General features: G+C 45.9%; 1 protein-coding gene across 2 annotated transcripts; it reads right to left on the bottom strand.

Annotated features, from left to right (window-relative positions):
- Window positions 1-23,284: 23,284 nt before the first annotated feature.
- Window positions 23,285-139,883, bottom strand: RBBP8 (RB binding protein 8, endonuclease). Of its 2 annotated transcripts, none has more exons than XM_038766511.1 (19): window positions 139,830-139,883; window positions 98,250-98,464; window positions 86,433-86,475; window positions 71,198-71,293; window positions 63,215-63,327; window positions 58,116-58,191; window positions 56,621-56,793; window positions 52,697-52,801; window positions 51,357-51,433; window positions 50,384-50,481; window positions 48,229-49,123; window positions 48,006-48,132; window positions 46,628-46,719; window positions 38,689-38,800; window positions 36,926-37,090; window positions 31,088-31,157; window positions 28,863-28,959; window positions 24,490-24,631; window positions 23,285-23,739 (listed from the first exon to the last, which is right to left on the bottom strand). In XM_038766511.1, the coding sequence occupies exons 2-19, from the start codon at window positions 98,356-98,358 to the stop codon at window positions 23,642-23,644; spliced, it is 2,688 nt and encodes an 895-aa protein (XP_038622439.1). In that variant the 5' UTR covers window positions 98,359-98,464; window positions 139,830-139,883; the 3' UTR covers window positions 23,285-23,641. The 2 variants fall into 2 exon arrangements, with proteins under 2 accessions (XP_038622439.1, XP_038622438.1); XM_038766510.1 differs by lacking the exon at window positions 139,830-139,883 and adding an exon at window positions 128,901-129,042.
- Between the last annotated feature and the right edge of the window lie 2,559 nt (window positions 139,884-142,442).

The following is a 142,442-nucleotide window of genomic DNA, read 5'->3' as shown; positions in this document are numbered from 1 at the left end:
TTATTATTACTACTAATAATAATTGTGATATTTGTTAAGCATTTACTATAGGCCAGGAGCTGAACCAAGCACCGGGGTGGAAACAAGCAAATCAGTTTGGACACAGTCCCTGTCCCACATAGGACTCACAGTCTCAATCCCAATTTTAATAATAATAATAGCAACTATTATTATTATTATTGTATATCTTAAAAGCTTACTGTGTGCCAAGCACTGTTCTAAGTGCTGGCGGGTTGTCTATGTGAGGCTCACAGTTTTAATCCCCATTTTATAGATGAGGTAAGCACTCAATAAAAACGACTGAATGAATGAATTTACTTTGTTAATGATGTGCATATAGCTATAATTCTATTTGTTCTGACGATTTTGACACCTGTCTCCATGTTCTGTTTTGTTCTCCGTCTCCCCCTTCTAGACCGTGAGCCCGTTGTTGGGTAGGGACCGCCTCTCTGTTGCCGACCTGTACTTCCCAAGCGCTTAGTACAGTGCTCTGCACACAGTAAGGGCTCGATAAATACGATTGAATGAATGAATGATTGATTGAGTGAATGAAAAGGAAGGGCAGTGCCCAAAGGGGGGAAAGGGCAGATCAGGGCCCAAAGGGGGAGGGCAAGAGGGAGGTCGGGGGGCACCTATTTATTCCATTGTATTTGTTGAGCTCTTGCCGTGTGTGGAGCACTGTGCTGAGCGCTTGGTTTAATTAATTAATTCATTCCATCGTATTTATTGAGCGCTTGCTGTGTGCACAGCACCGTACTAAGCGCTTGGGAAGTACAAGCTGGCAACAGATAGAGCCGGTCCCTACCCAACAAAGGGCTCCCAGTCGGTTTATTCATTCCTTCCATTGTATTTATTGAGCGCTGACTGTGTGCAGAGCACTGTACTAAGCGCTTGGGAAGTACAAGCTGGCAACAGATAGAGCCGGTCCCTTCCCAACAACGGGCTCCCAGTTGGTTTATTCATTCATTCATTCCATCGTATTTATTGAGCGCTTGCTGTGTGCAGAGCACTGTACTAGGCGCTTGGGAAGTACAAGTTGGCAACAGATAGAGCCGGTCCCTACCCAACAAAGGGCTCCCAGTCGGTTTATTCCTTCCTTCCATTGTATTTATTGAGCGCCGACTGTGTGCAGAGCACTGTACTAGGAGCTTAGGAAGTACAAGTTGGCAACAGATAGAGCCGGCCCCTTCCCAACAACGGGATCCCAGTCGGTTTATTCATTCACTCATTCCATCGTATTTATTGAGCGCTCGCTGTGTGCAGAGCACTGTACTAAGCGCTTGGGAAGTACAAGTTGGCAACATAGAGAAACGGTCCCTACCCAACAACGGGCTCCCAGTCGGCTTATTCATTCATTCATTCCATCGTATTTATTGAGCGCTTACTGTGTGCACTGTACTAGGCTTTTGGGAAGTACAAGTTGGCAACAGCTAGAGACGATCCCTTCCCAACCACGGGCTCCCAGTCGGTTTATTCATTCATTCATTCAATCGTATTTATTGCGCACTGTACTGAGCGCTTGGGAAGTACAAGTTGGCAACAGCTAGAGACGATCCCTTCCCAACAACGGGCTCCCGGTCGGTTTATTCATTCATTCCATCGTATTTATTGAGCGCTGACTGTGTGCAGAGCACTGTACTAAGCGCTCGGGAAGTAGAAGTCGGCAACAGACAGAGCCGGTCCCTACCCAACAACGGGCTCCCGGTCGTTTTATTCATTCATTCATTCATTCCACCGTATTTATTGAGCACTGTACTAAGCACTTGGAGAAGCGGTGTGGCTCAGTGGAAAGAGCCCAGGAGTCAGAGGTCATGGGTTCAAATCCCGGCTCCGCCAATTGTCAGCTGGGTGACTTTGGGCAAGGCACTTCACTTCTCTGGGCCTCAGTGGCCTTGTCTGTAAAATGGGGATGAAGACTGTGAGCCCCCGGTGGGACAACCTGATCACCTTGTAACCTCCCCAGCGCTTAGAACAGTGCTTTGCACAGAGTAAGCGCTTAATAAATACCATCATTATTATTATTATTAAGTACAAGTTGGCAACAGCTAGAGACGATCCCTTCCCAGCAATGGTCGGCTTAGTCATTCATTCATTCCATCGTACTTATTGAGCACTGGCTGTGTGCAAAGCACTGTACTAAGCGCTTGGGAAGTACAAGCTGGCAACAGAGGGAGATGATCCCTTCCCAACAACAGGCTCCCGGTCGGGTTATTCATTCATCCATTCCATCGTATTTATTGAGCACTGTACTAAGCGCTTGGGAAGTACAAGCTGGCAACAGCTGGAGACGATCCCTTATTTATTCATTCATTCAACGGTACTTATTGAACGCTGTGTGCAGAGCACTGTACTAGGCGCTTGGGAAGTACAAGTTGGCAACAGATAGGGCCGGTCCCTACCCAACAACAGGCTCCTGGCCGGCTTATTCATTCATTCATTCACTCGTTCCATGGTACTTACTGAGCGCTGACTGTGTGCAGAGCGCTGTACTAGACGCTTGGGAAGTACAAGTTGGCAACAGATAGAGCCGGTCCCTGCCCAACCACGGGCTCCCGGTCGGTTTATTCATTCATTCATTCCATCGTATTTATTGCGCACTGTACTGAGCGCTTGGGAAGTACAAGTTGGCAACATATAGAGACGGTCCTTACCCAACCAGGGGCTCCCAGTCGGCTTATTCATTCATCCATTCCATCGTATTTATTGAGCACTGTACTAAGCGCTTGGGAAGCATAAACTGGCAACAGCTGGAGACAATCCCTTCCCAACAAGGGGCTCCCGGTCGGTTTATCCATTCATTCATTCCATCGTATTTATTGCGCACTGTACTAAGCGCTTGGGAAGTACAAGCTGGCAACAGCTGGAGACGATTCCTTCCCAACAAGGGGCTCCCGGTTGGCTTATTCATTCATTCATTCATTCATTCATTCATTCCACGGTACTTATTGAGCGCTGTGTGCAGAGCACTGTACTAGACGCTTGGGAAGTACAAGTTGGCAACAGATAGAGCCGGTCCCTACCCAACAAAGGGCTCCCAGTCGGCTCATTCATTCATTCATTCATTCCACGGTACTTATTGAGCGCTGACTGTGTGCAGAGCACTGTACTAGACGCTTGGGAAGTACAAGTTGGCAACACATAGAGCCGGTCCCTACCCAACAACGGGCTCCCAGTCGGCTTATTCATTCATTCATTCATTCATTCATTCATTCCACGGTACTTATTGAGCGCTGACTGTGTGCAGAGCACTGTACTGGGCGCTTGGGAAGCACAAGTCGGCAACAGATAGAGCCGGTCCCTACCCAACAACGGGCTCCCGGCCGGCTTATTCATTCATTCATTCATTCCACGGTACTTACTGAGCGCTGACTGTGTGCAGAGCACTGTACTAGACGCTTGGGAAGTGCAAGTTGGCAACAGATAGAGCCGGTCCCTACCCAACCACGGGCTCCCAATCGGTTTATTCATTCATTCATTCCATCGTATTTATTGCACACTGTACTGAGCGCTTGGGAAGTACAAGTTGGCAACATATAGGGACGGTCCTTACCCAACCAGGGGCTCCCAGTCGGCTTATTCATTCATCCATTCCATCGTATTTATTGAGCACTGTACTGAGCTCTTGGGAAGTACAAGTTGGCAACAGAAGGAGACGATCCCTTCCCAACCACGGGCTCCAGGTCGGTTTATTCATTCATTCATTCCATCGTATTTATTGAGCACTGTACTAAGCGCTTGGGAAGCATAAGCTGGCAACAGCTGGAGACGATTCCTTCCCAACAAGGGGCTCCCGGTCGGCTTATTCATTCATTCATTCATTCCACGGTACTTATTGAGCGCTTACTGTGTGCAGAGCACTGTACTAGACGCTTGGGAAGTACAAGTTGGCAACAGATAGAGCCGGTCACTACCCAACAAGGGGCTCCCGGCCGGCTTATTCATTCATTCATTCACTCATTCATTCATTCATTCCACGGTACTTATTGAGCACTGACTGTGTGCAGAGCACTGTACTAGACGCTTGGGAAGTACAAGTTGGCAACAGACAGGGACGATCCCTTCCCAACCACGGGCTCCCGGTCGGTTTCTTCATTCATTCATTCATCCATTCCATCGTACTTATTGAGCGCTGACGCTGTACTAAGCGCTTGGGAAGTACAAGTTGGCAACAGATAGAGACGATCCCTTCCCAACCACGGGCTCCCGGTCGGTTTCTTCATTCATTCATCCATCCCTTCATTCATTCATCCCATCGCAGAGCAGCGGGGCTCAGTGGAAAGAGCCCGGGCTTTGGAGTGAGAGGTCATGAGTTCAAATCGGGATTTGATTGTCAGCTGTGTGACCTTGGGCAAGTCACTTGACTTCTCGGGCCCTCAGTTCCCTCATCTGTCAAACGGGGATGAAGACCGTGAGCCTCCACCGTGGGACAACCTCAACATCATCATCAATCGTTCATCATCATCATCATCAATCGTACTTATGGAGCACTTACTGTCATCATCATCAATCGTATTGATTGAGCGCTTACTGCGTGAAGAGCACTGTACTAAGCGCTTGGGAAGTCCAAGTCGGCAACATCTGGAGACGGTCCCTACCCAACAGTGGGCTCGCAGTCTAAAAGATCACCTTGCAACCTCCCCGGCGCTTGGCACCTAGTAAGCGCTTAACAAATACCATCATCATCATCAATCGTATTTATTGAGCGCTTACTATGTGCAGAGCACTGTACTAAGCGCTTGGGAAGTACAAATTCGTAACATCTAGAGACAGTCCCTACCCAACAGTGGGCTCGCAGTCTAAAAGATCACCTTGCAACCTCCCCGGCGCTTAGGACAGCGCTTGGCACCTAGTAAGCGCTTAACAGACACCATCCTCATTATTATTTATTGCGCACCGTGCTAAGCGGTTGGGACCGTTGGCAGGCGGGGGTTCCCATCATCATCATCAATCGTATTGATTGAGCGCTTACTGTGTGTAGAGCACTGTACTAAGCGCTTGGGGAGTACAAATCGGTAACATATAGAGACAGTCCCTACCCAACAGCGGGCTCCCAAAAGGATCACCACGTAACCTCCCCGGCGCTTGGCACCTAGTGAGCGCTTAGCAAACACCATCCTTATCATTCTTATTTCTTGCGCGCCGTACCAAGCGGTTGGGACCGTTGGCAGGCGGGGGTTCCCATCATCATCATCATCATCATCATCAATCGTATTGATTGAGTGCTTACTGCGCGCAGAGCACTGTACTAAGCGCTTGGGAAGTCCAAGTCGGCAACATCTGGAGACGGTCCCTACCCAACAGTGGGCTCGCAGTCTAAAAGATCACCTTGCAACCTCCCCGGCGCTTAGCACCTAGTAAGCGCTTTACAAATACCATCATCATCATCAATCGTATTGATTGAGCGCTTACTATGTGCAGAGCACTGTACTAAGCGCTTGGGAAGTCCAAATCGGTAACATCTAGAACCCAACAGTGGGCTCCCAAAAAGATCACCATGTAACCTCCCCGGCGCTTGGCACCTAGTAAGCGCGTAACAAACACCATCCTTATCATTCTTATTTCTTGCGCGCCGTACTAAGCGGTTGGGACCGTTGGCAGGCTGGGGTTCCCATCATCACCATCACCACCACCATCAATCGTATTGATTGAGCGCTTACTGCGTGCAGAGCACTGTACTAAGCGCTTGGGAAGCCCAAGTCGGCAACATATGGAGACAGTCCCTACCCAACAGTGGGCTCGCAGTCTAAAAGATCACCTTGCAACCTCCCCGGCGCTTAGCACCTAGTAAGCGCTTTACAAATACCATCATCATCATCAATCGTATTGATTGAGCGCTTACTGTGTGCAGAGCACTGTACTAAGCGCTTGGGAAGCCCAAGTTGGCAACATATGGAGACAGTCCCTACCCAACAGTGGGCTCGCAGTCTAAAAGATCACCTTGCAACCTCCCCGGCGCTTAGCAGCTAGTAAGCGCTTTACAAATACCATCATCATCATCAATCGTATTGATTGAGCGCTTACTATGTGCAGAGCACTGTACTAAGCGCTTGGGAAGCCCAAGTTGGCAACATATGGAGACAGTCCCTACCCAACAGTGGGCTCGCAGTCTAAAAGATCACCTTGCAACCTCCCCGGCGCTTAGCACCTAGTAAGCGCTTTACAAATACCATCATCATCATCAATCGTATTGATTGAGCGCTTACTGTGTGCAGAGCACTGTACTGAGCGCTTGGGAAGTCCAAATCGGTAACATCTAGAACCCAACAGCGGGCTCCCCAAAAGATCACCACGTAACCTCCCCGGCGCTTGGCACCTAGTAAGCGCTCGGCAAACACCGTCCTTATGATTCTTATTTCTTGCGCGCCGTACCAAGCGGTTGGGACCGTTGGCAGGCGGGGGTTCCCATCATCATCATCATCATCATCAATCGTATTGATTGAGCGCTTACTGCGTGCAGAGCACTGTACTAAGCGCTTGGGAAGCCCAAGTCGGCAACATATGGAGACGGTCCCTACCCAACAGTGGGCTCGCAGTCTAAAAGATCACCTTGTAACCTCCCCGGCGCTTAGGACAGCGCTTGGCACCTAGTAAGCGCTTAACAAATACCATCATCATCATCATCATCAATCGCATTTCTTGAGCGCTTACTGTGTGCAGAGCACTGCACTAAGCGCTTGGGAAGTACAAATTGGTAACATATAGAGACAGTCCCTACCCAACAGTGGGCTCACAGTCTAAAAGATCACCTTGCAACCTCCCCGGCGCTTAGGACGGCGCTTGGCACCTTAGTAAGCGCTTAATACCATCATCATCATCATCAATCGCATTTATTGAGCGCTTACTATGTGCAGAGCACTGTACTAAACGCTTGGGAAGTCCAAGTCGGCAACATATGGAGACGGTCCCTACCCAACAGTGGGCTCCCTAAAAGATCACCATGTAACCTCCCCGGCGCTTGGCACCTAGTAAGCGCGTAACAAACACCATCCTTATCATTATTTCTTGCGCGCCGTACTAAGCGGTTGGGACCGTTGGCAGGCGGGGGTTCCCATCATCATCACCATCATCACCATCACCATCAATCGTATCGATCGAGCGGTTCCTGCGCGCGGTTCCCGGCGCGTTGAAGGCGCAGAGGGGACTGACCGTGAGCGCTGCAGCTGGTCCAGGGGGCCCCCGGGGGCCGGGGCCACGGGGGCCGGGGCGTTGGGCAGCGAGGTCAGGCGGGCCCGGACGCCCCCCACCGCCGCCGCCGCCGCCTCCAGGCCGTCCTCCGGGCTGCGCGGGGGCCCGGGCAGCCCGTCGGGAGCCCCCGGCGCGGGGGGCAGGCAGCCGGCCGGCCGGACGGGGCTGGGGGCCGGGCTGGCCCGCCTCCGCGCCCCGCCGCCCCCCTCGCCCCCTCCTCCTCCGCCCTCCTCCTCCTCCTCCTCCTCCTCCTCCTCCGCCGCCGCCTCCTCCTCCGGGGCGCCCTCCGGGGCCGCCTTGGGGGCCGCCACCCGCCCGTCCAGGGAGATGTTGGTGAGGAAGGCCAGGGCGGCCTGGCGCCGGCGGGGGTCCCCGCGGGCCTTGGGGGCCGCCATGGGGACCGCGGGGACCGACCGACCGGACCCACCGCGCGCCTCCGAAACAACACCGCGCCCCCAAGCGCGCCCCCGCCGGCCGGCCCAAGCGCGTGCGCGCCCCAGCCCGCGCGCGAGCTCCCTCTGCGTGCGCGCGGGCTCCCTCTGCGTGCGCGCGCGCGCCCCCCGCCTTTCCCCCCGCCCCCGTGCGACCACCCGATCACCTTGTATCTCCCCCCCCCAGTGATCTGCACGGAGTCAGCGCTCAACAAATGCCATCATCATTAGTATTTATTATTAGTTCAGTGTGTGCGCGCGCCCCCCCGCCTTTCCCCCCCCGTGCGACCACCCGATCACCTTGTATCCCCCCCCCCCCCCCCAGTGATCTGCACGGAGTCAGCGCGTAACGAATGCCATCATCATTAGTATTCTTAGTTCCGTGCGCGCGCGCGCGCCCCCCCGCCTTTCCCCCCACCGTGCGACCACCCGATCACCTTGTATCCCCCCCTCCCCAGCGCTCTGCACGTAGTTAGCGCTCAACAAATGCCATCATCATTAGTATTATTATTCTTAGTTCCGTGCGCGCGCGCGCCGCGCTGCCTTTCCCCCCGTGCGACCACCCGATCACCTTGTATCCCCCCCTCCCCAGTGATCTGCACGTAGTCAGCGCTCAACAAATGCCATCATCATTAGTATTTATTATTAGTTCCGTGCGCACGCGCGAGCCCCCCCCCCGCCCCGCCGGGCCCCTGTCTAGCAGGGCGCGCGCGCGAGCCCCCCCGCCTTTCCCCCCGTGCGACCACCCGATCGCCTTGTATCCCCCCTCCCCAGTGATCCGCACGGAGTCAGCGCTCAACGAATGTCATCATCATTAGTATTTATTATTAGTTCCGTGTGCGCGCGCGCGCCCCCCCGCCTTTCCCCCCCCGTGCGACCACCCGATCGCCTTGTATCCCCCCTCCCCAGGGATCTGCACGGAGTCAGCGCTTAACGAATGCCATCATCATTGTTATTTATTATTAGTTCCGTGCGCGCGCGCGCGCCCCCCGCCTTTCCCCCCCGTGCGACCACCCGATCACCTTGTATCCCCCCCCCGTGATCTGCACGTAGTCAGCGCTCAATAAATGCCATCATCATTAGTATTATTAGTTCCGTGTGCGCGCGCGCGCCCCCCCGCCTTTCCCCCCCGTGCGACCACCCGATCACCTTGTATCCCCCCCTCCCCAGTGATCTGCACGTAGTTAGCGCTTAACAAATGCCATCATCATTAGTATTTATTATTAGTTCCATGTGCGCGCGCGCCCCCCGCCTTTCCCCCCCCGTGCGACCACCCGATCACCTTGTATCCCCCCCCCACCAGTGATCTGCACGTAGTCAGCGCTTAACAAATGCCGTCATCATTAGTATTATTATTCTTAGTTCCGTGCGCGCGCGCGAGCCCCCCTGCCTTTCCCCCCGTGCGACCACCCGATCACCTTGTATCCCCCCGCCCAGTGATCTGCACGTAGTCAGCGCTTAACAAATGCCATTATTGTTATTATTATTAGCTCCGTGTGCGCGCGCGAGCTCCCTCCGTGCGCGCGCGCGGGCCCCCCCTCCCCGTGTCCTTGCGCGTGCGCGCACGCGGGCCCCCCTCCCCGTGTCCTTGCGCGTGCGCGCGCTCGGCACCCCTCCCCGTGTCCTTGCGCGTGCGCGCGCGCCCCCGTGCCTCCGTCTAGCCGTGCGCGCGCGCCCCCGTGCGTCCGTCTAGCCGTGCGCGCGCAAGCCCCCCCTGGCGTGTCCTTCTACGTGCCCGAGCGCCCTCCGTGTGCGCGCGCGCGCGAGCCCCCCCCGTGTCCTTCCGTGTGCGCGCGCGCGAGCCCCCCGTGTCCTTCCGTTAGCGCACGCGTGAGCCCCCCCCCGTGTATTTGAGTTTGTACATATTTATTACTTTATTTATTTGTTTAATTTATTTATTTATTTATTTTACTGGTACCGATCTATTCTATTTATTTTATTTTGTTAGTATGTTTGGTTAATAAATGCCATTATTATTATTATTATTATTATTATTATTATTTTGTTCTCTGTCTCCCCCTTTTAGACCGTGAGCCCCCTGGTGGGTAGGGGCCGTCTCTAGAAGTTGCCAGCTCGGACTGCCCAAGCGCTTAGTACAGTGCTCTGCACACGGTAAGCGCTCAATAAATACGATTGACTGCCTAGCCGTGCGCGCGCGCGAGCCCCCCCCAACGGCGTGTCTATACGCGCGCGCGCCCCCGTGCGTCTGCCTAAAGTTGTCTGCGCGCTCCCGTGAGCGCGCGAGCCCCCCGTGCGTCTTCCTAAAGCGCGCACGCGCTCCCGTGCGTCTCCCCGGGCGCGCGCGAGCCCCCCGTGCGTCTGTCAAACTGTGTGCGCGCGCACAGCTAGTCAGACACGGGGGCGCGCGCGCGCGCCCATTCGTTAAGCCCCCCCCCCCCCCCCCCACGACCCCCGAGCGATTGCGGCCCCGCACGTGGTCCACAAGGTGTGACCTTGTGCCCCGCAGCCCCCCGAGCCCCCCACCCCCAGGACTGGGAGCAACTTGGACTTCCCAAGCGCTTAGTACAGTGCTCTGCACACAGTAAGCGCCCCGTAAAGACGACTGAATGAATGACTCCATCCTATTGATGACTGAGCAATGACCGGGCGCAGAGCGCTGGACTAAGCGCTTGGAACGCCGTCCGGCAACCGGGAGAGACGGTCCCTACAACGGGCTCACAGTCTGGAAGCATCAGGTTGTCCCAGTCTTAATCCCCATTTTACAGGCGAGGTAACTGAGGCACAGAGATGTGAAGTGACTCGCCCCAAGGTCACCCAGCGGACAAGTAAGCGGAGTCGGGATTAGATGTTTTGTTTTGTGGTACGTCTCCCCCTTCTAGACTGTGAGCCTGTTGTTGGGTAAGGGCCGTCTATGTTGCCGACTTGGACTTCCCAAGCGCTTAGTAAAGCGCTCTGCGCACAGTAAGCGCTCAATAAATACGATTGAATGAATGAATGAATGAACCCACATCCAATGACTCCCAAGCCCCGGCTCTTGCCACTAAGCCACACTGTCCTTAGCCCATTTTTTTTCCCGCCCCTCCCGCGCTTTATGTCAGAGTTGGATAAAGGCCCTCATTGGGGAGGGCAAGCCCTCATCACCACCCAAAAGGCCCTGAAAGTTTCCAAGTGGGGGAATTAATTTACCGATTGCCGCTGCATTGCTTTGTTGATGATGATGGTATTTGTTAAGCGCTTACTACGTGCCAAGCACTGTTCTAAATCCTGGGGTAGATACAAGGTAATCAGCTTGTCCCACGAGGGGCTCGCAGTCTTCATCCCCATTTTACAGATGAGGGAACTGGGGCACAGAGAAGCGAAGTGACTTGGCCAAAGTCACCTGGCTGACAAGTGGCGGAGCCGGGATTAGAACCCACGACCTCTGACCCCCAAGCCCGGGTTCTTTCCACTGAGCCACACTGCTTCTCTGACTTTTTGTAAAAAGCCGGCTTGCACGTTTTCCAGACTTGAATCGTCATCATCAATCGTATTTATTGAGCGCTTACTATGTGCAGAGCACTGTACTAAGCACTTGGGAAGTACAAATTGGCAACATATAGAGACCAAACATCCACCTCGGAAGCTGGGTCAGCGCCTTGTCTCCTGGTCTCCTCCTGCTTCCTCAGCCCACCTTGTAGAAGCAGTCATCAATCAATCAATGGTATTTATCGAGTGCTTACCGTGTGCAGCGCAATGTACTAAGCGCCGGGGAGAGTAACAATACAATAAAGTCGGTGGAAGCGTCCCTCGCCCCCCCCCTTCCCGCCTCTAGACTGTAAACTCGTTGTGGGCAGGGAGTGTGTCTGTCTATTGTTGTACTCTCCCAAGTGCTTAGTACAGTGCTCAGCACACAGTAAGTGCTCAATAAATACGCTTGAATGAACAAATGAACTGAGTCATTTTTTTTGAGCGCCTATCGGATGCATTTCTTTATTTATTTATTTTATTTGTACATATCTATTCTATTTCTTTTATTTTGTTAATATGTTTGGTTTTGTTCTCTGTCTCCCCCTTTTAGACTGTGAGCCCACTGTTGGGTAGGGACTGTCTCTATATGTTGCCAATTTGCACTTCCCAAGCGCTTAGTACAGTGCTCTGCTCATAGTAAGTGCTCAATAAATACGATTGATGATGATGATGATGATTTCTAGACTGTGAGCCCGCTGTTGGGTAGGGACCGTCTCTATATGTTGCCAACTTGTACTTCCCGAGCGCTTAGTAAGTAAGCGCTCAATAAATACATTTGAATGAATTTATACCATACTGAGCTCTTGGGAACTACAACAGAAACCCGAGTTCCCTATCCACTGGGAGCTTACACTCTAATGGCATGGACAGTTGCAAGAAATGGAAGTGGAATAAATAATACTGAATTTTCAGTCAATATACATCTAAATCTAAGTGCCGAGGATGACGCTAAATACGGTCGAAAGGAGGGCGATAGGATGAGCAGATTTGAGGTACTGAACCGTTGGAGGAGGTGGGATTTAGGGGGGCTCTGAAGGTGGCGGGGGTCCAGGCCCCAGGGAGGATCCGAGCGAGGGACAATGGGGGGCAGGATCAGACGGGGGTCCAGTCAAGAGCTGGGATTGGGAAGAGAAAGGAGGGAGGGCAAGAACGTGGGTGAAGAGACCCCCGAAGCCAAGGGATGGTGCCTTTTCTTGCTGAGGAGGGAGAATCCCAACCATCCGAGGGCTTTTGGGAGATACTTCTGGAAGTTGAAGTGCGGAGAGGCCGGAGGCCGGGCCATCGGCGAGGAGGCCGAGACAACAGGCCCCTCGTGAGGCAGCAGGCGCTTGAACCGGCGCAGTTGACTGCATGGATAGAGAGGGAGGGGTTCACCCGGGAGATGATGTTTTGGCAGAAAAACCTGCAAGTTTTAGCCGCGGATTGGACGTGACAGCGGAACGAGGAGGAATTGCGGATTTCGCCAGCCTCCCCTCTCCGTGACTCATCTTGGCGTGGGAGTGGGTCCCGAAACAGGGCCGCCCGGAGTGTTCCGGGGAGGAGGAATGGAGCTATTTTTCTGACACTGAGGTTGTGTGAGCTCCCCGCTTTCAGGCTGTCCGGTCGAGTGGTGTTTCGGGGAGCTGTGAGGGCCTATCCTGCTGCCACCACCCCTGTCAGCAAGCACCTCCTCTAGCGCTCTGACTGGAAAGCTTCCAACACCCAGGAAACATGCCCCCCCCCCCCCCCCAACCCCTCCGGTCCCCCACTTTGCTCAAGTGGAAGCCAAAACGGTGAAGATAAGAGGATTAAATTTAGCCCGAGGTTTAAAATTAGCGCAGGAGCTCGTCGGTAACTTCGCATTGAAATTCCACTCCATTGCGTGTTCGAGAGAGGAAACCGAGGAAGGGAGAAAAACGAATCCGCTCTATCTCGATATTTCCAGTTCCTCGAGACAAATATTCCACTTCCCAGGCCGCAGAGGGCTTCCGGGGTTACAGGCAAAGGACAGTTCGCCTTCCTCTTATTTCTTGGCCGTCGTTATTAAGCAGCGTGGAAAGGAAAGTTCTTCGTCTGGCAAGAGTTTCACGGGTCGGGGTAGGCTGCTAACCCTGGATATCCATCTCTTAGGGGCAAACTCGTTGTTTCTGAGCGCGTTTGGATTTTCACCCTTTATTCACCCCACCCTCAGCTCCACAGCACTTTTCGGACAGTGCTTGGCCCACAGTAAGCGCTTAACAAATACCATTATTACGATTATACCTGCAATTTATTGATATTACTGTCCGTCTCCCCCTCTACGCTATAAGTTCCGTGTGGCCAGGGAACGTGTCTACCAACTCTGTTATATTGTACTCTCCCAAGCGATTAATAAAGCGCTGTGCACACAGTGGGTGCGCAATAAATGCGATTGATTTATTGATTGCAATTTATTCACTTGGCTTGGATACTGGCCATCAAATCCCAATGTCAACATTTCGAGGAGGGACGGAACTGAATTCATCCCAGAACTGCCTCACAGTCAGATGTTTTCGTTTTAATTTTGAGGAACACTAAATAAATTCCTCATGATCGTAGAAGAGCGGCATGGCCTAGTAGAAGGACCCAGGGTTTGGGAGTCAGAAGACCTGGGTTCTAATCCCGGCTCAACCACCTGTCTGCTGTGTGACCTTGAGCAAGTCACTTGTCTTGTCTGTACCTCATTCATTCATTCAATTATATTTATTGAGTGTTTACTGTGTGCAAAGCACTATACTAAGTGCTTGGGAGAGTACAATATAACATTCCCCCTCCCCATCCCCGCCACCCTACCTCCTTCCCCTCCCCACAGCACCTGGATATATGTTTGTACAGACGTATTACTCTATTTATTTTACTTGTACATATTTACTATTCCATTTATTTTGTTAATGATGTGCATCTAGCTTTGCTTCTATTCATTCTGATGACTTGCCACCTGTCCACATGTTTTGTTTTGTTGCCTGTCTCCCCGCTCTAGACTGTGAGCCCGTTGTCGGGTAGGGACCGTCACTATATGTCGCCGACTTGTACTTCCCGAGCGCTTAGTACAGTGCTCTGCACACAGTCAGCGCTTAATAAATACTATTGAATGAATGAATGAATGAATGAACAGATACACTGCCTGCCTACAGCGAGTTCACAATTTAGAGGGGGAGTCAGACATTAATATAAATAAAGTACAGCTCTCTCTCTCTCTATATATATATACAGATATTATATATTATATACATATATATTATTATATTATATACAGATGTATATATATATACAGATATTATATATTATATATTATATACAGATGTATATATATATATATATATATATATATATATATATATATATATATATATATACAGATATTATACACATGTGCCGTGAGATTGGGAGGGAGGATGAATGAAGGAGCAAGTAGGAGCGGCGCAGAAAGGAGAAGAAGCGGAGAGGAGGGCTTAATCAGGGAAGGCTTCTCGGGGGAGATGTCTTCAATAAGGTTTTGAAGTGGGGAAGAGTAATTATCTGCCTGATATGAGGACGGAGGGCATTCCAGGCGTGAGGTAGGATGTGGGTGAGAGGTTGGCGGCGAGGTAGATGAGACGGAGGTCAAGTGAGAAGGTTGGCGTTAGTGGAATGAAGTGCGTGGGCTGGGTTGTAGAAGGAGAGTGGTGAGGAATACTTTAAGTGCTTTAAACCCAACGGTAAGGGTTTAAATCTGCTTTAGCATAATATTTTTGCTCAGCACTTGAAATTATAAACAAAAAGATTGGGCTTGAATTAAGGAGTTGGACTCATCTTCAATCAGTCGATCCGTCAATAGTTTTTACGAAGCGCTTACTCTGTGCAGAGCACTGAACTAAGCGCTTGGGAGAGTACAATGTAACAGAGTGCGTACTGTGAGCCCACTGTTGGGTAGGGACCGTCTCTATATGTTGCCAACTTTACTTCCCAAGCGCTTAGTACAGTGCTCTGCACACAGTCAGCGCTCAATAAATACGATTGAATGAATGAATGCACTGTTCTAAGCACTGGGGTAGGTACAAGTTAATTAGGTCGGACATGGTTGCTGTCCCACATGGGGCTCACAGTCTAAAGAGGAGAGAGAACAGGTACTGAAAAGAAGCAGCGTGGCTCAGTGGAAAGAGCATGGGCTTTGGAGTCAGAGGTCATGGGTTCGAATCCCAGCTCCACCACAAGTCTGCTGTGTGACCTTGGGCAAGTCACTTAACTTCTCTGAACCTCAGTTACCTCATCTGTAAAAATGGGGATTAAGACTGTGAGCCCCACGTGGGACAACTTGATCACACTGTATCCCCCCCAGCGCTTAGAATAGTGCTTTGCACATAGCGCTTAACAAATGCCATTATTATCATTATTATTATTATTATTATTTTACAGTTGAGGAAACTGAGGCACAGGGAAGTCAAGTGACTTGCCCAAGTTCACACAGAATACAATTGGCAGAGCAATTGGTAGAACCAGTATTGGAACCCAGGTCCTCTGAACCCCCAGGCCCATGTTCTTTCCATTAGGCAATGCTGCTTCCTAAACCCTTCCACTCGTCTGCTGCGTGACCTTGGGCAAGTCACTTAAATTCTCTGTGCCTCGGTTACCTCATCTTTAAAATGGGGCTTAAAAAACTGTGAGCCCCATGTGGGACCTAGATTCTGTCCAACCTGATTAACTTGTATCTATCCCAGAGCTTAGTACAGTGCCTGGCATGTAGTAAGCGCTTAACAAACACCATAAAAAACAAACCAACCAGGTCCTCTGACTCCCCAGTCTACTCTTCTTAATACACCTCACTGCCCCTGTGAAAATGGGCTTTCGCAAAGTAGATCAGACACTTTTGTAATTTATCTGTAATTTATTTAATTTATATTATTATCTGTCTCCCCCTCTAGACTGTCAGCTCCTTGTGGGCAGGGAGTATTTTTTTTAATGGCATTTATTTAGCTCTTACTATGTGCAAAGCACCGTTCTAAGTGCTGGGAAAGTTACAAGGAGATCAGGTTGTCCCACGGGGGGCTCACAGTCTTAATCCCCACTTTACAGATGAGGGAACTGAGGCCCAGAGAAGTGAAGTGACTTGCCCAAAGTCACACAGCTGACAATTGGCAGAGCCGGGATTCGAACCCCTGACCCCTGACTCCAAAGCCCGGGCTCTTTCCACTGAGCCACGCTGCTTCTTTATGTCTGTTTACTGCTGTATTGCACTCTCCCAAGCGCTTAGTAGAGTGCTTTGCACACAGTAAGCACTCAATAAATGCAATTGAATTGAATACTTGTCTTATCCCAGGCATTAAATAGCTGAATCAGCCTCCTCAGGGGGACACAGTACTGAAGCTGTGGAAAATCAATCAGTGGAATTTACTGAGCGCTTACTATATCAGAGCGCTGTACTAAGTGCTTGGGAGGGTACAATACAACAGAATTAGCAGACACGTTCCCTCCCGTAATGAGCTGGGGTTGGGGTGGGAGAGTCATTCATTCAATCGTATTTATGGAGCGCTTACTGTGCGCAGGGCACTGTACTAAGCGCTTGGGAAGTCCAAGTTGGCAACATGTAGAGACGGTCCCTACCCAACAGCGGGCTCAGGGTCTAGAAGAGAGTCAGCCAACTACGCCTTTATTGAAAACTCACCTCACTTTTCTGTCAGCCGGGACGTGCTGTAACACGCTAGTGGGAGGTGCGAGTGCGCGGGAAGGAATATCGGGAGACGGGCCTGATTTCCTGGAAAGTCACTGCCCTTGGACAGGGAACGGAATATTCCCACAGCCTCATGAAGTAAGCGCTCAATAAATACGATTGATGATGACGAAGCAGATGATCATTTTAAATTCTGCCAGGAGCATTCTCTCCCGCTTTTTTATGGCAGGTATTAAGCGCTCATTGTGTGCCAAGCACTCTACTAGATTGTACTCTCCAAAGCGCTTAGTATAGTGCTCTGCGTGTACGGTGATATGACTGTGCTACTTCCTCATCTTTTCCCGTGCTAGCTGTCCATGACTTCTTCGGGCCCGATCGGAGCGGCTGACCAGCCCGCCCCGGGCAGAGGTGGTAGACACGCTTCCTGAACACAACATGCAGGAATGCAGACATTCCTATAAATAAATTACAGATATTGACATAATAATAGTTGTGGTATTTGTTAAGTGCTCATTCTGCGCCAGGCACTGTACTAAGCGCTGGGCTAATTGGGTCAGACACAGTCCCTATCCCACATGGGCCTCAGAGTCTTACGAGAAGCAGCGAGGCTTAGTGGAAAGAGCACGGGCTTGGGAATCAGATGTCGTGGGTTCTAATCCCGGCTCTGCCACTTGTCAGCTGTGTGACTTTGGGCAAGTCGCTTCACTTCTCTGGGCCTCAGTTACCTCATCTGGAAAATGGGGATTAAGACTGTGAGCCCCATGTGGGACAACCTGATCACCTTGTAACTTCCCCAGCGCTTAGAACAGTGCTCTGCACATAGTAAGTGCTTAATAAATGCCGTCATTATTATCATTATTATTATTATTATTATTATTGTCAGCTGTGTGACTTTGGCCAAGTCACTTAGCTTCTCTGTGCCCCTTTTACCTCATCCGTAAAATGGGGATTAAGACTGTGAGCCCCACGCAGGACAACCTGCTTACCTTGTACCTACCCCAGCACTTAGAACGGAGCTTGGCACACAGTAAGCGCTGAACAAACACCATAATTATTAATCCCCATTTTACCTATGAGGAAACTGAGGCACAGAGAGGTCAGGTGACTTGTCCAGGGTCACGCAGCAAAAAAGAGGCCGAGCTAGAACCTAGGTCCTCTGAATCCCAGCTCTTTCTACTAGACCACACTGCTTCTCAGCACATTAGTGCCAGGGGGCTGAGGGAGGGGTGAATAAAGGGTGGAAATCCAAGTGCAAGGATGACAGAAAAGGGAGTGGAAGGAGAGGTAGGTGGGGTTACATGTGCTGAACGTTTCTGTAGAAAGATGAGCCAGGTAACAGAGTGAAATAGGGACTGGAATGGGGAGAAGCAGAAGGTTTAGAGGTCAGCAAGGAGGCTGATGCAGTAATGTAGGTGGGATAGGAGGAGCGATTAACACGGTAGCAGTTGGGATGGAGACGAAAGGGCGGATTTTAGCGAAGTTGTGAAGGCGGAATGGGCAGGATTTGGGGACGGATTGAATATGTGGGTTGAATGAGAGAGAGGAGTCAAGGATAACGCCGAGGTCACGGGCTTGTGAGAGGGGAAGGATGGTGGTTCCGTCTACAGCGAGGCAAAGTCAAGGAGCGGATCGGGTGGCTGGGTCGGCCACCCCTGAGCAGACCTGCTGCCCCTGATCTGACCAGCCACCTCTGACCTGACCAGCCAAGACACCCCTGACCAAAGCAGCCATCCCAGACCTAACCAGCTGCCCATAATAATAATAATTGCAGTGCTCCAGCGCTTAGAACAGTGCTTTGCACATAGTGAGCACTTAATAAATGCCATTACTATTATTATTATTGTGGTATTTGGTAAGCACTTAATGTGCATCATACACCATATTAAGTTCTGGGGTAGATACAAGGTAACCAGGTTCCTCCTGAGGCTCAAAGTCTAAGTGCTTGGCACATAGTAGGCGTTTAACAAATACCATCATTATTATTATCATTAGGAGGGAGAGCAGGAATTGAATCCTCATTTTGCAGATGAGGGAACTGAGGCACAGGGAAGTTAAGGGACTCGCCCAAGATCACACAGCAGACTGTGAGACTTTCTAGACTGTGAGCCCACTGTTGGGTAGGGACCGTCTCTCTATGCTGCCGATCTGTACTTCCCAAGAACTCAGTCCAGTGCTCTGCACACAGTAAGCGCTCAGTCAATACGATTGAATGAATGAATGAATGAATGAATGAGTAGCTTCTCCAGTGGCGATGCAGCTGGTAAACAGGGACCTCCCCCCAGCCCCCAGCCCCCGCCACTTTCTCATGGGGACATTTAGCAGTCCCAGGGAGCAGGAAGCAGAATGCAAAACTCCCAGAGGTCTTACTGACTGTACAGAAGGCTTCTTCATTCTGACTAGCAACAACAACTACCCCCTTTTCCTCCTCCCATTCTGCCTCTGTCTCTTTCTCTCTCCCCCCCCTTACCTCCATCTCTCTCTCTCTCTCTCTCCCCCCCACCCCATCTCTCTCCCCTCCCACCCATCTTTCTCCCTTCTCACCCCCATCTCTCCCACCCCATCTCCCCTTTTAGACTGTGAGCCCACTGTTGGGTAGGGACTGTCTCTATATGTTGCCAACTTGTACTTCCCAAGCGCTTAGTACAGTGCTCTGCACACAGTAAGCACTCAATAAATACGATTAATTGATTTCTCTCCCCTCCCGACCCCCATCTCTCTTCCCTCCCACCCCCATCTCTCTCCCCTCCCACCCCATCTTTCTCCCTTCTCACCCCCATCTCTCTCCCACCCCATCTCTCTCTCCCACCCCATCTCTTTCTCTCTCCCCTCCCACCCCATCTCTCTATCTTCCCTCCCACTCCCTAATAATAATAATGATGGCATTTATTAAGCGCTTACTATGTGCAAAGCACTGTTCTAAGCGGTGGGGAGGTTACAAGGTGATCTGGTTGTCCCACGGGGGGCTCACAGTCTTAGTCCCCATTTTTTTACAGATGAGGGAACTGAGGCACAGAGAAGTGAAGTGACTTGCCCAAAGTCACACAGCTGACAATTGGCGGAGCCGGGATTTGAACCCCTGACCTCTGACTCCAAAGCCCGGGCTCTTTCCACTGAGCCACGCTGCTTCCCACCCCCATCTCTCTCTCCATCTCTGCCTTTCTTTCTCTTTCTCTCCCCTGCTTCCCACCCCGTTCGGGTTGGTTTGGCTAATCAGTTTGCCCTAATGCCAAGAGCAGGAGCGTGGGACTAAGGAGAGCTGGATTCTAGGCCTAGCAGTCAAATCAACAAATAGAAACAAATCAACATTGAGTAGGAGGCATAGAACGGGGATCTGAGTCACAGGACCTGGGTTCTAATCCTGACTCCGCCATTTGTCTGCTGTGTTACCTTAGGCCAGCCACTTCTAAGTGCCTCGGTTACCGCACCTGCAAAATGGGGATTAATACCGTTAGCCCCATGTAGGACACGGACAGTGTCTAACCTGATTATCTTGTATCTACCCCAGGGCTTAGTACAGTGCCTGATGCATAGAGTTGAGCAAATATCATTAAAAAAAAAGTGCCTTCTGGGTGCCAAGCACAATACTTTGCACTGGGAGAGTTTAAGAGTAGTCTGGCCTACTCCTCACAAGCCTTCTCTGTTCCTCTGTTTCCTTCTGCAAAACGGGGATTAAATCCCCTTTCTCTGTCCCTTCAGACTGCAAGCTCGTTGAGGGCAGGGAATGCCTCTGTTATATTGTACTCTCTCAAGTGCTCAGTACAATGCTCTGCACACAGTAAGTGCTCAATAAATACAACTGACTGATTTAAACTGAGAATCCCATGTGGATAGGGATCATGTCTGAGCTGATTGTCTTGTACTTACCTCAGTGTTTGCATGTAGTAACTGCTTCACAAATACCACAGTTATTATCTGTGGGGCCTCCGAGCTTTGGATGGTTACACTCCCACTCTGCTTTTGACTCTGATTCTTAGCAGTCCCATAAGGACAAGGAAGCAAGGCTGTGGAGAAAGCAGAGGAGGAAGGGAGGAGGAAGGGAGGAGGAGGAGGAGGAGGAGGAGGAAGAGAAGGAGGAGGGGAGAGAGATGGGGAGGAGCCTGCGATCTGCTGGATCATCTCTCCCAACACGCAGTTCCATGACAGCTTTGCAGCTGGGGAAGGAGGGACTTGAAAACGGGCAGCGTGGCTTCCTGAAGCTGCCTGTAAAAAAATGTCTAATGCCAGTCATTCATTCAATCGTATTTATTGAGCGCTGACTGTGTGCAGAGCATTTTACTAAGCGCTTAATTCATTTGTTCAATTGTATTGAAGAGAAGCAGTGTGGCTCAGTGGAAAGGGCACGGGCTTGGGAGTCAGAGGTCATGGGTTTGAATCCCGACTCTGCCAATTGTCAGCTGTGTGACTTTGGGCAAGTCACTTCATTTCTCTGTGCCTCAGTTTCCTCATCTGTAAAATGGGGATTAAGACTGTAAGCCCCCTGTGGGACATCCTGACCACCTTGTAACCTCCCCAGCACTCCCCCTCCCCCCCGCCTTACCTCCTTCCCTTCCCCACAGCACCTATATATATGTATATATATTTGTACATATTTATTACTCTATTTATTTTACTTGTACACATCTATTCTATTTATTTTATTTTGTTAATATGTTTGGTTTTGTTCTCTGTCTCCCCCTTCTAGACTGTGAGCCCACTGTTGGGTAGGGACCGTCTCTATATGTTGCCAGCTTGTACTTCCCAAGTGCTTAGTACAGTGCTCTGCACACAGTAAGCGCTCAATAAATACAATTGATTGATTGATTGATTAGAACAGTGCTTTACACATAGTAAGCACTTAATAAATGCCATTATTATTATTATTGAGTGCTTACTGTGTGCAGAGAACTCTACTAAGCACTTGGAAAGTACAATTCGGCAAGAGATAGAGACAGTCCCTACCCAACAATGGGCTCACAGTCTAGAAGGGGGAGACTGACAACAAATCAAAACAAGTAGACAGGTGTCAATACCATCAGAATAGATGATAAATACCATCAGATTAGATAAATATATAAGGGAGCAGATATAAGGGAGTTGGGTTGGACACAGTCCCTGTCCCACATGGGGCTCCCAGTCTTAATCCCCATTTTACAGATGAGTAACGGAGGCCCAGAGAAGTGAAGCGATTTGCCCAAGGTCTCACAGCAGACAATTGCTTCCGACTCCCAGCCCCATGCTCTTTCATTCATTCATTCATTCAATCATATTTATTGAGCGCTTACTGTGTGCAGAGCACTGTACTAGGCGCTTGGGAAGTCCAAGTTGGCAATATATAGAGACAGTCCCTACCCAACAACAGGCTCAAAGTCTAGAAGGGGGAGACAGACAACAAAACAAAACATGTAGACAGGTGTCAAAATCGTCAGAACAAATAGAATTATAGCTATATGCACATCATTAACAAAATAAATGGAATAGTAAATATGTACAAGTAAAATGAATAGAGTAATAAATCTTTACAAATATATACAAGTGCCGTGGGGAGGGGAAGGAGGTAGGGCTGGGGGAAGGATGGGGAGGAGGAGAGGAAAAAGGGGGCTCAGTCTGCGCTGAGACTGTGAGCCCCTTTTAGACTGTGAGCCCACTGTTGGGTAGGGACTGTCTCTATATGTTGCCAACTTGTACTTCCCAAGCGCTTAGTACAGTGCTCTGCACACAGTAAGCGCTCAATAAATACAATTGATTGATTGATTGATTGAAGGCCTCCTGGAGGAGGTGAGCTCTCAGTAGGGCTTTGAAGGGAGGAAGAGAGCTAGCTTGGCAGATGGGTGGAGGGAGGGCATTCCGGGCCAGGGGAAGGACGTGGGCCGGGGGTTGACAACGGGACAGGCAAGAATGAGGCCCGGTGAGGAGTTTAGCGGCGGAGGAGCGGAGGGTGTGGGCTGGGCTGGAGAAGGAGGGGGTGAGGTGATGGAGAGCCTTGAAGAGTGAGGAGTTTTTGCTTGATTCGTAGGTTGCCAGGCAGCCACTGGAGACTTTTGAGGAGGGGAGTGACATGCCCAGAGCATTTCTGCACAAAGATGATCCGGGCAGCAGAGTGAAGTGGGGAGAGACAGGAGGATGGGAGATCAGAGAGGAGGCTGATGCAGTAATCTAGTTGGGATTACCACTAGGCAACCCTGCTTCCCCATGTTGCCAGGGTGTTGCCATGGAAGACTTTACACACGCACCGAACTACACCACTGAACAGTCCAGATGTAAAGGCTCCAGCTGCAGTTAACTCTGCGGAGAGCCCATGGTGGGAAGGGAATGTATCTCCTATATTGTTGCGCTGTCCTCTCCCAAGCGCTTAGTCCACTGCTCTGCACACAGTCAGAGCTCAATAAATACATCCGATCGATGAATTGATAGGGCCCTAACTAGCAGAAAGACCAACATTACAGGACTCCAAGAGACTGAATGACTAGGGTAGAGGCAGGGAGGATCTCTGCTGAACCCAGGGGAAAAAACCTCGGGGACAACCCACCTGAAATTGGGTTCATTTCATTCATTCAATCCACAAAGGATATTCCTCAAAATGGTTTTTTAATTATAATTAGCTATCGGTATCACAATCATTACAAAAACAAAGGGTAAAGCTATAAACCCCTTTTAAGTTATCCAGTGCAAAATGGAAGCACCCTGTTTCAAAGGGTGCAAAAATCAAAATAAAAAACCAGCCACAGGAGAAATGAACCCACATCTTTAAATAGCAGTGTTTCCCGATCCACGTGCTATCCCATCAGATGAGCCAGAGGGTAATAATTTACAAGTCGGGTAACGGCGGATTTTGGAAGGAACAAAAATCGCTATATTACTATGCCAACTTTATATTAACCATAAATAACTGGAGCGAAGAAGGCGGTTTTGAACCCTCTGGTGATTTTCCCAACATCTATGTCTTCTGCTCCTTGCCTTTTGGAGAAAATATTGCATTGTAAGGCTGGCGTCTTTTTGGTCGTGGACACGGAGCGAGATCTTCCTTAATGTAGCCTGAAAAGGAGCAAGAAAAACATCAGGTTGCAAAGCCCACAATTCCACTTGGGAGAAGCTCTCGTTAGCTAATCAATCAATGGTTTTTATCCATCCCCCCCCGCCTTACCTCCTTCCCCTCCCCACAGCACCTGTATATATGTATATATGTTTGTACGTATTTATTACTCTATTTATTTTATTTGTACATGTTTATTCTACTTATTTTATTTTGTTAATATGTTTTGTTTTGTTCTCTGTCTCCCCCTTCTAGACTGTGAGCCCACTGTTGGGTAGGGACCGTCTCTAGATGTTGCCAACTTGGACTTCCCAAGCGATTAGTACAGTGCTCTGCACACAGTAAGCGCTCAGTAAATACGATTGAATGAACGAATGAATGAATTGAGCACTTACTGTGTAGTGCACTGTACCAAACGCTCAGGGGAGAACGCTATAACAGAGTTGGCAAACATATTCCCTGCCCACAAGGAGCTTACAGTCAACTGTTAATTGTCAATTGCTTATTCTTTGCATCACCCCAGCAGACATTTAGTGGACACTCTCTGTGAGGCTGGTATTCAGATGAAAGCTCTCCCTTCCATTTAATTATTCCGGTACTTGCGGTACTTATCGTGGTTCTAGAGCAATGGTGGCAAACTTCGGCAATGATCGACACATAGTAAACACTTGACTCAATAATGAAAATAATAACGATAACAGTAATACGTCCGTATAAAATGACACCGTATAAATTCCCAGATGGGCCCTCACCTCTGTCCACACAAGTCTGAGTGGAAGGAAAACCAACTTCCCAGAAGTTTTCTGGTGTGTTGGGGGGAATGTAGCGGAACCGATGCCGGGAACAGGAAGCGAGTTTCTTCTCTCTCTCTTCTTCTGGAATATCTGCATAATACTGATGATAATTAAAGAGCATTAGTGCTTTGCTGGAGTGGGGCATACAGCATTACAACTGCTCAGTTAAGAAAACTGAATCTTGGGCCAGTTGATTATGATCTTCGAGGTACAGTTCCATGCCCTGAGGTGCTCAAATTTGTGTTAAAGGCAAATTTAAGAGCACAGAGTCAGTTTTGGGGGTCTGTTTCAAGGCCTTGTTCAAATTGGTAAGCTTACCCAAAATAAAATCTAGGTTTACCTGTTTGGATCTCCTGTAACTTTGCCACTCAAATCATCCTTAGAGTCACAAATGTGACTTACTTGTGGTATCTGCAGCAAGAGCGAGGAACTATCCACCCTCCTGGAATTAATGGGGCCACAGACTCCCAACCAGTTTCAACTACTCTCAATTATAAAAAAACAAAAACAAATCAAAATGCACACATGCACACAAACACACCCCCCATCCTGCCAAAACCCTGAATTTTTGCAATAAAAAGCGACGTCATCCTAAAGCAAATTATATGAGAAAAAATATTTCAATAGCTTGGCATAATTCACGTTTTATATTTGCCTACTTGGGACATATATTGAAACGTGATTCTTATATGATACATTTCAGTGTTTTGAGAATAGAAAGGGTTTTTAAACAAGGAAGAGACAGCGGTGATAAGGGTAGGAGAGAAAAACTAAAGCAGTGGGGAGTGCAACAATATGGCAAATGATTTTCTTAAATTAGGGAGCATATATTTAAGCAACAGTTTCTCAGTCTATAGAATAAATACTGACAATCTGCCTACCAACAGATTAATAATAAGAGTAATAATGGTATTTTTTAAGTGCTTACTATGTGCCAGGCACTGTACTGAGGGCTGGGCACTGTAAAGTTTAAGTCCTCCAAGCTTGGATTAATCATGTCCAAGCCTATATTAATGCTGTTGAAAAGCATAAAAAGCTACAGGAGTTGCAAACCCTCTTCTTGGAACACAGTTAAAGAAAGAGAGCCTCAGTTACCTCATCTGTAAAATGGGGATTAACACTGTGAGCCCTATGTGGGACAGTGACTGCATCCAACCCGATTATCTTTTATCTACAGTGCCTGGCACATGGTAAGTTCTTAAATACCATGTTATTAAAAAAATTACTGAAACACACATTTTGGAAACTTCGCAATTTTTACCATCTTAAATAAAAACCCTCGAATGGTTCCTGCTGTTTCTTCTCCATCTGCTCAGCCTTGGGATATTTTTAAGGTCTGTCTGGGGTGCGACATTTCACCCGTCACTCTTTTCTGAGCCAGAAACCATGTCTGATTTCTCCAGCCCTCACTCCCGCAAGTCTATGATCACGGCTCAGAATGAATCCGGACTCAGGGTCAAAGGAAGCGGTGGTCAAGAGCACGTGCGGACAAGAGATTAAAATGATTACAGAGCATTTGGCTCGAGAAACAGGCCTGCTCTATGTTGTGCTTAAAGAAAATCCTCGAGCCTTGAGAGATTTTGGAACTAGATTAGGAGCTTCCAGACTCCGATTTAAATTGTATTTAAAATGGTGTTCAATTCAGGGAGTTCTCCTTCCTCCTCTGCTGTCTCAAGATATATTTCCTAGCAAAACAAGAAGAACAATTTTTTCTGACTGAGACTGATTTCGTTAATAATGGACCTAGAAAAAAGGCATCTATAGACACTAAGGAAGGCATTAGAGAAGCAGCATGGCTCAGTGGAAAGAGCCCGGGCTTTGGAGTCAGAGGTTGTGGGTTCAAATCCCAGCTCCATTTAAAGGTGCCATTTAAAGGTGTCTAACAAACCCTGGATCTTGAGAAGAGAAAGTGAGAAATGGATCCCTTGGGCATTACCGACTTTGGCTTAGTGGATAGAGCACGGGGCTGGGAGTCAGAAGGACCTGGGTTCTAATCCCGGTTCTGCCACGCCTGCTGTGTGCCCCTGGGCAAGTCACTTCACTTCTCTGTGCCTCAGTTCCCTCATCTGTAAAATGGGGATTAGGAGTGTGAGCCCCATGTGGGACAGGTACTGTGTCCAACCTGATTAACTCGTATCTACCCCAGCGCTTAGAACAGAGCTTGGCACAAAATAAGGGCTTAACAAGTACCATAATTACTACTGGGAGGGGTGAAGGCCAAGTGACTCCTGAAAAATGTTTTTTTTACCAATCATCATCATCATCAATCGTATTTATTGAGCACTTACTATGTGCAGAGCACTGTACTAAGCGCTTGGGAAGTACAAATTGGCAACATCTAGAGACAGTCCCTACCCAACAGCGGGCTCACAGTCTAAAAGGGGGAGACAGAGAACAAAACCAAACATACTAACAAAATAAAATAGAATAGATGTGTACAAGTAAAATAAATAGAGTAATAAATATGTACAAACATATATACATATATACAGGTGCTGTGGGGAAGGGAAGGAGGTAAGAATCCACTTGTCCAGAGTTCTCCCAGGTCCTCACGGGCAGGGAATGCATTTGTTATACTGTGGTGGTGTCTACTCTGAAACACTCAGTACAGTGTCCTGCACACTTAGTAAGCGCTCAGTAAATACGATTGGTTGAAACACATTCTAGCACCACAACCCGATGAACACGGAACCAAGGCATACTGAAGAGCAAACGGGAAGGAGAATCAAATCCCAAACTCTGACGCTGGTTGCTGCCTTCCCAGTAGAGGCAGCCAGTAAACTGGTTTTTAAGAGTGCTGAGTATACCGTCCCCCGCCAAACCCTGCCAGAATTCAAGGCAATACGCTTCTCAGGTAGCAATTATGATGGTATTCATTAAGCACTCACTCCACGAGAGCACCAGACCGTTGGAGGAGGGACTAGAGACGGCGTGGAGACGGCGGCCACGAGTTGAGCCCTTCTGGGAATGGGTGGGATTAAAGGTGTCTGGCTTGGAGCGAGCTGCTGTCTCCGTGTTCCCCACGCTACACCTCCCGGTGCTTGGCACGTACCGAGCGCTTGATGAGTGCCGTAATTATAATTATTACTGGAGTGGTAGCCACTCTGAAACCTTACTTTACCAGTAAATGTGAAAAGCTTTAATTGTGTTTCTCAGGACAGTGTGCTCGCCAAAACCGGAGAGCGATCGGCTTTCCTACAAGCGGCACTTCGCCATCAAAAGGGCATGCAATAACCCCAGGATAGGGGCAGGATATATCGGGCAACAGGGAGCTTGGAAGAGCAGCCGGAAGGCAGCCCATTTTTTCTGACTGAGACTGATTTCATTAATAATGGACCTAGAAAAAAGGCATCTATAGACACCAAGGAAGGCATTACAGAAGCAGCGTGGCTCAGTGGAAAGAGCCTGGGCTTTGGAGTCAGAAGTCGTGGGTTCAAATCCCAGCTCCGCCACTTGTCAGCTGTGTGCCTTTGGGCAAGTCACTTCACTTCTCTGAGCCTCAGTTACCTCATCTGGAAAATGGGGAATAAGTCTGTGAGCCCCACGTGGGACAACTTGATTACCCTTTATCTACGCCAGCGCTTAGAACAGTGCTTTGCACATAGTAAGCGCTTAATAAATGCCATTATTATTATTATTATTATTATTATTATTATTATTGTTGGATAGAACACAGACCTGGGACCAGAAGGGACCTGGGCTCTAAGCGTGGCTTTGCCATCTGTCTGCTGTGGGACTCTGGGCAAGTTACTTAACTTCTCTGGGCCTCAGTTACCACATCTGTAACAAGGGGATTAAGACTGTGAGCCCAGGTAGGACATGGATTACGTCCGACCTGATTAGCTTGTATCTACTCCAGCGCTTAATACGGTGCATGGCACATAGTAAGTGCTGAATACCATAAAAAAAATTAAAGGAGCTACTGTATATTGTGACAAGACGGAATTCCCTGAGTTGCTGTTCTCTGCTGAAGTCTATATCCAAGCCGATTTAATCAACTCTCCCCCAGAGTGACAGCGTGAGTGGGGACCATGAATAAACCCTAAAACTCGGTGAAACGCACGGCCTAAGTGAATGCCAAATTGTGCTCATCAACCCCCTGCCCCCTCTGAGCCCTATGTGGGATGGGGACTGTATCTACCCCAGTGCTTAGTACAGTGCCTGGCATACAGTAAGAACTTCAAAAATACCATAATTATTCCTGGCCTGAGTGAAAAGCTTTCAAACGCAAATACAGATCTGCTCAGTGCTGAAAGTTGGAAAAAAAAATCGAGGCCCATATTCAAGAAGCCTTAAAAATAGGAACTGACAGGAAACGACACAGTACTTACAATTTTGCATTCCTTACACGTATGTCCAAGCAGCTTCCTCCTCTCTTCTTTCTTCCGAACCACCTCAATGTGAGGGAAATTCTGAACCGTGGTCTTCCTGAAGAAAGATGAGGAAAAGATTGGAAACGCCTCGACTCCAAAGAGCTCTGGCTTTACGTAGGGATGTCATCTCCATGGGGCAAGGGGCATCATCACCTCAGGGGGCCCAAGGAACCGGGTGATCCTGAATAGTTTATATAACTGCTGCAGCCATTCTAAAGAATCCCAACACCTGGCTGTTAAGGTGGACTCCGGGATGAGGTGGATATTTGGCTTAACCTCCCGGACGCGGGGTCCAGTGAGGAGAACAGAAATTTCTGCCACAGTTGTAGCAAAGGGTGGGTTTTTTTTTAAAAAGGTATTTGTTAAGCCCTTACTATGTGCCAGGCATTGTCCTAAGCACTGGGATAGATGCAGATAATCAGGTTGGACACAGTCTCTGTCCCACAGTCTTAATCCCCACCTTACAGAAGAGGTAACTGAGGCACAGACAGGTTGAGTGACTCTCCCAAGGCCACACAGCAGACAAGTGGTGGAGCTGGCATACTAAAAAATAGTATTAAGTGCTTACTATGTGCCAGGTGCTGTACTGAACGCTGGGGTAGATACAAGCAAATCAGATTGGACACAGTCCCTGGGGGCTCATAGACTCAATCCCCATTTTACAGATGAGGGAACTGAGGCCCAGAAAAGTTGAATGACTTCCCCAAGGTCACACAGCAGACAAGCGGCAGAGCCAGGATTAGAACCCAAGAGGGGAAATGGTGCCACATTTTAAAGGAAGGGAGTTCCTGAATAAAATGGAGTTTATTGGAAGCTCTACCATATTGCTTGCTCCACTGTGAGGCAATTTATCTCTCTGAAGCAAATGCTTTGTTCCTAAAAGAGTCTTCTGGTACATGCATTTCCCCACCATCACTTTGAGCTACCAAGAACAGCCAAATACTCAAATTCAACATCCAAAAATGTTAATCCCTCAAAAAAAATCAAGCAACTGCATCAGGTAAGGTCGAGGATAGCACTGGTTCAAATGACTCTCAGCATAGCCATTATCCACACAAGACCATTAGAAGTTCAAGTTTGGGTGGATTTTCATGGAGAACAATTGGCCCGTCTCCTTTTAGAATTCAGGACGATTAAAACGGACCCAATTTTAAAGAATGAAGTGGGCCATCTTTGGGGAGAAGTGAAAACATATTTTGGTCATTATATTGTGTTATTTTTCAAAACTATTTCTAATAAATTTTCATGATACATCTATAAGTGTAAAATAACGAGGTATTCGTGATTATTATTTAACACTTGGCCTCAGGTTTGTACAAGAAAACAAAAAGGCATGATCTCAGGCCCCCAAGAACTTCCACGTTAAGGGAATACTAATTATTATTTTTGGACGACCAGGTTACTGAAAGCGATTAAACTGTAAAGCTTACAGCGTTGTTCCACAGAAAGACACCAATCTAACAACCTGTCGGCAACAAAGCTGAAGGAAAGTGGAATTGAAAATATTTTTAAGAGTTGGCCTTTCTTTATAGCAAAGCCTGATCAGATAAACAGTTTTTCTGCTCAATCAATCAGTCAGATTGATTGAACGCTCTATGCAGAACGCTGTATTAAGCGCTTGGGAGAGTACAATACAACAGAATTAGCTCAAAAGCACTAATGAAAGCACAGACTGGTTGAAAAGCCATGACTTTGCTTACACTGAGAATGATATGAGTAAATACGGGATGAAATAATTTGTGGTTAGGAATGAAACATCAGGAGGAAGGCATTCAGATGTACCATCAGATGAATAACATGCTACAGAGGGAAACTCCAGAAAACACCCATGAGGGTTGGAATGGCAGAAATCCACACCGCTGTTATACTTTCGCTGAAAACCTCCCTCAAGTACAACCAAGTAATTTGGCAACTTCCTAAAACCAAGCGAGAGAGGAAGGTCTGTTCAGTCAAAAGCAACAAATGCCCTTCTTGCACTGTTTCCCCGCTTCCTCTCATTCTGCTCGATCTTCCTGCTCTGTCAGGCAGCCAACAAATTACCAGGATCGTCTTCATCGCTCTGCCTTCCCTTCAGTGATTTATCGGCTCAGGTTTCTTTTTCCATCCTTTGTCCTTCCAAGACAGTCCTGCTTCTCCTACAAGAATCTCTTGATGTTACCCACGGACCGATTAAGACGGGTTACCTTTCATCGCTTTTAAAATACGGTTCCACGAACACTTTCTGTTTGGCTTTATCCTGTTTGTCGCTGTGATCTGTAAAGTAAGCACGTAAAGAAAAATCATTAGTCCAGAAGGTGCTGACCTTTGTAGGGTGGAAATGAGCGGAAAATTATCTGTTATCGCTATCCATTCGATGGTAAACTTGAGGGAGGGAAATGTGTTTGCTGCTGTTGGTAACTCTCCCAAACTCTCCACATCTTCAGGGCTCTGTTAAAATCTCATCTCTACCAGGAAATCTTGATTAATCTCTCATTTCCCTACTTGATCTCCTGCATCACCTTTGCGTTTGGTTCCCGCCTCCGCTAAGCACTTGACATTCACCTCCTCACGCCTTCAGCACTTCTGTACCTATCTTTATACTTGCTTCCTTCCCCGACCTAGACTTTATTTTACTCTCTGTCTCCCTTGCTAGATCGCAAACTCCTTGAAGGCGGGAAGGGATGGTAAAAATAACAACCGAGGTATTTATGAAGCGCTTCCTCTGTGGCAGGCACTGTGGGGGATAAAAGCAAATTGGGTTGGACACAGTTCCCGTCCCACAGTCTCAATCCCCACTTCCCAGTTGAGGTAACTGAGGCCCAGAGAAGTGAAGTGACTTAAATAAATAGAAGAATAATAATGAATAATTTTGGTATTTGTTAAGTGCTTACTGTGTATCAAGCACTGTTCTAAGCACTGGGGTGGATGCAAGGTAATCAGGTTGTCCCACGTGGGGCTCACGGTCTTAATCCCCATTTTACAGATGAGGTAACTGAGGCGCAAAGAAGTGAAGTGACTTAAATAAATAGAAGAATAATAATAAATGAATAATTATGATATTTGTTAAGTGCTTACTGTGTATCAAGCACTGTTCTAAGCGCTGGGGTGGATGCAAGGTAATCAGGTTGTCCCACGTGGGGCTCACGGTCTTAATCCCCATTTTACAGATGAGGTAACTGAGGCACAGAGAAGTGAAGTGGCTTGCCCAAGGTCACCCAGCAGACAAGTGGTGGAGCCGGGATTAGAACCCATGACCTCTGACTCTTAAACCTGGGTTCTTGCCACGAAGCCACACTGCTTCTCTTGCCCAAGGTTGCTCTGCAGACAAGTGACAGAGCTGGAATAAGAACTCAAGTCTTTGCGGCTCACAGGCTCATAGGCCAGGACTTTATTGTACTCTCTCAAGTGCTCAGTACAGTGCTCCATACAAAGTAGGCGCTCAATAAATACCACTGAGTGATTAACTGAACAGCAAGAAGACAGCCCCTTGTATTTCTGGCTTACAGAATCCCACAGAATCAAAGGCTAGCTTATCTCACCTGTGCAGCTGGTCTACAGGACCAAAGGACTAGCATAGTCCCTGCTGTCCATAGCTGAAAAGTCTTGTTATTAATTATTGGAAAAGCAGTGTGGCCTAATGGATAGAACATGGGGAGAGTCAGAAGGACCTGGGTTCTAATCCCAGCTCTGTGGCTTGTCTGCTTTGTGACCCTGGGCAAGTCATTTCGCTTCTCTGGGCCTCAGTTCCCTCATCTGTAAAATGGAGATTAAGCTAGTGAGCCCCATGTGGGACAGGAACTGTGTCCAACCCGATTAGCTTGTATCTACCCCAGTGTTTAGAACAGTGCTTGACACAGATTAAGTGCTTAATATGTTATTATTATTATTATTATTGGTTGTTTCCAAGCTGCTTCTTTCAAGAGGAGGGGAGCAGCCTGAGGAGAGGTGAAAGCACAGACTGATCACTCTTTTCGGCCTTGCAAACCCTCTCCATTTAATCGGAGCCCAAAACAAAACCACACTAAAAAAATTTCACTCGGCTGGTATCGCAAGCCAAAAAGGTCTAAGCTGAAGGAACTAAGTGCCTAGCTGAACACTTGCCACGCAGAGATTTTGCACTAACGCGTTTGAAATCAGAAAGATGTTAGGCTGAATTGTTTTTAATCTTGTCCCTCGCAAAAGGTTTAAACTCTACAAGAAATTAACCAAAAAAAGGGCTTTTTTAAAAAAAAAAAGTAGTATGTGTCAAGCACTGTATGAAGAGTTGGGGAAGATACAAGTTAATCTAGTCGGACACAACTCCTGAGGTTGTGTAGCAGGGAGAACAGGTACTGAACCTCCATTTTACAGTTGAGGAAACTGAGGCCCAGTGACTTGCCCAAAGTCAGGCAGCAAGCAGTGGCAAGTTCAACAACATTTCAGCACTTACAATGACCAAAACCGTAGAATTATTCAATTTCCTACTCTTTTTCAGATTGGAGGGAGGCACAGTTTTAAGTAAATATTAAGCAGTGAATATCGTCGGCAACCTGGGGTCAAAGGCTCAAGCCCTGGTTTCCCTTCTTACATCTGGAGAAGCTCATAGGCGTGAGCGGCTTAGCTGCGCCAACACTAATTTGCCAGGGCTAAAACCGAGGATTTCCGGAGATCAAATCCCCGCCTCCAACTGAGGAAGCAAGTCGGATGGAGAATACACGCATATTCTTCATTCAGAGCACTTCTGTCTTAGGGCCGCTTTCACTTCAGTTGGTCAGGAATTGGCTGTCTTTCATACCTCCAACCCAGATCAGCCATCGGCAAATAATAATAATAATTGCGGTATTTGTTAAACGCTTACTATGTGCAAAGCACTGTTCTAAGCGCCGGGGGGGATACAACCCGTCATTCCTAAAAGAGGGCTACATACACGCATCTCTCAAAATCTGCCCTTGGCTCCTCGCATTACTTGGCTCTTACTCATTAAAGAATGCTTCTATCGGCTCTATCACCGCAATTAGGATCGCCTACCTGCTTACCTCCCTCTCTTCATCACCATCATCAATTGTATTTATTGAGCGCTTACTATGTGCAGAGCACTGTACTAAGCGCTTGGGAAGTACAAATTGGCAACATATAGAGACAGTCCCTACCCAAACCACTAATTACGACTCTGTGAAAGGGCCTTCCTTGTCCAAAGAGGATCCTATTAACGACCTCTCCCCTTTCAAAGTGTCCTTCGTGGCCGAACGTTGCTGTGAGGGTCTTCCCTGAACAGCTGCGATTTTTCAGCTGAGAGAGAGGTTTCAGCTGGGGCCCGCTTGCCAAGTCAGCGAGCCGAGCCGCCTGCTACTGTGCGACTGGGGATGCGGGAAGAGGAACGAGGAGTTCCAGGCTCACGGAGGCCGGAACGGCCTGTCTGGTGTCTGGAGGGGAGAATCAAAGGTTTAAGCGTTGTGCTGCACACACTTTGGCCTTCGGAGTTGGATTCTGACCCATCAAGGGGGCCTTGGGGGGATGGAGATTTCCGATTATGTGGTAAACGCTCCACCTTCCTACACTTCCCGGTCAAATTCCAGGTCGGAGGATTTCAATACATTATAAACTAGCTGCGCTTTCCCTGGGAAATGAGACACGTGGTCCACCTCTTCATCTGTAGGGAGGGGGTCAATGGTTGGGCGTGTTTCCTGATCCACTCCCTCTCCGCTACTGTTGGAGCCCTGGAGCGAGTAGGGCTAACATGCGGGGTGGGAGAATAAAGGGGTTCCGCCCTCCAGAACTGGAAGCCCATGGAAGCAAGGGTCCCCCACCACCCGCATGGAACTGGGTACCTACAGACCCAGAAATATCTTGCTCCACCCATGGGGCTGACTTCTGTGCAATTTGGGCGCCGCCTTGGCTTGCACGCTTAGTTACATTACTAACATTGGGGCTGCTGCCTGACAGTCTGTTCTTTAGGCCTACGCAGTGTATGAACCGAAATGGCTTTTTCTGGCTTCTTGGATTTCGCCTTGCCTCGATTACAGTCGGTGACTCAGTCTCGCTGAACGTATGTCTTCCAGAAAACTTTCCAGTCTCAAGTTGTTGTAAATAAGCAACTTGCGGACTTCAAGATGAACCTTTAATTGTCCAGTGGATTCCCTACCCGTTGATGGGAAGGGACCGTCTCTATATGTTGCTGACTTGTACCTCCCAAGCGCTTAGTACAGTGCTCTGCACACAGTAAGCGTTAAATAAATACGATGGAATGATTGAATGAATTAACGGTCCTGCTGTTGGTCCAGGGGAAGGAGCATTGGCGCTGGGAAACAGGACACCTGGGTTCTTGCTCTCCATAGTGAAGCAGCGTGGCTCAGTGGAAAGAGCATGGGCTTTGGAGTCAGAGGTCATGGGTTCGAATCCCGACTCCACAACATGTCTGCTGTGTGATCTTGGGCAAGTCACTTAACTTCTCTGGGCCTCAGTTACCTCATCTGTAAAATGGGGATTAAGACTGTGAGCCCCACGTGGGACAACCTGATCACCCTGTATCCTCCCCAGCGCTTAGAATAGTGCTTTGCACATAGTAAGTGCTTAACAAATGCCAATTATTATTATTATTATATGTGCAAGTACAGGAATAACTACCTTGGAGAGATGGAGAGGTTCCCCCCATTCCCCACCACAAGGGATGTCTAATGTCTAATCCTCTTGTGTGTATCTTTCCCAGCACTTAGTACAGCGCTCTGCGCACAATAAGAGCTTAATCAATCAATCATATTTATTGAGCGCTTACTGTGTGCAGAGCACTATACTAAGTGCTTGGGAAGTACAAGCTGGCAACATATAGAGACGGTCCCTACCCAACAGTGGGCACACAGTCTAGAAGTCTAGAATCCTTTACTACTAAGCCACTGGCGATGGAGGTTTCTCACCAGAGGTCATGGGTTCTAATCCCAGCTCTGCCACTTGTCAGCTGTGTGACTTTGGGCAAGTCACTTAACTTCTCTGTGCCTCAGCTCCCTCACCTGTAAAATGGGGATTAAGACTGTGGGCCCCACGTGGGACAACCTGATCACCTTGTATCACCCCCCTGCACTTAGAACAGTGCTTCGCACACAGTAAGCGCTTAACAAATGCCATTGTTATTATTATTATTATTATTATTATTATTATTATTATTTAGGGCATCCCTCGGGAACGGACAGGCACAAAAGGAAGACCAAAAAACAGCCGGCTAACTTGGGGGGCAAAGCCCATAGCCGTTACCATATCAACCGCTTCCTAGGCAAAGCATCAGTCAGTCAACTGTATTTATTGAGCACTTACTGTGTGCAGATCACTGTACTAAATGCTTGGGACAATATAACAGACACATTCCCCGCCCACAATGAGCTTACAGTCTAGAGAGGGAGACTGACATTAATGTAGCTAAATACATTTATCAGCACTGAGCTACGACCGCATGGCCATAGATGGATTCTGGGTGTATGAATACTTTGTGGGCACATTACATCCCTGTCCCCCTCTGCCTCAGTCTTCACCCTTGATGCCCCCATAAGAAAGAGGGAGAGTGGTGCCATACAAACCACTATCACTACAATCCATTCCTTCATGCAAGGTTTCCATCCTGAAGTCTTAGGCTCGAGGCTGATTTGTTAGTACAACTACTACTAGTAGTAATAACAATAATAACTGTGGTACGTGCTAAATGCTTACTATGTGCCAGGCATTATGGTAGGTACAAGATAATTGGGTTTCTGCCCCACACAGCGCCCACGGTCTTAATCTCCATTTTACAGATGAGGGAACTGAGGCACAGGGGAGGGAACTGACTTGCCCAAGATCACCCAGCAGACAAGTGGCGGAGCCGGGATTAGAACCCAGGTCCTTCTGACTCTCAGGCCGGGGCTCTGTCCAACAGGCCATGCTGCTTCTCACACTGTTGTTCTTAGTGGGAGATTCCATCACTTGTATTTGTTAATTTGATTCCAGCTGGAAATGTCCCAATTAAGAAGATTTTATTACAACAGATGCGGCTTGATTAGTAGAATCACGCCTAACAAAAAAAGGGAAAGCGCACTTACTGTTGGGTTTCTTTGTAGCTGCTAATTCCTCTTCATCTTCCACTTGAAAATGTTCATCTTGCTCATCTCCAGGAAGAGGGCTATCTGCCAGACAGGATTCGTATTCCTCGTGGGTCGTCCGATCAAAAATTTCGGCGTAGCTGTCGCTCATCTTTCTTTCCCTCTCTGTGGGAAACACCAGAGGCTTGAGCCCGGATCAAGAAGCTTAGTGATTTAGGGCCGCCAGCTAATACTTATTTTTGACGGGATTTATGAATCTCTCGGCAGTTGGCACCGAGGCAGCCCAGACATACAGGCAGCATGGATTCCCCGCTGTCACGGGGTTAATGAAAGGGCTTAGGGGTTTCAACGTGGATTTAATACCTCCTTTTCCCACAATTGTGAGCATGCTGACGGAGTCTTATTTTCAGAGTTACCGGTTCAGGTAATATTGTTCATTCGGTCCATGGGGCTTTCCTTGATTTTCCTGCTAACTCACGCCCTGCCCCTGAAGCTGGGGAAAAAAATATTTCTAAGGCTAAGGGGTAGATCTGGATTTAAAGAAACTCCTGCTGCTGAAATTAGAAATCTAAATGAAAAAATACATTAAAAAAGAATGTGGTCTCTGCTGGATATTTTGTGTGCAGGAACTGCCCACACCGTGACATGCTCCACCTCACTGGCAGTGGGCCCGGCTACAGTTTCTCAGAACAGGACTGAGAATGGAGTCTAACCGATCCATTCGTAGCAGCGTGGCTCAGTGGAAAGAGCCCGGGCTTTGGAGTCAGGGGTCATGGGTTCAAATCTCGGCTCTGCCACTTGTCAGCTGTGTGTCTTAGGGCAAGTCACTTAACTTCTCTGGGCCTCAGTTACCTCATCTGTAAAATGGGGATTAAGACTGTGAGCCCCATGTGGGACAACCTGATCAACTTGTAACCTCCACAGCGCTTAGAACAGTGCTTTGCACATAGTAAGCACTTAACAAATACCATTATTATTATTATTACTATTATTATTATTATTCTCTGTGCCTCAGTTACCTCATCTGTAAAATGGGGATTACGGCTGTGAGCCCCACATGGGACAACCTGATCACCTTGTAACCTCCACAGCGCTTAGAACAGTGCTTTGCACATAGTAAGCGTTTAATAAATGCCATTATTATTATTATTATTAGTAAACAACCGAGAGAAAGCACGCCGCTAAGTAATGCTGAGTTTTCAAGGCCAGAACAAGACGCCGCTAAGTAATACTGAGTTTTCAAGAACAAGAAATACAGTTCAGTACTTTGAACTTCTCCAGGTAAAGGCAGAAGGCCCACAATTGTTTCTTAGCAAAGGTAACTCTTTTAAGATTAAAAAGGCTCAGAAACCACTGGAGTCTTTCAAAAAGTTTCCTTCCGGGCTCCACTGAAAGAAAGCAAAGGGATAAACTTTAAGGAAAAACACAAGAGGGAAAGGATTCCCGAGCTTTTACTTAGATGCAAGCTTCCTTAACATCTTCAATAACAATGATAATAACTGCGGTGTTTGTTAAGCGCTTCTCTGTGCCAAGCAGGGGTAGATTTAAGATCATCAGGTCCCACTTGGGGCTCACAGTCTAAATAGGCGGGAGAACAGGTTTTGAATCCCCATTTTCCAGGCGAGGGAACTGAGGCAGAGAGACTTCCGAGGTCCAACAGCAGATAAGTGGTGGAGCTGGAATTAGGAACCAGGCCTGTGCTCATTCCATTAGGCCAGGCTACTTCTCCAACTGGCTCTCAACTGAAGCAAAACAGACCTTACCTGGGCTGCTTTCTCCCTTCTGCTCCTGCTTCTTCATTTTTACAAGCACGGCTTCACTGACCAACGTACAGTCCATGTCCACGGTCTCTCCCAAGCACGCTTGACTGCCGCTCTGAAGAAACAGAAGCACATCTGCACGTTCAACGCTTACCCTCCAATCAACCCCTGTGAAACCGTGCGCGAGCCCAATTCCGGTGGAGAGCGGTACAGTGCCGTACTCCTGGGGTGACGGGAATTTTGGCTTTTATGACTTTTATTTGCCTCCCATTTTGTAACTGTGCTACTGAGCTCGTTGTACTACTCTGGTTTAAGATGCTCAATCGGCTCTCGCCCCTCTACATAGCCTGGCTCTTTTCCCACTCTAACCCAACCCGCAAAGTGCTCACTATGCCCCGGTCTTGTTTCTCTCGCATTGGCTCGCCCTCCCTCCCCCTTCAGATCCAACAGACCGCCACTGTGCCCCTCTTCAGAGCCCTACTAAAAATCACATCTCCTCCGACTAATCTCTCAGGTTCTCACCCTCTTTCCCCTACTTGTTGTTGTCTTACGCCGGCGGCTCGTGTCCGAACCACGGAGACGCTATGGATGCCTCTCTTCCAGAACGCCTCACTTCCATCTGCAGTCCTTCAGAGTTTTCTCGGTAAAAATATGGAAGCGGTTTTCCGCTGCCTCTTTCTGCGCCGTAAACGAGTCTCCGCCCTCGCCTCTCTCCCGGGCCCAGCACGGGTGAGTTTTGGCTTGTAGCCGACTGCCTTCCACCCGTTAGCCACGGCCCAAACTGGGAACGGAATGGGTAGTTTTCCGTTTTCTCGACTCTCCCTCCTGTAGTCGAGACTGGTAGAGGACTGGAAACTCTCCAGGTCTGACCCTGAGAGGGTCCGCAGGGGGAATTTCCCCTACTACAGCCACGGTAAGCTCATCGTCTAGACTGTAAGATCATTGTGGGCTGTGGGGTAGGGACCGTCTCTATATGTTGCCAACTTGTACTTCCCAAGCGCTTAGTACAGTGCTCTGCACACAGTAAGCGCTCAATAAATACGATTGATGATGATGATAGGCAGGGAATACATCTGTTATATTGCACGCTCAAAAGCAGTTAGTACAGTGCTCTGCACACAGTGAGAGCTCAATAAAAACGATTGAGTGGATTGATTTAAAGTTTCTGCATCACCTATAATAATCATAATGATGGCATTTGTTAAGCGCTTACTATGCGCAAAGCACTGTTCTAAGCGCTGGGGAGGCTACAAGGTGATCAGGTTGTCCCACAGGCGGCTCACAGTCAGTCCCCATTTTACGGATGAGGTAACTGAGGCACAGAGAAGTGTGTGTGTTAAGTTACACAGCTGACAATTGGCGGAGCCGGGATTTGAACCCATGACCACGGACTCCAAAGCCCGGGCTCTTTCCACTGAGCCACGGATCCATATCTCTATACCGTTTTCCCCCTATCTGAAACATTTTTTAATGTCTACCTAGTCCACCAGACTGTAAGCTCCTTAAGGGCAGGGATCATCTTTTAGACTGTGAGCCCACTGTACTCCCCAAGCGCTTAGTACAGTGCTCTGCACATAGTAAGCGCTAAATAAATACGATTGATGATGATGATGGGTAGGGACTGTCTCTATATGTTGCCAACTTGTACTTCCCAAGCGCTTAGTACAGTGCTCTGCACACAGTAAGCTCTCAATAAATACGATTGATTGATTGATTGATTGATCATGCCAACCTACTCTGGTGTACTTTCCCAGGGTGCTTAGTACAGCGACCTGCATAATAAGCGCTCAATAACATCCACGGACAGATTGGGAAATGGCTAAATTTACTCAGCTGCCTTTCTGGAGGGAGCAAATCACTACCTTTAGGAATTGGTCTCCCTCTTCGTATCCGATAGACTTCCCCATCCTTCAAATCTGTATTAAAAGCATCTCCCCAAGAGGCCTTCCCTGAGGAAGTCTCCATTTCTTCTTCCCTCACTCCCTTCACGTCACCCTTGCACATGGATTTGCACCCTTGATTCACCCCTCCCTTAGCCCCCGGAAATTATGTCCACAGCCATTATTTATTTATTAATATTAACACGTGTCTCCCCTTCTAATAAATAAATAATGTTGATATTTGTTAAGCGCTTACTATGTGCAAAGCGCCGTTCTAAGCGCTGGGGTAGATACAAGGTAATCGGGTTGTCCCACGTGGGGCTCACAGTCTTCATCCCCATTTTCCAGATGAGGGAACTGAGGCCCAGAGAAGTTAAGTGACTTGCCCAAAGTCACACGGCTGACAAGTGGCAGAGCCGGGATTCGAACCCACGACCTCGGACTCCAAAGCCCGGGCTCTTTCCACTGGGCCACGCTGCTTCTAGACTATAGGCTTGCGGTGACTACCAACTCTGGTGTACTGTAGTCTCCCAAGTGCTTAGTACAGTGCTCTGCACACAATAAGCACTCAATAAATACGATTGATTGACTCCCATTAAACTAAAAAATGTCTAAAATGCCATGTAATCATGACAAGCAAAAATGAAATACCATATTTACTGGCATAATTGCCCCCATTTGTTGCACCTGGAGAAAAGGGGGGGGCTAACGTGATAATAATTTATCATTTAATTATTTAATAATAATAGTCTCAATCCCTTTTTTTACGGATGAGGGAACTGAGGCACAGAGAAGTTTAGTGACTTGTCCAACAGACGCGGCGGAGCCGGGATTAGAACCCATTATTTGTTACGCCCTTACTACCATTCCCTTCTTTCCTCCTTAACAGTCATCTTCAAATGTTCGCTCTCCAGTGGCTTCCTCTCCACTGCAGCGTGGCTCAGTGGAAAGAGCCCGGGGTTTGGGGTCAGAGGTCATGGGTTCGAATCCCGCCTCCGCCACATGTCTGCTGTGTGACCTTGGGCAAGTGACTTTACTTCTCTGAGCCTCAGTTACCTCATCTGTAAAATGGGGATTAAGACTGTGAACCCCACATGGGACAACCTGATCACTTTGTATCCCCTCCCAGCGCTTAGAACAGCGCTTTGCACATAGTAAGCGCTTAACAAATGCCAACATTATTATTATTATTATTATTATTATTCAAACTCTCTTCCTCCCTTCAAGGCCCTGCTGAGAGCTCACCTCCTCCAGGAGGCCTTCCCAGACTGAGCCCCTTCCTTCCTCTCCCCCTCGTCCTCCTCTCCATCCCCCCATCTTACCTCCCTCCCTTCCCCACAGCACCTGTATATATGTATATATGTTTGTACATATTTTTGTACTCTATTTATTTATTTATTTAACTTGTACATATCTATTCTATTTATTTTATTTTGTTAGTACGTTTGGTTTTGTTCTCTGTCTCCCCGTTTTAGACTGTGAGCCCACTGTTGGGTAGGGACTGTCTCTATATGTTGCCAATTTGTACTTCCCAAGCGCTTAGTACAGTGCTCTGCACATAGTAAGCGCTCAATAAATACGATTGATGATGACGATGTCTCCCCCATCCTAAAACAACCCTCCCTTGACCCCACGGCTCCCTCCAGTTATCACCCTCCGAGAGGCCTTCCTCGACTAAGCCCTCCTTTCCTCTTCTACCACTCCCTTCTGCATCACCCGAACTTGCTCCCTTTGTTTACCCCCCCAGCCCCCTATCACTTATGTAAACCTATGTAATTTATTTATTTATATTAACGTCTGCCTCCCCTTCTAGACTGTACGCTCACTGTGGGCAGGGAATATGCTTGATTACTGTTAGACTGTACTCTCCCAAGTGCTTAGGACAGTTTTGTGCCCATAGTAGGTGTTCAATAAATAAGACAATGAATGAATGAGTACGGTTTGACACAAGATAAGTAGGTTAGACAAAGTCCTTGTCTCACACCGGGGTCGCCGTCTAAGTAGGAAGTAGGACAGATATTGAATCCCTATATTATCGATGAGAAAACTGAGGCACAGAGAAGTTAAGTGGCTTGCAAGAAGTCACACAGCAGGCAAGTAGGGGAGGCGGGACTGGAACCCAGGTCCACAGACCCCCAGGTCTGCACTCTCTCCTCTAGGGCATTAGTGTCATTGATGCCTCATGATTTTGAGCCATGTCCGACCCATACAAATAATAATAATGTTGGTATTTGTTAAGCACTTACTATGTGCCAAGCACTTTTCTAAGCGCTGGGGGAGATACAAGGTAATCAGGTGGTCCCACGTGGGGCTCACAGTCTTCATCCCCATTTTACAGATGAGGTAACTGAGGCACAGAGAAGTTAATAATAATAATAATAATGATGGCATTTGTTAAGCGCTTACTATGTGCCAAGCACTTTTCTAAGCCCTGGGGGAGATACAAGGTAATCAGGTTGTCCCACGTGGGGCTCACAGTCTTCATCCCCATTTTACAGACGAGGGAACTGAGGCACAGAGAAGTGAAGTGACTTGCCCAGTGTCACCCAGCTGACAGGCGGCGGAGCGGGATTAGAACCCATGACCTCTGACTCCCAAGCCCGGGCTCTTTCCACTAAGCCACGCTGCTTCTCTATAGCGATGCCATGGACACATCTCTGCCATCTGCAATCGTTCTGGGAGTGTATCCATAGAGTTTTCTTGGTAAAAATACGGAAGTGGTTTATCATTGCTTCCTTCTGCGTAATAAACCTGAGCCTCCACCCTCATTCATTCATTCAATTGTACTTATTGAGCGCCTACTGTGTGCAGAGCACTGTACTAAGCGCTTGGGAAGTACAAGCTGGCAACGTATAGAGACGGTCCCTGCCCAACAGCGGGCTCACAGTCTAGAAGGGGGAGACAGACGACAAAACCAAACGTATGAACAAAATAAAATCAATAGAATAAATATGTACACGTAAAACAAATGAATAGGGTAATAAATATGTACAAACATATATACGTATATACAGGTGCTGTGGGGAGGGGAAGGAGGTAAATAAAGGAAAATAAAATAAATAGAATAAATATGTACAAGTAAAATAAATGGAGTAATAAATATGTACAAACATATATACATATATACAGGTGCTGTGGGGAGGGGAAGGAGGTAAATAAAGGAAAATAAAATAAATAGAATAAATATGTACAAGTAAAATAAATGGAGTAATAAATATGTACAAACATATATACATATATACAGGTGCTGTGGGGAGGGGAAGGAGGTAAATAAAGGAAAATAAAATAAATAGAATAAATATGTACAAGTAAAATAAATGGAGTAATAAATATGTACAAACATATATACATATATACAGGTGCTGTGGGAGGGATGGGGATAAGGCAGGGGGGATGGGGTGCTGGGTAGGGACTGTCTCTATATGTTGCCAACTTGTACTTCCCAAGCGCTTAGTACAGTGCTCTGCACACAGTAAGCGCTCAATAAATACGATTGATGATGATGATGATTGATGATGGGGACTCTCGACTCCCGTGCCGCTGCGGCCCAACATGGGTGAATTTTGACATGTAGCCGATTGCCTTCCACTCGCTAGCCACTGCCCAAACTAGGAATGGAAGGGGTAGGCCTCTGCTTGACTCTCCTTCCATAGTCGAGACTGGTAGAGGACTGGAAACTCTCCAGGTGAGACCCTGAGGGGGGGATTCTTGTCCTTAAAAAGCTCCAAACTCTGCGAATGAAAAACGTGTCGCACTCGAGGATTCCGTGTTAATCACATATTTTCCCTGACGGCATTAAGAAGCAAGCGGGAAGGAGCAACTTTGAGCGGCACGGAGTTGAACTGTTTCAATGTTCCCAATGTGCCTGTCTCTAGTCCTCCTTTCCCACCAATCTATATTCTTGGATTGTGAGCTCCTCGAGGGATGGGGTTGGCGTCTAACTCCCAGTTGCATTCATTCGTTCATTCAATCGTATTTATTGAGTGCTTACTGTGTGCAGAACAATCAATCAATCAATCGTATTTATTGAGTGCTTACTGTGTGCAGAGCACTGTACTAAGTGCTTGGGAAGTACAAGTCGGCAACATATAGACGGTCCTTACCCAAAAGCGGGCTCACAGTCTAGAAGAGGGAGGCAGACAACAAAACAAAACCTATTAACATAAAATAAATAGAATAAGTATGTACAAGTAAAATAGAGTACACTTTCCTAGCGCTTAGTACAATGCTCTTCACACAGTAAGCACGTGGTACTATTACTACTACTAATTTTTCTTTTCCCTAAGTCATATTCTCCCAATTGCTACCTCAAACACTTATACACTCCCATTCCCCCAGAGCATTTGTGTCCAAATCGATTCAGACACTTTACTATCTAAGCACTCCTCCTTCCTATTTGTAAATTATCTTCTCAATCACCCCCACGTTAGATTGCAAACTCCTTGAGGGCAGGGGTCTTATCTTCAAACTAAGCATGTCCACAACAGAACTTCTTATCGTCCTATCCAAACTCTGCCCTTCTGGTATCTTTCCCATCACTGTAAACAATACCACTATCCTCCTTATTCTCTCATTCATTCAATCGTATTTATTGAGCGCTTACTGTGTGCAGAGCACTGTTCTAAGTGCTTGGGAAGTACAAGTCGGCAACGTATAGAGACGGTCCCTACCCTACAACGGGCTCACAGTCTAGAAGGGCGAGATGGACAACAAAACAAAACATGTGGACAGGTCATCAGAATAAATAGAAATAAAGCTAGATGCACATCATTAACAAAATAAATAGAACAGTCTCACAAGCCCATCACCTTGGCGTTATCCTGGATGCGCCACTCTCATCCAACCCACAGATTCAACCTGTCACCAGATCGTTGTCAGTTCTATCTTCATAACGTCGCTAAAATCTGCCCTTTCCTTTCCATCCAAACTGCGACTATGCCGATGTAAGCACTTATCTTACCCACCGCTTCCTGTCTCTCTCCACTCCAGCCCATGCTTTGCTCTGCCGCCTGGATCATTTTTCTAAAAAAAAACCCCAAACCATTCAGCCCATGTTTCCTCATTCCTCAAGAATCTCCAGTGGTTGCCCACCCACTTCCACATCAAACAGAAACTTCATCAAACTTCAAACAGAAACAGTGCTTCGTCGGCACTGAGGCACTCAATCGGCTTGCCCCCTCCAACTTACCTCACTGATCTACTATGCGCTTCACCCCTCTAGAAGTAGCTTACTCACTGTGCCCGATATTGCCTAACTTGCCACCGGCCCCACAGCCTCCCTTTGGCCCTCCCGCTTAATATGTGCTAGACCCCCACTCTCCCCACCTTCAAAGCCTTATTAAAGTCACATCTCCTCCAAGAGGCCTTCCCCGTTGAAGCCCTCTTTTCTTCGACTCCCTATCCCTTCTGCATCATCTACGCACTTTGGATCTGTACTCTTTGAGTACTTGATATTCACCCCGCCCTCAGCCCCACAAAATTTAATGTACATATTTGGAATCTATTTATTTATATTGACGTCTGTCCCCTTTATATTATAAGCTCATTGCGAGCAGGGAACATGTCTACCAACCCTAGTTTATTGTACTCTCCCAAGGTACAGTGCTCGGCATACAGTAAGCACTCAATAAATACCACTGATTAAGTGACTAGCTGATTGATTTAAACCCACTGCCCTAAAACGGCATGGCCTAGTGGACCACTAGGACCTGGGTGACCTTGGGCAGGTCACCTAACCTTTCTGTGCCTCAGTTATCTGTAAAATGGAGATTAAGACGGTGAGCCCCACGTGGGACAGGGATCTTGTCCAAACTGATTATCTCGTGTCTACCCCCGCGCTTATAACAGTGCCTGGCGCATAGTAAGTGCTTAACAAATGCCATAAAACCCCCCAAAAACAAAAACAAGAAATCCTACTATACTCTCCCAAGAGTTTAGTGTTCCGCATCCAGCAGGCGCTCCATAAATACCACTATCTGAACGACGTACACCATCTTTTGTTTCAGTGGGAATGAATCCACAGATCCATTCAGACTCCGAGGATTGGCTGAATTTTAGCTTACCTTTCTATCTATCACAGTCACATCCATCTTATATTGAGAAAGATCTGCACCTGGATCGACACTCCACTGGATGTTTTCTAAAGGTGATTTATCTTCGGGAAAAGTAAGCAAAAACATGGAGAGAAAACTGAATTCAGATACAGTGATGTGGCGTTTTGGGCAGACACTGTACATGCCCAGAGGTGATATTTACTTATCATATATTTAAATAAAGGCATATGAGGGAAGAATTAGCTATAGGCTATAACTTTACTGGTGACTATGTGCTGCTGTAACATTTTTGCCCCGTGTAATCCTGAGTAAAGGACTTTCGAAATCTCGGAGACTCAAGCTACTACTAGATTGGATTTAAAAACAAACTGTACCCCCCAAACTCAATAATTAAAATATTTTATGGCTGCTCACAGAACTATCAAAGAATAGAAGGTAATCTTGGAAGCCACCAATGATACACTTCAATTTCTGCTTGGTATATATTATGAACCTGGAGGAGTATATAACATGATGACCCTACAGACACTAAATATTTTGGGGGAAGAAGAATGGGGAAAGGGCTCCCTTTTCCTTGACTCTAGCCCGGACAAAGAGGGTGTGGATTGCAGGGGTGGCGGAATAATGAAAGAGAAGAGCTTTCCCTGCAAGTAATTCAATAATTTTACCTCTAGACTGTGGGTTAGATTTTCTCCCTCTGAGAACTACAGAAAATTAGATATGGTGCAGACCATGTAATTTATTGACTTGGAGAACGCTGATAGTATCCAGTGACTACTGCACACTGGGGGTCGCGAGGGCTCGGCAAAGACTTCCATTTCTCAAAAGTTTTGAGAGGTTTCTTAGGAAAGGAAGCGGCACGGCCCGATGGATAGAGCCCAGGACTGGGAGTCAGAAGGTCGTGGGTTCTAATCCTGACTCCGCCACTTAGCTGTATGATCTTGGGCAAGTCACGTCACGTCTCTGGCCCTCGGCTACCTCATCTGTAAAATGGGATTAAAACCGTAAGCCCGACGTGGGGCAGGGACCGTATCCAACCTGATTTGCTTGTATTCCCCCCCCAGCACTTAGTACAGTGCCTGCCACATAGTCAGCACTTACTTAACAAATAGCACAGTTATTATTAAGGGGGCAAAACCAAAATGGATACAAAAGCACGTTCCAGTCTGTTGAGATAGACCACCAATATGGGTTTTAACAAGCACCCACAGCTTCCTGCTGAAAGTCCCGTAAATCCTACAACCAGATCTTTCAAGAATCTGCTCACGTAAAAGACTCGGTGTAAGGATGGCTGGTTTTGTTTCAATCCACGTAAACCGGTCCATTGCTTTCCCGTTCCACACTTAAAAAGGAGAGTCAAAATTGACTGTCCTCACGGCGTGCTTACCCTGTTCAGCTTGCAGAGCTTTGATTTTCGCCACCCTGCAAGGGTTGGGCTGGAGAACCGACGTTAGTTCACACTCCCCGTGCCCGGCCCTGGCTTTCTCGCTTGTTCGGTCCTGGGCACCGCCAACCTGACAAGAGAGAGGAAGCATTGGCACCGGCAGGGATGGGCAAACGCTACTGAAGAAAGAGCGAAGAATCACCGCAGAGCAGGCCAAGGAACCTACCTTCGCATCACTGGCAGGACACACCGGCCTCAGACCTTGATGTGGAAGTGGAGGAATTTTGAAAGCGGGGTTTTCATCTTTGATCTGGAGCTGGGGTTTTCTCTCCGGGGACGCCTTCCCGCGGGACTGGCGAGCCCAGTCCTGGAAACCGGGTTCCTCTCGGGAATCTCGGCTTCCCGCGGGGGTCCCATTGAAGGCCTTGCGATTCGAGGGGGAGCCCTTCGGGATGGATTTCAGGGCCTCGTGTAGAGTCACTTGCCTAAACCGGCTGTTACAGATCTCTATCCCTTGGCCTTTCTCTTGAGAGCCGGCGGTCGAAAACCGGTCCGAAAGGTCTAAGGGTTTATCTAGTGGGTGGTCTCCGTTGACGACGGGAGGGACACCCGCTTGGGGAGGGAAAGCGTTTTCTTTATCGAAGGAAGGCCTCTCACAGCTTATCGCCTGTTCACACTCCTCCTCGGGCTTCTTCCTTTTGGCTCCTCTGCCTCCCAGGGGTTTCAGCGGCACGAAGGAATCCTCCGGCCCCACGAACCCCTCGTGATCGGGGCTGGTTCCGCCGGGAGCCACCTGTTCATCCGTGTTCCTTCTCAGAATCGCTGGCTTACCGGAAGGCGAGTGGCTGATGACGCCGTCCGCTTCGGCCCCGAGGTGAGACCCCGGGCCGAGGCCTGTGGCTTCTGATTTGGATCTGGCTTTCGGAGGCCTCGGTTGGGAAGGGTTTGGGTGGGGGTTGGTTTGGAGGTGGGCCCGGTGGGCGGGCTCTAAGAGCGATGGCGACGGGCTGGTACTCAAGCCCGCGCTGTCCCTTGGGTTGGCGGCGGCTCCAAACACCGGCGACGATGCCCGGGGAGGCCAGGCCGCTCTTGGGGGCGTTCGCGGAGAGGAGTCTGAAAGTCTGAACAAGGCAACGGCAGTGTTACATTTACCGCCCGCTCCCGAGAAAATCGTGAATTCCGGAGGGGGCTGGAAAAATGGATGCTGAGCTGAGGGGTAAGATTCAACTTTGGGGGTCTTGCTGCCCCCTTTTCACCCCTCCTTCAGCCCCATAGCCCGTATGTACATATCCGTAATTTATTTGGTCATATTCATGTCTATCTCCCCGTTTAGACTGTAAGCTGGTTGTGGGCAGGGAATGTGTCTACCAACTCTGTTTTACTGTACTCTCCCAACTGCTTAGTAATAATAATAATGGCATTTATTAAGTGCTTACTATGTGCAAAGCACTGTTTTTATCTTTTATCACCCCTCCTTCAGCCCCAGACCACTTTGTAATGTGTCTGTTTATTGTACTCGCCCAAGTGCTCAGTTCAGTGAGCTCTGCCAATTGGCTCCCCCAATTGTCAGCTGTGTGACTTTGGGCAAGTCACTTAGCTTTTCTGGGCCTCAGTTACCTATCTGTAAAATGGGGATGAAGACTGTGAGCCCCCCATGGGACAACCTGATAACCTTGTGACCTCCCCAGCACTTAGAACAGTGCTTTGCACATAGTAAGCGCTTAATAAATGCTATTATTATTATTATTATTATTATTACAGTGCTCTGCACATGGTAAGTGCTCAAATATGACTGAATGAATATCTGTAATTTCTTTATTTATATTAATGTCCCTTTCCCCCTCTAGACTGAAAGCTCATTGTGGGCAGGGAACACATCTACCAACTCTGTTCAACTGTAATTTCCCAAGCGCTTGGTACTTTTTTCAACCCCCCATCAGCCCCTTGGAACTTACATACCTATCCGTAATTTATTTATTTATATTGTCTGTCTCCCCCTCTAGACTGTAAGCTTGCTGTGTGCAGGGAATCTGTCTACCAACTCTGTTCTACTGTAATCTCCCAAGCGCTCTGTACAGTGCTCTGCACACAGTAAGTACTCAATAAATGCCACTGATGGATTGATATTTGCTTCAGAAGTCAGAACTCTGAACCTCCACGAGAATGGACAACCGTATACCGATGAACTGAACAAGGTATTTTAAGGATGGCTAAACCCATCTAAACTGAAGGACAGAAGCCAGGTGCTCTTTTTCACCTGGTTCACAGAAGGTAAGGAGGCATCCTTTGTCATGACTTTCACCCACTAAAACACTCAGAGCCATTTTCATATAGTTCAAAAGATGAAGAGAAAAGCCCGCCATTAAAACAACAAAAATTACCCCAAACTGTCATCACTGTTTCTTGGGGATTCCTGTTTCCTGAGCTCTTCCTCCTGCCACTGGTGATGTTCGAGAGGACTTGAGATATCATTAGGTTCCTTAGATAAAAGAAATGAAAAATTCTTCAAAGTAGCAAAAACCCGAACTAAGCTGATAAATATTAGCATCTCAAACAGTATTGAAATAGAAATCTCCCCCTTTCTCCCCTCACCCTGCCCCTTCCTTTCATTACATATCATTACATGTACATATCATTACATGTACATATCTGTAATTTTATTGATCTGTATTGATTTCTTTCTCCCCCTCTGTAGCCTGTGAGCTCATTGCGGGCAGGGAATGTCGCTGTTCATTGTTGTATTGTACTTTCCCAAGCGCTTAGTACAGTGTTCTGCACACAGTAAGCGCTCCATAAATACGAATGAATGAATGAATTAGGGAAGTCATATCGCTTGAGAAACAAAAACTTAAAATGAGAATCACACGAAGCAAATGACATTTGCTCCACTTCTTAACCCCCCACCCAGCCCTGGTTTGGTCTTGACACAATATCATAAAACATTTTGGGACCAGACTGGATCCATGGGGGTCCACTATGGTGGTCTTGGGAAGCTCCCTGAGATCTGGCCCTGTACGGAAGGGCGTTAGAGATTCTGGGTTGATTTTTCAGGCCGGTCTTCGGGCTTAGGTTCAGTTTTGGGCAGGCCTGGGAGCCCCTTTCAAGTTCTGACCAAAGGAACGAGCCTAATCCTACCAAGAGCAATTCCCGGCCACTTGATAAATGTCAGAAATGATTCGCTGGCCCGTGTCCCCTGAACTAGGGCTAATCGAGCCCTGTTGGAGCAGGGATGGGGACAGGCAGATGTTTCTTTGTCCTGCTCAATTCGTTTCCTGGCCACTGTTTTGAAGACCTGGCTAGGAAAAGGACAGAGAGGCTCATTAAAAGGGCCACCAAGCTAGACTCATGACTTACTGACTCGTCTTGAAGCCCAAGTCCAAGGGTTTCAGCCACAACAGCAGCCAGATTAAAACACGACTTTCCTTGGTTATCTGAGGGGACACGAGTGAAAGGAAAAAAACTATTTACGCAGTTATTTTGGGCCCAGGTGAAACCCAGTCAAAATAATAACAACAACAATAAGGATGATAATACTAATTGTGGTACTTGTCAAGCACTTGCTATGTGTCAAATGCTGTTCTGAACCCTGGGGAAGTTACAGGGTGATAATAATAATAATAATAATAATGGCATTTATTAAGCGCTTACTATGTGCAGAGCACTGTTCTAAGTGCTGGGGAGGTTATAAGGGGATCAGGTTGTCCCACGGGGGCTCACAGTCTTCATCCCCCTTTTCCAGATGAGGAGGCACAGAGAAGTTAAGTGACTTGCCCCAATATAACTTGTTACAATATGACAGAGTGGGTAGACACAGTTCCTGCCCATCATGAGCCTATAGTCTAAATGAAAGGTTACCTTCTCATCAGATTCCCTTATTTAGTTTAAATGGAGCTTTTCCTCTTCCTGGAGATTTTAGTGTACAGGAAAATAACCACCAAAATACCCCCCTAAAAAGGGGCTTTTCCCTCCAATTTAATCGATGGCATTTAAGGAGTTTTTCTGAGGGCAGAGCACTGTCCTAAGCGCTTTCTGAATTTACCAAACAAGTAAGCACAATTTAAAATACCAAAGTCTGTAATTGCAGCACGGCTTCGTGAATAAAGCACGGGCTTGGGAGTCAGAAGGACCTGGGTTCTAATCCCAGCTCTGCCACATGTTTGCTGTGTGACCTTGGGCAAGTCACTATTTCTTTCTTTTATTTAATTTATTTTACTTGTCCCTATTTAGTCTATTTATTTTATTCTGTTAATACGTTTTGTTTTGTTCTCTGTCTCCCCCTTCTAGACTGTGAGCCCGCTGTTGGGGAGGGACCGTCTCTACGTGTTGCCGACTTGGACTTCCCAAGCGCTTAGTACAGTGCTCTGCACACAGTAAGCACTCAATAAATATGATTGAATGAATGAATGAATGAACTTCTCACTTTTCCCTCAACCGTAAAAGGGACTGTGAGCCCCATGTGGGACTGTGTCCAATCCAATTAGCGCTTGGAACAGTACTAGCCACACAATAAGTGCTTAACAAATACCATTATCATTATTATTTAACAAATTCTGGAATATTTATATTAAAAGGGAAGCTCTCAAGCTCCCAGCTGGGGTGAAGGAAGGATGATGTATCAAACTGCCGTGCTGGTTCTGACATATATTCGCCACGTTTCTTATCCCCATTTTGAAATAACCCAACGCTTTTCTTACTGGCTCCAGGGGACAGCGCTTGGCCGCATGTGTCTTCCACTAGAATCTCGCTGTCGTAGTGGTTTGGCTGTAACTGAGTTGAGGACTTCAGGTTTTTTCCAAACTCTGCAAAAAGAGGGGAAAAAAAGGAAAGACATGGGGAAAGATAGCTGGCATCATTTAGGTTGGAAAGAACAATATTGCCAAAAGAATTACTCTTTTATTTATGGTATTTATTAAACACTTACTATGTACGTGGCCGGCACTGTACTTAGACTGTGGGACAGGGACTGTGTCTGGCCTATTTAACTTGTACCTCCCTCAGCGCTTAGAACAGTGCTTGACTCACGGCAAGCGCTTAACAAATACCATAAAAACAAAACAAGCTGTACAAAGTGTTGGGGTAGACGCCTAAGTCCTTTATTTTAGGACTTTAAATAACAGGATGGATATTCTAATCTGTCTAGGTGGTTTAAGGTGGAGACCTACATCAAACCTGGAGAGGAACCCAGATTCCCTCAGGCTTCCTTGAGAAGCAGCGTGGCTCAGCGGAAAGAGCCCGGGCTTTGGAGTCAGAGGTCATGGGTTCCAATCCCGGCTCTGCCACTTGTCAGCTGGGTGACTTTGGGCGAGTCACGTCTCTGGGCCTCGTCTGGAAAATGGGGATGAAGATGGTGAGCCCCAACCTCATCACCACGTAACCTCCCCAGCACTTAGAACAGTGCTTTGCACATAGTAAGTGCTTAATAAATGTTATTATTATTATTATTATTACGATTGAATGGCTAATAAATGCTGCCTAGTCAATGCTTCTTTATTCTCCACTAGATGGTGATGCAAGAGCAAAGACCAAGGCTGCAATTTCTGCCACTTCAATAACTCGGACCCACGTGGAGCGAAGATTTGAGGACTTGGTAAAATATCTTTCGAAATCGCACGGGCGAGTTCGGTCAAGTTCTACCTGATCGTTAAAGAGCGATTACGACCCCGGGGGCTCTTTAACGGCTTCTACGTTTTAAAGGATTTTAGACTTTAAACACCCCTTGAAATAATAATGATGGTATTTGTTAAGTGCTGACTATGTGCCCAGCGCTGTTCAAAGCGCTGAAAGACAGTCTAATGTGGCTTTCAAGGATGAAGGGAAAGAACCCTGACCTAATTAACTTGTATCTAGACCGGTGTTTACGACAGTGCTTGGCACATAGTAAGCGCTTAACAAGTACCATTATTATTATTTCAAGGGGTGTTTAAAGTCTCACCTCCTCCAGGAGGCCTTCCCAGACTGAGCCCCCTCTTTCCTCTCCCCCTCTTCCCCCTCTCCATCCCCCCAAATTTACCTCCTTCCCCTCCCCACAGCACTTGGATATAACAATAATGATGGCATTTGTTAAGCACTTCCTATGTGCAAAGCACTGTTCTAAGCGCTGGGGGGGATACAATGTGATCAAGTTGTCCCACGGGGGGCTCACAGTCTTAATCCCCATTTTTACAGATGAGGTAACTGAGGCTCAGAGACATTAAGTGACTTGTATATGTATATATGCTTGGCACATAGTAAGCGCTTAACAAGTACCACTATTATTATTTCAAGGGGTGTTTACAGTCTCACCTCCTCCAGGAGGCCTTCCCAGACTGAGCCCCCTCCTCCCCCTCCCCACAGCACCTGGATATAATAATAATGATGGCATTTGTTAAGCGCTTCCTATGTGCAAAGCACTGTTCTAAGCGCTGGGGGGGATACAGTGTGATTAAGTTGTCCCACGGGGGGGTCACAGTCTTAATCCCCATTTTTACAGATGAGGTAACTGAGGCTCAGAGACGTTAAGTGACTTATATATGTATATATGTTTGTATGGATTTATTACTCTATTTTATTTGTACATATTTATTCTACTTAGTTTATTTTGTTAATATGTTTTGTTTTGTTGTCTGTCTCCCCCTTCTAGACTGTGAGCCCGCTGTTGGGTAGGGACATATGTGGCCAAGTTGGACTTCCCAAGCGCTTAGTACAGTGCTCTGCACACAGTAAGCGCTCAATAAATACGATTGAATGAATGAATGAATTATTATGGCGCTTCACACATAATTAAGACCACACAAAAATGAATACTTCTATGTATGGTGATGGAGAGAGAGGGTATGTATGGAAACCTCCCTGACTGGCCTCAGTCTGTCACGCTAAGCCTAGTTTGGCTGCTGTGGGAAATTTCCTCTCCTTGGATTCTATTCGCTTTGCACATAGTAAGCGCTTAATAAATGCCATTATTATTATTGTTATTATTATTATTATTATTATTATTATTATTATTATTATTATTATTATTTGTCAAGTGCTCACTCTGTACCGGGCACTGTACTAAGCACTGGAAGAGATACAAGCTAATCAGGTTGGATACTGTCCATGTCTCACACGGGGCTCACCGTCTTAATCTCCATTTTACAGATGAGGGAACTGAGGCACGGAGCAGTGAACTGACTTGCCCAAGGTCACACAGCAGACAGACGGCAGACCCGGGATTAGAACCCAGGTCCTTCTGACCCTGAGGCCAGCCCCACAGCACTTACGTACGTATCTGTAATTTACTTATTTAAATTAATGTCTACTGCCCCTCTAGACTGTAAGCGCTCTTCGGCCGGGGAATTCATTCATGCATTCAACCGTATTTATTGATCGCTTACTGTGTGCAGAGCACTGTACTAACCGCTTAGGAAGTACAAGTTGGCAACATATAGAGAAGCAGCATGGCTCAGTGGAAAGAGCCCGGGCTTTGGAGTCGGAGGTCATGGGTTCGAATCCCAGCTCTGCCAATAGTCAGCTGTGTGACTTTGGGCAAGTCCCTTAACTTCTCTGGGCCTCAGTTCCCTCATCTGTAAAATGGGGATTAAGATTGTGAGCCCCCTGTGAGACAACCTGATCACCTTGTAACCTCTCCAGCGCTTAGAACAGTGCTTTGCACATAGTAAGCGCTTAATAAATGCCATCATTATTGTTATTATTATTAGAGACGGTCACTATCCAACAGTGGGCTCAAATGTGTCTGTTATATGGTACTCTCCCAAGCGCTTAGTACAGTGCTCTGCACACAGTAAGCACTCAATAAATACGACTGACTGACTTAGTTGCTCTGTCCACTAGGCCATGAAGCTTCTCTCCTTCCCTCAAACACCTTTGCCCTTCTGTTGTGGGAAATACGTTCACACATCCACCAATCAATCAGTCCTATTTACTGAGCACTTACTGTGCGCAGAGCTCTGTACTAGGCCGGCTTGGAATAGTACAAAACAACAGAGTCAGTAGACAAGTTCCCTGCCCACACAGAGTTTATAGTCTTACAACCACATACAGATCTCGCTATCCCACATCTTCTCCACTCCACGCGTTCACAGTATAAAGTAAATGCTTAAATTTACAGTGCTTGTTCAGGATCTCCATTGGTTATGCCACAGGAGTCACCACACCAGCGCCAAAACATATATGTTATTATCAAGCGCTGTCGAGTCGTTTTCGATTCATAGCGACTCTACGGATATATTTTCTCCTGGATGTCCTGTCTTCTGTCCTAATCCGTAACTTTTCTAACGGTTCTTCCACTGTTATGTTGCCAACTTGGACTTCCCAAGCGCTTAGGACAGTGCTCTGCACACAGTAAGCGCTCAATAAACACGATTGAATGAATGAATGAATATTGTCGTTATGGTCTCTAACCATCTTGCAGCCAGTCTGTCTCTTCCATGTTTTCCCTGGACTTTTCCTAGCATTAGAATTAGTCATCCTGATTATTTGACCAAACTATGCTAATCTAAGTCAAGTCATTTGGCCTTCCAGAGACCACTTTGGCTTAATCTGCTCCCAAATCCATTTGTTTGTATTTCTGAAGGTATCTGTAAAAGAGAGATGAGTTACGGAACAAATATAAAGGTTTTCACACTATTTGGTTTCCTTACCATTTGTGCACTCGGACTGTTTTAGGCCTTTGGGAATTTGCCCTCTATATCGGATGTGTAGGTTCTCCTTCTTTCTCCGCAGCCGATTCAACCCGGAAAACGAGAACGGCAGATTAGGTGAATCGGGAATGACTCCTTCCTCTGGCTCGTCCGTCGGTGATGATCGTTCCTTACTAGAAAGAGAGTTTGTAGGTTGAATTTTATTTCAGAGTATAGTCAGATCTTCCACAGTGAGTATTTTTCACTAAGTATTTTAGATAGAATGGGATTGGGGAATTTGGGAGGGTTCTTTTGACCGCACAGATTTCTCGGGATACACCATCATGCTGGGTCAAGAGAAAGGGTGCGACCATCCTTAGGGAGTCAAAATACATTAATCACAAAGTTTTTCTCGACGTAAGGTTTGCCAACGGCAGGTCGTGGAAAAACGGACTGTATCTTGGTTTCAGATGATGATAAAAATCAACGAGCTCTCTTATGTAAACTGGAGTCACAATCAATCGATCAATGGCATTTATCGTTCCCTGCCCATACCGAGACTACAGACCGGATGGGTATAGTGGTTTCCACAATGGCATAAATTAGTAGCTGCCGCCAAACCAGTCAACAGAGCAGACATTAAAAGTGAGAAGGTGGCCTGAAAATTCCCGGGTCTTTATTTGTTACTTAAAAGCACGTATTACACTCTCCTTTACAATTAGTCGCTTTATAGTGCTTAAAGCACTCCGGTAAAGAATTGACTGTCATTAAAAAGTCACTCTTGGTGGTTCTTTGAGAAACAACCTTTCAGCAACAGAAGCTCCTTCCTTCAATTATGCCAACTTGAATCGCACGAGAACACCTTTTGAGTTATTGGAGCGTGAAGCCTAATTGGCCCAACTCTAACTAATCCCACCTCAGCTTTCGTGGCCATTAACTGCAAAATCTATCCTAAACACGAGGAAAATAGCTTGCCTAAAAAGGCAGGGGGGTCAAGAAGGTAAAAAGCTGGCTCTAACCAGAGATTTCTAAGCTCAGTAAATAAATTTGGGCTTTGTCCTACGCCCTCTGTGTCACAAAGGAGAAGAGGAAAAACATGATTTTTGTTGAAACTTTGCTAGTATTTCCACATCTTTTGAAAGAAATCAGGAAGCAATTTGATGATGGTCACACGGCAGAATTGGGATTAGAAGGCGACTCACGTTTTAAGTTTTTTTTTATTTCCCTCCAGGGAAACTTATATCATACAATCGCTTCGATCCAATCGTCAATCCTTGTGCCGTGGAAGTATTCCATACTCAATTCAAAGCATACTTTAAAATGCCAAAAGGAAATGACAATTTGCCACTGGACTCTTCTTCAGAATGATTTCCTGCTCATTACCTGGTAACAGCTCATCCCAACATGGATAATAATAACGATGGCATTTGTTAAGCGCTTACCATGTGCAAAGCACTGGTCTAAGCGCTTAAAACTAGTGATGATTGCAGTTTGAACAAAAAGGAAAATTACTTACTCAACCTCCTTTTGCAATTGATGTAGCTGGTCATACAGCTTTTTATTTTCTTCCTGCAAGGTGTTCTTTTCATTCACTGCAATAAATTGCGAAAAGACATGTAACTACGCTGCATTTGACAACTAGGTTATTTTCTCTGGTAAAAATAACAGACGCTTCTGCTGAGATCTGAATTTTGAGGTAACTCACAGGCTTGTATATTCTGAAAATCCCATATCTTTCAAACTTTCTAAGTCAGGAAAGTATAGTCATTTACTGCGTTCTTAAGATTACTGGGAAAAATTAATTAATTGCTAGGTACGGCCTACTGGATCTAAAAATGCATTAGTTCTCTGTAACTGATTTCCTGACTATATTAGGCCACGTCTGTGAATAACAAAGCGAAACTGCAAGCTCCTTTTGGGCAGGGAAAGTGCCTATCAAACTAGTACAGTGCTCTGCACACAGTAAGCGCTTAATAATAATAATAATAATAATAATAATAATAATAATAATTTTGGTATTTTTTAAGTGCTTACTATGTGCCAAGCACTGTTCTAAGCGTAAATACCATTGATTGATTGAAATTGCACTGTGTGAGCCAGGGATTCTATGCTTCATGCTGAAGGGGAGGGGAGAGAAAGAAGCAATCCGCTGCATAACTCACTTGTCCACCCCATTTTCCAACTTGTTACCAACTTGTACTTCCCAAGCGCTTAGTACAATACTCTGCACACAGTAAGCGCTCAATAAATACGATTGAATGAATGAATTTTCCCTACTGCATTTCTTGAGCCCCCTTTTTCAATCCCTGCCAATCAAAATATTTGTGCTTTAGAGAAGCAGCTTGGCCTAGTGGGAAGAGCATGGGTTTTGGAGGCAGAAGACCTGGGTTCTAGTCTCAGCTCTGCCACTCGCCTGCTGTGTGGCCTTGGGCAAGTCACAACTTCTCTGTGCCTCAGTTCCTTCACCTGCAAAATGGGGATTCAATGCCTGTTCTCCCTCCTACTTGGATTGTAAGCTCCCTGTGGGAGCTGATGATGAGCTGATGACCCCAGCGCTTGGCTCATAGTAAATGCCCCCCTATTTCTCTGTCCCCCTTCCCCTTCACCCCGACTCGCTCCCTTCGTTTTACCCGCCTTCCCGCCCCACAGCACTTGTGTATATATATGTACATATTTATAATTGTCATTCTATTTATTTTATTAATGTTGTGCATATATCTATAATTCTATTTATTTATAATGATGCCTGTTTACTTGTTTTGATGCCTGTCTTCCCCCCTTCTAGACTGTGAGCCCGTCGTGGGCAGGGATTGTCTCTATTTTTGTTGCTGAATTGTACTTCCCAAGCACTTAGTACAGTACAGGGCACACGGTAAGCGCTCGACAAATACGAATGGAATGAATGAACGTAATGCTTAACAAAACCACACTTATTGCTATTATTATTTCCACAGGGCTTCACGTGGTGCTGGGCACGTCGTAAACACTTCAAGTGTTTTGCGGGGGGGAGAATCGGATGATAATGTAATTCAGTAAATACTGTTAATTTAAAAATAACAAAAGCAGATAATTTATTACAATTTTCATTACTGAAATCATTCATGTTGCCAAGTGTAACACTACCAAAGTAAATACACCTGAACTGCACACATGGGCTAATCACACACATCCCAGACCAAAAAGGGCTCCGTTACCTCCTTCCCTTCCCCACAGCACCTGCATATATGTATATATGTTTGTACATATTTATTACTCTATTTATTTATTTATTTTACTTGTACATATCTATTCTATTTATTTTATTTTGTTCGTATGTTTGGTTTTGTCTCCCCCTTTTAGACTGTGCGCCCACTGTTGGGTAGGGACTGTCTCTATATGTTGCCAATTTGTACTTCCCAAGCGCTTAGTACAGTGCTCTGCACACAGTAAGCGCTCAATAAATACGATTGATGATGATGATGACTGGATTAAGATTCTTGGTTAAATTCAGAACTAAAAGTATTTGTGACGCTTCTCCTTGTTGGTGTTACCGTTAGGTGTTAGTTATGACTTTCCGGGAAGAAGCAGTCCATTGTGAACTCCCTCTAGACTGTAAGCTTGTTGTGGACAGGGAACGTGCCTGTTCATTGTTGCGTTGTACTCTCCCCAGGTCAGTGCTCTGCACACAGTAAGCGCTCAATAAATACGACTGACTGACTCAGTGCTCCAACTATCTACTTGAAGCAAATGACTTCCATCCGAGCTAAAATCTTCAGGCTAAATTTCTTGCTCCCATTTAAAGATTCATTCGATCGTATTTATTGAGCACTTACTGTTTGCAGAGCACTGTACTAAGCACCCGGAAAGTACAATTCAGCAACTGGGACAATCCCTACCCAGCAACGGGCTCACGATCAAGAAGATATTAGTGTCAGATGGGTATCATCATCATCAATCATATTTATTGAGCGCTTACTATGTGCAGAACACTGTACTAAGCGCTTGGGAAGTACAAATCGGCAACATATAGAGACGGTCCCTACCCAACAGTGGGCTCACAGTCTAAAAGGGGGAGACAGGGAACAAAACCAAACATACTAACAAAATAGAATAAATAGAATAGGTATGGACAAGTAAAATAGAGTAATAAATATGTACATCATCATCATCATTTTATTTTGTTAGTATGTTTGGTTTTGTTCCCTGTCTCCCCCTTTTAGACTGTGAGCCCAATGTTGGGTAGGGACCGTCTCTATATGTTGCCGATTTGTACTTCCCAAGCGCTTAGTACAGTGCTCTGCACATAGTAAGCACTCAATAAATATGATTGATGATGATGATGATGATGATGTACATATTTATTACTCTATTTATTTTACTTGTCCATACCTATTCTATTTATTTTATTTTGTTAGTATGTTTGGTTTTGTTCCCTGTCTCCCCCTTTTAGACTGTGAGCCCACTGTTGGGTAGGGACTGTCTCTATGTGTTGCCAACTTGGACTTCCCAAGCGCTTAGTACAGTGCTCTGCACATAGTAAGCGCTCAATAAATATGATTGATGTATGAAACAAGGACCGATTCAAAGTGGGATAATCAACCCCAAACTGAAAATAACCGTACACGTTCCTCGTACCGATCTTTCTGATTTACGGATGCCCAGTGCTCCCAATATGCCCGTTTTGGAGAGGGCACTCTCCGGGAATTAAGAAATGTCCTTCCCATCCTACGAGGACAGCTGGGTAAAACGGGAGGTGACGTGGGAACAAATTGCGAGCCCACAATGGTTGTGTCAAAGCTGATGCTTTCCTCAGTGTTGGATTTGTCTGGATTCTAACCATCATTCGTTCATTCACTCATTCAATCGCATTTATTGAGCGCTTACTGTGGGCATAGCACTGTACTAAGCGCTTGGTCTTTTAGACTTTGAGCCCACTGTTGGGTAGGGACTGTCTCTATGTGTTGCCAACTTGTACTTCCCAAGCGCTTAGTACAGTGCTCTGCACACAGTAAGCGCGCTCAATAAATACAATTGAATGAATACTCTAGCCCCACAACCTAGAAGGGGTGGCTTTCTCCTTCCCCGCCTTCTTCTTGTCTTTGCAATGGCCTTTCCCGGCTATTTCTCCCCCTTTTCTTGTTTCCATCGTTGACTGGGTTTTGCATCTCTGCACTTCCCTGGTGGGAGGAGAGTTTCACTTGACTGACCTCCACTTCTGCATTACTTCTGTTTTACTTCCCCTCATCATCATCATCATCATCAATCGTATTTATTGAGCGCTTACTATGTGCAGAGCACTGTACTAAGCACTTGGGAAGTACAAATTGGCAACATATAGAGACAGTCCCTACCCAACAGTGGGCTCACAGTCTAAAAGCGGGAGACAGAGAACAAAATCAAACATACTAACAAAATAAAATAAATAGAATAGATATGAACAAGTAAAATAAATAAATAAATAAATAACTCCCATAACTCTGCCAGACTTCTCCCTGGGAGATGTCCGCTCCTTTTTTCCCACTCCACTCAAGTGCACCTGTTCACTCAACGTGCATAGATACACACACGCTTATAAAGTAATTCCAAGAATAAACCAAAGAACGAGTTGCATATTTCATATTAAAAAAAAAAAAAACCCGGCAGATTAAGCATGATAGCCAAAGACAACTTTACAAACTTGAAGAGCCTAGTGAAAAAAGGGGGTATTTGCAGACTGAGCCCCTTCCTTCCTCTCCCCCTCGTCCCCCTCTCCATCCCCCCATCTTACCTCCTTCCCTTCCCCACAGCACCTGTATATATGTATATATGGTTGTACATATTTATTACTCTATTTATTTATTTATTTATTTATTTTACTTGTACATTTCTTTCCTATTTATTTTATTTTGTTGGTATGTTTGGTTCTGTTTTCTGTCACCCCCTTTTAGACTGTGAGCCCACTGTTGGGTAGGGACTGTCTCTATGTGTTGCCAATTTGTACTTCCCAAGCGCTTAGTACAGTGCTCTGCACATAGTAAGCGCTCAATAAATACGATTGATTGATTGACTGATTGTGGGGAATAAAAATTTGCTCAGATACCAACAGGAAATTCATAATGAGTTAATGATGTTTATATTTCTATAATTCTATTTATTCTGATGGTATTGATGCCTGTCTTCTTGTTTTGTTTTGTTGCCTGTCTCCCCCTTCTAGACTGTGAAGCCTTTGTTGGGAAGGGATTGTCTCCATCTGTTGCCGAATTGTACTTTCCAAGCGCTTAGTACAGTGCTGTGCACACAGTAAGCGCTCAATAAATGCAACTGAATGAATGGATGAATGAATACCACTAACCAGTTTACCATTTTTATACCGGGATATTTTGCTTTGGCGTGGCTCAGTGGAAAGAGCCCGGGCTTTGGAGTCAGAGGTCAGGGGTTCAAATCCCGGCTCCGCCAGTTATCAGCTGTGTGACTTTGGGCAAGTCACTTCACTTCTCTGTGCCTCAGTTCCCTCATCTGTAAAATGGGGATTAAGACCGTGAGTCCCCCGTGGGACAACCTGATCACCTTGTAACCTCCCCAGCGCTTAGAACAGTGCTTGGCACATAGTAAGTGCTTAATAAATGCCATTATTATTAAAAGAAAATAAAAACTCACTTAGCTCGGTGATCAGTTTAAGATTTTGCTGCCGGATATTTTCAAACTCCTGCTGCTTCTTCCTCATGTGCTCTTCTGTTACGGCACAGCGATCGCACAATCCTGCTCTCAACCTATAAAACAGAAATAAAAAAGAAAAGCTTTGCGGCAATTGGACCAGCAGACTTCCACACTTGATGGGGGGGATTAAGAGCCCAAGCGCTTGGAGGGTCGGATAACTTCTGAAAAATCATTTTAACAGTTTAACATCCATTCCCTATTCCTTAGAGGTCGTTATCCACGTTCTTCGGGGAGAGGTTTCAAGGGCGGAGGAAAGTACCGACAGACGCGGCTGATGGAAAACGCAACCAGTGTCACCCTCCTTTCCCGGACTGACGGAAACCGGTGCCGGCTACTCACTTGCAAGGTAAATTTGCTTTTCATTAGTGGAGGGAAGGAAAGCCAAATGGAAGTCTGCCACTTTAACCCCGTTTATTTTCTTCTGTTCCCCTTCTCCCCGTTTTCCAGAAGCAGCCTGGGGTAATGGACAGAAGTCCGGCCTGAGAGTCGGAAGGTCGTGGGTCAGTGGAAAAAGCCCGGGCTTTGGAGTCAGAGGTCATGGGTTCAAATCCCGGCTCCACCACTTATCAACTGTGGGCAAGTCACTTCACTTCTCTGGGCCTCAGTTCCCTCATCTGTAAAATGGGGATGAAGACTGCGAGCCCCACGTGGGACAACCTGATCACCTTGTAATAATAATAATAATAATAATGTTGGCATTTGTTAAGCGCTTACTATGTGCAAAGCACTGTTCTAAGCGCTTGGGGGGATACAAAGTGATCAGGTTGCCCCACGTGGGGCTCACAGTCTTAATCCCCATTTTACAGATGAGGTAACCGAGGCTCAGAGAAGTTAAGTGACTTGCCCAAGGTCACACAGCAGACATGTGGCGGAGCTGGGATTCGAACCCATGACCTCTGACTCCAAAGCCCGGGCTCTTTCCACTGAGCCACGCTGCTTGTAAATTCCCCAGCGCTTAGAACAGTGCTCTGCACATAGTAAGCGCTTCTCCACGCTGCTTGTAAATTCCCCAGTGCTTAGAACAGTGCTCTGCACATAGTAAGTGCTTAATAAATGCCATTATTATTATTATTATTATTATAATCCCGACTCCACACACCGCTGTGTGACCCTGGACAGGTCACTTCTCTTCTCCGGGCCTCAGTTCCCTCATCCGTAGAATGGAGATTGGGAATGTGAGCCCCACATGGGGCAGGGACTGTGTCCGACCTGATTTGCTTGAATCTATCCCAGCGCTTAGTACAGTGCCTGAACTATAATTGGCACTTAACGAATACCAAAGTTATTATCATCATTATTATTATTATTAACCCACCTTGTCTCTGTCCTCATCAGATGCAATCAACACTATGTTAGGAAATACCTGGACAGTGTTAACAGCCATTGGAAAACATTTAGTACATATTTACTATTCTTTTTATTTTGTTATATATGTATATATAATATACATAAGTATATATGTTTGTACATATTTATTACTCTACTTATTTTACTTGTACATATCTATTCTATTTATTTTATTTTGTTAATATGTTTGGTTTCGTTCTTTGTCTCTTCTAGACTGCGAGCCCACTGTTGGGTAGGGACCGTCTCTATATGTTGCCAACTTCGACTTCCCAAGCGCTTAGTACAGTGCTCTGCACACAGTAAGCGCTCAATAAATACGATTGATTGATTGATTGATTGAACCCATGACCTCTGACTCCAAAGCCCGGGCTCTTTCCACTGAGCCATGCTGCTTCTCCAGGAGAGTAGCGAGGTGACGTAGGAGGGGGCAAGGTGATTAAGTGCTTCAAAGCCAGTGGTGAGGAGTTTTTGCTTGATATAGCATGTTTGATATAGTTTTTGTTTCCATATCTCCCTCCCGATTATTTAGGTGGATGCCTGAAGAGCATCATCATCAATCGTATTTATTGAGCGCTTACTACGTGCAGAGCACTGTACTAAGCGCTTGGGAAGTACAAATTGGCAACATATAGAGACAGCCCCTACCCAACAGTGCGCTCGATCTTTGCTTCATGTGGGGTTACTGTGTAAGCTCGTTGGGAGCAGGGAGCGTGTCTGTTTATTGTTATTTTGTACTCTCCCAAGCATTTAGTACAGTGCTCTGCATGCAGTAAGCGCTCAAGAAATACGGCTGAATGGCTGAAGAGGCAGTGTGCCATCATGGATCGAGCCCGGGCCTGGGTTCAAATCCCGGCCCCGCCAACTGTCAGCTGTGTGACTTTGGGCAAGCCACTTCACTTCTCTGGGCCTCAGTTACCTCATCTGTAAAATGGGGATTAAGACTGTGAGCCCCATGTGGGACAACCTGATCACCTTGTAACCTCCCCAGCGCTTAGAACAGTGCTTTGCACATAGTAAGCGCTTCATAATTGCCATTAAAAAAACAACCCAGGACGCGGGTTCTAACCCTGGATCCGCCGCTTGTCCGCTGTGTGCCCTTGGGCGAGCCACTTCACTTCTCTAGGCCTCCGTTACCTCATCTGTAAAATGGGGATTAAGACTGTGAGCCCCATGTGGGACATGGACTGCATCCAACATGATTACCTTGTACCTCCCAACCCTTTAGTATGGTGTCTGGAACACAGTAAGCGCTTAACAAATACCATTAAAAAAAAAATAATCCCATATGACAGGAGAATTGAGCGTAGTCTCCCTTCATGTAAGACTGTCCCAGAGAAGTATCGTTCCCTCATTTTTAAACATTGTTTGAACTAAAATTCAGGCCCCAAATGGTCCACTTTAATTAAAAATCCATTCCACACTTTTCTGGGCGAGAAATTAGACGACTCGCATTTTTCCGGCATTTTTATTCCTCTCTCAGGATGCTACAAACTTCTACCGGTGGCTCAGTTCCAGGGAAAGACACTGAGCTATTGAAAAGTGAAATCACTGCCATAATCATATTCTTAGAGGGCTAAGCAGAGAAGTGGGGGAAGAAAGTTTTGGCTAGCCAAGCATCCTTTAATGAGACCACACGGAATCCCATGTAGCAATCTATTTATCAGTGCTGTAATTCTATAAGATTCAGCTGCCAAATACGTCCCTAATCACACATTTTAAAGTGACTGTTTATGTGGGTTAGAACTAGTCGCATGTAATTTCACTCCAGGGCATAATACGAGACACGGAGTTTTCCCATTCAAATGATGAAAAACCCATGTTTCTTATGTGAGGAAATCTCAAGCTCAGTCTCCAGGATCAATGTGTTTATGTTCTTGGAAAATGATAGGCGAAGCAGGATAAACCGAACATATCATTAGACCACTTGGGTTGAAAATGATTACGTTTTGGCAAACTCTGAACTGCAATGTAACCGACTGAATTCTCCAAAGGGATTTAGGCTACCAAAAAGAACACGCTCGCTCTTTTTCTTCTAAAATGCCAGTTCTGCACTTCAGTCAATAAAACATTCCTGGAAGTGTTTGAAAAAACGATCTCCAGGCCTTTGTTTATATTTTGAAATTCCCCCCATAAATACGGAGATTACAGACTCCCTTTACTAATTTCTAACCAAGATGCTGCAAAATTTCATTCCCAGCGGACTCAGCCCGGCCACGCCTGGCATCTCCGCCTTGGCACGGTGGCCGGAACCGTCACCTCCGAGCCCAGAGGTGAACGGCCCAGGGCCGTTCACGGCCACCGATCGCTAGCCGGGGGATTTTGGGCCCCGTTGCATCAGGAGGGGCCAAAGAGAGCGGCAACGGCCGAGCCCTAAAAGCCCCGAAACCACCGGGAAGTCTACACCCGCCCAAACCGGCAAGGAGAGAGTTGCCGGAGGGAAAGATAGGGAGCTGGATCACTTTGACAGGATGCCAACCTCTCCCCTGGTACTTTCAGGGCACGATACACAACACTGGTTAAAAAAAATAAAAAGCAGGTCAGGTCAGGAGGGAGAATAATAATAATATTTGTAGTATTTGGCATTTATGGTACTAGAGAAGCAGCGTGGCTCAGTGGAAAGAGCCCCGGCTTTGGAGTCGGAGCACATAGGTTCAAATCCCGGCTCTGCCTATTGTCAGCTGTGTGACTTTGGGCAAATCACTTCAATTCTCTGTGCCTCAGTTCCCTCATCTGTAAAATGGGGATTGACTGTGAGCCCCCTGAGGGACAACCTGATTACCTTGTAACCTTCCCAGTGCTTACAACAGTGCTTTGCACGTAGTAAGCGCTTAATAAATGCCATTATTCTTATTTGTTAAGCACTTACTAGGTGCCAGCCACTGTACTAAGCGCTGGTGGAGAAGCAGCGTGGCTCAGTGGAAAGAGCCCGGGCTTTGGAGTCAGAGGTCATGGGTTCAAATCCCGGCTCCGCCAATTGTCAGCTGTGTGACTTTGGGCAAGTCACTTAGCTTCTCTGTGCCTCAGTTACCTCATCCGTAAAATGGGGATTAAGACTGTGAGTCCCCCGTGGGACAGCCTGATCACCTTGTAACCTCCCCAGCGCTTAGAACAGTGCTTTGCACATAGTAAGCGCTTAATAAATGCCATTATTATTATTATTATTATTTGTTAAGCACTTACTAGGTGCCAGCCACTGTACTAAGCGCTGGTGGAGAAGCAGCGTGGCTCAGTGGAAAGAGCCCGGGCTTTGGAGTCAGAGGTCATGGGTTCAAATCCTGGCTCCGCCATTTGTCAGCTGTGTGACTTTGGGCAAGTCACTTAACTTCTCTGTGCCTCAGTTACCTCATCTGTAAAATGGGGATTAAGACTGTGAGCCCCCCGTGGGACAACCTGATCACCTTGTAACCTTCCCAGCGCTTAGAACAGTGCTTTGCACATAGTAAGCACTTAATAAATGCCATCATTATTATTATTATTACAAGCAAATCAGGTTGGATGTTACCTGTCCCATGTGGGGCTTACAGTCTCAATCCCCATTTTACGGATGAGGTAACTGAGAGGCACAGAGAAGTGAAGTGACTCGACCAAGGTCACACAGCAGACAAGTGGCAGATCCGGGATACTGGACAGTTGGGACAGAAGAGACTGGAATCGAGCCAGTTCACGGTGGAAAGGAGAGGAGAGGGGGTGGTTAAATAGTGAGGGCAGGAGGAAGAATAAGGATAAAACCAGTAACGGGAAGAGAGGGATTTCCAAGCAGGAAGGACAGCGGGTGGACAAAGGAAAATTGAAGGCAGGGGGACCGTTGGAAGGGAGGTTTGGGAGGAGTCTCCCAAACCGGGTAGTGCGTGAAGATCAGACAATGGAGGAAATGGAGCAGAGCAGCATGGTTTAGTCGAAAGAGCACGGGCTTCGGAGTCAGAAGACGTGGGTTCTAATTCCCACTCCGCCACTCGTCTGCTGTGTGACCTTGGGCAAGACGCTTAACTTTTCTGTTTTTCAGTTCCCTCATCTGTAAAATGGGGGTTAAGACTGTGAGCCCCACGGGGGACAACCCGATTACCTTGCATCTCTTAGAACAGTGCTTGGCACATAGAAAGCGCTTAACAAATACTATTATTAGTAGACTTCTACTCTGGATTTTTGTAAGCCACAGGGGCAGAAAATGAATCCAGTGAGCTCTAACCTTCTGGATTTTTAGCCTGGAAATAGCTCACTGATAAGTATCCTTGTCGCCACCACCACAATGTCGGCGGAAGGAGGGTGGCCCAGTGGAAAGAGCCCGGGCTTGGGAGTCAGAGGACCTGGATTCTAATCCCAACTCTGATGCTTGTCGGCTGTGTGACCTTGTGCAGGTCACTTCACTTCCCTGTCCCTCAGTTTCCTCACCTGTAAAATGGGGATTAAATCCTACTCCCTCCTTCTCTGACTGTGAGCCCTATGTGAGACGATAGGGACTGTGTCCAATCTAATGATCTTGAACCTACCCCAGTGCTTATTACAGTGCTTGGCACATAGTAAGCGGCATAGTGTGGTGGAGAGAACACAGAAGGTCATGGCTTCTAATCCCAGCTCTTCCACTTGTCTGCTGTTTGACCTTGGCCAAGTCACTTCACTTCTCTGGGCCTCAGTTACCTCATCTGTAAAATGGGGATTGAGACTGAGAGCCCCATGTGGGACAGGGACTGTGTCCAACCCGATTTATTTGTATCCACCCCAGCATTTAGTACAGTACCTGGCACATACCAAAATTATGATTATTTTTATTATTGAGCACTTCACCAGTACCATAAAATAAAAATAAACCACTGAAAAGGGATGATGGGCAGATAAAGAGTCCAAGAAAGACAGCTTGTAGAGACTCTTTTTATTGTATCATTTCTTTACTCTCTTAGCAATACCTCGACACTACACTCTGTGGTGGGGAACACCCAATAATTTTCTATCCCAATGAATCAATCAATTGTATTTACAGAGAGCTTACTTGTGCAGAGCCATACACCAAGCGCTCAGGAGAGTTGGTAGAGAGACATGACTCTAAGCCACAGATCATTCTGGAATTTTAAAGGGGTTTGTAATGAAGTGTAACTCATTTAAATTAGGCTCATTTTTGTTTTATATGATGTATTTCACAATAGCCTACGAGGGAGGGTGAAGAGCCAGCTGGTCTTCATAAAGCACACTGTGCTCTTGGAAGGAGAGGGCAATAAATTTAATTGGAACTGTAGTAAAAATAAAATAAAACAAACTGTATAAACACAGGGATTTTACAATGCTACTGTTGGCTTTTACTGGAAACCTATCATGCAAGACCTTTCATCCAAAGATCTCAAAGCACTTGCAAAACCTTACCCCAAGCACGCATTAAATTCCTAAAAAGTGAACAGCAAATGCTAGAACCACCAAGTCACCCTGGCAAAACTTCATGTTACCTTTCAAAGATGTTAGGAAAATATTAAGCTCATGAGTCTTTATAAGTTTACATTATTTACATTGTTATGTGGTCTATAAATTCTAATGATACACACACACCCTATAATGGGTTACAAAACCTTGCTAAAGCAAATCATAACCCCCGTATTATCTCTTCTAAGGCTTTCGTGCCCAATATATATCAAAAACTCTAACTGAATGTGCGCTAACATCTACTAAAAAAATTACCAGATATTACAAATACCATCATACAAGAAGTATACAGAAACGGTGAAGTCAAATTTCTATCGTAATACCAACCCGATGCCAGGAATATTTGGGGATATAATATATATATGCGTGAACTTTAATATATATGCGCGGCTTCCTGCGTCCCTAGACGACGTCCTACCCATTCATTAGAACAGAGGCTGTGACCGAGTTCGAAACGAACTGCCTAGAAGTGATTCTGAAAAATTTTCTAATCGCAATCTCCCCCAACGAAAAATCAACCAAAAAATGAGAACCAAGTTTTACGATTCTCAATCAAGTTATAGGCTATTACTGTCCGGCCACATTCCTCCCCCTCCTCCGACCTCGCCTCAGATTCCTCTCGAGCGGAGCTTATTTGAATCGAGTTGATTAATCCGGCATCTTCTTTTTGGGGGGCAGAGGGAGGGGACTTTATTAAGAATTAGCCCGAATCAACTGGGTGTCGATCGATGTTTGTGAGAGTTTAATGTGAAAGGCTTTGAAATAGAGGCATCCAACTTGACTCATCAGAAACGTATTGTTTGCTGTCCAGTCAATGTTGTGGCTTATGTCACGGGAGAAATCAATCAGTGGGACTTATTAAGCACTAATTAGGTGCACAGCACACGTATTAAGCGCTTGGGAGATGATAGAAGATGTGCTTCCTGCCCACTAAGAGCTTTCAGTCCAGAAGGCGCGACAGGCGTTTAAATAAATTTCAATTATGTGCTGTGGGGCGAAGTGCTTAAAGGAGAACACAGAAAGACAAGGCCTTTCATTAAATCTCAGAGCGGACAGGAAAAATAGGATTTGAATTCCAAGTGTAATTACAAGGTAAAGCTAAAATCTGTACGCATATTCGACTGTCCCTATTTAAACAGAAGTACTGAAGTAATTACCAGAATCACTTACCGATCTTCTAAAACTTTAATGGTATCGTGGAGGGCTTTCTGTTGCTCTCTCAAATGTTGATTTTTGGTAAAAAATTCTTCGAGTCTTTGTGCATCTCTTAAGACAAAAAAAAAGGGAGGGGAAATATTTAAAAACTTGAGGAAATAAAGTTTGTTATTTTATACGTGAAATTCTAACATAGGCTCCTTCTTATGACTCTTATGCCAATCTCAATTAACATTTTTCTCACACTTCAGAAAGTGAATAACTGGAAACAATTTTCACGTGATCATTTTAACTAAAAATAAGATTTATATATTATGAACGGTCTTCGGGAAAAAAATTACCACCGCAAACGTACCCAAAGTATTACTCTGCATTAAAACATCTTTATGGGACTGATTTGGTTCTCTAACTACTCAAAAGCAAAACAGTTACATCTCCCCCATAAAGCATCCCTAAGAAATTTGGAATACGACGACTCCAAAAATGAATCATTTTCAGGTCAGAGAAACACAATGCCTTCCAATCTTTCCAGAATATTTATTTACCCAATAAAACTTATCAGCGTGCGTAAGGCACCTGGTTTCTTTTAAACCCATGTTTTAATAGCAGTTCTCGTGTCAATTCAGCAGAAGCACCTAAGGATCGGATTTCTTCTTTGCAGCAGCGTGGCTCAGTGGAAAGAGCCCGGGCTTTGGAGCCAGAGGTCATGGGTTCAAATCCCGGCTCTGCCAATTGTCAGCTGTGTGACTTTGGGCAAGTCACTTCACTTCTCTGGGCCCCAGTTCCCTCATCTGTAAAATGGGGATTAAGACTGTGAGCCCCCCGTGGGACAACCTGATCGCCTTGTATCCTCCACAGCGCTTAGAACAGTGCTTTGCACATAGTAAGCGCTTAACAAATACCAAAATTATTATTATTCTTTCAATTTTATGGGACAAAAGACTCTGGAATACTTTTAGAGTCCTCATACTCTAAAACATTTTATATACATATAAGAAAATAAAGTGTGTGTGTCTATGTGTGTGTATTTGAAAAAATACATTAAGAAAAAATGTGTATGTATAAGAAAAAATATATATGAAAATGTGTGTGTGTATATATATATATATAGATATATCTATATCTATCTATCTATCTATCTATATATATATATATACACTCCATTCTGCATCATCCTGACTTGCTTCCTTTGTTCTTCCCCCGATCTAGCCCCCTGGCACTCGTGTAGATATCTCTAATTAATTTATTTCTATTGATGTCTGTCTCCCCTCCTCTAGACCGTAAGCTCATTGTGGGCAGGGAATGTGTCTGCTAATTGTTGCACTCTCTCAATTGCTTAGTACAGTGCTCTGCATTCAGTAAGCGCTCAATAAATATGATTGAAAGAATGAATGAATTTATATATATATATGCATACACACGCACTTTTTTCCTTATATATATATTCTTATATATATTTGTCCTTTGGACTCAAAGATGCGACTTCTACAATATGTGTGCACACATATTTGTTTATTTAATTTGTACATATTAATTCTAATTAATTCTAATTATTTTATTTTGTTAATATGTTATATGTTGTTAATATGTTTTGTTTTGTTCTCCGTCTCCCCCCTTCTAGACTGTGAGCCCACTGCTGGGTAGGGACCGTCTCTATCCGTTGCCAACTTGGACTTCCCAAGTGCTTAGTCCAGTGCTCTGCACACAGTAAGCGCTCAATAAATACGATTGAATGGATGAATGAATATGCATAAAACAGCTCTCTCTCTCCCCCCCCACCCTGTCATTTTTTGACATTTACAGCTTCTGGCCTAGATTTCACTTTTGCCTCCTTGTCCGTCAATCCTGACAGGGCGTCTGCTCGAGGAGAGGATCCTTTGTTTGACCGCAGACGGCAAACTGCGTTGGCCGCTCCCAATTTTCTAGCTCCTTGTCCACGGCTGCATCCTTGAGCAGGGCACTGGCCGGCACATAGTCTATCACAGCATTCAGCTCCGGCTCACCAATGTAGCTCTTTGACTTGAATTCCCATCCCAGGGCACCCACATTCCCTTCACTGGCAGGGGACGGGCGGGATTCTAGCCTGTAATCTCCCCCTCCAGACTGTAAGCAGGGAATTGTGACTGTTAAATTGTATTCTCCCAACCGCTCAGTACAGTGGTAAGTGCTCAATAAATACGATCGACTGAATCACGCGTGGTCCAAGACCTGAGTTCTGCGGTTCACATCCGTCTCCCCCGAGGGCCGCAGGCTGCCCGGTATCGGAAGGCTTCCTATATAATAATAATAATAATAATGGCATTTATTAAGCGCTTACTATGTGCAAAGCACTGTTCTTTATAACCTTTATAACCTTTATAACTTTATAACCTTGGGGAAGCTGTGGAAAAGGCCTGGATCTACGTACGGTTTGCCTGGAACCGTGGGAAGTCTGAGGACCCTTACCTCCTCCGACTAACTTCATTTACTCTTGATGTTGTCATCTTGCTTTGCTGACTTCCGACGCTTGAGATTCGAAACGCACTGTTACCGTTTTTGTTTGTCTCGCCTCATCTAAATTATTACGGCATTTGTTACGTGCTTACTATGTGTGAGGCACTGTACAAAGCGCTGGTATGGGACAGGGACTATGTCTGATCCCTTAATGTTAATATTATTAATAATAATAATAATAACGGTATTGCCAAGCGCTTACTACATGGCAGGCACTGTTCTGAGCCCTGGGAAGGGGGGGGAACAAGCAAATCAGGTTGGACACAGTCCCCTATCCCCCGAGGAGCTTACCGTCTTAATCCCCATTTTACAACCGAGGCAACTAAGATACAGAGAAGTGAAGTGACTTGCCCAAGGTCACGCAGCTGACAAGTGGCGGAGCCAGGATTAGAACTCAGGTCCTTCTGACTCCATCTGTCCCAGCACTGGGCTTGGCACATCATAAGTGCTTAATATCATGACCACCTTCCCTTCCCTTCCCCACAGCACCTGTATATATGTTTGTACATATTTTTACTCTATTTATTTATTTTACTTGTACATATCTATTCTATTTATTTTATTTTGTTAGTATGTTTGGTTTTGTTCTCCATCTCCCCCTTTTAGACTGTGAGCCCACTGTTGGGTAGGGACTGTCTCTATATGTTGCCAACTTGTACTTCCCAAGCGCTTAGTACAGTGCTCTGCACACAGTAAGTGCTCAATAAATACAATTGATTGATAAGTGATCAATAAATACAACTGATTGATTGATTGATGACCAATTGTAAGGCTTCCCAGGTTTGGGCTAATATGTTACCCGAGACGGACATTAATATAAATTAATATTATAAATTTCTCTATTAATATAAATAGAGAAATAAATAAATTATGGATACATATAAGATATATAAGACTGTGAGCCCCACGTGGGACGAGGACTGTGTCCACCGATTTGCTTGTCTACCCCAGTGCTTAGACCAGCGTGCCTGGACACGGTAAGAGCTTAATAGACCCCACAATTATTATTATTACTATTATTAATAATCTCAAGTCCAAATTCTGACCCAGACACGGGAGAAAGCGTGGCTGGCTCAGCACCGTGGCAGTGGCTGGCTCTCTGTTCACCCCACGGGGCCCAGATGCTCCTTGGAAGGTCCTCCCGTCACTGTTCAGAGATAGCAGTCGCTTAGAGATGCGGGCAAGGAATGTGTCTGTTATACTGTTGTATAGTACAGTGCCCTGCCCATCGTAAGCGCTCATTAAATACCACTGATCGATGGATCCCAGAGTCGGCATAAGTCTGCTTTGTCCCACCCCCTGCCTTTCAATCTTAGCCCTTTGCACGGGCCGGCGCGCTTCTGCTCATGGACTATTTTCTCCCCGCGACAGGGCAGAAATTAACCCCTGGCACTGGGCTGATCATCATCATCATCATCAATCGTATTTATTGAGCGCTTACTATGTGCAGAGCACTGTACTAAGCGCTTGGGAAGTACAAATTGGCAACATATAAAGACAGTCCCTACCCAACAGTGGGCTCACAGTCTAAAAGGGGGAGACGGAGAACAAAACCAAACATACTAACAAAATAAAATAAATAGAATAGATATGTACAAATAAAATAAATAAATAGAGTAAAAATATGTACAAACATATGTACATATATACAGGTGCTGTGGGGAAGGGAAGGAGGTAAGATGGGGGGATGGAGAGGGGGACGAGGGGGAGAGGAAGGAAGGGGCTCAGTCTGGGAAGGCCTCCTGGAGGAGGTGAGCTCTCAGCAGGGCCTTGAAGGGAGGAAGAGAGCTAGCTTGGCAGATCAAACGCGAAACGTGGGAGATGCAAATTTGATTGAGGTCCTTCCATAAAACGTCCACGCTCCTACTAAGGCTTCGAGAATGAGGCATCGTTTCAAAACGTAATCAGAGTTCGGCTCAACTGATGGATCTTTAGGGCCGACTTTCAAGGTTCCTTTACACACGCTACTCTGAGGGAGGAGCTCTCGCTTTGAAATCACGTGGCACAACAATGTACTATACACAAAAAATGATGTTTTCCAGGGTCTACTGTGGCTCGACAAAAGTGAGTGACATCTTGGCTCTGCAACGGGTTTTCCTAACCGACGGTCTCCGGCCCGGCCTTTCCAAGATCACGAGCTTCGCCGTTCAAACCCCAAACATAAGGAGCTCATTGTCCGGCTGGTTATCAACGCTGAAATATTAAACCGGAGCTGTTTGAAAGGGTCAGGGCGAACAAGAACTGCTACATAGGGCTACTACGCGTAAAATGAGAGACTTGTAGAATGGCTACATTTTCACTGCCCAAAACATTTCATTCCATATGCGGTAAGTCGGAACAGAAGGTCTTTGATAAAAAAACAACTCAGATCCGAGCTGACGAATGTTGGTTCAGCCAGATGAAGTGGAGAGGTCAGGGTATTTATGGACTATTAAAAAAAAAATCAATAAAAGAGTCGAATTTATGATTTTCAACCAGGGAAGATTTTATACGTGCCGGTAAAGCATTAATAACAACAATGATAACAGAGGTAATTGTTAAGTGCTTTGTTAAGACCAAAACAGAAATAAATGAAATAAGGTGTTTAAAAAAAAAACAAAAACTTATCCACTCTCTGAATTAGCTATCGGAGTACGGCAAGACTTCAAATACATTAAACTTTGGTGCCAAGCTTACTATGTGCCAAGCACTGTGCTAAGAGCTGTGGTAGATATAAGCTAATCAGGTCAGGCCCAGTCACGGTCCCATACAGTACTCACAATCTAAGTAACGATAATAATGATGGTATTTGTTAAGTGCTTACTATGTACCAAGCACTGTTCTAAGTGCTGGGGTAGATAGTAATAATAATAATAGCATTTATTAAGCGCTTACTACGTGCAAAGCACTGTTCTAAGTGCCGGGGAGGTTACAAGGTGAAGGTTGGACCAAGTCCCTGTCCCACATGGGGCTCCCAGTCTAATTAGGAGGGAGAAAAGCTATTCTCATTTGACAGTTGAGGGAACCGAAGCACAGAGAAGTAAAGCGGCCTGCCCAAGGTCACACGGCAAGCAATTAAAAACAATAATAATAAACAATAATGGCGTTTGTTAAGCGCTTACTATGTGCCAAGCACTGTTCTAAGCGCCGGGGAGGATACAAGGTGATCAGGTCGTCCCACGGGGGGCTCACAGTCTTCATCCCCCTTTTCCAGATGAGGTCACTGAGGCCCAGAGAATAATAATAATAATAAAATAATTTTGGTGGTTGTTAAGCGCTTACTACGTGCCAAGCACTGTTCTAAGCGCCGGGCAGGATACAAGGTGATCAGGTTGTCCCACGGGGGGCTCACAGTCTTCATCTTCATTTTCCAGATGAGGTCACTGAGGCCCAGAGACATCTATTTATGGTCTATTTATTACTCTATTTATTTATTTATTTATTTTACTTGTACATATCTATTCTATTTATTTTATTTTGTGAGTATGTTTGGTTTTGTTCTCCGTCTCCCCCTTTTAGACTGTGAGCCCGCTGTTGGGTAGGGACGGTCTCTAGATGTTGCCAATTTGTACTTCCCACGCGTTTAGTACAGTGCTCTGCACATAGTAAGCGCTCAGTAAATACGATCGATGATGATGATGGTGGGCCGACGAATGCGGGGGAGCGTCAGACCAGAGGCAGGATGTGGGCGTGGGGGTCCAGGGCCAAACAGGGGGAAGGTAGAGCCCTTCAAGGCCCTACTGAGCGCTCACCTCCTCCAGGAGGCCTTCCCAGACTGAGCCCCTTCCTTCCTCTCCCCCTCGTCCCCCTCTCCATCCCCCCCATCTTACCTCCTTCCCTTCCCCACAGCACCTGTATATATGTTTGTACATATTTATTACTCTATTTATTTATTTTACTTGTACATATCTATTCTATTTATTTTATTTTGTTAGTATGTTTGGTTTTGTTCTCCGTCTCCCCCTTTTAGACCGTGAGCCCACTGTTGGGTAGGGACTGTCTCTATATGTTGCCAACTTGGACTTCCCAAGCGCTTAGTACAGTGCTCTGCACACAGTAAGCGCTCAATAAATACGATTGATTGACTGATTGAGTAGGTTGGTATTAGAGGAGAAAAATCTCCAGGCTGGGTTGGAGTAGCAAAAAAATCAGTGAGGTAGGAAAGGGGGAGCAAATTGAGGGCTCCAAATGCAATGAGCCCCTTGAGAGACGGAACGTGGTCTAATTCTTTCAATCGTATTTACTGAGCGCTTACTGTGTGCAGAGCACTGTGCTAAGCGCTTGGGAAGTCCAAGTTGGCAACATAGAGAGACGGTCCCTACCCAACAGCGGGCTCACAGTCTAGAAAGAGCACTGGCCTGAGAGGCAGAGGACCTGGGTTCCAGTCCCGGCTCTGCCGCTTGTCTGCTGTGTCACCTTGGGCAAGTCACATCACTTCTCTGTGCCTCAGTTTCCTCCTCCGTAAAATGGGGCTTAACTCCTACTTAGACTGTGAGCCCCATGTGGACAGCAGCTGTGTCCAATCTTGTCTCTACCCCACGGCTTGGTACAGTGCTTGGCAATCAATCAATCCATCGTATTTATTGAGCACTTACTGCGTGCAGAGCACTGTACTAAGCGCTTGGGAAGTCCAAGTTAGCAACACATAGAGACAGTCCCTACCCAACAGTGGGCTCACAGTCTAAAAGGAGGAGACAGAGAACAAAACCAAACATACTAACAAAATAAAATGAATAGAATAGATATGTACAAGTAAAATAGAGTAATAAATATGTACAAACATATATACAGGTGCTGTGGGGAAGGGAAGGAGGTTTAATAACTGCCGTTATTATTGTTATTATTATTCAGCAGAGCCATGGGGAGTTGCCCAAATGAAGCCAGTTGAGGTTTTCATTCATTCATTCAGTCGTATTTACTGAGCGCTTACTGTGTGCAGAGCACTGTACTAAGCGCTTGGGAAGAGTTGTACGCTAATCCACCTGGCCGCCGAATGGCTGATTAGTCTCCCCCAACTTTAAAGTCTTACTGAAGGCCCATTTCCTCCGAGACGCCTTCCCAGACTAAGCCCCACTTTTCCCCATCTCCCAAACCCTTCTGCGTTGCCCTGACTTGCTCCTTTCGCCCTTCCCCAGCCCCCCAGCACTTACGTACATCTCTGTAATTTTATTTATTTGTATTGATGTCTGTCTCCCCCCTACCCCCTTCTAAACTGTGAGCTCAATGTGGGCAAGAAACGCCACTGTTTATTGCTGCCTTGTGCTTTCCCGAGCATTTAGTCCAGTGCTTTGCACGCAGCAAGCGCTTAACGCACTTAGTACAGTGCTCTGCACGCAAAAAAGCGCTTAATCAATCAATCAATCAATCAATCGTATTTATTGAGCGCTTACTGTGTGCAGAGCACTGTACTAAGCGCTTGGGAAGTCCAAGTTGGCAACATATAGAGACAGTCCCTACCCAACAGTGGGCTCACAGTCTAATAAATACGATCGAATGAGTGACTGAATAATCCCAAGCCTGCACAGGCAGAGGACAGGATGTCTGATCTGGTCAGTCAGTCGTATTTATTCATTCATTCATTCAATCAATCGTATTTATTGAGCGCTTACTGTGTGCAGAGCACTGTACTAAGCGCTTGGGAAGTACAAGTTGGCAACATATAGAGACGGTCCCTACCCAACAGCAGTCTAGAAGCGCTTACTATCTGTCGAGCACTGTACTAAGTGCTTGAGAGTACCGTAACCCAATATAAAAGACGCATTCCCTGTCCACAACGAGCTTACAGTCTAGAGGGTGCTTTGGGGGTCAGCCTGGGTTCCTCAGGCCATTTTGTCAAATACAGGCCATTCCTAGAATGGAATCTGGGTCCTCTCGAAGCAGAAGGGAAGCCACGGTCCAGTGAAGTGGCCTCTCTAGCGACGACAATCAATCAATCGCATTTATTGAGCGCTTACTGGGTGCAGAGCACTGTACTAAGCGCTTGGGAAGTACAAGTGGGCAACATATAGAGACAGTCCCTACCCAACAGTGGGCTCACAGTCTAGTAGACGACAGACCAACCTCCTCCTGCCCAGAGGCTTCAGGAATCCAACACTGTCATTATAAGAAATGAAACAGGGGAGAAACTTTAAAAGCTATGGCGAAAATAACTGAGAACTCCAGTACACAGTTCCTTGTGTCCACCTGATTATTTCAAGTCTACCCCAGCGCTTAGTACAGTGCTTGGAACATAGAAAGCACACACAATTATTATTATTATAGCACTACAGTAAGTCTCCAGGTCTACGCTTGGGCTAGACTTATTCTAATTTCAACTGCGGTGCTTCACAGGTGACTGAAAACGTTCCTGATAGGTTTAACTTCACTCGTTCATTTAATCATTCAATCAATCAATCAATCATATTTATTGAGCGCTTACTGTGTGCAGAGCGCTGTACTAAGCACTTGGGAAGTACAAGTTGGCAACATATTCATTCATTCAATCGCATTTATTGAGTGCTTACTGTGTGCAGAGCACTGTACTAAGCGCTTGGGAAGTACAAGTCAGTAACATATAGAGACGGTCTCTAGCCAACAACGGGCTCACTGTCTAGAAGGGCGAGACAGACAACAAAACAAAACATGTAGACAGGTGTCCAAATCATCCGAACTATTATTATTATCATCATCTGTAAAATGGGGATGAAGACTGTGAGCCCCACGTGGGACAACCTGATCACCTTGCATCTACCCCAGCACTTAGAACAGTGCTTGGCACATAGTAAGCGCTTAACAAAAACCATCATCATTATTAATATCATCTGTAAAATGGGGATGAAGACTGTGAGCTCCATGCGGGACAACCTGATCACCTTGCACAATAATAATCATAATTTTGGTATTTGTTAAGCACTTACTCTGTGCCAAAGACCGTTCTAAGCCCTGGGGGAGATATAAGGCGATCAGGTTGCCCCTCGTGGGGCTCAGTCTTAATCCCCATTTTACAGATGAGGGAACTGAGGCCCAGAGTAGTTAAGGGACTTGCCCAAAGTCACACAGCTGACAAGTTACAGAGTCAGGATTAGAACCCACGACCTCTGATTCCTAAGCCCGGGTTCTTTCCATAGAGACAGTCCCTACCCAACAGTGGGCTCACAGTCTAGATCCTAATCGTATTTAGGAAATGCTTACTGTGTGCAGAGCACTGCATTACGTGCTTGAATAAAAATAACGATGATGATGGCATTTATTAAGCGCTTACTCTGTGCAAAGCACTGTACGCACTTTGAGATCGCCCCAGGTGTCTGCTGCTAGCCAGCCACCCGCCGCTCGTGGATTTAGAAACCCAGAGGGCACGTGAAGCTCCTGAGGTTTTCAGAACTGCTAAACACCCACTTCTCTTCTGTGATAGTGAATTTCCAAATTAATAAGCCCCGCCTACTTGGATGCCTTTGATCATAAACATAAAGATAAGCAGGATTTCCTTAATTAAGGTTTTCACAGCAGCAGGACAGAATCAGGTAGACCTGGGAATAGCCAGATGCCTTGCCCCGTTGTGATGCTCAATCCTAATAATAATAATAATAATAGGCATTTGTTAAGCGCTTACTATGTGCAAAGCACTGTTCTAAGCGCTGGGGATGATACAGGGTGATCAGTTTGCCCCACGTGGGGCTCACAGTCTTCATCCCCATTTTCCAGATGAGGGAACTGGGGCTCAGAACTGGCGCTGCCCTGTCCCCCGCCGACCCAAATGCTTTTAATTTTAATGCTTTTTTAATTTTTATATGTTGCCAACTTGTGCTCCCCAAGCGCTTAGTACAGTGCTCTGCACACAGTAAGCGCTCAGTAAATACAATTGATTGATTGATTGACTCCGTGGGAAATCTGTGGGCATTTCGCATCCCCACGATCTGCCTTGCTTTAAAATCAGTCTTTCGGGCAGAAACCAGCTCCAAGTACCCAATGCCAAAAATGGGCTCTGGAATTGTTTGTAACAATCATAAGAACAATTATTATTTGTGCGGTATTTGATAAGCACTTACTACGTGCCAGGCACTGTACTAGGCCCTGGTATAGATACACTATCTTCAGGTCAGATACAGTCCCTGTCCCATGTGGGACTCACAGTCTTCATCCTCCTTTTCCAGATGGGAAGCAGTGTGGCTTAGTGGAAAGAGACCAGGCTCGGGAGCCAGAGGTTGTGGGTTCGAATCCTGACTCGGCCACTTGTCAGCTGTGTGACTTTGGGCAAGTCACTTCACTTCTCTGTGCCACAGTTGCCTCATCTGTAAAATGGGGATTAAGACTGTGAGCCCTCCATGGGACAACCTTATCTACCCCAGAGCTTAGGACAGTGCTTGGCACATAGTAAGCGCTTAACAAATAACATCAACATTATTATCATCATCAATCGTATTTATTGAGCGCTTACTATGTGCAGAGCACTGTACTAAGCGCTTGGGAAGTACAAATTGGCAACACATAGAGACAGTCCCTACCCAACAGTGGGCTCACAGTCTAAACTATTATTATCAGGTTATTGAGGCACAGAGAAGTGAAGTAACTTGCCCGAGGTCACACAGCAGAAAAGTGGCAGAGCCGGGATTAGGGTCCTTCTCACTCTCGGGCCTGTGCTCCTTCCACTAGGCCATGCTGCTTCTTCCCCGGAATGGGCTGTGGTCCAGCTGATCTCACGGGGTGTAAGGACGTTTGCGGGGGGAGTATTAACTTCTGAAGTAAACTAGTTTTCCCCCCGGGGTGGGGTCCTGGGGAGTACAAACTGCTCTACAAACTGTTTGGCTTTTCCCTTTTCCTCGGAATGGGGCTAATCTCCAATACAGAGTCCCCCGAGGGAATCCGGACAGGATTATCTTTCTACAGAACCCTTCTGGGCATTTCACTACCCTCCTCAAAAATCTCTAGTGGTTGCCTATTAAGCTTCGCATGATCAATCAATCAATCGTATTTATTGAGGGCTTACTGTGTGCAGAGCACTGTACTAAGCGCTTGGGAAGTACAAGTTGGCAACATATAGAGACAGTCCCTACCCAACAGTGGGCTCACAGTCTAAAAAGGGGGAGACAGAGAACAAAACCAAACATACTAACAAAATAAAATAAATAGAATAGATATGTACAAGCAAGATAAATAGAGTAATAAATATGTACAAACATATATACACATATACAGGTGCTGTGCGGAAGGGAAGGAGGTAAGGCAGGGGGATGGAGAGGGGGACGAGGGGGAGAGGAAGGAAGGGGCTCAGCCTGGGAAGGCCTCCTGGAGGAGGTGAGCTCTCAGCAGGGCCTTGAAGGGAGGAAGAGAGCTAGCTTGGTGGATGGGCAGAGGGAGGCCATTCCAGGCCCGGGGGATGACGTGGGCCGGGGGTCGATGGCGGGACAGGCGAGAACGAGGCCTAACGGTGAGGAGATTAGCGGCGGAGGAGCGGAGGGTGCGGGCTGGGCTGGAGAAGGAGAGAAGGGAGGGGAGGCAGGAGGGGGCGAGGGGATGGAGAGCCTTGAAGCCCAGGGTGAAGAGTTTCTGCCTGATGCGCAGATTGATTGGTAGCCACTGGAGACTTTTGAGGAGGGGAGTAACATGCCCAGAGCGTTTCTGGACAAAGACAATCGGGCAGCAGCGTGAAGTATGGATTGAAGTGGGGAGAGACACGAGGATGGGAGATCAGAGAGAAGGCTGATGCAGTGGTCCCGACGGGATAGGATGAGAGCTTGAATGAGCAGGGTAGCGGTATGGATGGAGAGGAAAGGGCGGATCTTGGCAATGTTGCGGAGCTGAGACCGGCAGGTTTTGGTCACGGCTTGGATGTGAGGGGTGAATGAGAGAGCTCAGCTTCAAGGCTGTCCATCCCCTCGCCCCCTCCTGCCTCACCTCTCTTCTCTCCTTCTCCAGCCCAGCCCGCACCCTCCGCTCCTCTGCCACCGCTAACCTCCTCACTGTGCCTCGTTCTCGCCCGTCCCGCCGTCGACCCCTGGCCCACGTCCTACCCCGGGCCTGGAATGCCTTCCCTCCTCAAATCCTCCAAACTAGCACACTTCCCCCCCCTTCAAAGCCCTACTGACAGCTCACCTCCTCCAGGACGCCTTCCCGGACTAAGTGCCCCTTTTCCTCTGCTCCCCCTCCCCATCGCCCCCACTCCCTCCCTCTGCTCTACCCACCCCCCCGCCCCACAGCACTTGAGCATATATATGTACATATTTATAATTCTATTTATTTTAATAATGATGTTTATATATCTACAATTCTACTTATTTATATTGATGCTATTGAGGCCCGTTTACTCATTTTGATGCCTGTCTCCCCCACTTCTAGATTGTGAGTCCGGTGTTGGGTAGGGAATGTTTATTTTAATAATGATGCTTATATATCTACAATTCTACTTATTTATATTGATGATATTGAGGCCCGTTTACTCGTTTTGATGCCTGTCTCCCCCACTTCTAGACTGTGAGCCCGGTGTTGGGTAGGGACCGTCTCTATCTGTTGCTGAATTGTACTTTCCAAGTGCTTAGTACAGTGCTCTGCACACAGTAAGGGTTCAATAAATACGACTGAATGAATGAATAAGGGCCTTCTGTTTCACGATGATGACGGTGGGGGTATTTGTGAAGCACTTACTGTGGGTCAAGCGCTGTTCTAAGCGCTAGGGTAGATATAAGATCATTAGGTTGGGCCCAGTCCCTGTCCCACATGGTCCTAATCCCATTTTACAGATGAGGTAATCAATCAATCAATCGTATTTATTGAGCACTTACTGTGTGCAGAGCACTGTACTAAGCGCTTGGGAAGTACAAGTCAGCAACACAGGTAACTGAGGCACAGAGAAGCAAAGTGACTTGCCCAAGGTCACACAGCAGACAACTGGCGGAGTGGGATTAGAACCCAGGTCCTTCTGACTCTCCCCCCACCCCCCTTACCTCCTTCCCCTCCCCACAGCACCTGTATATATGTTTGTACAGATGTACTACTCTATTTATTTTACTTGTACTTATTTACTAGTCTATTTATTTTATTTTGTGAATATGTTTGGTTTTGTTGTCTGTCTCCCCCTTCTAGACTGTGAGCCCGCTGTTGGGTAGGGACCGTCTCTATCTGTTGCCAACTTGGACTTCCCAAGCGCTTAGTACAGTGCTCTGCACACAGTAAGCGCTCAATAAATACGACTGAATGAATGAATTACTCCCAGGCCTGCATTCTATCCACTGCAGCATGCTACTTCTCTTTCCAGTCAATGGTACTTATTGAGTGTTATCCTAAACATTTAATCTTGTGGAGTATTCATTCATTCATTCATTCATTCAATCGTATTTATTGAGCGCTTACTCTGTGCAGAGCACTGCATTAAGCGCTTGGGAATACAAGTCGGCAACATATAGAGAAGGTCCCTACCCAACAACGGGCTCACAGTCTAGAAGGGGGAGACGGACAACAAAACAAAACACGCAGACAGGAGTACTGCCCTAAGCACTTGGGAAATAACAAGAGATTAAGTATTCACTCATTCAATCGTACTTATTGAGCGCTTACTGTGTCCACAGAACTGTACTAAGCATTTTATTGATTTATTTTATTTGTACATATTTAGTCTATTTGTTTTATTTTGTTAATATGTTTTGTTTTGTTCTCTGCCTCCCCTTTCCTTAGGAGGCCTTCTCAGACTGAGCCCCTTCCTTCTTCTCCCCCTGGTCCCCCTCTCCATTCCCCCCATCTTACCTCCTTCCCTTCCCCACAGCACCTGCATATATGGATATATGTTTGTACATATTTATTACTCTATTTATTTATTTTACTTGTACATATCTATTCTATTTATTTTATTTTGTTCGCATGTTTGGTTTTGTTCTCTGTCTCCCTCTTCTAGACTGTGAGCCCACTGTTGGGTAGGGATTGTCTCTACATGTTGCCAACCTGTACTTCCCAAGCGCTTAGTACAGTGCTCTGCACACAGTAAGCGCTCAATAAATATGATTGATTGATTGATTGATTGGTTTGGGAGAGTATAATGCAACACTATAACTGACACATTCGCTGCCCACAACAAGCTTACAGTCTATAGGGGGAATCAGATATTGGAAAGTATAATACAACGGAGTTGGTAGACCCAATTCCTGCCCACAGGGAGCTTACAGTCTACGAGGGGGGACAGATATTCAAATCCCGGCTCTGCCAATTGTCAGCTGTGTGCCTTTGGGCAAGTCACTTCACTTCTCTGTGCCTCAGTGACCTCATCTGTAAAATGGGGATTAAGACTGTGATCCCCCCGTGAGACAACCCGATCACCTTGTAACCTCCCCGGTGCTTAGAACAGTAGTTTGCACATAGTAAGCGCTTAATGAATGCCATCATTATTATTATTATTTTGGAGAGTTCGATGTAACAATAAACAGACATATTCCCTGCCCACAATGAGCATAGACACTAACCCGGCAATCTACATTTAATAATTGAAAAAAGAGTGGAAGCTTTCTCTGGTTTGGAGGTGTAAAGCACGGAGAGTATCATTCTGTGTTGCTCAAGGGAACTGTTGTTTCAAATTCTAATTTTCAGAACTAGCCCTTTTGGGTGGACTATTTCATTTCGTGTTTAAAATGCATCTGCGTTACTTTGAAAAAGGTACTTTTTAATGCCACTATTAAAGTCCATAAATCACTTGCAATATCTTGAAAGCAAATTAACAATCAGTGATATCTGCTGAGAGCTAAGCATTGCAGTAAGGGTTTGGAAAAGTACAATAGCAGCAAAACAATTACCAGCATTACGCCTAGGTGACAATACTTACAGAATTCGTTCTTTTTTCAGTTTGGTAACTTTCACCTGTAAGCCTGTAAAGAGAAAAAGGAGAAATGGCATCATTCATCTACTTAGGAATACATGCATGTTGGATGTTCTATATAGTTGTGACCATTTAAAAATTCAGAGAATTTAGCCACAGGTCAGGGTGCCATAGTCCCTGCGTTATTCTTTCCCAACTGGAAAGAATACACAAAATAATTAAGCCATATTAAGACTGTGAGCCTCCCATGGGACAACCTGATCACCTTGTAACCTCCCCAGCGCTTAGAACAGTGCTTTGCGCGTAGTAAGTTCTTAATAAATGCCATCATTATTATGATTAGTATTAATTATGTTATTAAATGCTTGGTTAGGTTCAACGGAAGTAGCATGGCCTAGTGGAGAGAGCACGGGCTTCGGAGTCAGAAGACCTGGGATCTAATCCTGGCTCTGCCAACTGCTTGCCGTGTGACCTTGGGCAAGTCATTTAACCTCTCTGTGCCTCAGTTCTCCCTGCTGAGAATCCCATGCGGGGCAGAAACTTGGTCCAACTTAACTAGTGTCTACCCGCACTTAGAATATCGTTCGACACGCAGTAAGGACTTAAATACCACTAAAAAATAAGTGGAGGAAGGGGAATTGGGGATTGATAAGGTGGTTCTGCTACCAGTTACCCCAAGAGAAGAACTATTACAGTAGGAAATGAGGGTCTCTAGGAAACCAATACCCCCAGAGTGTTTGTGAGTATTGGGGAAATCATCCCCCGGCAAGTCAGTTTGCATCTGTGATCGATGACCATAGCTATCCCCTCCCGTCTTCCTTGCCACTTTCTTCGCAAAAATGCAAAAGTCTTGAATGAACTTACTTCAAGGCACCCCCGCCCCGCCAAAAAATAAATTCCTTTCGTCACGTATCAAACTAAGCCATTTCGGATTAGCTCCATTTCAGCAGAGGCAATCTTGGGGATAAAAGAAAAAGGCTTTAAGAATTCCATGAGCTAAGGGCAACAGATACAGTCTGCAATTTTCCATTCCCATTCCATCCCGCAAAGGATGATTAAGTGAAAATTTCCTCGCTGACGGATTTCCTTAGCTTTCGCTTCAGCCGACCCTCCCCACTGGAGGCTGGCATTTCGCAGGCAGGGTGGGGAAGGAAAGAGAGGATGGATCCATGCCACGGACCGTTTCAAGACGGATGAAGTAACAAAGAGATCGAAAATGCCCAGGGAGGACTTCAAAAGAAAATTCTTGGGAACTATGGAAAGACTCCGCTTTTATCTCACGAGCACTCAACACCTGCGAGCCTTTTGTTCCGTCCTGCAGATCAGCCCAGAAACAGGAGTTTGGGGGGGTTTTCCCTGAGTGGTTGCTATTCATCGAGTCAATTAGGCATCTGCAATTAGAGCCCCTATAAAGTGTGCTTTAATCCGGCTCCACACCCATCGGAAGGAATGAGGCTACGCAACAATGCGGCTCCTGTATGAACAGGTCGTCGGTTCGCCGAGGATTTGGAACTGTAACATTGGCAACCTGAGCCACCAATTGAAGACACGGGGCTCAAAACACCAAAATTGGGCTTCAAGTCACAATATCTTCACCCGCCCCCCCTTCTGAGTTCGGGAAGACCCGAGCAAGTTACTTGTCGGCCGGGGGTGTGGGCGGGACACGAGGAGGAGACGTAAAGACTCTCCCTCCAAAAAGATCCCCCCAAAACACAACCAGGCCCCTCAGTTCAAACACAAACCGCGTGACGAGAAGCAGAGTGGCTCAGTGGAAAGAGCCCGGGCTTTGGAGTCAGAGGTCACGGGTTCAAATCATGGCTCCGCCAATTGTCAGTTGTGTGATTGTGGGCAAGTCACTTGACTTCTCTGGGCCCCAGTTCCCTCATCTGTAAAGTGGGGATTAAGACTGTGAGCCTCCCGTGGGACAACCTGATCACCTTGTATCATCCCCAGTGCTTTGAACATAGTAAGCGCTCAATAAATGCCATTATTATTATTATTATTATTACGATTGTTCCACTGTACTCTCCCAAGTGCTCAGTAAGGCGCTTTTCACACAGTAAGCACTCAATAAATACGGTTGAGTGCAGCAGAAATCCATTTTATTCGTTTCTTTAGTGAGAAGCAGAATTGCAGTGCTGACTCTGTGACCCATGTGCCCTCCCCCGCCCCCGGGGGACTTAGATGATAACCCACGGAACAATCAATCGTATTTATTGAGCGCTTACTGTGTGCAGAGCACTGTACTAAGCGCTTGGGAAGTACAAGTTGGTAACATATAGAGACAGTCCCTACCCAGCAGTGGGCTCACAGTCTAAAAGGGGGAGACAGAGAACAAAACCAAACATACTAACAAAATAAAATAAATAGAATAGATATGTACAAGTAAAATAAATAAATAGAGTAATAAATATGTACAAACATATATACATATATACAGCCATCCTGATAGCTTGGCATAGCGGACAGAGCACGGGCGCAGGAATCATCATCATCTTCATCAATCGTATTTATTGAGCGCTTACTGTGTGCAGAGCACTGTACTAAGCGCTTGGGAAGTCCAAGTTGGCAACATATAGAGACAGTCCCTACCCAACAGTGGGCTCACAGTCTAAAAGGGGGAGACAGAGAATAAAACCAAACATACTAACAAAATAAAATAAATAGAATCGATATGTACAAGCAAAATAAATAAATAAATAAATAGAGTAATAAATACGTACAAACATATATACATATATACAGAATCAGAATCAGAAGGACAGGGGTTCTAATCCGGTCCTGCCACATAATAATAATAATGATGGCATTTGTTAAGCGCTTACTATGTGCACAGCACTGTTCTAAGCGCGCTGGGTGGGGAGACAAGGTGATCAAGTTGCCCCACGTGGTGCTCACAGTCTTAATCCCCATTTTCCAGATGAGGTAACAGGCTCAGAGAAGTTAAGTGACTTGCCCAAGGTCACGCAGCAGACATGTGGCGGGGTCAGGATTTGAACCCACGACCTCTGACTCCAAAGCCCGGGCTCTTTCCACTGAGCCACGCTGCTTCTCATGTCACATGTCACTTCACTTCTCTAAGCCTCGGTTACCTCATCTGTAAAATGAGGATTAACAGTGTGGGCCCCACGTGGGACAGGGACTGTGTCCAACCTGCTTAACTTGTATCCACCCCAGAGCTTAGAAGAGTGCTTAGCACATAGGCAAGCGCTTAACAAGTACCATAACTATTATATCTGCAGGGCGCAATTCAGAAGTCAGCAGTGACACCAGATAAGACACTCTGTGCAGCTGGTACAGAACTCTAAGCAGTAATAATAATAATAATGGTACTTGTTACATTCATTCATTCAGTCATATTTATTGAGCGCTTACTGTGTGCAGAGCACTGTACTAAGCGCTTGGGAAGTACAAGTTGGAAACATATAGAGACGGTCCCTACCCAACAGGTTACATGGTTACTATGTATTGAGCACTCTTCTAGGTACATGCATACTCTTCTAGCTACCTACAGTTCCTCCCCAATCCCCCTTCAAATCCACCACATCATAGCTTATCCCATCTTCAAAGTTCTTCTGAAACCCCCTCCTCCGGCTGGATTTCCCTGATTGGTTTTTCCTCCCTTGGCTTTATCTTCACAGCTCCCACCTCTGCATCAATTCTGAGCCGCGTAGCGTGCGTCTATACACACTCCCCCTTCTAGACTGTGAGCCCGCTGTTGGGTAGGGACCGTCTCCATATGTTGCCAATTTGTACTTCCCAAGCGCTTAGTACAGTGCTCTGCACACAGTAAGCGCCCAATAAATACGATTGAATGAATGAATGAACATAGCGACTTACTCTTTTAAGCGCTCGGTCCTCTATCTACTGTTCCTTTTTCCTCCTTTCTGAAAATTACTTTGTCATCTCCTCTGCTAGAGGGAAAGCTCCTTGACGGCAGGGATCCAAGCTCTTATTACTCTATTTATTTTATTTGTACATATTTATTCTATTTATTTTATTTTGTACATATTTTAGTTGTACATATTTATTCTATTTATTTTATTTTGTTAATATGTTTTGTTGTCTGTCTCCCCCTTCTAGACTGTGAGCCCGCTGTTGGGTAGGTACCATCTCCATATGTTGCTAACTTGTACTTCCCAAGCACTTAGTACAGTGCTCTGCACACAGTAAGCGCCCAATAAATACGATTGAATGAATGAATGAACATAGTGACTTACTCTTTTAAGCGCTCGGTCCTCTGTCTACTGTTCCTTTTTCCTCCTTTCTGAAAATCATTTTGTCATCTCCTCTGCTAGAGGGAAAGCTCCTTGACGGCAGGGATCCAAGCTCTTATTACTCTATTTATTTTATTTGTACGTATTTTATTTGTACATATTTTATTTGTACATATTTATTCTATTTATTTTATTTTGTACATATTTTATTTGTACATATTTATTCTATTTTGTTAATATGCTTTGTTTTGTTCTCTGTCTCCCCCTTCTAGACTGCGAGCCCGCTGTTGGGTAGGGACCGTCTCTACATGTTGCCAACTTGTACTTCCCAAGCGCTTAATACAGTGCTCTGCACACAGTAAGTGCTCAATAAATACGATTGAATGAATGAATGACAGTGCTCTGCACACAGTAAGTGCTCAAGAGAGACCATCTTTGTTCCCTGGAACACTGAATGAGAATCTAGAGGCAAAACAGAGATGCACAAAGCCACACAAACTGCATTCCTGTTCGAAGGCGACAACAAAGCTCGAAAAATGAAGAGAAGTTCTGGAAACGTAAAAGCGGTCTGGTTTCCTATGGAGAGGGGACCTTTTTTACCAGCTAAAGACCCCAGGATCATCAGGGTGCCGGGAGAACAGCAGAACAAAGAGCAGTTAGTCACGGAGGTATTGGGGAAAATATGACTTTCCTAAAGATTACTTCCATGAGGCCCAAGAAGAAAATGAACTACAGAAAAAGGGGGAAAAATTTAATCGAAGATGCCCCGGCTTCAGATGGCTCACAAAATACTGGAAGACAAAAAAAAAACAAATAGAAAAGGTTCTGTTAACGGCCGAGATAGTAGTCCAACGTTTGCCACCCTTAGAGGTGCTATAATGGTATTTGTTAAGCGCTTACTATGTGCCAAGCACTGGGGTAGATACAAAGTAATCAGGTTGTCCCACATGGGGCTCACAGTCTTAAGCCTCATTTTACAGATGAGGAAATTGAGGCACAGAGAAGTTAAGTGAAATTGAGGCACAGAGAAGTTAAGTGACTTGACCAAAGACGCAGCTGATAAGTGGCGGAGTCGGGATTAGAACCCACGACCCCAGACTCCCAAGCCCGGGCTTTTGCCACTAAGCCACGCTGCTTCTCTACATCAAAGATGAATTCAATACTGCTAAGTACAGATGCTAACCACTAATAGTAAAGGATGCTAGTGAACCCTACATGGGACAGGGACTATGTCCAAACTGATTATCTTGTCTCTGCCCTGATGCTTGGCTCACGAGAGGTGCTTCAATATCATTTTAAAAAAGAAAATTAAAAGAAAAATGACCTCTGTCTGAGTACATCTTCTCTCCTTTGGCACAATTCACCTGAGGGCCTAGTTCAACAATCACCTTTGGGCACAAAAGTGCAACGATAAGTTTTTGGGTTTTTTTTTTACCCTGCCTATGATTTACCTAATCATAAATAAGGCATTGATATCTAATGCCTACGATTAGAAGCAGCGGGGCTCAGTGGACAGAGCCCGGGCTTTGGAGTCGGAGGTCATGGGTTCAAATCCCGGCTCTTCCAATGGTCAGCTGTGTGACTTTGGGCAAGTCGCTTAACTTCACTGGGCCTCAGTTCCCTCATCTGGAAAATGGGGACTGAGACTGTGAGCCCCACCTGGGACAACCTGCTTTCCTCATATCTACCCTAGCGCTTAGTACAGTGCTTTGCACATAATAAGCTCTTAATACATGCCATTATTATTATTATTATTATTATTATTATTATTATTATTATTATTATTATTATTTCTAACCCACCACACTGAATTTTCACTACCAATACAGTGAAGTGAAATTGCATCCTCCCCCACACCCCTTCCTGAACACACATACGCACACACCCTTCCTGTTGCCTAAGTATTGCCATTCATCAAGTTTCCCTACCTTTTTTTTTGGCTGATAATCCCATTTTAAAATAATGAGTCAATTTTGATTCCTATTTAGAGACTCCAAAACATGCAGAGTCCAGGCAAGTCCATGACGGATGCCACTTAAGTAGCCTTTCCAGATGACAGAAGAACACCACCTCCTTAGGAAATAAAGTATCCTCGAGGCGTGTTTTGGACGTTACCCTCTAGTCAGAAGATCTAATTTTCCGTGGAAACTTCTGAAGAGGTGAAAACGCCTGCCTACCAGGAAATAATACTAATAATAATGGCATTTATTAAGCGCTTACTATGTGCAAAGCACTGTTCTAAGCACTGGGGAGGTCACAAGGTGATCGGGTTGTCCCACGGGGGGCTCACAGTCTTAATCCCCATTTTACAGATGAGGGAACTGAGGAACAGAGAAGTTAAGTGACTGGCCCAAAGTCACACAGCTTGGTGGAGCAGGATTTCATTTGGTCATACCCGAGGGGGGTTTTAAATTCACCTCTAACTGCAGCACAGGGAGAAAACGCAAATTACATCTAGTTTCAATGTAAACTACATTTACTAAACGTAAACAAAGAAAGGTAAATTCAAGGTTAACAGGCACAAGAGAAAAGGAGACATGTTTTTGATTGCTTTTTTTCGGGATACATTTCCATATCCACGTGGATCAGAGATGGCTCTGAGCCTTCCAACACAAATCTTCTCTGGGGGTAGCACACTCACTCTCTTTAAAGGCAGACTGGAGGGTTGTTAGCGGGAATATTTAACACAGTTCTGCACAGAAGGCTGAAAGATTTAGCATCTCATCGATATCATTTATCGCACGCACGGCAAACTAAGCACGTGGGAGAGGACAACGCGGTTGACAGACACGGTACCCGTTCCCAAGGAACTTACCATCCGGCAGCCTTTTAGGAAGAAGGAAGGAAAAGCAGGCCTAGAATAAATGGATGCAGAAGCAACAGGGTAATAATATCTGTCACACAACGTAAGCTCTTAATAAACACGACTGAATGACTGAATGTTAGGTGTAGAGGCCCAGAAGGAATTAAACTATGCAGCACTGGTAGAGACACCCTTGGGGGAGAAAGCCCTAACAGTCAATAAAGTTGGGAGGAGGGAAGTTCCATTTGAGAGGAAAAAAACCCCACGAAACAAAAAGTTAACCATTGGCAGACTACCAGTTTGCAGGCCTGCAAAGCAGAAGTAACCTAGAGTCGACACCATGTAAAACGCGGTCTTTCGACCTTATCTGACCATTCTGAAATTTGGAGGGAATTTAAACTATGAGTTGCTTAAAACTATAATGTCATCATCATCATCATCAATCGTATTTATTGAGAGCTTGCTGTGTGCAGAGCACTGTACGAAGCGCTTGGGAAGTACAATTTGGCAACATATAGAGACAGTCCCTACCCAACAGTGGGCTCACAGTCTAAAAGGGGGAGACAGAGAACAAAACCAAACATACTAACAAAATAAAATAAATAGAATAGATATGTACAAGTAAAATAAATAGATAAATAGAGTAATAAAAATCAAAATCATCAAAATCAGTAAAAAAGTCATCAAAATCAGTAATGATCCAGGCTGCCTAATGAATAGGCTAGGCAAAGAAAATACAAAGATAGCTATAAAAAGCAGGAGGTAGTTAACATAAGGAGATTTTTTTTTAATTTAGAATACCCAGTTTGGTTATAATAGGTGTTTTCATTACGTGATTTGGAATAATGGGAAAGAAAATGCAAGACGGAAGAATGTTCTCAGCTCCGGAACCCTACTTGCCTCCAGTTAGACCCAGTTTCTTCACCCGGAAAGCAGTGCTCACGCTTAGAACAGTGCTTTGCACGTAGTAAGCGCTTAATAAATGCCATTATTATTCTTATAAGACACCTGCTCTCCCTACCCCCTGTCAATCAATGGTATTTATTGAACACACACTGTGTGAAAGCACTGAACTAAGCGCTTGGGAAAGTACCATACGACAGAATTGGAAGATGTGATCCCTGCCCACAAGGAGCTTACAGTCCGGAGGACAATGAACAACAAACAGATTGTGAGCCCCATGTGGAATAGAAACTTTATGTGATCACGGCTTAGTGGATAGAGCACGGTCCTGGGAGTTGGAAGGTCATGGATTTTAATCCCAGCTCCGCCTTCCATCCGCTGTGTGACCTTGGGCAAGTTATTTCACTTGTCTATTTCTCAGTTACCTCATCTGTAGAATGGCCATTGACACTGTGAGCCCCATGTGGGACAAGGGAATGTGTCCAACCCAATTTGCTTGCATCCACCCCGCCAGCCTGGCGTATATTAAGTGCTTACTAAATACCATTATTATTATTACCTAGCCCAAAGTTTTGGCACCTAAGTATCTTTATTCTTAATGGGTAACCACTGGAGGGTTTGACAAAGGGTGGGGAAATAATAATCAGGATGGTATTCGTTAAGCGCTTACTGTGTTCTAAGCACTGGGTGATCAGGTTGTCCCACCTGGGGCTGACACTTTTAATCCCCATTTTACAGGTGAGGTAACGGAGGCACAGAGAAGTTAAGTGACTTGCCCAAGGTCACACAGCAGACAAGTGGCGGTGGGATTAGAACCCACGTCCTCTTACACGCAAGACAAGGTTACAGGAAAATGCGGGCAACTGGGCGCAGTATGGACCGAAGAAGGGGGAAAGCGGTGGTAGGAAGACTCATACAGAGACTGATTTAACTAACAGTAAAGTGCTCGGGCAAGAGTGGTGGGGAGGAAAAAGTCACCTTGGGGATGTCGGGGGAAGAAACACTGACAGGATTTGGAGAGAGGTTGAATAAGTGAGTTCCAAGAGGAGTCAAGGATAAAGCCAGAGATGAAGAGAGACAGGAGGTGGTGGTGGTGTCTACAGGGACGGGACAATTAGGTGGGAGGACAGGATTTGGGAGAGAAGATGGGGAGTTTTCAACATGTTGGGTTTGAAGTCCAGGTGGGACATTAGAGAAGCAGGGTGGTTTAGTGGATAGAGAACCGTTCTGGGAGTTAGAAGAGCCTGGGTGCTAATCCCAGCTCTGCCACACGTCTGCTGTGTGACCTTGAGCAAGTCACTTCAGTGCCTCAGTTATCACACCTGTGAAATGGGGATAAGAGTACGAGTCCTCAGGAAGGACTGTGCCTAACCTGATCTTCTTGCATTTACCCCAACGCTTCCAGCACCATTCGGCACATAGTAAGCACTTACGAAGTACCGTTATTATTATTATTATTTGAGTAGAGATGCCCTGAAGGCAGGAGGAAGTGTGGGACTGCACAGAAGTTGGGGCAAGCGCAGTCGCGGGAGTATTCATTCAGTCGTATTTACTGAGCGCTTACTGTGTGCAGAGCACTGTACTAAGCGCTTGAGAAGTACAATTCCAGTAGTAGATGAGTCCAACTAAGGAAGCGCTAAGCGAGATGAGAAGGGGACACAAAACAGAAGCTTAAGGGACAGTTACGGGATGGCAACCAGACAGGAGAATGGCGAGAAAACCCTGACAGATAGTATTTTCAGAAGGGTGCGGGCCATGGCGTCAAAGGCAACTCAGAGAAAGAAGATTGAGGATTCGCTGTATTTGGCCTGAAGCTCACTGGAGAGTGTGAGTTTAATGGAGTGAAGAGGGAGGAAGCCGCAAGTGGTTCAAACAAGGAGTTCAGACAAAGTGGTCCAGACGAGGGTTTTATTTTTTATTTTTTTTTGGCATAGGAGCAATGTGTGCTTGCTTGAAGGAAGAAGGGACGAAGCCACCAGAGAGTTACAGGTTGAAGACGGCAGTCAGGGAGGGGGAAAAAAGTGTGTGTAAGTGCTTTTATGGGGATAAGAACACAGGTAGTACCCCCCCGCCTTACCTCCTTCCCCTCCCCACACCACCTGTATATATGTTTGTACGTATTTATTACTCTATTTTATATGTACATATTTATTCTATTTATTTTATTTTGTTAATATGTTTGGTTTTGTTCTCTGTCTCCCCCTTCCAGACTGTGAGCCCGCTGTTGGGTAGGGACCGTCTCTATATGTTGCAAACTTGTACTTCCCAAGCGCTTAGTACAGTGCTCTGCACACAGTAAGCGCTCAATAAATACGATTGATGATGATGATGTTGGGTAGGGACCGTCTCTATAAGTTGCCCACTTGTACTTCCCAAGCGCTTAGTCCAGTGCTCCGCACACAGTAAGCGCTCAATAAATACGACTGAAGAGGAGATGTGGTACCCAGATGAGAGATCTTTTGAGACAGCTGGGAAGGTTGCGAGGAAAGACATTTAAGCCCTCTTTTCCTCCAGGTTTCTCCCCCTTCTGCATCAACCATGCACTTGGATCTTTACCTTTAGGGCATTTATTATTTCACCCCACCCTCAGTCCCCCAGCTTTTATATAATTTATAAAAATAATTTATATCGTAACGATATGAGCATATTGTAAATGATTTACAGTCCCCCCCTAGACTGTAGGCTTGTTGTGGACAGGGAACGTGTACCACCTCTGTAAGAAGCAGCATAGTGTAGTGGTTAGAGCACGTGCCTGGGAATCAGGAGGTCTTGGGTTCTAGTCCCGGCTCCACCGCTTGTCTGCTGTGTGACCTTGGGCAAGTCACTTGACTTCCCTGTGCCTCGGTTACCTCACCTATAAAACGGGGATTGAGACCGAGCCCCACGTGGGACAGGGACTGTGTCCGACCCTTACACCCGCCCCAGCGCTTAGTACAATACCACAATTATTACCACCATCTCTGGTGCTCTCCCAAGTGCCTAGTACAGTGCTCTGCACACACAAGCGCTCAATAAATGCCACTGACTGATGATGGAAAGGGAAAGAGGCAGCTGTGGGTGTGCGGGAGGGGTGTTTGTTAATCACGTAACGAAAACACATGCTAGATCAGAACTGGCTAAACATAGCACCTGGCTAATTGTAGTACAACGGTTCTCTTGATTTTTATCTTTCTTTCCAATCAATCAATCAGTCAATCGTATTTATTGAGCACTTACTGTGTGCAGAGCACTGTACTAAGCGCTTGGGAAGTACAAGTTGGCAACATCCACTACCTAGTCATTAGGTACCTTGGATCATTAAAAATCAATGGGATTTTCGTGTGCGGAATGATGAGCTAAACGACTGGGAGAATACAATCACTTGTTTCGCTGACATTTTAGCCAAGTAAATTCTTTCAACTCCAGAACTGGGTGTCAGAGGACCACAGATTAAATTCTCTCAACACCGGGCAACTTCTGTTTTTCCGAATCCTAATCTGCCAAGTGTTAGTACGATGGCATTTATTAAGTGCTTACTACACGTCAAGCACTGCTAGAGGAGTTGTGTTAATCAGGCCGGACACAGTTCCAATTCGTTCATTCAATCGTATTTATGGAGCATTAATTGTGTGCAGAGCACTGTGCTAAGCGCTTGGGGAAGTACGATACAACACTAAATGATTTGTTCCTCTGAGTGCGATTTCCCCTCGGGTTTGTTGGTAATAAGTCTCCCCTGAGGAGAACAAACAAACAAAATCTAAAGTATACACTTTACGGCATATATTCAGTCCTGTTTGGCTGCTCTACATGTCACCTTACAAAGCTTAAGTACTCATTCACCTGTCAGCGTCTGGACTTTTCCTTCAATATTTCAGTTATTAGAAAGGCAAGCCAAACCCCCAAGTGGAATTTATTTTTTACCTTGTATTTCTTTATCGTGACACTCCCTTAGTTTAGACCAGAGTTCTTTAAAGTCACCAGTCGCTTCAGCGGAGCTGGGGCTGCCACAACCGTTTCCGGAAACGTTCATCTTGTCCTCCCGGGCTGAACTTCTTCTTGCCTGGTGTTGTTTTCTTTTTTATTCTTTCCGTCCCATCACGTAGTTATGAAGTTGTCCTTGCCGATGGATGGGAGCCCTATAACGACAGATCGACGACGCTTAAGTGATTTTGTGTTTATTTACGTACACGGCTCGTTACACGTCGCTCAGGTTTGTCAATTTGTCACCGATCGCCTTGAAGATAAGGTGGGAAAGGTTCCTGCGGGAAACTATTTCATTGAACTTTCCACTCTGAAGGGTTTCAAATCTGCATAAAGTGTCACTTTTGCAAATATGCTTCCCAGTTTTCAGCCTGGAAATGCCCATCCCTGCAACTCATAACGTTTAGGGAATAGTAATATCGGTATTTGTTAAATTTTTTTTTTTTGCCAAGCACTGCGCTAAATTCCAGGGGAGATGCAGGATGATCAGACGGGACCCAGTTCTATCCCACACAAGGCTCGCAGTCCAAGGAAGGAAAACAGGTACGGTTTCTCCATTTCACCGATGAGGTAACTGCAGCCCAGTGAGGTTAAGTGACTTGCCCACTTAACTTGCCCACTTATGAATAGAACATATCTATTCTATTTATTTTATTTTGTTAGTATGTTTGGTTTTGTTCTCTGTCTCCCCCTTTTAGACTGTGAGCCCACTGTTGGGTAGGGACTGTCTCTATATGTTGCCAACTTGCACTTCCCAAGCACTTCCCAAGTGGTGGGGCCGGGACAAGAACCCAGGTTTCCTGACTGCCACTTAAATTCTGTTTCCACTAGGCCCCACTACCTCTAGGGAGTTGGACTAATATAATAATAATAATGATGATGGTATTTGTTAAGCGCTTACTATGTGCCAAGCACTGTTCTAAGCGCGGGGTAGATACAAGGTTGTCCCACGTGTGGCTCACATTCTTAATCCTCATTTTACAGATGAGGTAACTGAGGCACAGAGAAGTGAAGTGACTTGCCCAAGGCCATACAGCTGGCAAGTGGCTGAGTTAGGATTAGAACCCATGACCTCTGACTTCTAGACTTCTTCCCTTCTAGACCCCTTCCTTTCAATAATAATAATAATAATAATAATAATAATAATAATAATAATAGCATTTTGACTTCTAGGCTTCTTCCCTTCTAGACCCCTTCCCTTCTATAATAATAATAATAATAATAATGGCATTTGTTAAGCGCTTACTATGTGCAGAGCATTGTTCTAGGTGCTGTGGGGGGATACAAGGTGATCAAGTTGTCCCATGTGGGGCTCACAATCTTAATCCCCATTTTACAGATGAGGTAACTGAGGCTCAGAGAAGTTAAGTGACTTGCCCAAGGTCACACAGCAGTCATGTGGCGGAGTCGGGATTGGAACCCACGACCTCTGACTCCAGAGCCCGGGCTCATTCCACTGAGCCACGGCTTGCCCAAAGTCACACAGCTGGCAATTGGCGGAGCAGGGATTTGAACCCATGACCTCTGACTCCAGAGCCCACGCTCTTTCCACTGCGCCACGCTGCTCTGAGCCCACTGTGGGGTAGGGACCGTCTCTATATGTTGCCAACTTGGACTTCCCAAGCGCTTAGTCCAGTGCTCTGCACACAGTAAGCGCTCAATAAATACGATTGAATGAATGAATGAATGAATAAATGACTCCCAAGCCCAGGCTCTTTCCACTAAGCCACGCTGCTAAGGAAGCCTTGGACTCAGTGACCTCATCTGTAAAATGGGGATTAAGACTGTGAGCCCCCCGTGGGGCAATCTGATCACCTTGTAACCTCCCCAGTGCTTAGAACAGTGCTTTGCACATAGTAAGTGCTTAATAATTGCCATCATTATTATTCTGAACATCTCTGCGGAAAAATGAGCCGGACTGCAGAGGTGGTAGACACGTTCTCTGCTCAATCACCTGGTATACAGCAGGACTACGAAAGGAAAGAAGTAGAAGACACCCGCGGCAAGTTTCCTTAATTCAGAGTGGTAAGGGTATTTACCGAGAAGTAATAAAAGGAATAAGGAATAGTAATGGTATTTACTGAGAGCCCAGTGGTTGCAGTGGACGGTATGAAGCATTAGGGAAAGTACAGGAAGAGGTTACATAGTTCCTGTCCACAAGGATCTTAAATTTGAAGAGGAGTAGAAAAATATTTACAAAGTCATCAGAATAAATAATTGAACGAATGCTTGAAAAAGTCTTGAAATGAAAGCAGGGTAGTCTAGAGGAAAAAACTACAGATTTATTGCTCTTACTTGTACATATTTACTATTCTACTTATTTTGTTAATGATGTGCATATAGCTTTAATTCTATTTGTTCTGATGACTCTCCCCCTCCTCCCCATCCGCCCCACCTTACCTCCTTCCCCTCCCCACAGCACCTGTCTATATGTGTATAGGTTTGTACATATTTATTACTCTATTTATTTTATTTGTACATATGTATTCTATTTACTTTATTTTGTTAATATGTTTTGTTTTGCTCTCTGTCTCCCCCTTCTAGACTGTGAGCCCACTGTTGGGTAGGGACCGTCTCTATATGTTCCCAACTTGGACTTCCCAAGCGCTTAGTCCAGTGCTCTGCACACAGTAAGCGCTCAATACGATTGAATGAATGAATGAATGAATAGCAAAGAAAGAAAAACCTCAGCTCTTTTGCAGTACGCCACCTTAACTAAGAGCCCATTTAACTCGCCCTTGGAGGAAGAGGGAATATAGTTGGGTGAAGCAGGAGTTTAGAAGGTTCAAAAATGCCTTTATTCCACCCTAATCCTCACGGATTATTCCAACCTCACGGATGCCGGGTACACGGAGAGCCACCTCTTCCTCCTGGAAATACTTTCTAGCCTTGGTTTCACCGACAACGTCCCGTCTTCATTCTCTTCCTCTTTGGCTGCTCCTTCTCAGTCTCTTTCCCGGGCTCCTCCTCTGCATCCCATCCCCTAACTGAGGGGATGCCTCAATTCCAGGGCCCTTCTATTCTCCATCTACATGCCCTCATTCATTCATTCATTCATTCAATCGTATTTATTGAGCACTTACTTTGTGCAGAGCACTGTACTAAGCGCTTGGCAAGTTGGCAACATATAGAGACGGTCTCTACCCGGAGGATTCCCCAATCTACCCCTCTCCTCCTCCAACTTGTCACATTTCCTCCTGCCCTTAGGCCATCTCTACTTGGACTTCCCTTCCCCACAACACCTGTATATCTGCATATATGTTTGTACATATTTATTATTCTATTTATTTATTTTACTTGTACATATCTATCCTATTTATTTTATTTTGTTAGTATGTTTGGTTTTGTTCTCCGTCTCCCCCTTTTTAGACTGTGAGCCCACTGTTGGGCAGGGACTGTCTCTATATGTTGCCAGCTTGTACTTCCCAAGCGCTTAGTACAGTGCTCTGCACACAGTAAGCGCTCAATAAATACTATTGATTGATTGATTGATTGGACATTTCTCCAACGCTCAAAAACCTAACACGTGCAAAACAGAAAGCTCACCTTCTCACCTCCGCTTGAGAAGCAGCGTGGTGGCTCGGTGGAAAGAGCCCGGGCTTTGGAGTCGGAGGTCATGGGTTCAAATCCCGGCTCCGCCGATTGTCAGCTGTGTGACTCTGGGCAAGTCACTTCACTTCTCTGGGCCTCAGTTACCTCATCTATCTGTAAAATGGGGATGAAGACTGGGAGCCCCCCCTTGGGACAACCTGATCCCCTTATAACCTCCCCAGTGCTTAGAACAGTGCTTGGCACATAGTAAGCGCTTAATCAATGCCATCATCATCATCATCTTCTCACCCCATCGGTAGAGACCACTATTCTTTGCTCACAAACCTGTAACCCTGGCACGATCCATGACTCAATTCTCATTTTTTCGTATTTGAGGGCTTCCTTTGGGCAGAACACTGTACTAAGTACTTGGGAGGGTACAATGGAATCATCCACACCTTCCCTGCCCATATTGAGTTTATCGTATTTAAATATATTTAAATATAAATTAAATATAATAAATAATATATATATATATATAAATAATTATATAAATAGAAGCTCCTACTCCTTCTCCCGTCTGCACTTTGATCAATCAATCAATCAATCAATCGTATTTATTGAGCGCTTACTGTGTGCAGAGCACCGTACCAAGCGCTTGGGAAGTACAAGTTGGCAACATATAGAGACAGTCCCTACCCAACAGTGGGCTCTTTCAGCATATATTTAAATATGATAAACGTTTAAATATGTTTAATCGTATTTATGCAGTGCTCTCTGTGTGCAAAGCACTTTACTGAGTGCTTGCGAGAGTACAATATACCATAAGACACCTTCCCTGCTCACAGTCTAGAGGGTGAGACTACAGTCAATCAATCCTCCTATTCAGTATGTCACTAAATCTTACTATTAATAGCATGACATTTGTTAGCGCTTACTCTGTGCCAGGCACTGTACTAAGCAATCAATCAATCAATATAATAAATAATAAATATATATATTTATATAAAAATAATTATATAAATAGAAGCTCCTACTCCTTCTCCCGTCTGCACTTAGATCAATCAATCAATCAATCGTATTTATTGAGCGCTTACTGTGTACAGAGCACTGTACTAAGCGCTTGGGAGGTACAAGCTGGCAACATAAGCACCGGGGTGGATGCAAGCAAATCGGGTTGGACACAGTCCCTGTCCCACTTGGGGCTCACAGTCTGAATTCCCCATTTTACAGATGAGGGAACTGAGGACCAGAGAAGTGAAATGACCGGCTCAAGGTCACACAGCAGGGATTAGAGCCCATCACGCTGCTTCTCAGGCTACTCAATCTCACCCAGGGCTCCACCTCCACCCGGGTCACATACTGAGTGTGACTCGGGTCTTCCCGGGCTAGGAATTCTCTAATCAATCAGTCAATCAATCAATCGTATTTACTGAGCGCTTACTGTGTGCAGAGCACTGTACTAAGCGCTTGGGAAGTCCAAGTTGGCAACATCTAGAGACAGTCCCTACCCAACAGTGGGCTCACAGTCTCTACCTCAGGCAGGGCTGCGCTCGGAGGGACGCCAATATGCACACGACCCTTGATGGCGGTGACGGAATAGGACGGGGAAAAGAGTTAATGTTGCCAACTTGTACTTCCCAAGCGCTTAGTACAGTGCTCTGCACACAGTAAGCGCTCAATAAATACGACTGATTGACACTCCGTACCAAACCAGCCAGGAAGCCAGACGCAAGAGAGGCCCAATTTCCCAGAAGCTCCTACTCCTTCTCCCGTGTCTGCACTTAGATCCTTACCTTTTAAGCACCTAATATATTCACCCCACCCTCAGCCCCATAACATTCATTCATTCATTCATTCAATCGTATTTATTGAGCGCTTACTGTGTGCAGAGCACTGTACTAAGCACTTGGGAAGTACAAGCTGGCAACATAGAGAGACAGTCCCTACCCAACAGTGGGCTCACAGTCTAAAAGGGGGAGACAGAGAACAAAACCAAACATACTAACAAAATGAAATAAATAGAATCGATATGTACTAGTAAAATAAATAAATAAATAAAGTAATCAATCAATCATATTTATTGAGCGCTTACTGTGTGCAGAGCACTGTACTAAGCGCTTGGGAAGTACAAGCTGGCAACATAGAGAGACAGTCCCTACCCAACAGTGGGCTCACAGTCTAAAAGGGGGAGACAGAGAACAAAACCAAACATACTAACAAAATAAAATAAATAGAATCGATATGTACAAGTAAAATAAACAGAGTAATAAATATGTACAAACATATATACAACCACAATGAAACTCCAGCTGCAATAAGGCTCTACAGGCCGAACACTCATGTACATATCTGTAATTTACTCCGTCTTCCCCTCTAGGCTTGTTAGCTCTATTACTGTTCTCTCCCAAACACTTAGTAGCATGGCTCAGTGGAAAGAGCAGTGGATGGACATTAATATAAATAAATAATAATAATGATGATGGCATTTGTTAAGCGCTTACTACGTGCAAAGCACTGTTCTAAGCACTGGGGAGGTTACAAGGCGATCAGATTGTCCCACAGGCGGCTCACAGTCTTCATCCCCACTTTACAGACGAGGGAACTGAGGCCCAGAGAAGTGAAGTGACTCGCCCAAAGTCACCCAGCTGACAACTGGCAGAGGTGGGATTCGAACCCATGACCTCTGACTCCAAAGCCCGGGCTGTTTCCACTGAGCCACACTGCTTCCCTTAAGCATAATATGCATAATTCATATTATTGTTATAATTAGTTATTATAAAATATAATTATAATTCATATAATTCAGGAAGCAGCATGGCTCGGTGGAAAGAGCCCGGGCTTTGGAGTCAGAGGTCATGGGTTCGAATCCCGGCTCCACCACTTGTCAGCTGTGTGACTCTGGGCAAGTCACTTCACTTCTCTGGGCCTCAGTTACCTCATCTGGAAAATGGGGATTAAGACTGTGAGCCCCCAGTGGGACAACCTGATCACCCTGTAACCTCCCCAATCAATCAATCAATCGTATTTATTGAGCGCTTACTGTGTGCAGAGCACTGGACTAAGCGCTTGGGAAGTCCAAGTTGGCAACATATAGAGACGGTCCCTACCCAACAGTGGGCTCACAGTCTAGAAGGGGGAGACAGAGAACGAAACAAAACATATTAACAAAATAAAATAAATAGAATAGATATGTACAGCACTTAGAACAGTGCTTTGCACATAGTAAGTGCTTAATAAATGCCATTATTATTATTATTATTCTCTGGGCCTCAGTTCCCTCATCTGTAAAATGGGGATTAAGACTGTGAGCCCCCCGTGGGACAACCTGATCACCTTGTATCCCCCCCAGTGCTTAGAACAGTGCTCTGCACATAGTAAGCGCTTAACAAATACCATTATTATTATTATTATTATTCTCTGGGCCTCAGTTCCCTCATCTGTATAATGGGGATTAAGACTGTGAGTCCCCCGTGGGACAACCTGACCACCTTGTATCCCCCACAGTGCTTAGAACAGTGCTCTGCACATAGTAAGCGCTTAACAAATACCATCATTATTATTATTATTATTCTCTGGGCCTCAGTTCCCTCATCTGTAAAATAGGGATGAAGACTGTGAGCCCCCCGTGGGACAACCTGATCACCTTGTATCCCCCCCCACCCAGTGCTTAGAACAGTGCTCTGCACATAGTAAGCGCTTAACAAATACCATCATTATTATTATTAGTAGTAGTACAGTACCTTAAACAGAGTAATTAGTAGTCAATGCCACTGACTGATTGAATAACACAAATAAGCAGCATGGCGTATCATCTTGTATCTATCCCAGCTCTTAGCAGAGTGCTTGGCACATAGTAAGCGCTTAACAAATATCATAATTATTATTATTAGAGCACAGGCTTGGGAGTCAGAAGGTCATGGGTTCTAATCCCGGCTCTGCCGCACCTCTGCTGTGTGACCTTGGGTAAGTCACTTAACTTCTCCGTGCCTCTTAACTCATCGATAAAAAAATGGGCATTAAGAGTGTGAGTCCAGTGTGGGGCAGGGACTGTGTCCAACCTGATTAATTTGCACTACCCCAGTGCTTAGAACAGCGCTTGGCGCATCATCATCATCATCAATCGTATTTATTGAGCGCTTACTGTGTGCAGAGCACTGTACTAAGCGCTTGGGAAGTCCAAGTTGGCAACATATAGAGACAGTCCCTACCCAACAGTGGGCTCACAGTCTAAAAGGGGGAGACAGAGAACAAAACCAAACATACTAACAAAATAACAAAACAAAACAAAATAGTAAGCACTTTAAAAGTACCATTATTATTATTATTATTATTATTATTATTATTAAAGAGAACTACCTTATCCTCCCTCTGCCCTCTTATTGCTTGGATCCAGTTTATACACTATCAGTGGGATTTATTGAGCACCTATTACATGCAGAACACTGTACTAAGTGCTTAGGAGGGAAAGGATCCCTATCCACAAGGAGTTGGCTGTTAAATAATAATAATAACGATGGTATTTGTTAAGCACTTACTATGTGCCAAGCACTGTTCTAAGCGCTTGGGTAGATACAAGGTAATAAGGTTGTAATAATAATCATCATCATCATCAATCGTATTTATTGAGCGCTTACTGTGTGCAGAGCACTGTACTAAGCGCTTGGGAAGTACAAATTGGCAACATATAGAGACAGTCCCTACCCAACAGTGGGCTCACAGTCTAAAAGGGGGAAACCGAGAACAAAACCAAACATACTAACAAAATAAAATAAATAGAATAGATATGTACAAGGAAAATAAATAAATAAATAGAGTAATAAATATGTACAAACATATATACATGTTGTCCCACTTGGAGTTTAGAGTCTTAATCCTCATTTTGCAGGTGAGGTAACTGAGGCCCAGAGAAGCGAAGTGACTTGCCCAAGGTCACAAAGCGGACAGGTGGCGGAGCCGGGATTAGAATCCGCGTCCTCCGACTCCCAAGTCTGTGCTCTTTCCATTAATCCACGCTGCTTCTCTGAGAGTCTTTCCAGGTATAAAATACTGACATAGAAAGGAGTTCAATCAATCAATCAATCAATCAATCAATCAATCGTATTTATTGAGCGCTTATGGTGTGCAGAGCACTGTACTAAGCGCTTGGGAAGTCCAAGTTGGCAACATCTAGAGACAGTCCCAACCCAACAATGGGCTCACAGTCTAAAAGGGGGAGACAGAGAACAAAACCAAAACATACTAACAAAAAAAAAAAAACCAAAACAAAATGCTTCGATAATGGAAGCGTTGAATGCAGATAATGAAGAGTGGGCAAGCACAAGCGCTTAGTACAGTGCTCTGCACACAGTAAGCGCTCAATAAATACGACTGAATGAATTTAATAAGGGTAAGTTTTGCGCAGTCACTGCACACTAAGCTTCACACTACTCCGGGAGGCAGAGAAGCAGCGTGGCTCTGTGGCTTGAGAGTCAGAGGTCATTCATTCAATCATATTTATTGAGCGCTCACTGTGTGCAGACACTGTACTAGGCGCTTGGGAAGTACAAGTCGGCAACACAGAGACGGTCCCTACCCGACAACGGGCTCACAGTCTAGAAGGGGGAGACGGACGACAAAACCAAACCTGTGGACAGGTGTCAAAATCGTCAGAATAAATAGAAACAAAGCTAGAGGCACAGCATTAACAAGATAAATAGAATAGCAAATACGTACAGGTCAAATAGAGTAATAAAGCTGTACAGATAGGTTCTAATCCTGACTCCGCCGCTTGTCAGCTGTGTGACTTTGGGCAAGTCACTTGACTTCTCTGGGCCTCAGTTCCCTCATCTGGAAAATGGGGATGAAGACTGGGAGCCCCACGTGGGACAATCTGATCACTTTGTATCCCCCCCCCCCCCCCCCCCCCGACAAGCTCTTATCATCATTACTATTATTACTCTCTGGGCCTCAGTTCCCTCCTCTGTAACATGAGGATGAAGACTGGGAGCCCCACGTGGGACAACCTGATCACCTTGTCTCCCCCTCAAGCGCTTAGCACAGTGCTTGGCACGTAGTAAGCACTTAACAAATGCCATCACCATTATTATTATTACTCTTTGGGCCTCAGTTCCCTCCTCTGTACCATGGGGATGAAGACTGGGAGCCCCACGTGGGACAACCTGATCACCTTGTCTCCCCCCCAAGTGCTTAGCACAGTGCTTGGCACGCAGTAAGCACTTTAACAAATGCCGTCATTATTATTATTACTCTCTGGGCCTCAGTTCCCTCCTCTGTAACATGGGGATGAAGACTGGGAGCCCCACGTGGGACAACCTGATCACCTTGTCTCCCCCCCAAGCGCTTGGCACGTAGTAAGCACTTAACAAATGCCATCATCATTATTATTATTACTCTCTGGGCCTCAGTTCCCTCCTCTGTAACATGGGGGTGAAGACTGGGAGCCCCACGTGGGACAATCTGATCACCTTGTCTCCCCTCCAAGCGCTTGGCACATAGTAAGCGCTTAACAAATGCCATTATTATTACTATTATTATTATTATTATTACTCTCTGGGCCTCAGTTCCCTCCTCTGTAACATGGGGATGAAGACTGGGAGCCCCACGTGGGACAATCTGATCATCCTGTCTCCCCTCCAAGCGCTTGGCACACAGTAAGCTCTTAACAAATGCCATTATCATTATTATTATTATTATTATTACTCTCTGGGCCTCAATTCCCTTCTCTGTAACATGGGGATGAAGACTGGGAGCCCCACGTGGGACAACCTGATCACCTTGTCCCCCCCCCCAAGCGCTTAGCACAGTGCTTGGCACGTAGTAAGCGCTTTAACAAAGCCCATCACTATGCTCAGCGCTTAGAGCAGTGCTTCGCACTTAATAAATGCCATCATTAGGATCATTATTATTATTATTATTATTGTTACCGCAGGGCAGGGGGGGAAGGGGGAGGAGCCTGAGGGCTCCAGCAGGGCCCGGGAGAGCTGAACGATGATAATGATAATAATAATAATGATGATGATGATGATGGTGGTATCTTTTAAGCGCTGACTATGTGCCAAGCGCTGCGCTAAACGCCTCAGCAATCCCCCCCGCCCCGCCCCCACTCACCGGGCCTGTCCGGGGCCGCGCAGGCGCGCACGCAGCCCGCGCTTTTTCAAGGCCGGGCGGGGCCCGCGCCAGCCCCGCCCCGCCCGTGACGTCACCGTCAGCCGGGCCCCGCCCCCGCGCGTGACGTCACTGACTCCCGGCGCATCCCCTCGAGCCCCGCCCGACCCGTGACGTCACCGCCCGCCCGCCTTCCCCAGGCCCCGCCCCCTCCCGTGACGTCACCGCGCCACAGTCCCCCGCCCCCGCACGTGACGTCGCCGACGGCCGACAGATTCATTCAATCGTATTTATTGAGCGCTAGTGCAGAGCACTGCACTAAGCGCTTGGGAAGTACAAGTCGGCAGCATCCCCTTGAGCCCCATCCACTGTTCGTGACGTCACTGCCCACCCCACCTCCGCACAGGCACCGCCCCTCACGTGACGTCACTGCCCTCCGGCCCCTCCCCTCAGGCCCCCCTCACGTGACATCTATACGCTGGCCCGCTCTCAGGCCCCGCCCTCCATGTGACGTCCGGCCCCGCCCCTCCCAGTGGCGCCAGTTCGCGACAGCGCGCCATCTAGGCCCCGCCCCTCCACCTGACGTCACACGGCCCCACCTAAGCCCCGCCCATCGGAGTGACGTCGGGAGAGACTGCGCTCCGCCTAGGCCCGCCCCTCTATGTGACGTCACGCTGTCCTGCCTCAGCCCCGCCCCTCGTAGTGACGCCATGCGACGCCGCGCCTCGGCCCCCTCCCCCCTGAGTGACGTCAGGGGGCGACGGCGCTCCGCATAGGCCCGCCCCTCCACATGACGTCACACTGGCCTGCCTAAGTCCCGCCCATCCGAGTGACGTCAGGGCGCGATGGCGCTCCGTCTATGCCCCGCCCCTCCACGTGACGTCACGCGGTCCTGCCTATGCCCCGCCCCTCGGAGTGACGTAATACCGCGGGGAGGGGAGGGGTCTCTCCCTGGTCATTCATTCATTCATTCATTCAATCATATTTGTTGAGCGCTTACTATGTGCGAAGCACTGTACTAAGCGCTTGGGAAGTACAAGTTGGCAACATATAGAGACAGTCCCTACCCAACAGTGGGCTCACAGTCTAAAAGGGGGAGACAGGGAACAAAACCAAACATACTAACAAAATAAAATAAATAGAATAGATATGTACAAGTAAAATAAATAAATAAATAGAGTAATAAATATGTACAAACATATATACATATATACAGGTGCTGTGGGGAAGGGAAGGAGGTAAGATGAGGGGGATAGAGAGGGGGACGAGGGGGAGAGGAAGGAAGGGGCTCAGTCTGGGAAGGCCTCCTGGAGGAGGTGAGCTCTCAGTAGGGCCTTGAAGGGAGGAAGAGAGCTAGCTTGGCGGATGGGCAGAGGGAGGGCATTCCAGGCCCGGGGGAGGACGTGGGCCGGGGGTCGATGGCGGGACAGGCGAGAACGAGGCCTAATGGTGAGGAGATTAGCGGCAGAGGAGTGGAGGGTACGGGGTGGGCTGGAGAAGGAGAGAAGGGAGGTGAGGTAGGAGGGGGCGAGGGGATGGACAGCCTTGAAGCCCAGGGTGAGGAGTTTCTAAGCGCTGAGGAGGTTACAAGGCGATGAGGTTGTCCCACGGGAAACTGTTCAACATGCCAAACATCAATTTGAAAGGCATTCATATGTGACTGGCCACAGGTAGATCCAAAAAAAATCCACTCACATAAATATTATGTCCGATTTGGCTCTGTGACCTCATAAACCCTCTTGGGCGAGCCAAAGCAGTTTAAATGGAAGAGGTTTGCGTTCGGCAACTGTCCGTTGAACAGAAAGTGTTGTTAACATTGTTGGCAACTCTGTGAGGGGGCTCCAAAACAGTCACTGCAGAACTCTCCCTCTTCAGTCTCACTCTACTTTTCCAAGCCCAGAAGAGCTTGTGTTAAAAGGTTGTGACTTTTGAAAGCAGCTTGTGAAATGCCGCTAATAAAAGCAGGTGCCTTTGTCTTGCTTGCTGATTCTGGGTGACTGACTTGAACTGATTAAACTGGCCTGCAAAGTTCTTTCTTTCTTTCATTCTTTCAATCGTATTTATTGAGCGCTTACTGTGTGCAGAGCACTGTACTAAGCGCTTGGGAAGTCCAAGTCTGCAACATATAGAGATGGTCCCTACCCAACAAAGTTGATAATGCATTGGCTGCCTTTCGGGGAACACAGCCAGACTCTAGATTAATCTCTGTTCTGTTTTCGTAGACTAATAATAATAATAACGTTGGTATTTGTTCAGCGCTTACTATGTGCCAAGCACTGTTCTAAGCACTGGGATAGATACAAGGTTATTAGGTTGTCCCACTTGGGGCTCACAATCTTGATCCCCTTTTTACAGATGAGGTCACTGAGGCACAGAGAAGTTAAGTGACTTGCCCAAAGTCTCACAGCTGATAAGTGGCAGAGGCAGGATTAGAACCCACGACCTCTGACTCCCAAGCCTGTGCTCTTTCCACTAAGCCACACTGCTTCTCTGTTTTAAACCCGGTTTTAAACCCGGCTTAAGTGAACAGTACTCAAAGACCAGGAGTATTGTACTGAGGAAAAAGTATTCATTCATTCAATCATATTTATTGAGTGCTTACTGTGTGCAGAGCACTGTACTAAGGGCTTGGGAAGTACAAGTATTGTACTGGGGGAGTCATTCCAGGAAATATAACCTGAAAGCATGAAAAAGAAGCATCTTAGCCTAAAAAGCAGAGGCCTGGAGTCAGAGGACTTAGGTTCTAATTCTGGCACTTCCATTTGCCTGCTGTCATTTGTGGACAAGTCACTTACTTTGTCCGTGTCCATGTATTTTGAGGACTATGGTAATAATTGCCAGCTCACTTCTCTGGGCCTCAGTCACCTCATCTGGAAAACGTACAGTGCTCTGCACACAGTAAGTGCTCAATAAATACCACTGATTGACTGATTGAGTTGGGGAATAGAGGGAGAAGAGGACAGATAGGTAAGGCGGGGCCATTTGGTGGAGAGCCTTGGTGCTAATTGTGAGGAATTTTGGTTTGATGCCAAGAGACGTCGGGAGCCAGAGGAGGGTTTTGAGGAGAGGAGAGATGCGGGCCGAGAGACGCTTCAGAAGGAGCCAGCCAGTGGAGAGCCCCAAAGTCAACGGGCAGGCTTTCTTTGGAAATCTTTTTCCCCTCACATAGAAGCAAATTGAAACTAGCCACTATAGTGGACCACATCCAATCTTTGCATCTCTCTCTAAAGCACACTTATTTTTCCATAGACATTGGAAGGCTTTTTTTAAAACAGTGATCCATGCCTTTGAGTCCGGAAAAGGCCGCGATCTATGGGTTTTATTTTAGCGGGGCATTAAGTTTGATGAGGAGAGTCACGGGACTTGGTTTGGATGTGGGAGTCAAAGGCCACTTTTTTCATCTTAAAATGATTAGCCCCCTCTCTCCCCCTCGTCCCCCTCTCCATCCCCCTCATCTTATCTCCTTCCCTTCCCCACAGCACCTGTATATATGTATATGTGTTTGTACATATTTATTACTCTATTTATTTATTTATTTTACTTGTACATATCTATTTTATTTCTTTTATTTTGTTAGTATGTTTGGTTTTGTTCTCTGACTCCCCCTTTTAGACTGTGAGCCCACTGTTGGGTAGGGACTGTCTCTATATGTTGCCAACTTGGACTTCCCAAGTGCTTAGTACAGTGCTCTGCACACAGTAAGCGCTCAATAAATACGATTGATTGATTGATTGATTGATTCAGGAAGATCATCGTACAGCAGGAGCGGATGGTATAGACTGAAGAGTGGAGAGACTGGGAAGGCAAGGTTGCCAGGGTTTTGAATCTTCAGTGGGGACTGTAGTGTGAGCCCCATGTAGGGCTGGGGACTGTATCTCGATTGGATTATCTGCTGCGTGACCTTGGGCAAGTCACTTAACTTCTCTGTGCCTCAGTCACCTCATCCGTAAAACGGGGATTAAGACTACGAGCCCCACGTGGGACAACCTGATTACCTTGTATCCCCCCCCCAGTGCTTAGAGCAGTGCTTGGCACATAGTAAGCGCTTAACAAAGACCACCATTATTATTATTATCTAGCTTAATGTTCAGTACAGTGCTTGGCACACGCTAAGCACTTAAATACCACAGTTTTCATTGCCCCGCCGCCCCCATGCAGTCGGCACCTGGGGTTTGGGCTGAGCTGTCGGGTCCAGCATGTGGGGTGTCAGCCCCAAGCCCTTCTTGCCCAATTCTTGACTATTTCTTGAGCACCAGGGTTGTGGCCATTCTCTCTCTGTAACACAACTTGCTGGTTAATTACTGTTACTTCAATACTTATTGAATAAGTATTGAATATCATCAAATTTTGGATAAGTGTTTTGGGAGAGTCAGAGCCATTTACTCAAGCATGACTGAGAAACTGCTGTTATCTGTGAACAAATGCAAAAAAATTTCCCCCTTCTAGACTGTGAGCCCACTGTTGGGTAGGGGACCGTCTCTATATGTTGCCAACTTGGACTTCCCAAGCGCTTAGTACAGTGCTCTGCACCCAGTAAGCGCTCAATAAATACGATTGAATGAATGAATGTTAGTAGAGAAGGAGTGTGGCCTAGTGGATAGAAGGACCTGGATTCGAATCCTGGATCTGCCACTTGTCTGCTGAGTGAGGTTGGACAAGTCATTTAACTTCTCTGTGCCTCAGTTACCTCATTTGTAAAATGGGGATTAAGATTGTGAGCCCCACGTGGGACAGAAAGCCCCAGTAAAATCCCATTCTTTTCCTTGTCGTTGTTTGTTATGGAGTTTTTTTTAAGGTATTTGTCAGTCACTTACTAAGTGCCAGGCACTGTGCTAAGCGCTGGAGTAGATACGAGATAATCGGGTCAGACACACACATTTGCTTGTATCCACCCCAGTGCTTAGTACAGTTCCTGGAACACAATCAGCCCTGAACAAATACCACAATAATAATAATCTTCATGGGGAAAACCTTGTCTGTTGGCTCTAAGTGCTAGTCCGGGATGCCAATGGGAATGATTAAACTGCTTCCTAAAATTTTCCCCGCAGTTACATTTGACGAAGACATCTTTCCCTTCCAACTGTGAGTGATTAGGCAGTGTTGTCAGGGTCATTAAACTATACCTCATTTCATCCCGAGACAGGAAAAATAGTCCTGGCTAGGTATCTTGCTTAACGTTAAGGTATCTCTGTCCTCGTTAAATCTGTAAGTTTATAAACGTAGCTGAGGAAGCTCAGCAGTATTCTGGTGGCCGAGATTTGGAAAAACTCCATTTTTTCAAGTGGTTTGCCAAGTATCTGGAATCCAGCAACTGTTGGAGCAAATATAGAAATATAGATTCCTTAGTGCTGATTTCTTCCTTCGCCCCTAAAGAAACTATTGGCTTGACTTTATCTCACCTTGATGAATCAGTCAGGAGAAGTAGCATGGCCGAGTGGATACAGAGCACCGGCCTGGGCGTCCAGAGAACCTGGATTTAGTCCCGGCTCCACCACTTGTCTCCTGCGTGCCCTTGGGCAAGTCATTTAACTTCTCTGTGCCTCAGTTACCTCATCTCTAAAATGGGGATTAAGACTTTGAGCCCCATGTGGGACGTGGACTGGGTGTGTCTGACCCGATTATCTCGTATCTACTCCAGTGCTTAGCACAGTGCCTGGCACTTAGTGACTGACAAATACCTTAAAAAAAAAACCCCATAACAAACAACGACAAGGAAAAGAATGACATTTTATTGAATGCTTATGGTGTGCAGAGCACTCTTCTAAGAACTTGGGAGAGTATAGCATAACAGACTTCATAGACATTTCCCCTGCCCACACGGAGCTTATGATCTAGAGGGGAGATGGACATTAAAATAAATTACGGGTATGTCCATTCGAGTGCTGTGGGGCTGAGGGTGGGTTGAATATCAAGCGCTTAAAGGGTACAGATCCAGGGGCAGAGGGGTCATAGTAGGAGGGGCAGAAGGGAAAATGAGGGCTTATTTGGGGAAGACCTTTTGCGAGAAGACGTGATTTTAATAAGGCTTTGAAGGTGGAGAGAGTGGTGGTCTGTCAGCTATGAAAGGAGAGGGAGTTGCAAGCCAGAGGAAGAATGAGGACAAGGGGATTGCAATAATAATAATAATAATAATAATAATAATAATAATAATAATAATAAAAGTCATGGGTTCAAATCCCGGCTCTGCCAATTGTCAGCTGTGTGACTGTGGGCAAGTCACTTCACTTCTCTGGGCCTCAGTTCCCTCATCTGTAAAGTGAGGATTAAGACTGTGAGCCCCCCCACCCCCATGGGACAACCTGATCACCTTGTAACCTCCCCAGTGCTTAGAACAGTCCTTTGCACATAGTAAGCGCTTAATAAATGCCATTATTATTATAGTAATGATGGTATTTGTTAAGCGCTATGTGCCAGCACTGTTCTAAGCGCTGGGCACTGTTCTAAGCACTGGAGATAGATGAGAATGAGGAACAGAAATCTGGTAAATCTGGGAATCTGATAATCCTCTTTAGAAAAGTCACTGGTCTTTTGGGCCTCTAGTATTCCTCAGAGTAAGTAAAGTAAGTAAAGTAAGTAAAATGGATGCTAGGAAATACTACTTGTTTGTGGTAGTGTGGGTGGAAATTTTCAAGAGGGAGGTCGATGGAAAGAAGTCAATGGCAACCGCGTTTCAGTAACTCAAGAGCTAACAAGTCCAATCCTCATGGCTCTGTCCGCGCTTCTTTTAATGATTCATAATTTCTTCAGAGCTCGTGTGGCGATCAGTGAATTATTGGGTTTCATATCCTAATGGTTCACAGTCGGATCCCTCATCCAACCAGATCGCACAAGGCCCTACTCCTTGGTCTTCCAAGGAGTCCAGGCTGAAGTTATCAGGATAACTCGGGCAAGTGCACCTCACTTGATCAGGCAAAAGGATTTTGGGGGGAGCCAAAATATTTTAGGCCTCAATTAGCCTAATAGATTGCAGGCAGGCACATGTATAGACTCCATACCGTGCCTGATCCTGTTCTTACTTGACTCGAGCAGATTGCCCTGACTTGGGAAACTGGCCTTCTCCTTATGAATCAGGCTGCTGAAAGGGAATTTCTGGTAGGTGTCACTGCAGTCTTATTTTGATATATATTGAGACCAAAATTCAGCCCTTAAAGGAAGATTTTTCTCTTTTCCCACATTATTAATGTTCCCCGCCACAGCAATCAGAACCATTCCCAATGCCCTAGCCTCATTTTGATTAATTTCTTCATTTTGGTGGTAACTTCAATGACTTACCGGCTGCAATTCATTTCAGAAACCATCTCCTATTCTGACCGTAATTGCTATTCTGTCACCCGAGTGGCATTTTGGAGCTCAGATTGAAACATTAGGCTAATAATGAGAAGCAGCGTGGCTCAGTGGAAAGAGGACGGGCTTTGAAGTCAGAGGTCATGGGTTTGAGTCCCGACTCTGCCACATATCTGCTGTGTGACCTTGGGCAAGTCACTTAACTTCTCTGAGCCTCAGTTACCTCATCTGTAAAATGGGGATTAAGACTGTGAGCCCCACGTGGGACAACTTGATCACCTTGAATCCCCCCAGCGCTTAGAACAGTGCTTTGCACATAGTAAGCGCTTAACAAATGCCATTATTATTATTATTATTAATAAGAGAAGCAGCCTGGTATAGTGGATACAGCATGGGCTTGGGAGTCGGAAGGTCATGGGTGCTAATTCTGACTCTGCCACGTATCTGCTTTGTGACCTTGGGCAAGTCACTTAACTTCTCTGTGCCTCAGTTACCTCATCTGTAAAATGGGGATTGAGACTGTGAGCCCCACATGGGGCAGTGACTGTGTTCAACCTGATTTTCTTGTATCTACCCCAGTGCTTAGTACAGTGCCTGCACATAGTAAGCACTTAACAAATAACAGCACCTACAAATATTATTATTATTATTGTTGTAGCACCTTGACCTTGTAATAAGTTTTCCAAATCACTTTTGCAGCAGTGATCTCATTTTATCCCCTGATAGGGGAGAACTATTAGTCTTCCGATTTTGCAGTTGAGGAAACCGAGTCATCATCATCATGAATGGTATTTATTGAGCAGTTCCTGGGTGCAGAGCACCGTACTAAGCACTGGGAAGCGTTCAAGACAACAGAGACGGTAGCCACGTTCCCTGCCCACAACAAGCTTACAGTCTAGAAAGCAGTCTCAGAGGAACGTGTTAAAGGAGAAACCTCAAGGAAGCCTTCCCTGACTAACCTTCATTCAATCATATTTATTGAGCGCTTACTGTGTGCAGGGCACTGTATTAATCCGTCAACTCCCCACCCAAATTCCCTGCTTCCTTTTTAGCTCCTATACACTTAGATACTCAGTCCACCTCTCTTTCCAAATAAAACAAAAAGGCTCCTTGAGGGCAGGGATCATTTCTACTTGTTCTATTGTTGTGCTCGCCCAAACACTCAGTCCAGGGCACTGCCTAGTATAAGCATTCAATAAAAGCTACTGATTGATTTATTCTGACACAGGGTTATGTTCTTTTCACTGGGTTTCTCCCGGTAAATAGAGAGATAACTTCCTTTTTGTTTCTCCAACGCCGAGTCCTGCAATTTCCCCACTGGGGAAAAACTCAGGTTAAGTCTCCATCTCTATTTTGAGAGCGAGAGAATAGAGTTAGACCTCAAAGAGTGCTTAGTTACAGCTCTCTGGGCGCAGTTAGCACCCAATAAATGTCTCTGATTGGTAGAAAAATGACCATTTTATTTTGATTCATTTGTTTTATCAGTATTGACAATTTCTGGGACCAGGACACAGTTGCTTCCCTCCCGCGCTCTTGGTAGGACTCAAGTGCAAAACCACTGCTCTTTGCTCATTTGGTCAAAACTGCTTCATCTCTGCCTTTAGGATTTTTCATCTTCATTTTAAGGCATGGTTTTCGAAGCACGGACATTTGAGTCTCTAAGAGTCTTAGCTAAAAACCCGTCATTTTCTCCACTCCCTGCTAACAGTCTCCCCACACAGGGCAGGGATTGAGGCAATGGAGTTTCTCTGGGCCCAGGGAGAAGCAACGCGATCCAGTGGAAAGGGAGTCAAGGGACCAGAGTTCTAATCCTGCCACTCCTCTTGGCTGTCGTGTGGCCTCGAGCAGGTCACTTCAATTCTCTGGATTTGAGTTTCCTCATCTGTAAAATGGGGATTCAAAGTCTGTTTCCCTTCTCCCTTAGTCTGTACTTCCTGTATGGGATAGGGTCTGTGTCCGACCTGATTATCTTGCATGTATCTCTGTGCTCAGTACAGTCCTTCGCACACAGTAAACATTTAACAAATCCCACCGTGGGGGATGATAAATCTTTCTGGATTGGGCTTGGGGCCTCTTTGTTAAACAGACCTTGTGCGTGTTAGCCTTGTGAATCTCACACTTCCAACCTCCTCAGGGGCTTCTACAGGACTTCTCTTAGTGAAAACTTGTGGCTCCTATTATTATTATTATTAATAATAATAATAATTATTATTATGATATTTGTTAAGTGCTTACTATGTACCAGGTACTGTAGTAAACACTGGCTCATTATTATTAGACTGTGAGCCCACTGTTGGGTAGGGACTGTCTCTATATGTTGCCAACTTGTACTTCCCAAGCGCTTAGTACAGTGCTCTGCACATAGTAAGTGCTCAATAAATACGATTGATGATGATGATGATTATTATTATTAATAATAATAATGGTGATGATGATTATGATATTTGTTAAGTGCTTACTACGTACCACGTAGTACTGTAGGTACTATGTATCCTCCCCAGCGCTTCGAACAGTGCTTTGCACATAGTAAGCGCTTAACAAATGCCATCATTATTATTATTATTATTATTATTATTGTTACCAGGCACTGTAGTAAACACTGGGATGGATACAAGCAAATTGGGCTGGACACAGTCCCTTGTCCCACATAAGGCTCACAATCTCAATCCCCATTTTACAGATGAGGTCACTAAGGCCCAGTGAAGTGACTTGCCCAAGGTCACACAGCAGACTAGTGGAGGAGCCAGGATTAGAATAATAATAATAATCATGGTATTTGTTAAGCTCTTATTATGTGCCAAGCACTGTTCTAAGCACTGGGGTGGATACAAGGTAATCAGATTGCCCCACGTGGGGCTCACAGTCTTTAATCCCCATTTTACGGATGAGGGAGCTGAGGCACAGAGAAGTGACTTGCCCAAGGTCACACAGCAGGCGAATGGCGGAGGTGACATTAGAACCCACGTCCTCTGACTCTCAAGCCCTCGCTCTTTCCTCTAAGCCGTGACCTTCTGACTCTGGCTCTTGACATAGGAGAGGGAATAGATCAAATTGGCCCCTGATGGATGGATACCTACTTTGGTCTCTTCCAAAGTAGTGAAAGGCTACTACAAAGGAGAAGTAGGGTTGGGGAGGGACTGTATATGTTGCCAACTTGTACTTTCCAAGCGCTTAGTACAGTGCTCTGCACACAGTAAGCACTCAATAAATATGATTGATGATGATGATGATGTTGCCAACCTGTACTTCCCAAGCGCTTAGTACAGTGCTCTGCACACAGTAAGCACTCAATAAATACGATTGATTGATTGACTGATTGAAGTAGTAATAAAAGGCTACTATATTTCTCTTGAAGGCTGGGGCCAGGGAGAAGCAACGCGATCTAGTGGAAAGGGAGTCAAGGGACCAGAGTTCTAATCCTGCCATGCCTCTTGGCTGTTGTGTGGCCTGCAAGAATACTCATCTCTTCAAGGGATTCTCTCCCCCGCCCACATTTTTTAAAAAATGGTATTTGTTAAGCACTTATTACACGTTCTAAGCACTGGGGTGGATACAAGCTAATCAGGTTGGATCCAGTCCATGTCCCTCGTGAGGCTTACAGCCTTCACCCCCCCCCATTTCACAGATGAGCTAACTGAGGCACAGAGAAGTGAAGTGACTTGCTCAAGGTCACACAGCAGACAAGTGGCGGATCTGGGATTAGAACCCAGGCCCTTCTGACTCCCAGCACCCAGGGAAGCTGCAGCCCAGCCCATCTGCAGGGCTTATTTCTTGGCTCTCTTCCACCCACCCTCTCTTCAGGAGGATCGAGTTTCGCGGCAGCTCAGGGCGAAATATGGGTCAGATAGGATGGCAGAGGTAGAGAGTTTCCTCCCGTACGTGCAGCCCCGCGGCAGGAAATGTTGATTTCATCCATCTTTACATTGTATCTTTCTCTGGAAACCCATCTGCGAGCGGGGTCGTGAGCTGAATGTGGAAGGAGCAGCTGAAAAGGGTGGCGGGGAGATGAAATAGTCACCCCTGCAGATTGAAAACCCATGGGCAGGGAACGTGTCTAACAACTCCGTCATATTGTATGCTCCCATGTGCTTAGTACAGTGCTGTGCACACAGTAGTCACTCAATAAACACCACTGATTGGTCGATCGATTTGCTTGTTAGGGCGATTAGCTCTTGTACAGGCCACTCTCGTGTGTTTTTTATTTTGTTTTGTTTTATTTATTGTTTTAATACTACTTGTTAAGAGCTTACTATGTGCCAGACACTGTACTAAATGCTGGCGCAGATACGAGATAATCCGGTTTGGATACAGTCACGGTCCCACATTGGGACTCACTATTTCCGTCAGAGGGAGGAGGATTTAGTCCCCGTTTTACAGGAGGGGTAACTGAGGCCCAGAAAAGCTAAATGACTTGCCTAAGGTCAATTGGTGGAGGCAGGATTAGAACCCGGGTCCTCTGACTCCCAAGCCTGTGCTCTTTCCATTAGACCGTGCTGCTTCCACGCTGTGTTGGAAAATCAATAAACGCCTCTTCAGGGTCAGACTAGAAAGGGGCCTTGTGGAAAATCTGTTTCTAGGCCATTTTATTCTGGAAAAGATTTGATTTTCCCATACCTTTTTATTTCTAGCCACTTAACACGATAATAGCTCTTCAATTTGTTCCTTCATGTACAGTATTTTGACCAGTATTTCCCCACCGCTCCACTCCCCTGCTTCATTCCAACCCTCCTCTTTCATCATCAATCGTATTTATTGAGCGCTTACTGTGTGCAGAGCACTGTACTAAGCACTTAATCTTTCCTGACCAGCTAGTTTGAAGACTGGAAAAGCAGCGTGGCTCAGTGGAAAGAGCCCGGGCTTTAGAGTCAGAGGTCAGGGGTTCAAATCCCAGCTCCACCAGTTGTCAGCTGTGTGACTTTGGGCAAGTCACTTCACTTCTCTGTGCCTCAGTTACCTCATCTGTAAAATGGGGATTAAGACTGTGAGCCCCCCGTGGGACAACCTGATCACCTTGCAAACTCCTCAGTGCTTAGAACAGTGCTTTGCACATAGTAAGAGCTTAATAAATGCCATCATTATTATTATTATTAGTACGGTTTACGGAACCACAGCTGCTGGAGAGCCCAAACCCATTGGTGAAAGGGCAGGGATCCTGATTTCCAAGGCTATTGCACTCTCCAGAGGGCTTTAGTACAGTGCTCGGCACACAGTTAAATGCTCAGTAAATACCACTGATGGATTGAAAGAACAAAACATGGCATTTGGGCAGATGATACAAAAAAGACTGGATTTTTCTCTTTTTTTTTGTAAAAAGGGACAAAAGAAATACATATAAAAAATACCCTTGCACTAGATTTTTTAAGTCTGTGGAAGCAGGAGTTTTTCCGCATTAAATGAATTATAATGTCCCTTTGGCCTGTGGACAAGCACAGTTAACACAGGACTAAACTACTGAAGGTGCAAATGAAATGATTATCTAGTGAATACATGATATGAGAGTTAGTTTTGGAATAGTAATTGTGGTATTTGTTAAGCACTTACTATATGCCAAGCACTGATACGAGATTACCCGGTCCCACATTGGGCTCAAAGTTTAAGTAGGAGGGAAAACAGGCAATGAATCCCATTTTATAGATGAAGAAACTGAGGCACAGAGAAGTGAAGTGAATTATCCAAGGTCACACAGCAGGTACGTACAGGGTGGACCTGGGATTATAACCTAAATCCTCTGATTCCCATGTCCTTTCCCGTTCCACTAGACCACACTGCTTCCCTGAAACAGAACACAGAGTGTTCCCTTGTGGCTATTATCAAATTTTCTTTAGAATAAATGTGCTTCCAGTAGGATGAGTTAGGTAAATAGTTCTTTTTCCATGCAGCACTCGTCCGTAAAGGATTCTGCCTGAGAAGCAACATGGGGTAGTGAATAGAGCATGGGCCTGGAGCCAAAAGATGCTGGGTTCTAATCCCAGCTCTGCCACTTGTCTGCTGTGTGACCTTGGGCAAGTCACTTAACTTCTCTGGGCCTCAGTTCCCTCACCTGGAAAATGGGGATTGAGACCGTGAGCCCACCGTGGTTCAAGGGACTGTGTCCAGCCTGATTTGCTTGTCTCCATCCCAGAGCTTAGTATAGTAAGTGCTTAACAAGTATCATAATTATTATTATATCTTTTCATTTATTTACAGAATACTCATGTAAAATAGAGCTAATGTGTTTTATTAGCACAGTAATTGGTGTCAACTTTTAGCTCAGGAAAATCAATTTATACTACACTCTTTAGTACTCTTTCCAACGGACCACTTAATCTCTGATGACCTAGCACAGGTGGTCAACAGATTTGAGCATTGGTGGGTCCCTCAGGGGTGCTGAGCACTGTACTAAGCGCTTGGGAGAGTACAATATAACAATATAACAGACAGATTCCCTGCCCTCAAGTCTACAGAGGAGAGACAGACACTAGTATAAATAAATAAATACAATTACAGATGTGTACGCAAGTGATGTGGGGCTGGGAAGGGGGATGAATAAAGGGAGCAAGTCACGGTGATGCAGAAGGGACTGGGAGAAGACGAAAGAAGGGCGTAGTCAAGGAAGGCTTCTTGGAGGAGATGTGCCTTCAATAAAGGCTTTGAAGGTGGGGAGAATAATTGTCTGCCCGGTGTGAAGAGGGAGGGCATTCCAGACCTGAGGAAGGGCGTGGGCGAGACAGAGGAGATCAAGGTAAGATAGAAGAGATCAAGCACCACTACTTTCCTAGGATCATTTTTCTATATTCCGGGACCCATGGCTCCGGGTTGTTGATGTCCATGGAATGTGGTACAAATCAGCCTCAGTGGGGATTTCAAGTGGGAAGGCCTTGGGTGAGACTTATTTGTGAAGGGAAAGTGAAAATCTTGTCGAGGTAAGGCAGGCTGCATTTCATTTCTAAAGGGCCAATAAACCCAAGCTCTTGGAGGAGGATATTAATTCTCACCTGAGGTGGGGAAGTGTGGATTCCCTTCAGACATTCTCGACGTCATTTTCGTGTTTCTAAAGTGCTTTCAGTTACACAAAATGTTTGTCAAGTCTGCCTTCTGAGCAGCCTCTTTGAGGACACTAATTTTAACCCCAGCAAAGCGGAGATTGTATCCCTAGCCTGTCAGAAAGACAGTCTACAAAAGGCGTCTTTTAACCCCAGGGAGGTAACCTGGAAGTCGAGGCCTGTTTTGACTGAACAATCTGTAGGCTCAGCGTGTTTAATTGCGAACACGCTACAAATCTGCCCCGGGGACATACTATCTCTGAGGTTTCTTTCACTGCTTCCTACATTTAGAAGTGCGGTTAACAGCTTCTCCAGGTTCAGACATGATGAAAAGGAAGGTGTTTCTTGGGATGAAAACTTCCAAAGGCGAGTTATTCCCCAAATCCTTCAGCTGTGGCCCTCACCCCTCACCCAGGTAGCAGGTATTGTGGGAGAAACAGAACATTTTAGTTGCAATGGCAGTGAAGGCTTTGGCTTTTCCCAAGGAAGCTGTCAGTTACACATGAATCGCGCCACGGTCACGAAGCGTAAACCAGAGTTTGACGCGGTTTCCGAAATATCCACCGAAATGTGTGAAAATGACTACAGATAGAAGGAATACTCGGGCAGGAATCTGAAGGCCAAGAGGCCTTAAGTGCTGAATTAAAACCAGCACTTTCAAATGCTGCTTCCAGATCGAAAGAGCCGGTTTTGCACACACAGCCCTGGAAAGAATTGAATACAGGTTCGAATGCAAAGCTGAATCAGGACTCCGCCCAAGTGCCTAGGAAGTCACTGCAATTAGGGATGTGGAAAGTTTAGGAAATTATAGCCTGGGGGATGGGATGAGACAGACTGGAGGCTTTAGTAATGGACTGGTTTGAACAAAAATGTTTAGGTGGCTTTAGGAGAAAGTGTTTTCTCCGATACATGGTATTTCAGGCTTTACCCAAGGTCTACACTTCAGGCGTATGTCTCCATCCATCTGACCTTTAGAAATGACTCACTGGAATTCCAGCTTTGAAGGGGAAGTCATTAACAGTGCTTTGCACACAGTAAGTGCTCAATAAAGACAATTGAATGAATGAATGAACAGATGCGCCTATATTTCTAACAGGCCAATGAAAGGGCCCTCATGGTGTGGGGAAGCAGCACGGCGTAGTGGATAGAGCATGGGCCTTGGAGTTAGGAGGTCATAATAATAATAATAATGGCATTTATTAAGCGCTTACTATGTGCAAAGCAGTCTTCCAAGCGCTGGGGATTACAAGGTGATCAGGTTGTCCCATGAGGGGCTCACAGTCTTCATCCTCATTTTACAGATGAGGGAACTGAGGCCCAGAGAAGTGAAGTGACTTGCCTAAAGTCACACAGCTGACAACTGGCGGAGCCGGGATTTGAACCCATGACCTCTGACTCCAAAGCCCGTGCTCTTTCCACTGAGCCATGCTGCTTCGCTAAAATGGGTATTAAGACTGTGAGCCCCATGAGGAACAGGGGCTGTGTCCAATCTGATTTGCTTGTATCCACCCCAGCGTTTAGTACAGTGCCTGGCACAGAGTAAGTGCTTAACAAATGCTATAATTATTATTATTATTTCTAACTGTAAGATGGAACTTCACTTTTGTCTCAATAGTATAAGAGCCAGGAGATTTTTTAATTCATTGTTTTTTGTTCCGTTTTTAATGGTATTTGTTAAGCGCTTACTACGTGTCAAGCACTGTTTTATGGGCTGGGATAGATACAAGTTAATCAGGTCAGGCATAGTCTCCGTCCCACACAGGGCTCACAATCCAAGCGGGAGGTGGAACAGGTATTGCATTGTCACTTTCCAGATGAGGAAACTGAAGCCCAGAGAAGTTAAGCAACTTTGCCCAATGTCACACAGCAAGCAAGTAGATTGGAACCTGGGTCCTCTGACTCCCAAGCTCATCATTTTTTCCACTAAGAAAGCAGATGTGAGATGGCTCTTCTCCTGGTAGAGGGAGGGAGTAGAACACTTCCCAGGATGACAGGAGAGGAATGGTTTCAAGGTTTTGGAACCCGCTGGACAGTTAGAAGCAGGATCAGAAAGACATTACTAAAGCAGAGGAGAAATTATAGAAAGACTTTGGGATTGTAAACGCACTCAGAGAAGGAACAGTCTTCCAAAAAGAAAAACATTTTAGTAGACCCTCTAGACTATTAGCTTGTTGTGGACAGGGAATGTGCCTGTTTATTGTTATAGTGTACTCTCCCAAGTGTTTAGTACAGTGCTCTGCACGCAGCAAGTGCTCAATAAGTATGATTGACTGATTGATTTTAGCATCCCCTTGGTGGCAAACTAGAGGAGCGGGACAAAAGTCCAGAATGAAGGATGGAGGGATACGCTGAGATTTCTCTACTGATTTATTCATCAGCCTATCAGCGGTATTAATGGAGTACTTACTGTGTGCAGAGCTCCTTACTAACTGCTTGGAAGAGTACAATACTGTAGACACGATCCCTGCCCACAATTGGTGCTTCAGAAGATTGGATGTCTCTGTGTATGTTTGCGTATGTGTGCCTGTGAGAGGGTATATGTGGGTATGTCTGTATGTGACACAGAGGCATTCAAAATCCTGAACGGCTTGAAGTAATTGGCCAGTGGACAACACTAAAAAGACACTTCACCTATATTCAAAGATGGATCAAGCCCACACAAATTCACTTCTTAGCAGGTGTGTATACTACTTTTCTGGCAAAAAAGAAAATTGGCAGCTCCTTGGTATGACTTTGCCGGGGAGATCAGGGGCCTGGGATCAAGATGCCTCAATACTGTAGGTTGGGGCTTGTTGGTGGTGTTGAGGGAGATCCTCTCTTCAAAGCTCTCTCTCTCTTTTTTTAGTTTTTGTTTCCAAGCCTAACGGTTTGTACCCTATCAGAGAGTACCAGAACTCTTTCACACTATGTCCTACAGGAAAAACAGCAGGTTTGTAATTTTTACTCCTGAATTCCCAAGGCAAAACAGGTAACCCAAGCTATTCCCCAACGAATTCCAAGATCATAAATATGAGGGCCGCTAAGGTAGGAAATGGCAGAAGTGGACTGGGTCTCACTTCAGACACAAAAGAGGGGTAAATATCAACTTCCAAAGCCTTATTGAAGGCACTTCCCCTCCAAGAGACTGTCCCCGACTAAGCCCTCCTTCCCTCTTCTCCCACACCCTTCTGCATTGCCCTGACTTGCTCCTTTTATTCACTTGTCCCCCACCCAAGCCCTGCAAGTGCTTACGTTCATCTCCATAATTTATACTTGTCCATATTTACTATTCTATTCACTTTGTTAATGATAATGAGCTTTATTTCTGTTTGTTCTGACGACTTGCCACCTGTCCGTATGTTTTGTTTTGTCGTCCGTCTCCCCCTTCTAGACTGTGAGCCCGTTGTTGGGTAGGGACCGTCTCTATATGTTGCCGACCTGTACTTCCCAAGCGCTTAGTACAGTGCTCTGCACACAGTAAACACTCAATAAATACGATTGAATGACTGAATGAACTTAAGAAACAGTTTAGGAAATCATAGCTAGATCTACAATGTGTAGATGTTGAACAAGGCAGAAAGTTGTACTTCAAACCATCCTAATTCTGCATCTTTTCATCTTTCAAAAGTGAATGCAGAATTCCCTTTAATCACTGGCATTTATTGGTATTTATCAGAGAAGGAACCGTCTTCCAAAAAGAAAAACATTTTTGTAGGCCCTCTAGACTGTAAGTTTGTCGTTGACAGGGAATGTGCTCATTTATTGTTATGATGTACTCTCCCAAGTGCTTAGTACACTGCCCTGCACACAGCAAGCGCTCAATAAATATTTATTCATTCAATCGTATTTATTGAGTGCTTACTGTGTGCAGAGCTCTGTACTAAGCTCTTGGGAAGTACAAGTTGGCAACATATAGAGACGGTCCCTACCCGACAATGGGCTCACAGTCTAGAAGTCTAGGCTCACAATCTAAATATGATTGACTGACTGATTTTGCATCCCTCCAGATTGATTTTACAGTCTACTGTATGCAGAGCACTGCAGTAAGCACTTGGGAAAGTACAATATGAGTCGGTAAACAAGAACCCTGCCCACCAAAAGCTTACCGACCAGTTCTCGGGAACGGATGAGGAGGTGTTCCCTTTAAAACTGAAACACAACTTTACCTAAACAGCAATTTTATTTCTGACAGAAAGATAGAACAAGTTTCCTTTTGCCCTCTTCCGTTATTATCTCCCGAAAGAAACCCTCTCCAGTTTTAGCTTGCAGAATAATAATGATCATGATGGCATTTATTAAGTGCCTACTATGCGCAAAGCACTGTTCTAAGCACTGGGGAGGTTACAAGGTGATCAGGTTGTCCCACGGGGGGCTCACAGTCTTCATCCCCATTTTACAGATGAGGCAACTGAGGCACAGAGAAGTTAAGTGATTTGTCCAAAGTCACACAGCTGACCAATTGGTGGAGCCGGGATTTGAACCCATGACCTCTGACTCCAAAGCCCGGGGTCCGTCCACTGAGCCACGCTGCTTCTCCAGAAGCACTGGAGCTCAGGATAGGGCTTAGAAAGGTAACCTGTCTCCTTACCCACTAAAGAAATTCAGACATCAGTACCTTAAAAGCTGTCTCAGACTGCCAGAAAGTAATTGTCCAGGCCTTTGAAGATGGCCATGGCCTAAGAGATTATACACCATTCCATCAGGCCTACAGGGCAATGGCATTATCTCTCCCAAGCGCTTAGTACATTGCTCTGTACACAGTAAGCACTCAATAAATGCCTTTGATTGACTGACCTAACAGCAAAAAGATTCCCTTAGATAGATAGATCTCCTCCAGGAACCAAGAAGGAAGAGAAGGGATAAAAGCAATTTTCAGTATCATCCAGGTGACGAGAAGATTCCCGTTTTCCTCAACTATACAGTATTTTGGCCCTTATAGGCATGACAAAACCTGTCCTCATACCTTTCTGTTCAGCTCAGCAAGTATTTTTGAGCTCCAATAGTTAATCAGTTACCAGATTCCAGTCTTTGTTTTCCACACACAAATGTTTTTCCATTCTTCTTAGAAGAACATTCCTTCTCTGAGTGCACTTCCAATCCCAGAGTCTTTCTACTTTGGTAATGTCTTTCTGATGCCGCTTCTAACTGTAGTTCTGATTCATTCCGTATCGGAACATCCCGGGAACCTGTACTATCCATTATCCACATGGCTGATCGTTAAGACGTTAAATGCGGCCAGGAAGATGTTCAGTACAGCCAAGCCTCTTGAAATGACTCTAGTCTGTCAAACGGAGTACATCAGTTTGGCAAGAAGCACATTCTTAACAAAACTGCCTTCATTAACAGGGAATGTGTCCACTAACCCTGATGTATTTTCCCAAGCTCTTAGCACTGCGGTCTGCACACGGTGGGAAGAGCTTTGTACGGTGCTCTGCACGCAATAAATACCACTGGTTGATGGATTCATTCTAATCCACGGGTAAGAAGTGTCCACGGATGCTGATAATATGATGTTCTACCTCCACAGCCTCTGATGAAGTGAATGGTACTGAATTTCCCAAGGAATATATAGACATAGAGACCTCAAAATGTGCTCATTTCTAAATGAAAGTTTTCCTAAATACATTACTGGAAGAAGAGTTAAATTAGGAAGACGAAATAAACTCACCCTTCGGTCGTGCAGTCTTGGGCAATCTCTGCTTCGGGCCAACGTGTTGACAGTTGATTTCCCTCGGAGCGATGATTTTCCGGCGCCGAGAGGACTGAGGGAGCCCCTTCCCCAGACCACCCCGGAGGACACCGAGAAACTGGGGCTGGGTGGAGAAGCTGGGTTGCATGCAGGTATATATGGTGTGCAGCGGATAACCCAATATGCCTTTCATTTAACTGGCCGGGCAGGTTTCTACGAACCGTGGACTCAAACCAGAATTTGTTGGCATAACAGGCCAGCCAGACCGGTTCTCGGGTAGGCCAGGAACCGGCCCAACCGGTCTGCATCAAAGGCTCCCAACTTGTTGCAGCTCAGTTCGGGCTCCCCTTCGCACAGGGTGAATTATTCACGCCTCCGTCAACTCCCGACAAACCACCGAGATAGAAATGTTGTAGCCTCCAGCGAAGTAATTTAGTCGGGCCGGTGGGAAGGGTGTATCCGCAGCAAGTACGGTGAGATCTTTCGGGCCAACTCGTTTTCGCCACTGAGGTAGAAGCAGAGTTCCAGCAGCCCCCGAGGGGAGTGCTCTGGACGTGCGATTAGGGGCTTCCGAGGCACTCGTGGCTTGGGAAAACCAATGGCAAAGGGAAATCTGTGAAACGCCCGCCCTCCCCTTCCACGGTTCCTCTGTTCTGGGCCCAGGGAGGCTGAAATTGGATATTGAAGGGAAATCAGTGAGGTGAGACGAGTCACCTGCTCTTCTGACCTTTTTCCTCCCCACCTCCACCTCCCAAAGCTTCTGCAGCTTAGCCTTGGGCTGAGGGACTACAGGGTCACGTTGGGCCTGGGGTCGGGGGGTAGGGAGGGGTCTGTCTCCACTCAGCTTCAATCCTGGCAACTTTTTTTAACGGTAGTTGTTAAGCGCTTACTGTGTGCCAGGCACTGTTCTGAGCTCTGGGGTGGTTATGAGCAAATCAGGTTGGATGCAGGCACTGTCCCATGTGGGACCCCCAGTTTCAATCTCCATTTTACAGATGAGGTAACTGAGGCCCAGAGGAGTGAAGCGATTTGCCCAAGGTCACACAGCAGACAGGGGCGGAGCTGGGATTAGTACTCTTGAGCTTCTTACTCCCAGGAGCTCTATTCACTATGCCATGCTGCTTCCTATGCCAGACTGGCCCTTGGAACCGCCCAAGAGGAAATCCATGCTCCCGTGCGGCCTTGCAGCTGTCCCGGTCTCTCTGGAATCCAGACTGAGGGGCAGGCCTAGGTTGGGATAATAATAATTGTGGTATTTTTTATGTGCTCACTGTATGTCGAGAACTGTTCTAAGCTCTGGGGTAGATATACTGTAGTTGGATTGGACACAGTCCCTGTCCCACATGGGGACTCATGGTCTTCACCCCTGTTTTACAGATGAGGGAAATGAGGCCCAGAGAAGTGAAGTGACTCGCCCAAGGTCATACAGCAGACAAGTGGCGGGACTGGGATTAGAACCCCTGTTCTCTGACTAGTGTAGGGGGAAACAGAGAGAGTGGAGTCCTTCTCTTGAGCCAGGTCCCGGGGCTTGGACAGACCATCGCCCCGCTTCCTCCCTGTCGGGGGTCTGGATGGTCCAAGCCCCCTCCTCAACCATCCCCGGGACTGGCTTTCCAGGGATAGAGGCAATCAATCAATCAACCAATGGGTTTTATTGAGTGCTTACTGTGTGCAGAGCACTGTACTAAGTGCTTGAGAGAGTCCAGCGCTTAGAACAATGCTCAGCTCTTGGACCAGTGCTTGGCACGTAGTAAGTGCTTAATGAATGCCATCATTATTACAGAACTGTAGAGGTGGTAGACACGTTCCCCATCTCTGAAGGAGTTTCCAGTCTAGCGGGATGAACAAAGGTGACGTGGCTCAGCGGAAAGAGCCAGGACTTGAGAGTCAGAGGTCATGGGTTCTAAACCGTCTCTATATGTTGCCGACTTGTGCTTACCAAGTGCTTAGTACAGTGCTCTGCACACAGTAAGCGCTCAATAAATACGATTGAATGAATGAATGAATAATCCCGGCTCTGCCACATATCAGCTGTGTGACTTTGGGCAAATCACTTAACTTCTCTGTGCCTCAGTTACCTCATCTGGAAAATGGGGATTAAGACTGTGAGCCCCACGTGGGGCAACCAGGTTAGCTTGTGTCTCCCCCAGCACTTAGAACAGTGCTTGGAACATAGTAAGCTCTTAACAATTACCAAAATTGTTATTATTATTAGGAGAGAGATCTAGAGCGGCTTAATGGAAAGAGCATAGAGTACCTGAGTTGGAATCCTGGCTCTTTCACTTGCCTGCTGTGTGACTGTGGGCCAACTGCCTGACTTCTCTGTGCCTCAATTTCCTCATCTGTAAAATAGGGATTAAATGCCTGCTCTTCTTCTTAAGAGGGAGCCCCATGTAGGACCAGGACTGTGCTTGACAAGATTATTTTGGATCGATCCCAGCACTCAGTAAAGTATTCATCAAAAAGTAAGTGTTCAATAAAGATTGTTGCTATTATTATTATTAATAATGAGGGTCCAGGAATAAGCAGGGCTCAAATGGAGAAAGACTGTGTCAAATGAAGCATGTTCTGAGGAAGTCCTCTGATTGTTCCTCCTCTGTACCTCCACCTGCTCTCCAACTGATCTCTGAGTGGGAGATAATCTCTCTGCACTTCCCCAGTCCATAGTGAATCAGGAAACTGACTTGCATCAAGTCTTTCCATCCACTTGTTTTTATTTTGACTTTGAAATGAGGAAGGTTTACTCTACTTAAATGATATTGACTTTCAGTGTCAGCTGCTGAACCTAAAACCAAGCACTCTAACCTAATCAAGGAGGATGCTGAGTAGGAGAAACAGGAAAATCATAAGACGTTCAATAGTATTTCTTGAGCGCTTACTGTGCGCAGAGCACGGTACTAAGCACTTGGGAAGTACAAGTCGGCAACATCTAGAGACAGTCCCTACCTAACAACGGGCTCACAGTCTAGAAGGGGGTGATGGACAATAAAACAAAGCATGTGGACAGGTGTCAAGTCATCAGAACAAATCAAAGTAAAGCTAGATGCACATCATTAACAAAATAAATGGAATAGTAAATGTGTATAAGTAAAATAAATAGAGTAATAAATCTGTACAAACATATAACCAGGTGCTGTGGGGAGGGGAAGGAGGTAGGGCGGGGGGGATGGGGAGGAGGAGAGGACAATAAGATATGGACCTGGAAGAGTTCGAAGTCAGTTTCCAAAGCATTTGAAAGAGCAGGGAGATTTAGAGGAGCTTTTTTAAAAATTTATCATATTTGTAAGTAATCCAGGTCCCACACGAGGCTCACAATATTAATTTCCATTTTACAGATGAGGTAACTACGATACAGAGAAGTAGTGGCGTACCCAAGGTTACCTGGCAGACAAGCGGCAGAGCTGGGATTAGAACCCACATCCTCTGCCTCCCGAGCCCGGGCTCTTTCTGCTAGACCACACTGCTCTTCCGTTGAATTGCTTGACCTAGAAAGGATGATGTATTTGTTAGAGAACAGCTCATCTTTCAGGCTCATCTCAGGCTCAGGCTCATCTTTCAGGCCTAGATTCTACCCTTAGAGAAGCAGCGTGGCTCAGTGGAAAGAGCCCGGGCTTTGGAGTCAGAGGTCATGGGTTCCAATCCTGGCTCTGCCAACTTCCAGCTGGGTGACTTTGGGCAAGTCACTTCACTTCTCTGGGCCTCAGTTCCCTCATCTGTAAAATGGGGATTAAGATCGTGAGCCCCCAGTGGGACAACCTGATCACCATGTAACCTCCCCAGCGCTTAGAACAGTGATTTGCACATAGTAAGCACTTAATAAATGCTATCATTATTATTATTACCCAAGTGGCAGAATTTTATATTACTGCACTGAGCTGCCCATTTCACATCTATATCTTGACTAGCCTGGTTTCCTTTCTCAGGTTCCTTCCCCTTTCTCTGCTCTCCAAAGAGGCGCAACAACCATCCAAATATAAACATACGGAGGAAAATGTCAGGTGTATCTGTAGTGTGTCTCCCCGGTGATCTGACTCTGAGGTGTAAGTTCTTAGGGACCCAAGCACCTCTTTATGCTAGACAGCGTCTCTGTCACCACTCGTCACAGTTACCATTCACTCATTCATTCAATTGTATTTATTGAGTGCTTACTGTGTGCAGAGCACTGTATTAAGCGGTAAGGAAGTACAAGTTGGCAACATATAGAGACGGTCCCTACCCGACAATGGGCTCACAGTCTAGAACCAGTAGCCGGGACTATAAAAATCCCATCTGGGGTCTTTGGTGTGGAAGAAAAGAAGCAGCTTGGCCTAGTGGGAAAAGCATGGACCCAGAGGACCTGGGTTCTAATCCTGGCTCTGCCACTGTCTGCTGTGCGACCTTGAGCAAGTCACTTCACTTCTCTGGGCCTCAGTTCCCTCAACTGTACAGTGGGGATTAAGACTGTGAGACCTATATGGGGCAGGGACTGTGTCGAACACGATTGTCTAGTACATACCCCAGTGCTTAGAACAGTACCTGGCACATAGTAAGCACTTAACAAATGCCATAATTATTTTTATTATTGACTTCTGTGAGACCTTGGGCAAGTCCCCTCACTTCTCTCTGCCTCTTAGTACTGTCCAGTGCTTAGAACAGTGCTTTGCACATTGTAAGCACTTAACAAATGCCATTATTATTATTATTATTATTATTACTCTGCACACAATAAGCCCTCAATGAATAAATAAATTGAATGAATGATGATGATGGTATTTGTGCAAAGTACTGTTCTAAGCGAATGAATGAAGTTCCCTCATCTGTAAAATGGGGATTAAGAGTGTGAGCCCCACGTGGGACAGGGATTGTGTCCAACCTGATTAACTTGTATCTACCCCAGCATTTAGAACAGTGCTTGGCACATAGTAAGTGCTTAACAAGTACCATTATTATTATTATTATTACTCTGCACACAGTAAGCCCTCAATGAATAAATAAATTGTACGAATGAAGTTCCCTCATCTGTAAAATGGGGATTAAGAGTGTGAGCCCCATTTGGGAAAGGGATTGTGTCCAACCTGATTAACTCGTATCTACCCCAGCACTTAGAACAGTGCTTGGCACATAGTAAGTGCTTAACAAGTACCATTATTATTATTATTATTACTATATCCTTAGACTTGGGAAACAGGAGATGATCTTCAGAGCAGAAGTCTGACCTACTGAAAGCTTGAGTGTCTGTTCTAGGTGTTGGCACCTAGACCAATTCCAGATATGATGTCATGAGTCTAATGTAGGGAAACCTGGCCAGAAATAGAAATACCAAGAGGAGAGACTTAAAGTGCTACAGGAAGTGGGTTAGTGATTCAGGAGGAAAATACCTCTGTGGTTCACTGTTTCTTTATTGAGATGGAAATCTGAGACTCCTCCGGACATAAGAAAGGCTTGCAGAAACCTAGTCTGCATCATATAAATTCGACTAAGAGTCTCAGGCTAAAGGTGAGGGAGAAGAGGTATTTAATCCCCATTTTACAGATGAGGAAGCAAAGGCAGCGAGAAGTTAGGTGACTTGCCCAAGGTCCCAGAAGTGGAGCTGGAATTAGAACCCAAGTCTCCTGATTCCCAGTCCCGGCATTTTTCCACTATACCATGTTCCTTCCCAACTCACCTCCTCATAACAATAATCTCCTCCGTGCCCTTTCTACTATCCAAGGGTGAAGGACTCAAATCGAAGGGTGCCAAAGCAGAAGAGATTCAAGGCCATGCAGACTGCCACCAGACCAGCTGTTACAATCAACCAGTTAATCAGTGGTATTTATTGAATGCTTACTATGGGCAGAGCACTGTGCTAAGCACTCGGAAGAGTACAAAAACAGAGTTGGCGAACATTTTCTCAGGCCACAACGGGCTTACAGTCTAGAGGGGGAGACAGACATCAATATAAATCAATAATTTATAACATAATATTGTTAAAGGCATTATTTGGCCCTATATTTTCTACCATAGTGCCACTGAAGAATGAAGATGACTCCACCCCTCCACAAACAAGGAGGGAATCCTGAAGAGATTGCAAAAACAGTTCAATGTAATATTTGTTAAGCATTTACTCTGTGCCAAACACTGGGGCAGATTCAATGCAATCGGATCAGTTACAGTTCCTCAAAGGGCTCACGGGCTAAAGACGAGGGAGAAGAAGTATTTAATCCCCATTTTACAGATGAGGAAACAAAGGCAGCGAGAAGTTAGGTGACTTGCCCAAGGTCCCAGAAGTGGAGCTGGAATTAGAATCCAAGTTTCCTGATTCCCAGTCCCGGCATCTTTCCACTATACCATGCTCCTTCCCAACCCACCCCCTCATAACAATAATCTCCTCCGTGCCCTTTCTACTATCCAAGGTGAAATCCTCCAAATGCAAAAAGATGATTCTATTTGCAACTACCCAGGAAGTCATCGCTGCAGTCAGTGGCGTGAAAAATGACCCAGTGTCGGGACCTGTCGGCATACCAGGTCCAGCAGAGCACAGCACAGCATACCAACACAGTGATTCGCTTTCAGGAGGTGCTCAATAAATACTACTGACTGACCGACTGATTGATTAATTGATGGAGGGAACCCCCTGCTCAAATACACATATGCATTTTCTGCGATTTATTGAACGGTGAAGAGACGCTTCCAGATCTGAAAGATGCTTCCCCTTCAGACTGCAAGTTCGCTGTGGACAGGGAACATGTTGTATCAACTCTGCTCTAGTGTACCCTCCCAAGCATTTAGTACAGTGCTCTGCATGTAGTAAGCGCCTAAAAAATTCCATTGATTGACTGATTGATTCTTCAAGAAGAAAGGTGACAGGGAAGACTGCTGGCGAGGTCCTTGCTTGAGACCTCCTGGGCAGAGTAAGAGATCATTGACTGCATTTTCTCAGAACTGCAATAATAATAACAGTAATAATAATTGTGGTAGTTGTTAGGCGCTTTGTCTGTGCAAGGCACTGTACTAAGCGCTGGGATAGCCATAAGATAATCAGGTCAGACACAGTCCCTGTCCCACATAGTGCTCACAGTCTTAATCCCCATTTTACAGATAAAGTAAGAGACGCACAGAGAAGCAAAGTGATTTGCCCAGGGTCACACAGCAGACAAGTGGCGGAGCCGGGATTAGAACCCAGGTCCTCTGACCCCCAAGCCCGGGTTTTTTCCACTAGGGTATGCAGCATGTGACTTGGGTTCATAGTACGTCAAGCAAACATGATCTTTGCAGCACGTCGGATACAGGGATAGGGCAGGGAAAGGCCTCAAGTCTTTTCATTAACAAAATGCAACAGTAGATCCAGAATCTGGAAATGGCTCAGTGCATGGAGCCCTGAAAAGTTATTTAAGGATTAAGTCCGGCTGGTTGGATCAGAGCTGGTCTGACCTATTCTCCCTCAACAGGAAGCTCGCTGTGGGCAGGGACCGGATCCGTTTATCATTATACTGAACTCTCCCAAGCCCTTAGTATAGCGCTTTGCACACAGTAAGTGCTCAATAAATATGAGTGAATGAATGAATTGAATGATGGGGTCAGACTGCGTGCTATAACGGGCCTGCTCTCTCAGACATTTCCAGCAAATTGGTCATCATTATTATCACTACTTATGTGTTTTTTTAATAATAATAATAGTGGCGTTTATTAAGCACTTACTACGTGCAAAGCACTGTTCTAAGTGCTGGGGAGGTTACAAGGTGATCAGGTTGTCCCACGGGGGGCTCACCATCTTAATCCCCATTTTACAGATGAGGTAACTGAGGCCCAGAGAAGTTAAGTGACTTGCCCAAAGTCACACAGCTGACAACTGGTGGAGCCGGGATTTGAACCCATGACCTCTGACTCCAAAGCCTACGCTCTTTCCACTGAGCCATGCCGCCTTTTAATGGTATTTGTTAAGTGATTAGTATGTACCAGGCAATGTTCTAAGTGCCAGACTGTGCTTGAATGCTTAGTACAGTGCTCTGCACACAGTAAGCGCTCAATAAATACGATTGAATGAATGAATTGAACCCCTGCTGACTCTGTGTGGGTTCTTGTGTCTTTTTAGAGCTCCTTCTACTTCAGAGGAGAGACATTCTACACTGTGAGCACACCGGGTAGGGACCGTCTCCATATGTTGCCAACTTGTACTTCCCAAGCGCTTAGTACAGTGCTCTGCACAGAGTAAGCGCTCAATAAATACGATTGAATGAATGAATGAATGAATACCCTAGTTCCATCTGTTAGGAAAACATCCGTTTGGATTTCTGACAACTAAGGCTTTTTCCCTTTTTCTCATCATACGATATCTGTTAAATGCTTACTATCTGCTAGATCTATCATTCATTCATTCAGTCGGATTTACTGACTGCTTACTGTGGGCAGAGCACTGTATTAGGCGTTTGGAAAGTACAATTCAGCAATAGAGAGAGACAATCTACGCTTACAGTCTTGAAGGGGGAGAAAGACATCAAAACAAGTAAACAGGCATCCACAGCCTCAATTTAAATAAGTAGAATTATAGATATATACAATTCAAAACAAGTAAACAGGCTTTAAAATAAATAAATAGAATTATAGATATGTACATATATACATAAGTGCTGAGGGCCGGGGAGAGGGGGGTAGAGAAAAGGGAATGAGTCGGGACATGCAGTCTCTGTTCCACATGGGGACTCACAGGCAAAGGGGAGGGAAACCAGGCATTTAATCCCCATTTTACAGATGAAGGAACTGAGGCACAGAGAGCTGAAAGGACTTGCCCAAGGTAACACAGCAGGCGAGTACTGGAGCGGGGATTAGAACCCAAGAATCCTGACTATAAATCTTGGGTTCTTTCTATTAGGTGACACTACTTTTGGTTGAAACACAACCTCTTCCTCTCGTCCCTCCCCACTCTGCTTTTCACACACTGAATCACTGGCGTTAAAATGTACACCTGTATCAAAAGCCTTATATACTCAGCACTTAGAACAGTGCTCGGCACATAGTAAGTGCTTAACAAATACAATCATCATCATCAGATACTAAACCCCATCATCCCTTCTATCAAACTCAAAAGAGATGTAGTCAATCGATCGATTAATCGTATTTATTGAGCACTTACTGTGTGCAGAACATTGTGCACTAAGTGCTCAGGAGAGTACAACAGGGTTGCTAGACATGCTTCCTGCCCCCAGCGAGCTTGTAGTCTAAAGAAAGAGACAGACATTAATGTAAGTAAAGGGGCCGGGGCCGGGGGGTGAATATCAAGCTGTGTGGCTTTAGGCAAGTCACTTAACTTCTCTGTGCCTCAGTTCCCTCATCTGTAAAATGGGGATTAAGACTGTGAGCCCCCCGTGGGACAACCTGATCACCTTGTAACCTCCCCAGTGCTCAGAACGGTGCTTTGCACATAGTAAGCACTTAATAAATGCCATCTTTATTATTATTATATGTCTGTCTCCCCCTCTAAATTTTTAGCTCACCATGGGCAGGGGAAGTTTATTGTTGAATTGTATTCTCACAACGGATTAGTGCAGTGCTCTGTACACAGCAAGCATTCAATAAATGCAATTGATTAGTCAGTCAATTGTATTTCTTGAGGGCTTACTGTGCAGAGCACTGCATTACGTACTTGGGAGAATATATTACAGCGGAGTTAGTAGATACGGTCTCAGCCCACAAGGAGCTTATAGCCAAGACAGGGAGACAAATATTGAAATAAATTACAGACACGTACACAAGTGCTTTGGGGTTGAGGGTGGGGGGAATATCAAGTGCTTAAAGGGTACAGATCCAAGTTCAGAGGTGACACAGAAGGAAGAGGGAGAAAGGGAAATTAGGGCTAAGTCAGGGAAAGCCTCTTGAAGGAGATGTGATTTTAGGAGGGATTTGAAGGTGGGGAGAGGGGTGACCTGTCAGAAATGAAGGGGAAGGGAGTTTCAGGCCAGAGCGAAGACATGAGTGGCGAGATAGACGAGGTCAAAGTACAGTGAGTAAGTTCGCACCGGAGGAGCGAAGCGTGTGGAGTGGATTGTGGATTGCAGTGGGAAATCCTAGTTGTTTCCTAGTTGTACTCTCCCGGGTGCTTAGCGCTCAAAAAATACCGTAGATTGATTAAGCAGGTTGAAGGCTGGGTGGAGAAGGAAGCAGGGTTTTGTTTCCATCAAAGACAATGGTTCCAAAGGCACCTTCTGTATCAACAGGCGAGAAGCGGCCAGACAATCAGATGTCATCTTAAGGCTTATTTCACAATGGGGAATCATTGTGGTACAGCAAGCCAAATTTAGAAAAGAGCACTGCTGCTCCTACCCTTACAGGACTGAACTTGAAGGGGAATCTGGGGATTGCCCTAAGAATACCAAGCTTTCAAATGCCTTTTCCTTTTGTGTTCAGGCAGAGACTTATTGCTTTTGGCTTGGCAGAGATGAGACCCAGTTTGTGCTGAAGGACTGGAACATTATTTCTGACTTTTGCTGAAGTAGAGTGAGAGGCACGGCAGAGGGCTGAATTTGCTATTTTTGTGAAACGGGAATCGGGTCGTGGTGTGCCCGGGGAGAAGTGAGCCTCTGGAAATGGCAGCCTTCCTGCCGGAATCACTCAGTCCGTGTGCGGCCCCTAAATGCGTGCTCAGGGAAGTAGGGTGACCATTCCTCTGCTTTAGGCTGGTTGTCATCTGGACTCCCTTTTCCACAGCTACTGCCTTAGATGTGGCGTCGAGTTCTCTCACAGACCTGGGAAGGGAACTCAGGGTCTCTCGAATCGGTGGGGAATTTGGGGACCCCCAGAGAAATGTTCCAGAATAGGGAAGAATCAGTGTAGCCTCACAGAGCGTCTTCAACCCAGGATACTGCACACAGGGTGAGTTAATTTAGGGGATTTAGGAGTGGCAGCCAGGACTCCAGGCTGTGGGGTGGGGCAAGTTCCCCAATGAGGGATTTGTACCTGCTGCAGGTGGTAGTTGAGTACCTCCCAATCCCACCGGCCTGGCCGCCATTTGGGACATTGCTCAGTTGGCATCCAAAGCAGACTTTCCCAATATGGCCGTTGGACATAGGCAACGAGGGAGTGGAGGGAAGGTCACGGGCTCAGTGGCTTCCGTTGAAAAATCTTCTATTTCCCCATAGTTTCCCAGGATTCTTTTGTCCAACTGACTTTCCTCGCATCCCAGAGACTAACTCTCCCCCTATTGGATGGACCTACATATTTATTACTCTATTTATTTATTTATTTATTTATCTTACTTGTACATTTCTATCCTATTTATTTTATTTTGTTGGTATGTTTGGTTCTGTTCTCTGTCTCCCCCTTTTAGACTGTGAGCCCACTGTTGGGTAGGGACCGTCTCTATGTGTTGCCAATTTGTACTTCCCAAGCGCTTAGTACAGTGCTCTGCACATAGTAAGCGCTCAATAAATACGATTGATTGATTGATTGATTGACCTTTGGATTCCAATATGTATCTTTGTAGTGCTGATGGGCAACGGAACCAGTGCTTCTAATAATAATAACTGTGGCATTTATTAAGTGTGTACTGTATGCCAGGCACTGTACTAAGCGCTGGGGTGGATACAACCAAATCAGAGTTCTAGGAAATAGTAGCTCTTTCTCATTCCTCCCCACTTTCTAAGCTCCTTAGCCTGAATGGGATGGTCCAACTTACCCCTGGAAGGAAGAAGACTGAGTTCTCTTTCAGGGTTTGATCACTCAAAAATAGCACACTCATGAGGTGAGCCTGGACAAGGGAATAGTGAACTCCGGTTCTCTGAAGAGCTGAAATGGGAAGAAGGAAAGACGGGAGGGCAGAGGAAACACTTTAAGGATACGGTACGGTAAAACAAATCCTCAGAGAAGGCTGCGTCCCAGCTGAAAACTGAGAGTCAGTTGCCAAAGAGTGATAAGCTGCTTCTTTCTTCAATCAAGAAAGGAGCAGCTCTTTCTGTGCAGAAGCTTCATGAGGATTGTGAGATGTGACAAAAGTGAAAACAGTCCTCCATTTTCACAAGAGGACGGTACCAAGGGACAGAAGTAAATTTCACCATCACTGTGTCTCCAATGAGGACGAAGGAAACTAGAGCCGTCAAAATTTTTTCTCTTCTGTCTAATGTCTGTCACAGCAGAAAAGGGTTTCATTATCAGAGAAAACATTTTAGTCCTACTTGATGGTAAAAAATGATAAGGACAATGTTTGGTCCTTTAATGAGAGATCAGCTGTTCGGTGTTTGAACCCTGCTTGCAAACTACAATGTAATCTTTTAAAATTATAGGTAATTGCAAGAAGGCATATTAAGCCTCAGTTAATCATGGTTGTCTCAAAAATATGTCCCTTCTCGTAACCCAACAATACCCCAGCCAAAGTTGGAGAAACTGGAATTCATTTCCCCAGATCACATGTTTCATTCCTGAACACAATGGGCTTTGTGTTTCCTACAGGTGTCCATACTCTCTCATCAAATGGGGTGTCCCTCTCAGAGTGGAACATTATCTGCTCTTAGTTTGAGAAGACAGCGTGATATTTAGGGGGAATCAGAGGGCACAGGTGTTTCACCCTGGCTCCCCGTCCCCGTTATCGCACATCTGGGAACTTTCCAGGGGATCGGTTCTCTACCCTGATGTCCCCCCAGCTCCTCAAGCTCAGATGTCCCAAAATGAACTTCTCATTTTCCCCAGCCAAACCTGTCCTCCACCTCACTTTCCCATTACTGTTAACAGCACCGCTATCCTCTCCATATATCCTGCCCACAAACTTGGCATTTTCCAAGATTCCCCCATTTCTCCTGATCCCTATATTAAGACTGTCACCAATCTGGTTAGTTCTTTCTTCACAACATTTCCAGACTTCTCCCTTCCCTTTCCATCCAAATAGGCACCATGCTGATCCAAACACTTAGCATATTCTGCCCTGATTTATAGCATCAGCCTTCTGGCTGATCTTCCTGTCCCTGGCCTCACCCCTCTCCAGTCCATACTTCACTCTGCTACTCAGGTCACTTATATTGCCGACTTGTACTTCCCAAGCACTTCGTACAGTGCTCTGCACACAGTAAGCGCTCAATAAATACGATTGATTTTCGAAAATGACATTCTGCCCGACTCTCCACTTCTCAAACACCTCCAAAGATTGCCCATCCATCTCTTCAGCAAGCAGAAACCCTTGAGCATTAGCCTTTAAGTCCTCTTATTTAACCTCTCCCTTCTCCTACTAGACCTCATCTCACAACTCTCTTTGTACCTCGCAAACTAACCTATTCAACAGTGCCTCAAACCCGTGTCTCCTGACCTCGACCCTTGAATTTTCTCCCCTTTCATAGCTGACAGACCTCAGCCCTCCCCATGTTCCAAGCCCTTCTGAAATCACAACTCCCCATATAAACTCTGACCGCTCCACTTTATATTCCCCACTTGCCATTTTAGCCCTTAGGAGACACAAATCTCTGCCCTAGAGGAACTTATTTAGAAGAGGCAGGCAGAAACAAGTAGTGTATATGCAATAATAAAGATAATGGTAGTATTTGTTAATCACTTACTATCAGTCAATCAATCGATGATATTTACTGA

This window comes from Tachyglossus aculeatus, chromosome 25 (assembly GCF_015852505.1).
Source record: "Tachyglossus aculeatus isolate mTacAcu1 chromosome 25, mTacAcu1.pri, whole genome shotgun sequence".
Classification (NCBI taxonomy): domain Eukaryota; kingdom Metazoa; phylum Chordata; class Mammalia; order Monotremata; family Tachyglossidae; genus Tachyglossus; species Tachyglossus aculeatus.
Note: the sequence above shows the minus strand (reverse complement) of the source record. Positions and strands in the feature narration are given on the sequence as shown.

Bases quoted from the DNA above. Each gene is read 5' to 3' on its own strand.
- RBBP8 (XM_038766511.1), bottom strand. From the start codon at position 98,358: ATGAACGTTTCCGGAAACGGTTGTGGCAGCCCCAGCTCCGCTGAAGCG. The intron at 49,124-50,383 runs GTAATTTTTGTT...TGCCTTGTTCAG, and splicing joins AACAGTGATGACAGTTTGGG to ACTTTCAGACTCCTCTCCGC. The intron at 31,158-36,925 runs GTAAGTGCGCTT...CTTACTTTACAG, and splicing joins AGCTACAAAGAAACCCAACA to ATCACAGCGACAAACAGGAT.